At 46.5% G+C, this 144179-nt stretch overlaps 1 protein-coding gene across 2 annotated transcripts; it reads right to left on the reverse strand.

Annotated features, from left to right (window-relative positions):
- Positions 1-26243: 26243 nt before the first annotated feature.
- Positions 26244-101535, reverse strand: LOC142774795 (uncharacterized). 2 transcript variants are annotated; one of them, XM_075875878.1, is made up of 5 exons: positions 101348-101535; positions 91809-91978; positions 75587-75666; positions 71323-71397; positions 26244-26454 (listed from the first exon to the last, which is right to left on the reverse strand). In XM_075875878.1, the coding sequence occupies exons 1-5, from the start codon at positions 101456-101458 to the stop codon at positions 26294-26296; spliced, it is 597 nt and encodes a 198-aa protein (XP_075731993.1). In that variant the 5' UTR covers positions 101459-101535; the 3' UTR covers positions 26244-26293. The 2 variants fall into 2 exon arrangements, with proteins under 2 accessions (XP_075731993.1, XP_075731994.1); XM_075875879.1 differs by lacking the exon at positions 71323-71397.
- Positions 101536-144179: the final 42644 nt, after the last annotated feature.

Consider the following 144179-nt stretch of genomic DNA (forward strand, 5'->3'; position numbering starts at 1 on the left):
GCCTAGAAAAAGTACTAGCATATGCCAGCTGCAAGCTTTCGAAAGCTGAGACAAATTACTCTGCAACCGAAAAAGAGTGTCTCGCGGTCATTTGGGCCATATAAAAATTTCGGCTGTACCTCTACGGTAGACCATTCCGAGCAGTAAGTGACCACCATCACCTGTGTTGGCTGGCGAATCTTAATGATCCCTTTGGCCGACTAGCAAGATGGAGCCTTAGGCTACAAGAGTACGATGTTACTGCTGTATGCCGCTTATACAGCGTCTCCAAAGACTCAAAGTTAAAGTCCCGCGCACTTTATCCAGAGGGCTCCCTTCGTTCTCTCTTCGAGAAGGGGTCCTTTACAAGGGGACTTTCAAGCCTCATAGTGACAAGTTTTTACTCATTGTAACTGCACCTTTACGAAACATAATTCTGCACGCATGTTTCATTGAGTCAACATCTGGACACATGGGTGTCAGCCGTACATACGCCAGCATTCATATGAAATAATACTGGCCAAAACTTTTATTATCAGTTCAGCACTATGTGAAAACCTGCCGTGAGTGTCAAAGACGCAAAACTCTATCCTTGAAACTCTCAGGCCTCCTCCAGCCAATAGAACTGCCGCATGCCCCATTTCAACAAGTAGGTATGGATCTCCTAGGCCCGTTTCCGACATCGACTGCACGCAAGAAGTGGATAGTCGTAGCCACGGACTATCTCACTCGTTACGCTGAGACTGACTCGCTGTACAGTGCAACAGCTTTTGAAGTTGCCAAGTTCTTAATCAACAGCATAGTCCTCAGACATGGTGCACCCAGCGTCGTAATAAAAGATCGTGGCCCCGCTTTTACTGCAGACCTAATGAAATGTCTGACGCGAATGACCAATACAGACCAGAGAAGAACTACAGCATACCATCCTCAAACAAATGGCCTAACGGAGCGCCTGAACAGAACTCTGAGGGATATGCTTTCAATGTATGTCAACGTCGAACATAAACTGTGGGATGAAATATTGCCCTGCATCACGTTTACATTTATTACTGCTCCTCAAGAAACAACGAGAGTGACAACACTTGAACTTGTATTCGGCCGAACAGTGTATGCCATGTTGCCACATGTATTCGGCCGAACTGGATGCCATGTTACCACTGAATGATGAAGGCAGCAATCCACCTGACTTAGACGACTTCCTGCAAAGAGCCGAGGAAGCACGATAGATGGCGAGATACAGAATACGCCGCCGACAGCGAATTGACTCCTATCGGTACAATCAGCGTAGTACCGAAATGCATTTTCAACCAGTTGACAAAGTGTGAATATAAACCCCAGTGCGTTGGCGTGGACTTTCTGAAAAACTTCTTAGCTGCTACTTCGGGCCTTACGAAGTACTCCATCGTGTAAGCGATGTAACGTACCAAGTCAGATCCCCTATACTCGGGAGCTCAAAATGCCGCAACCCTACAGAGGTTGCACATGTAGTCTGCATGAAGCCTTACTCTGAAAGATCATCGGAAAACCAGTGACGCCCACCATGAATCTATTTATTTCCTGACGAATCAGGACGGTGCGAATGAGGAGGGGGATTATGCCACGACATATTGCCTGCATTCAAACAACGCGCCCGTCACTGCGCGCACAGGGACAAACATGCGCGCCGTCTAGTGTTGCGCAGAGACGATGATGATAGCACGTGAACCCAGCTGGCCCCGGCGGATGATGTGCACCACACGCTTGGGGACTCCTCTTGAAGAAGAAGAAGAAGAAGAAGAAGAAGAAGAAGAAGAAGAAGAAGAAGACATCTTTGGTGTTCTGCTGTAACGTTCTACGGCCATAGTTCCTTTGAGTTGTTGGCACAGGTTCGCCCTTCAATAAATACGTATTATTACACCCCAAGTCCTTCCATAATGTTCCAATATGGCTGCTGCTAGCATGATTATCTTTACACGCGTGGCATGTAAGAATACCCTACTGAAACGTTCCGCATATACGGATCCGTACATACGCAATTATTGGACTACGGAAAGCCGCATCTTGCGGAAAGATGCGAACATCCGCAGCTTACGGAAAGCGCCATATCATACGAAAAGATGCGGACATCCGCAGCTTACGGAAAGCGCCATATCGTGCAGAAAGATGCGGACATCCGCAGCTTACGGAAAGTGCCATATCATGCTAAATTACCCGATAAGCAGCTTACGGAAATCAGCATAATGCAGAAACCATGCATCTATCTGCTGCATCTTGCAAAGATCAAATGGACATCCTAGATCTCGAGTAAAAGCAATTGGCCATCCACGTTGTTTGCAAAAGCAAGTACTGTGTAGAAATATATATGAATATTTCATTCTTAATATGTTGCATGAAGGTGAAATATGTTTGCTATCTGAAACAGCCTTGATGAGTAAACAAAGGCTTGAAAGAAACAAATGTGTTAAGAAGCTACTTAATGAGGGATTGAATCATCGGCATCTTTCTAATTGTCGTGATACGGAAGCAAAATTACCTTTCAAATAAAATACATTACAAAACTACTGAATTAACATGCTAGCGATCATAAATGGTGGTTACATTGCAACACATTAATGCAGTGTTCTATGCAAGACCTAATGAACCTATAAAGTTATTAATATCAATAGGGAAGCATTATTTTACACACCAGCCCTGCTACAATCAATATATTTTTTTATTTGTCTGTATGCTCCAGCTGTCAATGGTGACATAGCAGTGTTGATGGTACACAAATGAGGTGACTACACCGTAATTTCACGAGCTCCACCTAAGCCACAGGATGGTGGCACAAAACACAATGTAACAGCAATTTTAGAACGAAATGTTTAAACATAAATAATAATCATAGCACTGTGAAAGTGTGGTGCTGTGTTTGTCTCATGAACGCCTTGTGGAGATCGGCGAAATGCTGCTTGATGCTCCGGCACCACTGTAAATTTGGAAGGTCACTGCCATAAAACTTATGTGTCCTTCATAGGCACCTGGAAATGAAAATAATTGACACAAATAGTGTCAGAGACACATGTTAGCACATTAGTTCACATGCACAAGAAATATAACACACAGAATGAAACTGAAAATGTAAAGCACACAATCGTTCATGTTATGCATATGTGAATAATAGAAGGAATGAGTGTATAAATTAGTTCTGCCACATCAAAGAAAACAGCATGCATATCATAGTGAAAATAACTAGGTTGTCATGATTTTCAATGGTAGAAATAATCGATTAATATGTCCTTATGAAATTATGGTTTAAATGCTTCCTGCACAGTAAAGCTTTAGAAACTGCAAGTGAAAGCTCTCAATGTATATTTAATAGTGTGTGCATGTACATCTGCTGCCTTTATACCATACAGTTTGTGCACAAAATTGGCATCTTGAACAATTTTGAGAGTTAAACCTATGCAACTTATGAAGGTTAAAATCACCATGAAAGCAAGCAGGACAAGGCATGTGCCATTAAAAATCTGTGCAAGCCAGATAACTATAACCGAACTGCACACATATAGGGGAGCAAGAGTACCAGAAATTCGGCTGCTGACCCGCAGGTCATGGTATCAAATCCCGACTCCATTTCTGATGGAGGCAGAAATGCTGTAGGCACGTGTGCTCAGATTTGGGTGTACGTTAAAGAACCCCAAGTGGTCGAAGTTTCCATGCCCTCCACTACGGCGTCTCTCATAATCATATCGTGGTTTTCGGACGTGGAATCCCACATATAAATAAAGAATAACAGAAATAAACTGCCAACAGAAAAGTTGGGTGCATGTGCTATCTGTAAGTGCTTACACCTTACTACACACAGCATGCTCATTCCATTTTAAATACCGATATTGAAAATAACTGCTCTAATATTATTGCGTTTAAAATGGTATTTTTACCTCTACTTCCCGCTTTTTATCAAAGTAACTGGTGTAAAACAAGTTAGCTGAAAATGCACTGTGCCTCCAATACCTGTTGGTTGAATCTGAATTTTTAAAAAATGGTGAAGCTTGCACTAAATTAGGCTCTACAAGCCTTGGAACAGCGAGACTGCATGACTCTTAGGACTACTTTGGTTACTTGTGTTTTGTTTCTGGGCCTAAGCATAAAGACAAGGGCTTAACTGAATTGCTGCTAACAAACAAATGCTTTCGAAATTGCCCGAGCGTCAAAGGATGCTCAGACATTTGTTGTTTTTCGCACTGGGCTATTCTACACCAAACATACAAACCATACTGCCTGGCGACCATCACAGATGTATAGTTTAAAAAATGATGGTAATTTACTCTTCTGAAAATAGCTATTTGCAGAAATGTTTTGAAGAGAAAAAAGTAGTGGTCACGTGGGTACCTTCAGAATTTCGCAGAATGTCGTGCGGGTGTTATTTGTGAGAAAAATTTCTAAGTACCGCTTTTTCTTGCCATATCAAATTTGATCTACATATTAAGTAAAGCTGCTTCTTAAAGTATTTGAAGCCGAGTAACATTAGTGATATTTTTCCCCTACATAGGCTTTGAAGAATTCAGCCAAACTGTTTATCGTTTGCATTTCTTGTATGGCAATACTGCTCTTTGTATGAATATTTGAGCCACAAATACTCACTGCACAAAAGTTATATTTCACGAAAAAATTAATGTTAGGTCCAGATTACAAATATCACTATATAATCGTTTTTGTCCACATTGAGATGAAACTTGAGCTGTGTGTTTGTCTAATTGAAAATTACTTTTATGTGTAAGTTGAAAGCAAATAAACAGTTCTTGTTATATGGCAAGTGTTATCATTACAATTTTTGTTTAAATGAGGAAAATGATCTTTGAAGTCTCCTATTGAGGGCCACGGAGAACTTCGGAACGAAAGCTGTCGTATATCAAATGCAGAAAACAGCCATTATAAGAAAACTTCAAAAATTTATTTCTACTTTAAGTCAAAGTGTAATCATATAACTTGCCATATAAAAAGAACTGCTTCCTTGCTTTTGATGTGGCAAAAAAATTGCACTAATATTACTGACCTTCATGCACTATACACACAATCACCTTTACTTAATACCTAGACCGAATTTGGTGTAAAAAGGCAGTATTTTTGAAACACTTTTTACTTTTTACAAACAACACCCAGACGACATCCTGGGAAGTCCAGAAGGCACCAACGTGGCCTAATATTTTGTTCTCTGCGATATATTTTAGCATTTTGCTGTTTTTAATACAGTAACCGAGCACAATATTTTGTTTTTCAAAACACATTTAGTACGTTTGGCAAAATGGCTGGGATGTTTGATGTGTAATTCCTTCACTGCCAGCATTTATTCTTCCGAAGCTCAAGCTATCACCTCTCTGTTACTGCCTCCCTCACATACAATGCCTGCATAGGAAAGAAAAAGAAAGGCAGGTCCGACAAAGTTCGCAAGGCAAGATATTTTCATGTTGGATAAATTCATTACCATAAACAGCAGCAAAATAACATTCATTTTGAGTAGTCCAAGACACAAGCTATATACCAGCATACTAAGAGCCAAGCACAAACTTTTCATTTGAACATGTGTGGTGATAGAAAGGAAGCACTTATTGCAAGACTGATCAGTCTGTAATTAACTGAATGAAGTACAATGCACTGTTCAATCCAACACCACATAGGCATCTTTGCTATAGCAAAGCCATGTGTCATTGATTCATGCACTAGATGGGACAATGCAAATGTAACAAAAAAGGTGAAAAAAGAAAACAAGGGAAAAAAAGAAGAAAAGGGGGGATGCAAAGTAGGAGCAGTGTAGCACTACATTTACTTTGCATCCCCCTTTTCTTTCTTCTTCTTTCTTCTTTTCTATCATTTATCTTTTCTTTGCTTCCCTTACCCCCAACCTCCGACAGGAGAACACTTTGTATCAGCGCAACCTAACTTGAAAAGAAGCAAGGGCTGCACTCTTCTGCGTTATAGGTTTTTTTTTCAGACAAACATTTCCAACAGGCACACACGCCTACACCAAAAGATGATGTCATTACTGACCCCATTTAAAATAACACGCCAAGGATGACAAGGTGACTTCTAAAAAATAGGTCCTCCTATCGCAACATCATCCAGCCTGTCTGAGGCACTTCCACTGTTCACCCTGATTACCCCACTAGATGTTTCCATCTGTCGACTCACATCTTCATTTTGGATAACACTAAGACGAGCTTACATTGTTGAATACGCACGAAAGTTTAGTGATGTATCATGTATGAGATTAAGCAACTCTGTTAAAAAATAATTGATAGCTTGCTTCCAGGCTTTTTATACTGTAGCCTGAAACTTCGTAATGTCTTCTATGCACATGAACCAGATTGACAACGTAATGCACAACATGCTTAAGAATACTCCCAGGAACATGATAACGACAAAACGACCGGCCACCCAAATTTTTCGCTGTACATGTTTATAAAATGTTCATGTACCCCAAACGAGGTGCTTAGGATACAAGCCGAAAAAACCTACAAGTAGGGCCTTGGAGTCTTCTGGAAGTAGACGTGTTGCATTTTTTCTGTAGAGGGCTTTACACCCATAAGTGAGGAACAAAACTCCTGTATAATGAAGAATGTTGGCAGCTATCAGTTATAGGAAAACCTAATGCAGCTAATCTTCCCCGACACATCTGTATATTTAGAGAGGTGACGTAGCTTCTGTGATTGTGTCAGTAACTCCAACAGGACCAGTGCAAAATTTGGCACTACTTGGCTAGACAAATGTCCAAACATGCCTGCCCGACTCCCTCTAGCCATCCCGGCTGAATCTGACACATTATTTCTTAACTGCTGGCTGGACAAAAACAAAACCACTGAAGCACTCACAATACACAGCGTGAAGTTCTTCTGGAGTGGTCAACTTCGCTTCTGCGATGAAAGAGCAGCACAGTGTACTGATAAGGCACTCCTTGCAATGGTTTTCAATGCCACACAGTGACCATGATGTTCCTGTCGAAGAGAGCTTCGGGAGCTTGGAGGGTGCTTGGTTTTTTCTGGGGGCTGCTGCCGCTCCTCGTTTTCTGCTCAAGGTCAACCTACACAAAGTTGTAGACGAGGCTTTAAGAGTCGTATATATAGATATGCAAATTTTCGCTCAACACACATTTCCTCGTGGCACACTGAGGAATTTCTTATAAAACTTAGGGCCTCGCATATGCAAACATTTACAATCGATCCGAAGATGCACTCGACTCTAAAGGAGCAAGTTTGTTATGTAGTGTATATAAAGAAAGGTCATTCAGTACAACCGCAACTACAGTTGCACACGAAAACGACATTTTAAACGATCCTGTTTATTTTCATGGTCCATTTTATTTTATTTACACGGTCCATTTTACACGGTCCTGTTTTACACGATCTGGTCTGCATGAACTCTTGAACCGAGCACCATATAGATTGAAAGACACACACAGAGTTTGAGACAAACCTAGTTTCCCGTGGAGCATCCTCTTGCACTATAACAACACATCTCAATTTAGTTAGTTGGTCAGAACGAGGTGAAAACAGCTCGCGCTTGAAAAGCACGGGCAGAAGGAATGACATCTGCACCCTGTGTTCCCTGTACATTCTCGTTGAGGGTGCAGTTTTCACCTTATCCTTATGCAATTTCGCATTTATAACATTGTTCGCTGCATAATCTTTGTGGCATTAAAGTGTGTGATACCGTCATGTGTATCCCATGTAATTTATAAAAATAGAATACAAGATAGCTTGATTCAAAAATAACAAAGTGCATCCAGTGCCATGTCCTGTAGCCATTCTTTAGGCAAGTGGCAGAATGATTTATTCTTCAAAACATATCTTACTTGTAACCACTACAAGAGCTAACTCGTGCACTGGCACATTCTGTTTGCCTCTTCAGATTATAAGGTACCTTTTTTACACCAGAAAGTCTTCAAGAATAGAAGTGTTGTAATTGTGAAGAAAGAAAAGTAGAAGGAAAAAAAGATAACCTGCCCTGTACAGGGACCGAGCCTGCGAACTTCGAATAACATGTCGGATGCTCTATCAACTGAGCTACCATGGCGACTATCCCTCTTCCATTTTGTACGGTATATATGTGCATTTATACTTAGAAGAGTCAGTCAGCGCTGCTTGTTACCATTATGGCCAGTGTGGGACAGCTTTTTTTGCCTACTGGTGAATACATTACGATTGTAATTACGTTACGATTACTTCCAATATCCCTATACTTCTTTGGCAGCATTATGCATCTGTCAGTTCTCAGAAAATCTGCTAGTCACAGGAGGTGGCAATGGTTCACCCTCCCACCTAAATGCAGGTACTTGAACACATGCACAACTAATCAAAAAAAACAAGTCACACACTGCTAAGATTACTGAGATTCACTGTTTCAGATTCATGAGTAAAGGAAAGAACTATAAATTTAAGGGTTTGTTGTCTTTGTTGAACACATTATAATGAGAACTAGCAGAAAATGATGCCAAACAAACTATAGGGGATGTTATCAAAGGTAACTTTAACAAAATTGTTAAAAGAAAAGTGAACAAAAACGTAACTTGGCAACGTTTTTTGACAATTGAATCGACATTACTTTTTATAACATCCCTATATTTTACTGGGTAATGTTGTCGGGTAATTCTCATTATTAGAATGGTGAGTAGGCTGACAAAGAAAGCATATATGGCATTGATACTTCTTTTGAACACCTAATAGTTTGAGGACCTTAAAAGAGCGGAAGCTACTTTGAGTAGACCAGAATATTTAGTTGGAGCGAAAAAAAACGTACACACATTTTTACCAGGCTTTTTAACACATTTTGAGACATAAAAGTGTATGCTGCCAGTAATGTTAAGTACCATTACTTTTGTCACACTATGCACTGTAGCAGATGTAGTTAGAGTGGTGATAGTGAAGTATTAATCAAGCATGCCACCAACTGTGTTCACATCAATGGTCGCGTCTTTTAAAAATAAACCTGCTGTATAATAAAAAAAAGTTTAAAGCATTTATGTTTTTATCCAAATCAAGTTAAACCGACTGGGTAAGCAAACCATTTGCATAAAATCAAAAGGCATAAAGTGATTCATGTATTATAACTATGTGAACAATTTCAGCAACGCAGGGCAAAGTGAGTGTAACATGCATGAAAAGCACCACACCAGAATATTTTATAGTGCATGTAATATCGACTACTACACTGTCTATTGACCTTTTAGAAGAAGGGTATCTCCTTCAGGTTCAAGGGACAACCAGTTAGCCTCTTCCTGAGCTTTTCTGTGAATATTTCATGAATTTCAGATATCATTAGGATTGATTTAGAGTGAACAGATTTTGCTTACGCATTGAAACCTAGTTCTGTATGTAACTGCAATTATGTGTGCCAAACCACCTCCAATTAATTTTTAACATTTACTCATTTTTTAACTGCAGCAGCACAACCAGCTGTGGGTGCTCAAAAAGTAGCTAGAAACAATACATTTACGTCTTTAAGCCTTTTGGAAGTGTTCAGCTTCTCAGTGCTCACCTTACAACATTTTTTAAATACGTGTTTGTGTGCCCGCTGCTCTTGCTCCTTGTACAGTGAGGAGGAGCACATGGCAAGAAGAGACAAGAAAGAAGCATAGCGAAAAAAAGCGAAATAAGCGAGGACCTCTTTTGTATCGTACAATGTGTGTAACATTACTATTGCGACAACATATAGACAAATTATCACGGCTATGCATCCATTGTAGAGTCATACACAGCTGCAACACCACGACTAAATTTCAACCTTGTGTTGGTTTAGTATCCCTTTATAGTGGCAAGCTAATGATATCTGCATTTGTTTGGCACACATTGAGATGCAGCAAAATGTGATATGGTAATCTCATTTAGAATGCACGTCATGTGGCTTCATTGTATATGTGGCTAGAAGTAACTCTGGTTGCAAAGCAATATGGCAGAGCCTAAACAGACGTCACCGACCACTCCAATCTGAACTTGCCTTTGCTACTTGCCCGTTATCATCCCAGCAAAAAATGAATAATTGAATCTGCTACAGGTATGTGCTAGCTTATGCTAAGGACCAAGTATGAAGGGTGTTTTCTCATTATTGAGATCAGTTATTTGTTCGAGAACACTTGCTGTCAAACATAAATACATTGCTGTCGAAGCATCAAGACTCAAATATAAAGCAAAAGAAGTGTCTCTTTAAAAATTACGGGCCACAAGGTGCAAGATAAATATTTGATATACTTGGGATGTAAGGCACGCACAAGGGGTGCTGCCATATTATACTTTTCCTTGTGTTGAAACCTGCTTGCTTTACTCACCCAACACATCTGTAAAGATGCCGTGAAAACACCAAGGAGCTGATGCAGCAAGGTTGAACACATGTCCAGGGATTCCACCATTCCTAAGCAGCCCTACAGCCTCCACAGTCCTGCAACCATTTGTAAGATAAATATAGTTCTACCCAAAGTTCTTGGTTTACAGACACACATGCAAGACGCATAACCACTCTATAGGAAGTTTGCATGATAATGCGCTGGGTAGCAAAACGAATGCCAATATGAAGTATCCCGGCCTGCCGCTTCTTTCTTTCCGTTCTTAATTAATCAATCCATGGTTAATAAGTGTTCCCCCAATGTGAAGTGTACTGGCAGTCCGGTGAAGAATTGCAATGTATTTCAAACACAGTCCAATTCATGGCAAGTAAGCATTCAATAGCGTTTTGTCAGCTGTTCAAGAAAAGAGCATGAAGTTTAGCTAAAACCCATGTTTTTTATAAACACCATTCAATTTGATATAAAAGTTGTGAGCATTATGTGAAGGAACACAGATTAATGTTTAATCAATAATTTCTTATAATGTACTGATATGAATGCAACTAACTGAATATGAAACGATAATTTTTGCTTGAGAATTTAGAGTTATGAACACTATCGCACTTGCCAGCTGCATCTTGTCCAAAACAGCAGCAAGATAGGCTAGTTTCTGTAGGTGAGCAGTAATGAGCAGTGCAAAGTAACAACAAAAAACACCAGTAACAACAGTATGGAGCAAGCACAGACTGCCTACTGTATAATTTATTGCACAAAAGTTCGCCTGAATATCAGTCAGACAACTCGTGCAAATGAAGGTCCAGTTGGGAATGAACAAGTTACGAAATCAACAATGCCTGCTTTCACTAACAGGACCCTCATTCACATAAAGTATGCAGCGATAGGCCCCTACCGAGGTACGTCACAGCATGATGTCACTGGCATGTGTAAAAGGTGTGGCTGGAAAAACACTCCCGCTGGTGGCTCAGCCCGGTACAGTCGTGTGGTGTTTGGGGCAAGTTTTAATTTTTCAAAGCTTACACTTCACGTTACAATGTCGACATTAGCTATAGTATGTGTCAGCAAACATCTAGCTGTGTAATAAAATATTTGCCACGCTGTCTGTTTATCTTGAAGAAGGAACACACGTGGTGGCCTGTGCGAGGAACAGTGGCATAGTCTTCAAAAATGTGCACTGTTGATTGCGGCATGTAGTGTGCATTGAAATGTATTGAGAATATTGGTTCAACTGAGAATATTGTGTGTGGTGTGTGCAGTGTCAATAACAATGTGTCTTGTTTGCGAAGACATTAGCACTCATGGCAGGGACCGGTCGATGAAAAAACTTGATTCGACATTTTAGTCAAGGTAAATATGCACTTGACGCGACCATCTGCGAGTGGGTACATCTCGGTGTCTGCGCTGTGTGCAGAAAAAAATTGCATGGTCACCGGGCTGGAAGATACCATTTGCTGAAGCTGCATGTATAAATCGCCCCGACGAGTACGCAAGCCCAATAAAGGTATAACTCGTTTTATCGAAGGCCTCATATGTCTTCATGTAATAAGCAGAGATTCTTGTTTCACATATACTCAGTACCTTTACCGCTCGATATTCATGAAGTGACAATGCAAACAACAAGTTTGTGTGTTAGGTCCTAAGGGAGCAATGTAAATATGCAAATGAGTTGTAGGTGTCAGATGCAGCGATGTAACTGCGCAAAAGATTATGTATATATTAGTCTACAGGTTTAGAGTCGCATACATCTCAGTGGTCTATCAGGAACGTCACAAACAACTTCCTTGCCAACCAGCCCTTGCACAGAGGGAGGGAATGGCTGGCACGGCGCTCGAAGTGACGTCACACTATTTGCAAACATAGATAGGTTTCTTACTTAGGCAACATTTTGCACAATATATTTTTTAGATGCAAGACTGTACTCGTCCACATTGATCATACTGATGTCTTTTGTTGTTACTTTGTGCTGTGAATTACTAGGCATTTAGTCACCATGATCTTTAGAAGCTAATTTCAGTGTTCTCTCTCACATTGCTGACAACTGTGTTGTTGCATAAATTGGGCAAAAAAAGCAACACAGAAAGGCTGTCAGAATAAATACACCAACATGGGTATTTTCCTGCAAACAAAAGTCGGCACTGGTCCTGTCATTACCCGTCTTCCTTTTCTCTTTGCCTTGTTTGTGCTGAAACAGCCACAAACACCTGATGAGTTAGATGAGAAATATTAACGAATCAAAACTATAAGTGCTTGCATCAGCAACTACACAACAGCGTGATAACCGCACCCCTGCCACACAGCAGCGAAACATATTTTGAACATGCTGGCAGTGTATTATTTTATAAAAAGCAACTCTGGCAGATTACAAAATCTCACATTGTGCATGCAAGTTTTTTTCAAAGTCAGGCGTACAATGTAGGTCCTGGCTGGTACAATATTAGTTACAAGCAAAAGCGTCTTGCAGGTACATATGCAGATTGCACGAACACCTCTCTACACTAGGCACACACATTATATCTTTTAACAAGCACACGCCACTGTTTAGGGGCATAATAACGCTCTACCGTGAACGTATGCTAATCAACCCACTTAGGCGGTTGGCTAGGTGAATCTAGCCAAGTTACAAATTGTATCGCCCGCGAACGTAAAGAAAATGCTGCTTTCCATCAAATGGCACTGCAGGCTTCGTTTAATCAACAACGTAGCAAGCGCCGTGTGCGTCTTCCTCACTACATTGCACATATGAAAAAATCGATCACCATACACATGCATGTTGCCGCAGTTGTCTCGAATTAGCTCCAGTAAGGCCGCGCCGATGCGCCATGGCTCTGCTAGCGTTAGCGTTGTCAAAGCGAATCGGCAATCACACTCGCAAAGGCGCGTAAGGTTGCCGTTTCACGACGCGTCGTTCGAGTGCAGCAACACACACTTGCACTGAGTGGCATACTTGGTCTACATAAAAAAGTGTCCCCCTTACCTTTAGTTTCTTTCACACTGTCCTGAGGGAAGCAACCACAGGCGTCAGCCGTCACCTCGAAGTCCTTCGAACGCCCGCCCAACCCGCCGATTCCTTGGACGACTCGCACTTGATCCGCACTCGAACAACCGCGGGAATAGGGCGCAATCTTAGCACATCACACGAACGAGGAACGGCGCTTCCTTGCGTAAATTTAACATTTCGTGCTCTCGTGTGTAGCAGCGCGAACACATGAGAGAGCATGCCCACGAAGACAAAGACAAACATGTGGCTTTAGCTGTGAATGGATTTGACTTGGATATCTGTGTGAGGAAAATAAAAACAAAACATCTGTCGCTGCTATAAACTGAAAAAAAATGTATGTTATCTGGCAAAATAACTTTAAAAGTGATAAACGGTTATTCAAAAAACAAGTTACACCTTATGAATATTTTCGCAGGTCTTTGTTTTGTTTTTGTTCTAGCAGACGACAGCCTCTTACTGCTTCTACGACAGACGTAGCGCGGTTTCACGTTCGGTGCGTGTCGCCGACGCAAAGCTCTACAGTAGAGATATCAGAGTTATCAATTCTCAATGAATCATAGGATGGCTACAAAGCAGTAACATTCTGACATAGTGCAGTACGCAATCTTTCAAGGTATGACATTTCTTTGCTCTGAAGCAAATCGAAGCAAGCCGGCCGGCGCAATCAGCTGATGTCGCCACTACGCGAGGCATGGTCTTGCGCAATAGCGTCGCGCCCCGCGCTCGATTTGTCATCAAGCGGTAGAGCTACTCAGTGGAATACAGCTAGATGCAGGGATTAATGGCGTATCTCTCTAATTCCCTGTGGTGGCCGACTCAATCGCAAGAGAGCCCCGGGAAACAACCTTCAACTGCTCAAGATTGTATGTGGGTGTAAAAATACTTGTTTTCATCCGCGGCGGGGCAGCAATCTATAGTTGAAAGACATGCGAAAAGCATGTGACGTATATACAACCACAAAACATATGCACACAACAATAGATACGATCGCATATCGTATATAAATATGCCAACACATAGCGTGTGAAAAGCAAATTTATATACATAACTTAAACACAATTGACTGCTCAGCGCGAATGGCTTAGCATTCTTTCGTCGGCACTCACGCGCGTCGGACGCAAGAATCAAGTGCTCCGTAGGAGCGGCATTTGCGGCACATACTAGCCGTGGTAACAGGATGACCGAAGACCAAGACGCAGGATATGAGATTATTTTGCCACCACTGCCCAAGGGACGCGTCGCGCAAAACACCGTGTTTTTACACGGTGATGTGCGCGGCAGACCGTATCGAGTCGAAGATTTCCGAGACGCGCTCGGACCTACAGGACTGCTGCCGGAGGTGTTGGCACTGGGGGCCTACCAGATAAATCATGTCTGGGCAGTCACCATGAACAACGCGGACGCTACGAAACGCTTGCTGGACGTGAAGGAGCTGAAAGTCAAGGGTCGACGCTGCATCATCGTAGACCCCCAGGATCAGCAGGTGTGGCTGCGTCTTCATTGGCTGCTGTATGGCGTCAACGATGAAGACGTGCGAACGGCATTGGCGGCTTATGGGAAGGTCGTTCAAGTCACCAGGGAGAATTTGCGTGTGCAAGGAGTCAGCGACAAGGGGTCAACCACACGGACTGTGCTACATAAGCTCAAGAGTGGCGTGAAGGTTGAAGATCTCCCGCATCAAATCAGGGTGGCTGGTGAACTGGCACTTGTGGTTGCACCTGGGTGGCCAATGCAGTGTCTGCGCTGCCAGGGTACCGGCCATGTTAGAAGAGAGTGTAAAGTACCCCGATGCTCGCGTTGTCGGCGGTTCGGCCACAGCGAAGATGCGTGCATGCCCACGTACGCATCGGCAATCGGATCAGCCGAAGGTGAAGACACAGCAGAGTTGGTGATGGACGTGACCGAGGCTGAAGACGCGGCGAAAGGCGCAGGCGACGCGGTGAACCCAGAAGCTTCAACAGGTACAGTTACACCGACTGGTGGTGATGAACCAACAGCCAAAGCAGACATAGTATCTGGGGAGGTGGTTACTCAAGAGCCAGCCGGCCAAACTGAAGAAGGCTTCACAAGCACCCCATCGAAGGAGCCTGAGCCGGTGGAATTAACCGAACTTCCAGTGTCGTGCGAGAGTATCAGTGGTGGGGCGCCAAGCAAAAGACCCCGCGAGCAGTCTGCAGGACGGCGTGAGGCGTCCAGCGAAAAGCAAGAAGAGGGGCCACCTGCGAAGGCGACTTCGTTCAGACGCAGCAGCACGAGGCTGCGTCCCAACCCGATATCGGACAAACACTGGCCACCTTTGTCCTCCAGTGGCACGGGTCCACCTGGAGGCTCCGAAGATGTCTAGCTCTATGCTAGACGCCGAAGGTAAGCACCATGCCCCGGGCTAACTTCTTCACTGTGTAGACATGGCTGTTGCACCGAAACTTAGAGTGGCAACGTTAAATGTACGAGGTCTTGCCGCCAAGCGGAAACAGAGCCAAGTCTACAGGCTACTTGTGGATCATGATCTGGATGTACTAGCTGTACAAGAAACAAAAGTAAACGGTGAGGAGGGGACCCAGGGCATGGTGCTGAGGTTTACGGCGCGTTACCACGCAATTGTAAGTCAAGCAATAGGCACGTCTGTAGGCTGCGTTTTGTTCTTTAAGAAGTTACCGGGTCTGGTAGTGCAAGATACCTTCTCTTGCCCGTCTGGTAGATTGGTTTCCTGTGATTTAGTATTCAATGAATGTCAGTGGCGTATAGTGTGTATTTATGCACCAACCATTTGCGAGGAGCGATCAATTTTTTTTCAAGCCTAAAGCAGCACTTCACTTTGGGAAGGAAATATGTATTACTGGGTGATTTTAACTGCGTCCTCAACGGGCGAGATCGAGCAAACGGACGCGCCATTTACGATAAAAGTAGTAGGACGCTAGCGGACGTAGTTACTGAATTCGAGTTAGAAGACGTGGGCAGCTGTATGGAGGGAACGCGGGAAGTGCGTTTCACACATTTTCAGGGGAATAGCCATGCGCGTCTTGATCGCATTTACGTGTCGCTTGAATTAATAGCCCACTGTAAGACATATGCTGTCTACCCAATACACTTCAGTGATCATTGTTTAGTTAAATGTGATATGGGAGAGAAAACAAAAGGTGGAACTTTCTCATGGAAGCTTTGGAAGATGAATTCCACTTTGATCACTGACGAATATTTCTTAGATCAGGTAATGAACTGTATCAATGAAATAAAAATGGATGATGAAGTTAAACTTGCAGAACATTGGGAAGAGTTCAAGCAGCGAATAAAAATAAAAGCTATTGATCGCTCTTGCGCATTGAGTTACGAAAGGATAAAGAAAGAAAAAGAACTCCGAAAGACTTTGGAAAGACTAATAGACTTAGAGTGCAAACAACCGGGAGAGTATAAAATTGACATACGCAATATTAAGCAGAAACTTGTTCTGTTTGACGAGGAACGCTACCGCGGTGCTCTCGTCCGTGCTAGGGCTGAGGCATTAGCGGCTGGAGAGACGCCGACCAAAAGAGCGTTAGGCGTGAAGAAAACGAACGCTCGACGGAATCATATCGAAAAAATAGAGGACGGTCACGAATTAACCGATACGGACAGCATTTTATTCGTATTTTCAAGTCATTTTCAAAACTTTTTTGCGTGTAGACAGGTAAACATAGAAAGATTTAAAGAAGAATATTTAGGACGCATGCCGCAAGTGAGTGAGGAAGTGAAAAACGCTTTGGAATTATCTATATCTGCATCTGAAGTTGAACGGGCGATTGATAAGTTAAATCCCGGGAAATCTCCAGGACCAGATGGTCTTTGTGCCAAGTGGTACAAATGTTTTAAAAGTGAATTGTCTTCTATACTTGCGGGCGTTTTTAATGAGGCATATCAGGAAAAGAAATTACCACCATCCTTTGGCGAATCGCGTACCGTTCTGATCCCGAAAACAGACGAGGTTGAAAAGCTCAGGCACGTCACAGCGTACAGCCAATCGCACTGACAAATGTAGACTACAAAATATTAATGAAAATTTTGGCAGCTAGACTTCAGTCAGTAATAAAAGATATCGTTGGTCCACACCAAACGTGTGGAATCAAAGGTCGGTCCATAGCTACAAATGTTCATAAAATGCGATCCATGCTCGAATGTGTTGACACCAGTCAAGCTCGTGTGGCCATACTCCAGCTGGATCTGGAGAAAGCGTTTGATTGCGTTGCCCACGCTCTTTTGTTTGCAGTATTGAAGCACATTAATGTTGGTAAGATAATTATTGACCGAGTAGTCATGGCAAACCGTAATGGTAGTACGAGACTAATTATTAACAAGACATTGGGCCCCCCCATTAGAATTGAGCGCTCAGTGCGTCAAGGTTGCCCTGTTAGTCCACTTTTGTTTTGCATCTATATTGAAACTTTATGTCGGTCGATATTGCAGAATGACATCATTAATGGGTTTAGAGTACAATCTTCAGAGGTCATACTACTCGCATACGCTGATGATGTTGCGATTTGTAGCACTTCCTATGTAGGTACTGAAGAATCAATCAGAGTTTCTAAATCTTTCGCCGAAGTTACAGGAAGCCACATAAACTGGGGTAAATGCCTCGGCTTCTGGCATGGATATTGGCCTTCAACACCAGACTTTTTGCAGCCATTAAATGGGCAAGAACGCCAGTTAAATATCTCGGAGTACCGCTTGAGTCATACAAAAGTACTGATTAATATTGGACACAGCAAACGAAAGAAATTAAAGAGAAAGTGAATAGGTGGAATGCAACCTATCTGTCCATGTTTGCTAGGGCTACTGCATGCAACTGGTTTTTTGTGTCTAAGCTGTGGTATGTGATGCAAGTGCTGTACTGTTCCCGGGTCAATGTGCAAAAATTACATCGGGTGTTTGCAGTATTTGTGTGGGGTTCTAACTGGGAAAGGTGCAGTCGCACGAATTTGTTTAGACGGGTGAAGTGTGGAGGCCTTGGGCTAGGTCATCTGTTCATCAAGCAGTTAGTAAATAGGTTTTTCTTTTTTCGCGAGACAAGAGATCCTTTCTTACTAACAGTGTGTCAAACAAGACTAAGTAGACTGTTGCCCGAGTTTGTTGTGAGCACTCATGTTACCACAGCAGCTGTGCAAGGATACATGAAGGAAGTTGTGGCCAGCGTGCGGTTTTTGTGTGTTCGTTTTTCAACTGACTACCTGTGGTCTGTTGGAAAGAAAAAACTGTACCAAGATTTATGTGACACGATGCTCCCCATCCCACTGTACAGAGCGCTATATACAGCACGCAAGGGTCAGAATGTGCTTAAACGAGTTAAAAAATGCCAGCAGCTCCAAGTGCGAAAACTTTCTTTTTCAAATTACACACTGGAACACTTCCTGTAAGAACCTTCCTAGAGGTGCGTGGGTTTTATATCCCTTGGGGATCTCAGTGTCTAATCTGTAAGAAACCGGAAACTATTGACCATGTATTTCTGCACTGTTGGGAAGGTGTTTATTTTTGGGACGTATTACAAAGGACAATCAAGAAAGAGTTCCCGTTAGATCCTCATGGGATCAGGTATTGGATATAGAGAATGAGGATGGATTACCTTTCGATTTTATTATGATGACTGCCTTGCACAGTATATGGCGATCTAGAATGGCTGCATTTCATTGTGACCCAGACAGAAGACCAGCAAGAGAGTATTTTAAAGAAAGCATCTCAAGATTGCTCGAGGTAGTAAGAACAGATGAATGTGCACCTTTATGGGTAGAAAGGGTTGAAGCCCTACTGACCATGAAGGAATTCTAGAACGCGATGTGTTATAGTAATGCTTGACGGGCTTAGTTATTTTCAAGTTTTTTGTATTGTTCGTTGTGAATTGTAATATATTAAGCGTAGCAACCCGTTTGTGAAGTTTACCGGAAATAAAGACAAAAAAGCGCGAATAGCTTAGCAAGTTAACGCACGCAGTTCACGTGCGCGAGCACAACTAAGTGGCGCAGGTTCGAGTCCCGCCAAATCCAAGTTTTTTTTGTGTTTTTTTTCAACGTTTTTATTGTACTGCTATCTTTTCTAATGCCTTAGGTTATAAAACAAAATAAAAGTAATATTGCGTTCAAGTACGTATGTGAGACTGTGTTTTTTGCACAACAGTTATTAGTATTTTTATTTTCATTAATAATTTTTTTATTTATTTCCTAATATAACAAAATTAAAGACTAAGGGGAACATTGGGTCTGCTTGATTGTGAAGGGACTCGAGAACTGAGAAAACTCAAACCAAAAAGTTTATTTGAGAAAAAACTGAGCATTTCACAGCCGGACCAGTTTCTTCAAGGGTAGGCCCTAGGTATGCGCAAGACTTGCTATATGACTCATCTCAAGCTGTGGCAGTTGAGGGAAGGCAATATCACCGAGAAGCAGTTCGAAAATATATTTTGGTTGATGTTTTTTGATTCCTCCAAAATAAGGGCTGCACAATTGTGATCGAGCCAAACCAAGAATTGCGGGCACGAAGTCATGAGACAGAAAATGAATAATGTTGATTGTTTGAAAAATTGCCCTTAATAAAAGGAAGAGTTATGGAGTGCTACGTAGCTTAACCCGCAGTAGTAATTTCATATATACATATAGATAGTTTAAAATGGACAATGTTGCACACACAGACATTGGTTAAATTTCTTTGCAGCACAGTTGAAGCATCTATGTAGAACTGAAGCATCAAAAAAAGCTCATGCGTCCTCACTTTATTGCGCTTTACATAGCTTGTATGCGTCCATGCAGCCATGATATGATATATTTTAGAGCATTTGTTTAACCTATAATCTTCTTATTCATTAAGGTTGGCCCATAAGTTGTGTCTTTTGTAGCACTACAATTGAAGCCTAATCTGCATGGTGGTCTGAAACAATGCTTTTGAAGATCTCAAAACGACCCAGCTCTATACACGACCATCCGTACATCAATGATAAGCACCATTATGTGTCCGTACATATCAGTTGTGCTCTCATACTTGATTATTTTTTGACCACTCTCTCTGCCCCTACCTCGTTTCTGTCGTGAAGCTGTGGCAAGTTGTGTATAGCTGTATTTATGTTGTACGAGCACATATACTATCAATAAAAAATTATTTTTAGGCTACATGCAATTAGTTTTCATAGATTTTCATTTCTTTTGTCGGTGCTCAGGAGAGCTAAGCTCATGGTCGATATTTTAAAACGACATTTCTCTTTGCCAATGTTAATGAGAACAGTTTCATTAATATTGACAAGTTCATTCACATTGAATTTAGTTCTCATTATTATTGTTTCTACCAAAAAACGAGCCCTTGAAGTTATGCTTTTCTTGCTTGATTTGTTTTCGTGTGACAGCATGCAAGTAAAATGACAGTTATTGTCATTCCTTGTGAATGACACATTTTCCGTGTGACAGACTTTAGCACCTGGTCATCTGCAGAAGTTGTATTCATTCTGGAAAAGGGCGAACAGTGGTGACTGACAACACAGACTAGCCTGCGTTATTCTTTTGTACGATATATGTCACTGTGCATTCATTTATAACTTTATAGAGCTCGGATTTCCTGCTGAAAATGTGCCAACTGTAGAGTTTCCACATTTTTGCATCAATCCACGTGCCTTTCATACACTATTGCACATTTTCGTAAGCACCTTACAAAATCTGTATATTTCCATAAGACCTTACATTCTGTATTTTCCTTATGAAAGCTTCGGTACACTCCATACACTTTCCTTATCCTCCCATATCTTCCATAATGAACTCTCCATATGCTCCATAAGTTCCTTACCTTTCCATATTTTTCGTAAAACTCACTCCATCCACGCCATAAAACTTCCTTATCCTTCCATATACACCATACAAAGCTGTCCATATATGCCATACATTTTCCTTATCTTTCTGTATACTCCATAAAAAGCATTCCGTATACGCCATATAATTTCCTTATCCTTCCATATACTCCATAAGAAGCTTTCCGTAAATGCCATACAACTTCCGTATATTTCCATAAAACTCCTTATGTTTTCCGTTTGTAGCTTAAGAAAATGTTACGGAGTCCATATATTTTCCGTAAGATTTCATACGGAACTTTTTAGTAGGGTATGACAAGATAGAGTGCTCATAATGGGCTCACGACCATTTCGCTTGCTCCACATATACTAAATTTGGTATCACGTGAGATGAATAGATGAAGGTAAATGACACATCTAAACATGATAATCATGACAGGGAAGGTATGTACGGCGTACGTTTTCTACACCTCGTAACGTTGTGCTGATTTTAGGTGACATATCAAGCGTCCTCATTCGTGCTTCGCATATCATCAATTTCCATTGTACGTGGGATCTGCGAATTTTTTTCTGGATTATTTTTCTTTCTTGCAACTTCATATATATATTTTTTATTGATATGATATATAAGGAGATGTTGGCGCACCATTATGGCGCCGGCTACTCCTTAATTCATATATATAGATATACGGTTGCTCGACATCGACGGTGACGGCGGCGGCACAATCGAGCCAAAAGTGTTCATATAAATGATATCGCAATAAAAATCTCACGTACAGTGGGAATCGATGATATGCGAAGCGCGATTGAGAAAGGTTGAACGGTGATTTTATAACTAGCACAACGCTACGAGGTGAAAGTACATCATACCGTACATGACTTGCGTGTCATTATTATCATGTTTCGATGTGTCGTTTGCCTTCCTCTTCAATTCACGTCATTTGATACCAAATTTAATATATTTTGAGCTAGCTAAACAACCACGAGCATGCTATGAGTGTAGTATGTTGTCATGTTCTTACATGACACGCAGCATGTAGGATTATCACGTTTGCACCAGTCATATATATTTTTGTTATCCATTGACGTCACTTAAAACCAATTTGGTATATGTGGAGCAAGCAGAAGAGCTTCGAGCGTATCGTGAATGGCCCAATATACTACAATGTAGCGTTCGCGCACGCGCACGCTTGGCACAGTGGCGCAACGTTAGCAAAACGCGAGCACTATATAGCCTGACACCATACTTGACCGGCGCGACCGCCACGACCAGCGTCCGTCGGTGCGGCCGAAGGCAACCGGTGCGAAATTCGACAAGCTGCATTTCGCGCCGTAGCGTTACCCAGACAACACTGCGTCTTCCTCTTTTTGTGAAGGAAGGACGCCGGATGCGCTGAAACGCGCATGCCTCAAAGCAACGCAGCGCGGCTCGCACCTGCAACTATATAGCAGGACCGGCACCCGGCGTCACAACGCCAGCGTGACACGTCAAAATAAACTCTGATGAGCACGTGCACTGCGTCATGTCGAAAGATATTGGCGCCTTGACAGTGGCAAGTGGTCATGTTCTCACATGACACACATCACGTGATTATCATGTTTGTACCAGTCACATACCTTCGTCATCCATTGGCCTCACGTAATACCAAATTTGGCGTGTATGAAGCTATCAGAACGACCGCGAGTGAATAAAGAGTGTAGCACGTAGTCATAACTTTACATGACAGACATCTCGGGATCATCACGTTTGTAGTTGTCATTCCCCTATGTCGTCTGTTCGCGTTGCGTAATACCAAGTTTGGTACATGTGAAGCTAGCGAAACGGCTGCGAGCGCATCTATAGCATGGCATATAGTAAGGCTGTTACATGACAGGCATGGCATGATTATCATATTTGCCCCAGTCACATACTTTCGTCATCCATTCACGTACCGTACCACCGAATTTGGTATAGGTGGCGCTAGCAAAACAGCCGCATGCGCATCATGAGCTTGGCAGGTAGTCATATTGTTACATGTTACATGACACACATATCATGATTTTTATGTTAAGGTCTATCGCTTGTCTTCATCATGCAATCATGCCATACCATACCAGTTTCGCAACATGCCATGTGAACGAAACCACCGCAAGAGCTGCAGAACCATGAAATGCAAATCATAACGTTTATGTCATCCATGTTATGATTTTCTTGTTATGACTAGTAGACTATGTTCCTAATATACTCATGTAATGCCATACCAAGTTTGTTGTCGATACCATCATCGAAACGGCCAGGAGAGCTAAATGTCGTAGGCAGATAGATAGATAGATAGATAGATAGATAGATAGATAGATAGATAGATAGATAGATAGATAGATAGATAGATAGATAGATAGATAGCCTCAAAGTCATCATCGAAGTTCGCTAAGAAATGCTTCGCAATTAAAAAAATGGCAGCATATCCACGGAGTGAATGATGCGGAGTGGGGCGAAGCATTCGTCCGTCCATTCGTTCTTGCTTCCGTCCGTTCCTGCGTACGTCTGTGTAACCGTCCATGCGTCCATTCACCCGTTCGTGCGTGCGTCTGTTCGTGCGCCCGTCTGTGCGTTCGTCCATGCATCCGCGCCTGCGTCCGTTCATGCGTTCATCCATGCATCTGTTTGTGTGTCCGTTCGTCCATCTATTCAGCACTCCAAGTACCACCATCTCGCATCTTTTCATCATATATTCTCCATATAGAAGCACCGCCATCCAGCGGACATTTCAAGCACTAAACGGGAGGTGGCACACTTTCTTACGGCTTGCGCTTCGGGTTTACTTCCCACCTTTAACCACCTCGAGTTCATGGTATATACTAGTTCACTGTATTCATGGCTATGCGGCCCAACGCTCGCTAAACCTTTCTAAAACCAAGGAGGTTACACCCAGCGAGTATAACGTAGCAACCCTTTCTTGTCAGATTGTGCTCATTGTACATGCCAATAGCTGCTAATGGGGATCGCAGCGTGCGCGTTACCTAAAGGCCGAATGCTCCTGTCTCTTATTCCCCCTTAGCAGCCATCAACATGAGCATTGAGCACTATCTTTTATTGTTCAACAACGCACAGAAGAAATCTCTCACCGGAACCACCTTGGAGGTCAACATCGTAAGGACCGCTATTTCGGGTATGTGCCACTGGTGGTTACGTTCAACGAGGGACGCAAAAGCCACGCCACAAGAAGCTTCGCCCCTAAAAAGCCGGCAGTGGGTGTGACCGTTCCTTCGCTCGCGAGAGTTCACCGGCCGTACAAGCCGCCTACCTACCGAGCTGCGCTGAGATGGCGATGAGTTTTTCCGAGAGTAGTACGCATTCAGAAACGCTCCTTGAATATAACGTTACTTGCCACAGCCTACAATGCAGCACAAACGCGTCTCAAAAGCGGTGTGTTTAGCTGGTGCCAAGTCATGAAACACGAACGTGTTCCAAACGCGCTGCATTGAAGGCGGCGACAAAACAAGTTCAAGACAAAAAACGGTTCTGAATAAAGCGTAAAGAGTGTGCACAATTCATTTTACCTTCATTTTGAGGGTGTTTAGCGTCTTGCGAATACCACCACGTAAATTCGACAATTCGCTCAAGCTGCTTCGCCCCGCCATCTGCAAAGACATGTACTCTCTAGCGACCTTGGTGCCGCAGAACCAGAGGAACGTACTTGTTTGTATCTGGTGGCAGGAGGTCAGTGCAGGGAACAGAAAGAAAGCAGAAAAATTAGCCTGCATGAAACGAAATGCTAGTGTCACTTCTGGGCATCGCTGATTAGCTGCGGTATCTTTGCGACAGATTTGCGAAATCGGCCAGGAAGCGACTTGCTAAAGCACTCCCTTTGCGACCGTTTGCGACCGTTCGCGACTGTTTGCGACCAGTTGCAAATGTTCGCGCGACCGCTTCTATATATTCCAGTGTGCACCAACCCTAAGCTGGCGCTTGCGTTTTAAGGATGCAGCTTGCAGGGCGTCCACTTTGCCGAAGGAAACCTTGATTTAGAATGTAGGGGCGCCTTATTTTCTCAGCATTTTCCACATTCTCACTTTTAGGGCTCCAACTCACTCGCGCATCGGTTGACTCATAGCTATTTTGCGACTCACATTTTGTCTCCATTAGAAGTCTGAGCGAGCCTGTGCAAGTAACGTACTGGTTAGTTTGATTCCGAGTGAGTGCATCTGAGAAATATTATAGTGAATCTCAGCTCGAGTGTGTGCGCTTGATGAATGTATTGGTGAGCCTCGGTATGACCTAGTCTTATCAACAGAATGTATTTCTTGTGTGATTAAGCTTGCATCACAGTGATCCTAGTTGCGAAAACGTTTAATGTTTCTGAGTATGAGTAAGCCTAGTTGACGAAACGTTTCGCTAGTTTATACATATAACAGCAAAATATGTTTGTCGGGTGAGCACCACTAACTGCAATTTTCGTGCAATCCTGTTTTTCGAAGTCACTACTCCAAACGCTAAGTTTCCCTTTGAACGCACCACTGTACTGTAGTGCATATGGTTGTGCCTTGCTATGCATTACTACTCCTCTCACTCACCTCTGTTTTCCACTCTCTTTGCAATACTGTGCGGTGCGTAGCTAAGCTATCTTTCTCCACTGCTCTTAGTCGTTTCCTACTTCTCCACCCCAAACCACTCCTCTTCACTCTCAATTCTCTTTCCCGCCCCATTTCAGGAACTATGCTACGCGAGGCTGTTGAATGACTTTTCGCAATCTGTAAAGTTGTTTTTCGCTGGCTCAAAGGAAATAAACAACAGACGTCTTTGAACATAATTCGCCTATGCTTGTTGAGTTAATTTCTGTTAGCTACAAGCTTTCTTACCAAATTATGTTGTCACGTCACCACTCCAAACTCCAGTTTTCTTTCACACAACTTTCTGTACAGTATTATTGATGGTAACGTTATGCAGTACCACTTCTTTTCACACTCACTTCTCTTTCCTTCCCACTTGCGGTATTATGCTGTGAATGAGTATGCAATAATTTATAGCTCACTGTTAGCTTGTTTTTACCGGCTTAACACCAAGCTATGACGTGAGACATAAGAAGACACTCTGGGTTCTCAGTGCTACGAACTTAAAAGAAAGAAAGCAATTAATAAAATCCGCAATGAAGAATACGCTTGCACTTTGTTGAGTTTCTGTAATATGAAAGTATTTGTGCCGAAACTTTGTTCATGTACAAAACAATTAAAATTTATTTCCTGGTATACTTTTGAATCAGCACAGGCTTGTAAGACCAACACAAATTCCTTTGGGATCAATGCAGCTCTTTTTGAAAACTGGGTAGGTCCAAGCGCCACATAAAGCCCAAAACACTTTGTCACACTCGTAGTTTTGCCCTATCTTTGAGTTCCAAGTGCGTTGTTCACAATCGCCTTCTGAAAAAAAAAGAAAGACAAAAGCGAGCTTAACATTTAAAACTACTATTTAGGCTATGCTTGTGATACCCCATCACCTAACGCATGTCAAAGTTCTCGTTATTTGCCGCTAACGTGGCAAGAAGTGGAAATCCATCTCAAGAAACTAAAGCCGACCCCTCACTTCAGTGACAATAAAGAATACTTGAATGTACTCATTAGACAAAGAAAACGTTCTGTTTTCATTAGAAGAATGTAAGCGCTACAATTTTCTATGATAATTTTTCCTACTTGTTTTGCGCAAAACCGTCTATAGTAGGACCCGTCAAATGACTGCCCAGTACACGCTTTTGGTTTGCCGTGGTCATGCAGTGGTCATGGTGCACGGCTGCTTAGCCAGTGGCCACGGGTTCTATACTAGCCACGGCGGTCCCATTTCCATAGAGGCGAAATGTTCGAGGCGCGTGTACTGTGCGCATTCAGTGCACGTTAAGGAACGCCAGAAGTCAAAATTTCTGGAGCTCTCCACTGCGACATCTCTCATAATCATATCATTGTTTTCTGACGTTAAGCCCCAGCTATTTATATTATTACTACTATCATCATCATTATTATCTTATAACGGTTACTCCCACGCTAGCGTGCCTCGTAAATATAAATTAATAATGCACAAACTACATAGCATAATTTACTGTGTCCGAAATTCTCCCGAAGCAGTAGGTCACATTCGGGTGGCGTACTAATTGAGTGTTGTTCAATGACATGGAGAACGAAAACGAGGACGCGGGCAAGATAATATGGCGTCGGGTACCTTTCTACTACGCTTCGTGCAAACACTTCTACTGCCGTAGTATAATATATCATCGTACTAATCCAACCACGGGGTGGTAGTGAGCAAGTAGCAGGGGAAGTGTACTCGAGGCAATGTTTTTTTAGAAAGAGAAACAAACGAATTGCACATTAACTGAAACCGAGAAAAACGCAGTATTCTGCTACAGACACTGTGGTGGCACCTGTTGTAACAGTCTTCTGAAAGTGTGTTTCTGCACCCTAAACACCTGAAATTTATATTGCACTTAAAGTCCATAGATCCCACTGTTGAACACATTCAGGAGTAAATTTTATGTTTGGCTTTTACACATAGAAAAATCTTACTTGGCCTCAAACTTGCTAGTAAAAGAAGTCTAAAGCCCTTCAAATGTATATATTATGAAAGAAATTAACCTCATTCATTACACGGACACCGAGGTATCATCAGCACACGAAGGTATCATCTGTGTGCTTCCCACCAGCGTAATAGGCGTACGGGTGATGACTAGATTTGAAGAGGTAACCCGACGTGGTGGTCTAGTGGCTCGGCTGTTGACCCACAGGCTGCGGGATCGAATCCCGGCTTCGGCGGCTGCATTTCCGATGGAGGCGGAAATGTTGTATGCCCCTGTGCTCAGATTTGTGTGCACGTTAAAAAACCCCAGGTAGTCGAAATTTCCGGAGCCCTCTCCTATAAAGTCTCTCATAATCATATGGTAGTTTTGGGACGTTAAACACCATATATCAATTTATCAGACTTGAAGAGATAATGCGCCTTTCTTGTAAAATGCGCTCTCTTCAGCATACTCGGCCGTATGTACTTGTGCTTAACATTTATTGAAGGTCTTCAAAAGTGCTTTTGTTCATCAACTCCTGTGGCTCATAGCCACTGCTGAGTGGTCTTGTAAAATTTTAATGGAGTTGAGTAATGAAGAGCATCGAATAAAAACACTGCAAATTTAGGACTGATGTTTTATGCTCACGGAATAAACAAAATATAAATCTTTTTTTATTAGTAACGAACAACAAATTGAATCAAGGGCCAAATTTTTCAAAAAAAACTTAACATAATTATCAATATGTCAATCCAGAAGGATAATAATATAGATTAGTTCGTTAGCCTTTTTGTTTCGTTCAGATAATTTCGCACAGCCACGCAAACTTTTACACTGGCAAACCGAAATACAGAGGTTCCAAAAGACATAATCAACTACCCAGATAAATAATTGCAATAACACCTAAAGGACATTTTAACATGGATTTTAGAGCTGTAATTGATCATGTGCAGGGAAAAAGTTATCTATATTTACAAGCTCGCCATACAAAGCGCACCTTTGTAAGGCGAAAGAGCTTGACCGGACCTGTGTTGATAGAAATTTCTTTTCGGCAACCGACCGCACATCATCGTAATTGCCACTGCTAGTTTATGTGTTTGACAAATTATTCGGCGTCAGGGTTATGATATATGTGTCGATATTCTGTGAATTTTTAGGGCTGTACCTGCAAAGCTTTTCATGTTGTTACGCTTGCAATCTCGAGGAGTCACCACATAGGCGGATGGTGAAAAACACGATCATATTGGCGCAATCATTCGTGGCTTCGCTGAATAATCGGCCAGTTTATTCAGGAGCAGCCCCTTATCACCAGCCACCCACAGTAAAGTAACTTTTCACAAATGTGGTGGCATTATAGCCCGAAACGCCTTTATTATGGGCGAGTCAGCCGCACCAAAATGTCCACGCAAAGAGACAGCAAACCTTCTTCTAAGCTCATTTGATGCAGCACCGTCACGAATAACTACTTCTTTTTGATGAAACGATCGAACGCCAAACAAATTCATTTCAAATATTTCTGATTTCATATCTACTACCTCAGAGTGAAAGAATAATGCGATGCCCAGGCTAAACATGAAAGAAACACTAAGAAGCAAAATCAGCATTAGTAAAATCTTCCTTTTAGTCTTTACTTTTGAGTGTGTCTTCAAACACATATCCTTCAGTCCACTCGCTTGAAAAATACACACTGTAGAACGTAAACACAGCAGCAAAGCAACTAGAAGACAAGAAAACTAGACTGGGTAAAATAATGTTGGTTGTATAATAAGGAACTGTGACAGTCAGAACTGTTATTTTAAATTAGCTAGGAGCGTAGGCCTAGCCAGCCAAAGCAGCGATAACGTCCGGCGCGAGTGTCTCGTGCTTAGCACTGGCGATGTGTTTTCCGAGCTATGCATGACCCACTACATTCATAATTACATATTTCCCCTCGCTGAAGATGGAGCCAAGTATGTGTTCTAAGGTGTCGTGAGAACAAGTCGTTCGTGATACAGTTTGAGACGATCCACGTGTAAGATTTCGCATCCTCGGCGACGCAGGTCCGGAGTAGGCATGAGGGGTTTGATGAGGTAGTGACAGTGGAAGTTTTCTCTATGACGCGATAAGGCCTATGGTACCTGCTGACGAACTTTGTAGATGTACCATGAACAGCAGTGGGAGACACCCACAGCCAAACAAGAGAGTTGGGCGAAAACTGGTAGTGGGACCGTCCATCGTCATGACGAAATTTTTGTAGTACTTGTTCTTATGTTGTAAGGGCGCGGGCTAATTGTCGAAATTTTTTCCCATACCGAGCGGCTTCGAAAACTGGTGTTCCTTCGGATGAGTTGGGTCGGTAAGGGAAAATTGTGTCAATTGGATATTATGGCTCTCGACCATAAAGTAGAAAGAAGGGAGAAAAGCCTGCCATCGCTTGTGGTGCCGTTTTGAAAGCGTACGTTGCGTAGGGAAGGGTAAGATGCCATAGTTGGTGTGGTCGGAGGGGAGATACATAGAAAGCATGTCGTCAAGAGTGCGATGATGATGATGATGACATATGGTGTTTTTTGGCGCAAGGTCCATTTTATGGCCAAAGAGCGCCAGTTCATGGGACAAGGAATGTGGATAATGATTGTGATTAGCGGCTGTATAAGGGCCATAAAATTCCTCGCAGTAAGGCGGGTAAAAACATACAAGTAATAAAATAATGACCATGCCATGAAAGATGTGTGTGGTGTGCATAGGTGACAAAAGTTGGTGATAATGTAAAACGATAGTGGACATATATGGCATTAGCACAAGTACCTCACTCGTTCATACCCTTGCATCCAAGGGCCGTGAGACAAGTGCTTTCCTGTGTAGCCTCCGCAGCAAAAAGCTCTCTGGAGAGGTCGTGCTACGGAATGCCTGGGTATATGATATGAAAATTATGAATTTCTTTTAAAAACGCTAACAATGATTTATGACTAAAAGCGGTTTCCTACCAACGAACATTGCAGGGTGTAAAGGAAATGTTGTCAGTAGGGTAATGGAAAATGCTGTTTTCTTAGAGTTGCAAAGTGTTTGCACTGAATTAACATGTGAAGGACTGTTAATCGTTCACCACATCTGACACACATCGGTGGATCCCCATCGGACAAAAGATATGTGTGTGTCGTGTATGTGTGTCTTATCCTGAGTCTCGTTAGTATTACCTCTGTATGACGCGATTTTGATACTGGCAGCCAATGACCAAGGTGTGGCTTAATAATGTGTAGTTTGTTTTGTGTGTGTGTATCCCACTTGCTCTTCCAGTAGTCCCTGAGGTTTCGTTTGAGAGACGACTTAAGATCAAGGGCCGGGATTAATATGGGTGTAGGAGCAGTGCTTTTGTGGACGGATGCAGCGAGCTGATCCGCCCTCACGTTGCCTCGGATCTCGTGGTGCCCTGACACCCAGCACACTACAACATGTTGTTTGAGTGTGTAGAGTGTGCACAAAATGGAATAAAGTTAGACAAGGACCGGGTTTTTTTGTTTTTTAAGACTGCGCAGAGTCGTTACCACACTAAGAGAGTCTGTATAAATTACTGCTTTTTGTATTTGTAATTGTTTGATGTGTTTAGCTGCCACAAGTATCGCGTAAGCTTTCGCAGCGAAGGTACTTGTGCCTGGATGTTGAGGGCCAGCATCCGAAAAGGATGGCCCGACAGCAGCGTAGGACACAGAGGAGTTATACTTGGAGGCATCTGTAAAGAACTCAGGACGTGTGTATTTGTGTTGAAGTTCCAGGAAGTATGTTCGGATATGGGCAATAGGTGCATGTTTTGTAACTTTTTGGGAAGACACATCGCAGTCTATTGTCTGCCACTGCCACGGTGGCGGGTATGCTACAGGAGCCATTAAACTGTGTTCAAGTGACACTCCAGTTTCTTCAGCTAGACCCTTCAGGCGAACTGAAGAGGGCTGCCTCATCGAAGGCCTGTTTTGAAACAGAATGGAGCTCGACAGATCATTAATAGTAGAGTATGAGGGGTGCTTCTCGTCTGCTTTCACCTTAAGAAAATATACAGAGGACATGTAAGTTCTCTGTAGATGAAGCGACCATTCATTTGACTCAACGTAAAGGCTTTCTACAGGGCTTGTGCGAAAAGCACCCGTAGAAAGGCGGGTGCCCGAATGGTGCACGGGGTCCAGCATCTTCAAAGCACTTTGAGTCGCAAACTGATAAACAACGGCCCCATAATCTAAGCGTGTGTGAATGAGGCTCCTATACAGGTTCATGAGGCATTTCCTGTCACTATCCTACGTAGTACGTGACAACACTTTTAAAACATTCATGGCTTTTAAACATTTTGTTTCTAAATACTTGATGTCCGGTACGAAGGTCAACTTGGTGTCCAAGATTAAGCCTAATAATTTATGCTCCGCATTGACAGACAGACGTTGACCGTTCAGTTCAATGTCAGGTTCTGAGTGCACGCCTCTCTTTCGGGAGAACAAGACACACGTGCTTTTTTGTGGGTTCATTCGAAATCCGTATTCATCTGCTCCTTTGGAGATCTTGTTTAAACCCAGCTGAACCTGCCGCTCACACATTGCCAAGTTGCAGGACTTGAAGCCAAGCTGAACGTCGTCGACATATGTACAATAGAACATATTGCTGGGGATGGACAAGTGCAAAGAATTCATTTTGCTTATGAAGAGTGTGCAACTAAGTACACCACCTTGTGGCACGCCTGTTTCCTGGACAAATGTTTGGGAGAGAACACTGCCCACACGAAGACAGAATGTCTGGTTTTACAGGTAACTTTCGATTATGTGAAACATTCTTCCGCGCACACCAAGGTGGGACAGGTCTCCTAGAATTTCAAAGCGCCATGTTGTATCATAAGCCTTTTCGATATCGAAGAAAACGCCTTGCCGCGGTGGTCTAGTGGCTAAGGTACTCGGCTGCTGATCCGCAGGGCGCGGGTTCAAATTCCGGCTGCGTTGGCTGCATTTCCGATGGAGGCGAAAATGTTGTAGGCCCGTGTGCTCAGATTTGGGTGCACGTTAAAGAACCCCTGGTGGTCTAAATTTCCGGAGCCCTCCACTACGGCATCTCTCATGATCATATAGTGGTTTTGGGACGTTAAACTTCACATATCAATCAATCGATATTGAGGGAAACAGAGAGAAAATATTGTTTATGAACGAAGGCTTCTCTGATCTGTGCCTCGATACGAAGAAAGTGATTTGTGGTGGATCTACTTTCTCGAAACCCGCACTGAAATGCGTCGAGCAAATTGTTTGTTTCAAGGATACGTACAAGTCGGCAGTTTATCATTTTTTCGAAGACTTTGCACAAGCAGCTTGTAAGTGCAATACGCCTATAACTTGAAGCTAAAGAAGGGTCCTTGCCTTCTTTCAAAATGGGAATAACAATAGCCTCTATCCAGGAGTTAGGGATGGTGCCAAAAAACCAGATAGCATAGTAAAAAACAAAGTAAGGTTTTTTGTTTCGGCTGGTAGGTTTTTTAACATTTCATACACCACACGGTCAGAACCTGGGGCAGAAGTACTGCAGGAGTTTAGAGATGTTTGGAGCTCAGCTAGACTGAAAGCTTGGTTATATGCCTCGTATCTAGAGGATTTGTGTTCTAGTTTCTGCTTTTCTATTCTTGTTCTGTATTTTTGGAAAGTGTCAGTATAGTGGGACGAGCTGGATACCCATTCAAAGTGTGCACCGAGGAAGTTCGCTTGATATTCCAAGGTATCACCCTGACTTTTTACGATTGGGAGTGAGCGTACTTGTCTGCCTGCTACCCTACGAACCATGTTCCAGAATTTAGCCTCTAGTGTATATGAATTTATCCCTGATAAAAACTAGTGCCAGCTTTCTCTTCTGGCCTGCCGACGCGTTCTCCTGCCTCGAGATTTTATTTTCCTAAAGCTCTCAAGGTTTTCCACTGTCAGCGAGTTCCGCAGCAACCTCCATGGCCTGTTCTGCTCCTTTCGCGCATTCTGACACTCAGTAATCCACCACGGGACGTGTCGTGTGCCGGGCAGTCCAGATGTTAGTGGAATGCACTTGGCTGCTGCGTCAGTAAGAAAAGCCGTGAAGTACTGCACAGCTTCATCTATGCCTAATCCGCATATGTCAGTCCAATTTAAGTGAGTAAGCTTTTGAAATCGTTCCCTGTCGGCTTTGTTTACCAGTCATTTGGGAACATGTGGAGGACATTCATATATTATTGGTGTACTCAAAACTAAAGCAAAATGGTCAATTCCGTAAGGAGTATTTATGACTTTCCACTGAAGTAATGGTACAAGGGAAGAAGATGCAATACTGGGGTATATGGAAGAGTAAGTTTCGTTGGCAATGTTATAGTATGTTGCCTCTTTCCTATTCAACAGGCAAGCACCTGATGAAATGAGGCATTGTTCAATGAGACGACCTGGTGCATCACAGCGAGAGTCACCCCACAAACCATTATGTGCGTTCAGGTCCCCAAGGACAAGATAACAAGATAAGGTTCAGGTAGTTCGTCTAATAAAGACTGGAAATGAAGTTTTTCAAGACGGTGGTGCGGAGGTATGTACAAAGAGCAGATAGTGACGAGTTTGTTTAGAATAACTGCACAGACAGCCACCGCCTCGAGGGAAGTTTGAAGGGGTAATTGTGTACATGCCATACCTTGACTAACTATAAACGCTACACCACCGGATGGTGGCATGGCATCATCTCTATCCTTTCGGAAGATTACGTAGTTACGTAAAAATTTGTATTTGTTCGTTTCAAGTGTGTCTCTTGTACACACAGCACTCTAGGATTGTGTTCATGGAGGAGTTCTTATAAGTCATCGAGTCATCGAGGCCTCGGATGTACCACTGTAATATTTCTGTCTGCATTTTAAACAAGAGAGATGCTGCTGTGTGTACAAAGAGTATCCTGTGTTGGAGTGAGCTCGTTAATTCAGGTGGCAGGACGGTCGTCCGGCCCCGTTATCGGTTTCTTATTTTTCTTGGCGAGCTCCAAGGAGCTGCGCCGCACTCTCTGTACCAATAGTACCGTTGTATCCATTGCCTCCTCAGAGGCACTGGGTGCCCGCACATGCGAGCTGGTGGTTCGGATTTTAGGCCTCGCCTGGTAAGGGGAGGCCTTGACACCAGAGGACCTACCAGAGGCCTTGACACCAGTCGCCGGCCTCAATTGTCTAGGAGGCGGAGTAGACTGAACTACTGCCGCCTTGAGGGCAGGCGCCACAGCCGACGGCTCGCTCTGCGCTGGCTGAAGGGGTGGCGAGGGCTGGCGCGGCGTTGCCCCCTGACGCGCCGCATCAGCATATGTAGCGCGGTAAAATGGCGACACTCTTCTTCTTGCTTCTTTGAATGTGATATTTTCTTTAATTTTCAATGTGATAATTTCTTTTTCTCTTTTCCAAAATGAGCAACACAGTGAGTACGCGGCATGATTTCCGCCACAGTTTACACAGTGTGATGGTTCTTCGCAATTGTCAGAATGGTGGCCTGACACTCCACACTGTGCGCAAGTTTGGTGACCACGACAGCTTTTTGAGCCATGGTCATACTTTTGGCATTTAAAACAATGACGTGGGTTAGGTATGTATGGTCTGATCGATGTCTTCGTGTACCCTGTTTGAATACTTTCTGGCAGATTACTGGAAGCGAACGTGAGTATTAGGTGTTTCGTTGGTGTTACCTTGTTGTTTCTTCTAATAATGATTCTTTGTACATTGGCCACATTCGGACTCTTCCACCCTTCCAGAAGTTCCTCTTCGGTCAAGCTATGCAAATCAGCATCAGATACTACTCCACGGGTTGTGTTCATAGATCTGTGTGGCGTTACATTGATGGGAGTGTCACCAAAAGTTGAAAGATTCTGTAGCTTTTCAAACTGTTCTTTTTCTCGAACTTCAAGGAGGAGGTCTCCGCTGGCCATTTTGGTAACTTTGTACCCGGCTCCAAGAGTTTCTGTGAGACATCTGCCTACTACAAAGGGGGATACAGTTCTGGCTTACTTGCTGCTTATCTCACTATGTATAACATGAAAATGGGGAAAATTTTCATTTGATCGATTGAAAAAGCCAAAGTCCTCGGTGCGTACGCGCTCTAAGGTGGTATGATCACTTAACAAGGAAAACGGTCTATGCATTCCAGTTTAATTTTCTTCAGAAGCGTTGGCGGCCACCAACCACGGAACCCAACGAGGGGACGCTACAAGTTTGCGGATGCTAAAACCTGCAGACGCCAGCCGTACAGCGCTACAATAACCCAATGCGCCTAGACCAAGGTAGGCTATTTGCACAGGGTTAAGCCTAGCCGCCAGGAAGTTTGGAAGTAGGCAGAAGAGAGTAGAAGACAGAACAGATAAATAGTGAGAGATGAAGACGAAGATGTAGGGAGAGAGAGAGATAGGAAAAGGCGACTGCCGATTTCCCCAGAGTGGGCCGCCCAGGGGTGCCGTCTACGTGAAGCCGGGGCCAAAAAGGTGTGTGGCCTCTGCCGGGGGGCCGCAGGCTGCACAGGTTGTGTAATGGCAGTATGAAGAAATGAACGCAAGAAAGGCGTTGTCACTTTTTGAATTGCACGGCAAACGTTTTCGGAAATGACAGAAATGGCGGAACCATTATCAATAAGGGCAAGTACAGATACACCTTCCAACACAGCATTAATCACATTCGGCGGCGAACGAAGAGGGCTTGTACTTTGCGACGAGGACGCAGTTCTTGCCACGAGAACTGCGTCGTTTAGTTTTCCGCTTCGATTGTCGGGGGGTGTTGGCGCATCGGGGAGGGCGAGCGACGACGTGAAGGAGGTCGGCGATCAGAAGATAGTCGTTGGCTTGGTCGAGGAGGGTGCAATTCGGGGTCAGGAGTGTAGGGAAACGTGTGGTCGTACTCATAAAAACGCGGATTTTCACGTGAATGGAGCGGGTGGTGGTGGCAAATACGTGCGAGGTGTCCGGGTAGACCACACGAAAAGCAGATCAGTTGGTTGTCGGCACTGCGCCATGGATTAGGGACACGGTGGACTGGAGGTAGTGGCGGCTAGGGGGTATAAACAGGAGCAGGCATTGAGGTGGCGTTCGGAACGTGTGTGGTTGTGGTCGTGCTGCTCCTTCAGCCTACGTCAATGGCGCATTGACTGGTGGCACCAGCTGTGGAGGAAGGGCCTCAGACACTTGGTTTTGTATAATAGTCCGCAGTGTAGGGCTAAGTGGTGCACTGCGCTCTGGTAGGCCGGAGACGAGCGACAGCTGGCGGGCAACTTCTTCGTGTACAAAAACTTATCTGCGAGAGCAGGACGGGATCTTCGAGAGAGTCAAGCCGGACATCGATTCCTGATGGTGGACAGCACGGCGGGTGATGAGACGTGTCCGGCGGAGCTCATGATAGCTTTGGCAGAGCTCGGTAACTTGAGCGACAATAGCCGGGCTTTTTGAAATGAGCATCAGGAATGCGTCCTCGTCGATACCCTTGAAAATATGCTTGATGCGGTCCACCTCTATCATGTTCGCATTGACGCGTCTGCACAAGTCAATGACGTCTTCTATGTAACTGGTGGAATTTGCACCAGGCAGTTGAGATCTTGACTGAAGGCGCTGCTCCGCACAAAGTTTGCGAACAGCAGGACCTTCGAAGACTTCGCTGAACTTTGTTTTGAATTCTGTCCAGGTTGGAACGTCGGTTTCATTGTTCCGAAGCAACAAGTGGGCAATGCCACTGACGTAAATGACGACGGTGGCCAGTTTCGTGGCTTTGTCCCATTTGCTCAAGACACTCACGAATTCGTAGGCAGCCGGCCAGTCATCGACGTCGTGATCGTTCGTGCCGCTGAATATGGGAGGGTCCCGCTGACGGACTGCGCCGGAGCACACGATGGCCTGGGGAGCCATAGGCGAAGGGCTTGTTGCAGATGCAGTCGTCGTAGCGGCTGGTCGAGTCCAGCTTCGCAACTCCGGGATTCAGAGGAGACCAAGCAAACTCCACCAAATATAATAAAGAACTATGATAGTCAGAACTGTTATTTGAAACAGGGTAGGAGCGTAGGCCTAGCTAGCGAAAGCAGCCATAACGTCCGGCGCGAGTGTCTTGTGCTTAGCACTGACGATGTGTTTTCCGAGCTATGCATGAGCCACTACATTCATCATTACAGTTTTTATGGTCAAAATTGCTGACTCAGAGCTGGCCTAATGGATGTTGCTTAGTACTATTAAACAGGTACGGGATCTGGTGACTGTAATATTTATTGTGCGAAAGTTAGCGAGTGGCGATGCACGTACAGAAAGACTTTAAACAGTAGCATTTGTTTTATATAACCAGTTTTACACAGCTGCATATCAACACCAACAGCAACATAAATATGAGAAGTAGCTGGCATTGGTTCACTCTGCCATGGAAGGTTAACAAGGAATGCTAACACCATAGTTCGCGCCATGCGAACAGAACAGTGCCACAGTAGCTGAGAGAATAGTAAGCTCCTGTAATCTGATGACTCATAAGCGCTGGCATTAGGAACGCATTCCTGTTGACAGGACCACACAGACAAGGCAGAATTGGCAGGATGTGCTTGCGTCTATGTGTAATCCAGCGTATGAGAATGCCGCTGCTAAGGAGCCGGTCCTTGCACGCCCGGCAGACATGTTTTCGGTCCATTCTATGATTCAGGTGCCTGGACGGTATGGGTGGTGGCGTGTCCACGTAATCCAGCCTAGTTGGAGCCGCAACCTCAAATCAGGCCCTCCCCACCTTCAAGAGGTCCACCACGGGAAACGTGTGGGTGACTCGGGTGCTCACACGGCTAAAAGGTTGGTAATAGCGGGTAGTCCACCTCGCATCCACGGTTACCCTGTAGAGGTTTCCGCTGGCGTGGCACTTCTAGGCAAATGATGGCACACAAGGAGTTGCTCGTCTTTGTTGGCGTCAGGGTGTGGTGCGCAGCGCTGCGCTTACGGCACTGACATGGCTGGGCTATCTTGAGAAAGGAACGCTTATTAAAAGTCGGCAGTGGCACCAAGTCTTGCAGGTGCAGCGCATGCATCAGAGCAGAACTGCTGTATGAATACGGGGGTCACTTACGCCGCAACCCGGTCAAATAAGAAGGGCACCCAGTTGCGTCATTGAAAAAGATACCCCAAAAGCACGATTGCCCCTGGCACGAGGTGCCCCAATATCGGGTGGCGTGAGGCTGTTGACCACGGTGACCACTACACCGCACCGGACTAACATGGCCAAACCACTTTGTGACTGCTCGCGGAGGATCTACTTGACTATTTGCAACGCTACGGCCACTACACCCCCATGCGTATATATATATATATATATATATATATATATTATAAGGGAAAGAAGTGCATACCTAAGTGCTCGTTTTTTTCCGTGTTTTAACACAATAATAATGAGATCTAACAGACAGTAATGCCAAGAAGAAATGTACAGGGGCAGTTATCAGAACCAATACAATGTAAATAAGAAGAAATAAAAGTGGACGAAAAAATAACCAGCCGTGAACAGGAATTGAACCTACGACCTTCGAATAACGCGTTCGATGATCTAACCACTGAGCTACCACAGCGGCCTTCCCTCCATCCACTTTTTTGGGGTTTATATGTGAATTTAGAAGTAGGAGTGACAGTCAGCGCCATCTATAAGCTAAACAACGAGCGTGAAAACACGCTTATGCGCATGTTTGGCGTCACGTACCACGTGAACTTATGAGCGGGCAGCTGATTAATTATCCGTCTTATACAACCTAAACACACCAAGTCTGCCAGTACGATATATATATATATATATATATATATATATATGTAAGAAAGAAAAGTGGGTGGAAAAATCACCAGCCGCGAACAGGAATCGAACCTACGACCTTCGAATAACACGTTCGTGCATTGAACGCAATATTCGAAGGTCGTAGGTTTGATTGCTGCTCATGGCTGGTTATTTTTCCACCCACTTTTCTTTTTTCTTATTCACATTCCATTTGTTCTCATAACTTCCCCTATACATTCCCTGGCATTATTGTCTGTTAAATCTCGATGTGATTGTGTCAAAACATGGAAAAACGAGCCCTTATGTATACACTTTTTTCCTTATATATATATATATATATATATATATATATATATATATATATATATATATATATATATATATATATATATATATATTGTATTCAGTCTGAATAACCGACGCTCTGCTGGTAATGAAGAAGACTATGATGATCGGTGACTGTAGTAGTAGCTCGTCATTAGCCAGACCTGTCTGATAAAGCTCATTTTGCGAAGCTGCGTCTGAACCTTTCTCGACGTACAACACCTCTACTTTAAGTGGTGGAGGAGCCGGGGTACCCATCAACCTGGAACTTCGCAATCGAACGCTACCCTCATTGTTCACCATGACTGCTCTTGGCCTTTCTCAAGCTGCCTTAACAACGACAGTCTACTCTACTGGCGTGCCTCGGCAACGCGACCCACCAATTTATCGCGGCAACGACGAACAAGACGTCGAGGACTGGCTCGTCGAGTACGAAATCGTAAGTTTTTCAACAAGTGGAACGCCTGCGACCAGCTCACAAACGTCCGCTTTTACCTCGCTGATGTGGCCAGCCTCTGGTTCAAGAACCACGAAGGCGAAATTACCAACTGGTCCGCCTTCAAGACCACCATCGCCGCGGTCTTCAGTCATCCCGCCGTGCGCCGGCTTCGCGCGGAACAGCGTCTCCGTAGTTGAGCCCAGCGCAGAGACGAGACCTTTTCAAGTTACATTGAAGATGTCTTGTCTCTTGGCAAGCGCGTCGATGAATCTCTAACCGAACGCGACAAAACCAAGCACATCATCAAAAGAGTCGACGATAATACCTTCCAGATGCTCGTCGCTAGGAATCCACAGACCATAACCGATGTTGTCCAGCTCTGTCAGGAGTACGACGAGTTGCGTAAGCAGCGTAACTTGATGCGCAGGGCCGCTGAATATACGGCTGAAGTTTCCACCCTCGTGCACGAAGTCGCTGCTGAACACACCGTCTTACTGTCCCACATCAAACAATTCATTCGTGAAAAAGTTGCGCGTCAGCTTTCTTTTGTGCCCGAAGCATTTGAGCCAGTGATCTCGTTAGACCCACGTCTACGCCAGGTCATTGAGACACAGGTCACGCAGGCACTGCCTCTATCGCCATCTGTCCCTACGCCGCTGACCTACGCTGCTGTCATTGCTAGACCCCCGGCCCCACCTGTCTCTGGCGCATACCGGGGCACCGGGTCCTCCTACCCTATGACGCTGCCTACATACACGGCACCCCATCCTGTTTCGCCCCCTGCAATTTCTGTCGTTAACCCATGGCGCACCTTAGATAATCGACTCCTCTGTTTTGCATGCGGTTTTGTTGGACATATAGCACGCTACTGTCGCCGTCGCAGCTTGCAGCCTCCAGACTACGGGAACTCTGCAAATTACCAGGATGCCCAGAATTCCCAGCGACCATCTTCTCCTGTCACCGACTCATTGTCCGACGCCCTGTCGATTCTCGCCGGTGCTACCTCCCCGTCGCCGATCTGTCTCCCTGATGCTTCGGCACACGAGCCCCGCCGGAGAGGAAAACTGACAGCCGTAGTTCCGGAGGCAAGAACTAAGTCGTCGTCAAACTCTCTAAGAGGTCCTCTTTGTCCGCCCAACGAAATTGATGTGCTAGTAGAAGGTGTTGCTGTACATGCACTTGTCGACACAGGCGCGGTCGTTTCTGTAATTAGTGAAAAACTGTGTCGCGATTTGAGAAAAGTTACAACGCTGCTTACGAATCTTGCTCTGCGTACAGCCGCCTCCCATTTCATCGCGCCGACGTCTCAGTGCAGAGCACGCGTTCTTATTCAAGATGTTTCACACGCCGTCAACTTTGTTGTTCTCCCACGTTCATCTTACGACGTCATACTAGGATGGGATTTCCTTTCTACCCATCAGGCCCTCGTCGACTGCGCTCGTACCGAACTCACGTTGACGAATCCGTGCCTTGACATCGACCACCACAGTCCCTCGAAAGTGTTTGCCGTAGCTGACGTCCGCATCGCACCGTTGTCCGCCGTCCTAGTGCCTGTGTTTTCCCTTGCTGCCACTAACTCGACGCTCCTGTTCCAAATAGCTAGTGTGCACCACCGAACCATCGTCCTCCCGTTTGCCGTCATCAACTTTTCTATGGTACGGCGGAACTTTATGCGTGCAATGTTTCTGCTTGTCCGTACATCCTGCTACGCGGCGAGTGTCTGGGAAGCTTCAAGACCTTAAATTAGATTGTCGAAGGCCCGATCTATTCAGACAAAGCCATTTTTACCGAATCGTGCCATTACACTCGCAACTGACGCTAATGAACCTATGAATGTATTCCGCACGTTCATTGATTCCAACCTCACGACTGGGCAGAAGGAACAGCTGATCAAGCTCCTCCAGCGGTTTTGAGCCTCGTTTGACCAAAATCAGCCTTCCTTAGGTCAATCGTCATCTGTTGTTCACCGTATAGATACCTGTCAAGAGACGCCATTACGGCAGCGTCCATATCGTGTGTCAACTACCGAACGCCTTGCCATCAATGAACAAGTTGACGAGATGCTGACACGTGGCATAATCGAACCGTGAAGCAGTCCCTGGGCCACTCTAGTTGTGTTGGTGAAGAAGGACAGATACATCAGGTATTGCGCGGACTACCGGCGTCTCAACGGAATCACGCGCAAGGATGTCCATCCTCTGCCACGCATTGACGATGCCTTGGACTGCCTACAGGGAGCCGAATTTTTCTGTTCTTTAGATCTGCGCTCTGGATACTGGCAGATACCCATGGCAAGGGCCGATCACAAAAAAACAGCTTTTATCACGCCCGACGGGCTTTGCGAATTCACAGTCATGCCCTTCGGTCTCTGCAACCTGCCAGCTACTTTCGAACAAATGATGGACTTTATCCTTCGAGGCCTCAAATGGAACGTTTGCCTTTGTTATTTAGATGACATTGTCGTCTTTTCAACTGATTTCTCAACCCATTTAACCCACCTCGAGGAAGTCCTCGCGTGTATTTCTGCCACAGGGCTGCAACTGAATGTGAAGAAGTGCCATTTCGCCACTCGAAAGATTATGATCCCTGTCCACGTTGTTTCAAAAGAGGGCATTGTTCCTGACCCTGCCAAACTTAAAGCCGTTTCAGTGTTTCCCAGACGAACCACCATGAAAGAGTTCCGAAGATTCATAGACCTTTGCTCTTACTTCCGGCGCTTCATCCGCAATTTCGCGACGATCATCGCTCCTTTGACCAAGCTCCTCGCCGGGTCTAGAAACCTTTCAGCCTGGTCTGCCACCTGTGACAATTCTTTCAATGAACCGCGCCGCCTCCTCACGTCGCCGCCTATTCTGCGACAACACGACCCATCGGCACCCACAGAGATCCACACCAACGCTAGTGGTGTCGGGCTAGGCGCTATTCTTGCACAGCAGAAAGACGGCTTCCAAGAGTACGTAGTTTCCTACGCAAACCGAACTCTTAGCAAAGCCGAAATCAACTATTCCGTCACTGAAAAGGAATGCCTTGCCATTATCCTGGCGATAGAGAAATTTTGACCTTACCTGTAGGGGCACCCTTTCGACGTCGTGTCTGACCCCCCCGCCCTCTGCTTGTTGTCGTCACTGAAGGATCCAAGCGGTCACCTCGGTCGATGAGCATTTACCTCCAAGAATATAATATTCGCGTGGTCTATCGCTCCGGCCGGAAACATTCGGAAGCAGGCGCCCTATCCCGTTCGCCCCTACCTCCTGACCCGGAATTCTGCGAAAGTCTAACCTGTGATGCCACTGCCGTCACCATGGCCGACATGCCATCTGAGCAACGCAAAGACCCTTGGGTTGCTTCGATTCTAGACATCCTGGCTGGGTGGACGGCTTCCCCCCCTTCTCGCACGTTGCGTCGGCAAGCCGAGCACTTCACCACTCGCGACGACGTGCTGTACCGACGCGACTACGCACCTGGTGGATGTCATCTTTTACGTCATCTGCGATCCGAAATTTGTTCCACGTTTCATGACGACCCCCAATGTGGCCACGCAGGTTTCCTGAAGACTTATTCTCGCATGCGTCTTCGATATTACTGGCGTGGCATGTACCGTTTTATACGACAGTACGTTCGGGAATGCTCGACGTGCCAGAGACGAAAAACTCTCCCTTACCACGCCAGCGGTACCTTGTTACCCTTACCATGCCCATCCCGACCATTCGACCGCGTCGGCGTCGATATTTATGGTCCCCTTCCCAACACTGCTGACGGTAACCGCTGGATCATAGTTGCCGTCGACCATCTCACGTGGTATGCCAAAACTTCATCCCTTCCCTCGTCTACAGCAAAAGACGTTGCGACTTTCGTTCTTCACAACATCGTATTACGTCATGGAGCACCCCGGTAGTCATTGAGCGATCGTGGTCATGTGTTCTTGTCAGACGTCATCGCAGCATTGCTGTGTGAGTGCCACGTCGTTCACTGCGCTACAAGCGCCTATCATCCCCCGAACAATGGAATGACAGAACGCTTCAACCGCACCTTTGGTGACATGCTGTCGATGTATATCTCGTCAGACCATTCCAAGTGACAACGAGTGCTCCCGTTTATCACGTTCGCCTATAATACCGCCATTCAAAGCACTACTGGTTTTTCTCCTTTTCTCCTCCTTTACGGACGCGATCCTTCTTGCACTATGCACACCATTCTTTCGTACAAACCTGACTCCTCAAAGTCCATGACTTTGTCTCAAGCCGCTACATACGCTGAAAAATGCCGCCAACTGGCGAGATCATTCACAACCCAAGACCAAGGACGCCAAAAGCACCACCATGACGCATCAAATAACACTACTTCCTGCGATCCAGGTTCACTCGTCTGGCTTCATGTCCCTTGTGCTACACCTCGCCTTTCTACCAAGTTGGTTCTCAAGTATCACGGCCTCTAGCGTGTGCTACAAAAAACGTCGCCGGTGAATTATCTCATTGAGTCACTGGAACCATCTTCTGACCAACGTCGTCGTGGCCAGGAAATTGTCCACGTCTCGAGACTTAAGCCCCGCTATGACCCTCCCTTGTTTACTTGTCCATATGTCACCAGGATGGCTCCTTATTTCGCGGGGAATAATTGTAATGAATCTGAATAATGGACGCTCTGCTGGTAATGAAGAAGACTATGATGATCGGTGACTGTAGTAGTAGCTCGCGCACGCCGCTCGCGTTTAGCCAGACCTGCCTGGTAAAGCACATTTTGCGAAGCTGCACCTGAATCTTTCTCGTCGTAAACACCTCTATTTTATTATATATATATATATATATATATATATATATATATATATATATATATTGCCACGGAGTTGTGGCGTGGACAAATCAAATGAAGCAGACTGTGCGGCGAATAATAAACTGTCTATTTGAACGAACCTGTGCCCGGTAAACGGAAAGTCTCCCACTGATAGTGGTGAACGGAGCGTTGGCCGTCAATCAACAATTGACAAGCGGCAAAGCTCGTCAGCATTTATACACTTGCCATCGAATGTTCTAGCGTTATCACTAGCAGCGACGTAGGTTACAGAATAACATGAAATGCTCACGAAGTCGGCGTATACTTAACAAAATGACCTACTACAGCCTCGAAGCTTTTGGAACTTGGTAGGCGCGGTTAGCGCAGAACTTAGTGCAAAGGGGTGGTAACAAAACTTGAGGAAAAGAACGTGGCATTGTCTCTCTCTGAAGAAGGCCTCATCCCAATGCTTTGACAGAAGGCGATGGTTTAGTAATAAAGACAAACAATAAATACAAGCAATAAAGCACATCAACAACAACAAAATAGAGCCCTCAGGTTCACACACGAAATGGCTTGGGGGGCACGACATGGAAGACTTCAGGTCTAGCATGGCGCCGTTCATAGTTCATAATGCTGTCGGCAACAACCTCGTAGTCGAGTTGGTCGACACGTCGAACTACTCTGTACGGTCCGAAGTACCGTCGTAGAAGTTTTTTACTGAGCCCACGTCGGCATATCGGCGTCCATGCCCAGACACGGTCACCAGGCTGGTACTTCACGAAGCTTCGTCGAAGATTGTAACAGCGGCTGTCGGCGGCTCTCTGATTTTTGATGCGCAGGAGGGCGAGTTGACGAGCTTCTTTCACGCGGAGAAGGTAGACGGTGACGTCGAGGTTTCCTTTATCAGGACGTTTGGCAGCATGGCATCGAACGTCGTTGTCGGCTTCTTTTCGTAGACCAACTTGTGCGGCGTCATCTGCGTCGTATCTTGTATGGCGGTGTTGTACGCGAAGGTCACATACGGAAGGATTGCATTCCACGTCTGCTGCTAGACGTTAACGTACATGGCCAGCATATCAGCGGTAGTCTTTTTGAGACGCTCGGTGATTCCATTGGACTGTGAATGGTAGGTGGTGGTCCGGCTGTGACTTGTCTGGCTGTACCTTGGGATTGCCCGAGTTAGGTCCAACGTAAAGGCCTTACCTCTGTCTGTGATGAGGGCTTCTGGAGCTCTGCGACGCAAGACTATGTTTTGGATGAAAAACTTTGCTACTTTGGTGGCATTGCCTTTTAGCAGAGCCCTAGTTTTGGCATAGCGGGTGAGGTAGTCAGTAGCTACGACGATTCATTTGTTTTCGGAATTCGACGTTGGGAGTGGTCGCAGTAAGTCTACGCCGATTTGATGGAACGGCCAGTGAGGTGGCTCGGTCAGCTGGAGAAGTCCAGTTGGCCTAGTCGGTGGTGTCCTTCACCGTTGGCAATCTCGACATGTTCTGAAGTAACGAGTAACGTCGGTGGCAAGTCGTGGCCAGTAATACCCCTGTATTCTCGCTAGTGCACGAGAAACACCGAGATGTACAGCCGTGTGTTCCTCGCGTAGAGCATTTAAAACTTCTGGACGTTATACTGAAGGTACTACGAGCATGTAGCTAGCCCGACGTCGTGAAAAGTTTCCCTTGACGAGGATGCCGGTACGCAAGAAAAACAATGTCAGTCCTTCCTTGAATACTTTCGGAACAACGGCAGCCTTGCCCTCTAGGTATTTCGAAAGGCCCTTTATTACAGGGTCGCCACGCTGTCGTTTTGTAAAATCATCGACCCTTAAGGTTTCCAGGAAGCTGTCGCCATTCTCGTTGTCACGCGGCGGTGGGTCGACGGAGGTGAGGGACAGGCAGTTGGCGTCAAAGTGCCTTCGCCTTGACTTGTAAACGATAGTGATGTCGAATTCCGGAAGTCGCAAGCTCCACCGTTCTATGTGACCTGAAGGGTCCTTGCAGTTAGCTAGCCAATAGAGGGCATGGTGATCGCTCACAACTTTGAATGGCCTGCCGTAGAGGTAAGGGCGAAATTCGGAGGTCGCCCAAATGATGGCAAAGCACTCCTTTTTTGTTGTGGAATGGTTGACTTCCACCTTAGAAAGCTACCAGCTCGCATGACTGATGACCCTCTCAAATCCGTTATTCTTCTGCACTAAGACGGCTCCAAGCCCTACACTGCTAGCGTCGGTGTGGAATTCCGTTCCGGCGTTTTCGTCGAAATGAGTAAGTATTGGCGGTGTCTGCAGGCACCGTTTTATTTCTTGAAATGCTTCCCCCTGCGGGATTTACCACTTCAACTCGACGTCAGTTTTTGTCAGGTGACTGAGTAGCTCAGCGATGCGGGCAAAATTTTTGACGAAGCATCTCCAATAGGCACAGAGGCCGAGAAATAGATGCACGGCCTTTTTGTCAGCGGGTGACGTAAATGTAGAGATGGATGTTGTCTTCTCCAAATCGAGGCGTACTTTGGACTTGCTTATCATGGGTCGCAGGAACAATAGTTGCTCGTATGCGAAGCGGAATTTCTGGCTTTAGAGTGAGTCCGGAGGTTTTTATTGCTTGAAGTGCAGCTTAAAGGTGATGTAAATGGCTGTCGAAGCTTGAGAAACACACAACGGCATCGTCCAAGTACACGAGGCAAGTCTGCCACTTCAATACAGTCAGCACAGTGTTCACAACACGCTGCAACGTCTAAGGCGCCAAGCAAAGACCAAAAGGCATGACCTTAAACTTGAATAGGCCGTCTGGTGTTATGAACGGAGTCTTTTCTCTGTCTGTCTCATCTACTTCAATCTGCCGATAGTATGTCTTGATGTCCGTCGATGAGAAGTATTTTGCGTTGTAGAGTTGATCAGGGGCTTCGTCTATTCGGCGGAGAAGGTGTACGTCCTGCTACGTTATGTTGTTGAGTCGGCGATAGTCAACGCAGAAGCGTAGTGTTCCATCCTTTCTCTTCCCTAACACTACCGGTGACGCCCATGGGCTCTTTGAGGCTGGATGATGTCATCGTGAAGCATTTCGTCAGCTTGTTTCTTTGTGGCCTCGCATTCTTGCGTTGACACTCTGTACGGACTCTGATGAAGTGGCCTGGTATTTTCTTCTATTACAATTCGATGTTTAGCGACAGGGGTCTGCTGAATTCTCGATGGCGACGAAAAGCAGGTCTTGTATTTCAAAAGCAGATTTTTCAGCTGCTCTTGTTTGTGCGTTGGAAGGCCCAGGATTAACGTCGAAAGCCGGTCGAAACGCTCGAGTCGTTGAAGTGCTTTCGGCAGAAGCGATGACGGCGAAAGCATTGCTGGCTTCCAGTATTTCTTCGATGTAGGCAACCGTCTTACCTTTGCTCACGTGCCTGTAATCAATGCTGACGTTCGTGAGCATCATTCTTGCGTGACCTCCCCGCAGCTCGGCTATTCCTGTGGCGACGCAAATTTCGTGATAGATCAGGTTCTGGTCGCCTTCAACGACGCCTTGCATGTCTGTTGATTCTTGAGAGCCGACAGAAACGCTGACGCAGGAGCGAGGAGGCACGGTGACTTGGTCTTCTAGCACATTCAAGGCGTGCCTTCCTGACGTCGTGTGCGGCGGCAGCCCTTTTTCTGTGGATAGCGTTAATGTCTCAGACCTCAGGTCCATGGCGGCACCGTGTTGACTGAAGAAGTCCATCCCATGTACCACACATCCCTGAAGCACTGCTGTAGAATTAAAAATCTGGTTAGATAAGTCCGGTTACCGATGGTGACTCTTGATTTGCAAACACCCGCTAGTGTTATTAGATGGCCATTAGCGGTTTGGACTTCAGAGCCTTGAAAAGAAGTGTTCACTTTCTTCAATTTCGTCGCGAAAGGCCCACTCACGGCGGAATAGTCAGCCTCAACGTCAACGAGAGCGGGGACGTTGTGGCCGTCAAATATAAAATCGAGGTCGCTTGTTCGTCGTCATGCGTCGCGGTTTAGTTGTGGCGTCGGGTCACGGATAAGTCGGTTTGCTTGACTGCTCTTACGTGGCGTCGTCAGGTCTCCTTCTGGTCGAGAAGTTTCTGCTTCAGGGTTCTATTTGGCTTGCGGCGTGTTAACGTTTTGTAGCGTCGTCATCGGTGGCGGCGGAGGGTCTTTGGTGTTTTGCCGTTCAGCAACCGCACCTCAATGGGCTGCTGCCCTTAGTTTTCCGAATATGGGCTCAAGAAACGGCCCCTGTCGGGCTGCTGTACTGTTGTCGTCGGTGAGGAGGCCAGTAAGGTCCAGGTAGTGGCGAACGGGAGGAACGTCGAGGTGCCCGTTCTGTAATGGTCAGGTGGTCAGCGACGTCACCTGGTCGCTCACCACGCTGGGGTTTGTTGACGGCAAAGCCTCGTAAGCCCATTTGGTGGTGTTGGCAGCGGCGGTATGCCTGGCTATCTTCTGCGCAGCGGTAGCAGAGTGGGTGGTTGTCAGGAGTGCACCAAACGTCAGTCTTTTTCGGCGCGTAGCGCTCGGAGGCTGGTTGGCGGTACGTCATCGGTGATGGCGGCGGCGGGGTCTGGCGACGAAAATGCGACGGCGCGAACTCTTGACGTGGACGTGGGGGAGGAGCGTAGCGTCTGGCAGCCGCAGCGTAACTCATGGTTCGGGGTTGCGGCTGCACTGACTCTGGCATGCCCAGCGATTGCAGAATTTCCGTCCGGTACATGAAAGCAGCACCTCCACCAGATGTCACGGAGTCGTGATGTGGCTGAATGGAGAAGACTGCGAGTCCAATAATGAAACTGTTTATTGGGGCGAACCTGTGCCCGGTTAGTGGAAAGTCTTGTACTGATAGCGGCGAACGAACCGTTGACCGTCGATCAACAACTTACAAGCGGGCAAGCGCGTCCAATTATTACACTTGCCATCGCATGTTCTAGCGATATTTCTAGCGGCGACGTAGGTTCCAGAATAATCTGAAATGTTCACGAAGTGGGCGCAATCTTGACAAACCGACCTACTACAGTGTCAAAGCTTTTCGAACATCGTAGGTGTGGCTTGCGCTGAACGTAGTTTAACTTAGCGATAACAAAACATGAGAAAAGGAACGTGGCGTTTCTCTCTCTCTCTCTCTCTCTCTATATATATATATATATAAATATATATATATATATATATATACACGACGAGGCACTGAGTAGGTAAAGGCTTAAACTTCTTATAAAAGCTCTTTTTCCTCTGCACCGAACCGCCAGAGCCACAAAGAAGGCGCCGTCTGGTCGGGAACAATGCGTTAGTAAAAGGAAGGATACACAGAACGCAGACATCGTAAAGGTGAAAGGCAGAAAGGGGAGAGGGATAGAGGGGGAAGGAAGAGTGAAAGGAGCGCCCGGGGGAGTCCACCTTATATTCTCCTTTTTTACTTTTTTCTTTTTTTTTCTTTTTTTCTCTTTTTTGTTGTTTTCCTTTTTTCTCACCCTCTGATTCAAGATTGTATAAAGCTGAGCACCAACAAACTCTACCCTCAATCCTGATGAAGGCCAGACTCTAGGCCGAAATGTCGAAATAAACCACGTTGTCACCGCTCACGAAGGATCTACTTGACTATATATATTATAAGGGGGTTTATTGAATAAAACCAACTGCCTCGTTCAAGAGGCGTTAGTCACTGTCACGAGCTCAGCTCTTCGTCGTAGTCGTCTTTCAGGTGCTCCAACTAGATACTGTCTCTCTCCCTCTATCCCACTACATTTGCCCCGCTGGTGAAGAGGAGCCATCCTGGCGACTCACGGCGAAGCAAGCACAAGGGGATCATAGTAAGGTTTTAAGCGGCTGATGTGGACTTTCTCACGACCACGGCATCGTCTGTCCTCGGCAGGTGTCACTGGTTCAACGACGCAGATGACCGGTGACGTGCATTGAACGATGCGGTACCGACCATTGTACTTGGGTGCAAACTTTCGGGAGAGGCCGGGGGCTGGAATGGAACCGAAAGCCATACAAATGGGCCTACGGGGAAGCCGTGAGCAGGCTTGTCTTGGTCAAGTCGTTCGTTTTGAAGACCTTGTGCGACGAACGTAAATAACCGCGCTAATTGGCGGCACTCTTCGGCACACTGAACAAGTTTGGAGGCTGGGTGGTATTCTGACGCATCTGGGTGGTAAGTAAATATCGTGTCAAGAGTAGAAGAGGGATCACGTCCGTACAGTAGAAAAAAAGGTGAAAACCCAGTGGTTGCTTGCGTGGCCGTATTATACGCATACGTACGAAAGAGAGCACCAAGGCCCAATTAGAATGGTCGTGGGGTATGTACATAGAAAGCATATCACCGAGCGTGCGGTTAAAGCGCTCTGTCAAACCGTTTGTCTGTGGGTGATAGCTTGTAGTGGTGCGATGAATAATATTGCACTCACTGAGAAGCTCCTGGACGACTTGCGATAGAAACGCATGCCCACGGTCGCTAAGCAGCTCACGTGGTGCGCCATGGTGAAGGACAAAGCTACGCAAGATGAACAAGGCAACATCACTAGCAGCAGCGGCTGGCAAAGCGGCGGTTTCAGCGTAACGGGTTAGGTGGTCAACGGCCACAATAATCCTGCGATTTCCCGCAGAAGTACAAGGTAGTGGGCCGTACAGGTCGATGCCGATTCTATAAAACGGCTGAGCTGGACACGGCAATGGTTGTAATTCGCCAGAGGCATGACAAGTTGTTTTCCGTCGCTGACACTCAGTGCAGGAGCGTATGTACTTGCGAACGCACGAGTACATTCCGTGCCAGAAAAATCGCTGACGAAGCCCGTCGTATGTTTTCAAAACGCCAGCGTGCGCGTTTTGAGGGTCTGCGTGGAAGTACGCGCACTTGTTGGAGCGCAAATGGCGAGGTATAACAAGAAGCTATTTCCTACCACCCGGCTGATAGTTGCGACGGTACAACATGGCATCCCGTATTGCCTAATGGGTAATTTGCCGACGTAGTGCACAAGGTAGACGCTGGCGTGGTGTCACCGGAGACGAGGAGAGAACGTCGATGAGCGAGGCTATCCAAGGGTCCTAGCGTTGTTAGGAAGGCATGTCAGCGGTACCGATGCTGGCGATGGTAGCTTCGGCGAAAGAAACAGGTGCAACGGCTGAAGGAAGGGGCGAACGAGAAAGAGCATCTGCGTCGATGTGCTTGCGGCCTGAGCGGTAAATGGCGTGAATATCAAATTCCTGTAAACGTAGCGCCCAACGTCGAAGCCGGCCCGAAGGATCCTTCATTGAAGCGAGCCAACAGAGTGAATGATGATCTGTAACTACATCGAATGGGCTTCCGTTTAAGTAAGGACGAAATTTGTGTAATGCCCAAACAATGGCCAAACATTCCTTTTCGGAAACCGAGTATTTGTGCTCTGCTTTGGTTAGGGTGCGACTGGCACACGCAACTACATACTCCGAGAAGCCAGGTTTGCGTTGAGCAAGGACAGCGCCAATTCCTATGCCACTGGCATCCGTGTGCACCTCAGTTGGAGCAGTAGGGTCGAAGTGGCGTAAAATAGCTGGTGAAGTAAGGAGATGGCGTAAGGTTGCAAAAGCATCATCGCATGCTGGCGACCAATCAGAGAGATGTCCATCGCCAGAGATCAGCTGTTTCAGTGGTGCGATTATCGAAGCAAAGTTCGTCACAAAGCGGCGAAATAAGACCATAGTCCGACAAAGCTGCGAAGCGCTTTCACAGTCGTAGGCTTCGGGAACTCAGCGACAGCACGAAGCTTCTCTGGGTTTGGGAGGACGCCCCGTTTTGAGACAACGTGACTAAGTATTGCGACCTTCCGAGCGCCAAAGTGGCACTTCTTGATGTTTAGTTGAAGGCCTGTGCTCATGAGGCAGCTCAACACTTGGCTGAGACGTTGGAGATGGCTGTCCAAATCAGGAGAGAAAACAACGACATGATCCAAGTAGCATAGGCATGTCTTCCATTTTAGCCCACGCAAGACCCTATTCATCATCCTTTCGAATGTGTGTGGCGCATTACAAATGCCGAAGGGCATTACAATAAATTCGTATAGCCCATCGGGCGTCGCAAAAGCAGTTTTTGGACAATCTGGTGCTGCCATAGGGACCTGCCAATAACCAGAGCGTAGGTCTAGTGATGAGAAGAATTCAGCGCCTTGCAAGCAGTCCAGGGCATCATCGATGCACGGCAAAGGGTACACGTCTTTAATCGCGACTGTTTAAACGGCGGTAATCGACGCAAAAGCAAATCGAGCCGTCTTTTTTCCTCACAAGTACCACAGGTGAAGACCAGGGACTGCTAGACCGCCGAATGACGCCACGTTGAAGCATGTCGGCCACTTTCTCGGTGATTACACGACGCTCTATTGGAGATACACGGTAGGGACGCTGTCACAGAGGCGCTTGGGAGCCGGTGTTAATGTGATGCACAACGGTGTGCGTTCTGCCTAAGGACGTCTGCTGGCAATCGAACAAGCCGCGAAACTGCTGAAGAAGTTCTGAAAGCTTTTCGCGGTTTGGTTCTTCAAGTTCGCCATCAATTGAGGGGCCAAACAAATTATTATTTTCGTGGACAATTGAATGGGCAAATGGCATCAATGCATTAAGCTGCAAATCACTTTCACCATCAAGGTCGAAGATGGAAGAAACGTCTAAGTCTTGGAATGTTCCAATACATTTTCCGTGACGCAAGGTTGTGTGAGAAGGCAAGAGATTTGTGACAAACAAATTGGTAGCGCCCGCCGAAATATCTAGAACTGCAAACGGCAACGGGAGGCTCTTGCGAATTTTGGAATGTTTGGGAAGGCGTAAACAACACTGCAGGCTTAGACACATCGGCACAAGATACGGGAACAAAGGCTGTGCTAGTCGGTGGTATGTCGATGTCGTCAGCGACTGTGATGCGATGGTGATGCGACTGGTGCGCGTAATTGTGAATGATTGAAAAGTGCGCGAAATTAAAGGATGACCGAGTGCACGTGCTGGGTCGCCTGAACAACGACGACGCCGAGGACCGGTACACGTGAGAGCGTGGAGCGCAAGCATCCAAGACCATAAAGCAAACAAGGGCCAATGGCTGATCACCACGGAGTTTTGAAAGGCCAATCGGGACGAGACAAGTGTGCCCCAGAGGAAGCCAATCCTGAAGGGCAAAAGAGCTAGTAGTTCGAGGTGAACGAGGCAAGAGGAAGGTCACAGCTGGGAGCTGAAGACAGGCAGTCGGGTGGCAGACCTGAGCCTTCTGGACTTCACCCGGTCTGGACCTCCGGACAACGCCTTCCAAGGACGGCGAGCTGCCTCAACGGTCGAGACCAAGGCCTGCAGATTCCGGTGCGGGTGCAGCAACGGCAGTTCGGGTCACGGGCCTGAGCCTTGCAACCAGCCACCTCATCGGGCGAATCTGGGCCGCCACAGGCATCACCGAGCGAGTCCCGTTCCATCGTCGCCGCCAGCGAGCATCGGTACACGCCGTCGCCACCATTACAGCAGCAACGTTTTGGTGAGATCGAACTTGCTCTCTTCCCTGCACCGCCGAATCACCGCGTCAGAACTGCATCATGTAGCTGTGACTTTCCGTCGGCAGTTTCGGGACTTTAGATGTTTGTTTTCCTTCTAAAACCCGCTTTTAGCCAGCTACTCATTTCTTGTAGTTTGTGTTTGAGTTTTGCTTCAGTTCTGCAGTAAATGTTTAGGTGTTGTTTGTTAAGCAAACGGCTTTGTCCTTATTAGAAAAACTCTCCGGGGCTCAACCAGGAGAAACAAATCAGCAACAAGAACCCGCATCACAAACTGGCGTCCGCAGCGACAGGACAAAGCCGTTGGTTTGACACCTTCATTTATTGACGCGGTTGACATCATGTCGAATATGCGAGAGCTAATGGCCTTGGCGGATCGCATGGGAATTGATGGGGCGGATTTTAAAGCATGGTACGAGGAGAAGGAGGCACGAGCACGAGAGGAACGGGCTGCGGAACGAGAAGCTCGAAAGGAACAGTTGGAACGGGAGACGCAGGCCAAGAAGGAGCAGCTTGAGCTCGAGACGCGCGAAAAAGAAAAACAGCTCGAACTGGAGACACGCGCAAAGAAGGAGCAGCTGGAATTAGAGAACCAAAACCTGCAACTGCGTCTTAGACTTGCCGAAGCTGAGAATAGCCGGTAGAGGACACGATCATAAAAATCGCCAAAGCCCCATTACCCACTACGAAGAAACAACTACGTTCGTTTCTTGGCTTGGCAGGATATTATCGTGATCTAATCCCTCACTACGCTGAGAAGGCACTGCCTCTGACAGAGATGACAAAGAAAAGGGAGAGTAACAAGATCAATTGGAATATTGAAGGGCAGACAGCTTTCGAAACACTAAAGCAAGCTCTGGCGTCTGGACCTATTTTAAAGGCTCCGGATCTCAAACGTGGATTTGTACTCCGCAGTGACGCCTCCGATTCTTGCATCGGTGCAGTCCTTATGCAAGAGCACGACGGTGTTTTATACCCGGTAAAATACGCCAGTCGTCAGCTACTGCCTCGAGAACAGAACTACTCAACAATCGAGCGGGAGTGTCTCGCGTTGGTGTGGGCAGTGGAAAAGTTCCACATATTTTTATATGGGACGTATTTCACGGTTCACACAGATCACCAACCGTTGCAGTACTTATCTCGAGCAAAACACCTCAACAGCAGAGTTCTGCGGTGGAGTTTAGTACTGCAAGAGTACAACTTTCACGTAGAACATATAAAGGGATCCGAGAATGTTGGAGCCGACTACATGAGTAGGTTGCAGTGAATATGTTCTGTGTGTTATTATTACAAGGTTATGCTTGTGTGGTGGACTGTTACTGGAGTTAATGACTGTATTTGTACTGTTCTTAGTTGCTGCCAAAAACTTTTCTTATTGTTGTTGGTTGAATGTTACGTTCTGTGGACTCGGTGTTTCGACGTGAGACATGTCAACGAAGAAGCAGTGTGGTGCCATCGGTGTGTTGTGATAGCTTGTGTGGTGCGCATCGAACGACAGTTTTTCAACGGGAAAAACTTCTTCGAAAGGGGGCCATTGTGATGCGATGGTGATGCGACTGGTGCGCGTAATTGTGAATGATTGAAAAGTGCGCGAAATTAAAGGATGACCGAGTGCACGTGCTGGGTCGCCTGAACAACGACGACGCCGAGGACCGGTACACGTGAGAGCGTGGAGCGCAAGCATCCAAGACCATAAAGCAAACAAGGGCCAATGGCTGATCACCACGGAGTTTTGAAAGGCCAATCGGGACGAGACAAGTGTGCCCCAGAGGAAGCCAATCCTGAAGGGCAAAAGAGCTAGTAGTTCGAGGTGAACGAGGCAAGAGGAAGGTCACAGCTGGGAGCTGAAGACAGGCAGTCGGGTGGCAGACCTGAGCCTTCTGGACTTCACCCGGTCTGGACCTCCGGACAACGCCTTCCAAGGACGGCGAGCTGCCTCAACGGTCGAGACCAAGGCCTGCAGATTCCGGTGCGGGTGCAGCAACGGCAGTTCGGGTCACGGGCCTGAGCCTTGCAACCAGCCACCTCATCGGGCGAATCTGGGCCGCCACAGGCATCACCGAGCGAGTCCCGTTCCATCGTCGCCGCCAGCGAGCATCGGTACACGCCGTCGCCACCATTACAGCAGCAACGTTTTGGTGAGATCGAACTTGCTCTCTTCCCTGCACCGCCGAATCACCGCGTCAGAACTGCATCATGTAGCTGTGACTTTCCGTCGGCAGTTTCGGGACTTTAGATGTTTGTTTTCCTTCTAAAACCCGCTTTTAGCCAGCTACTCATTTCTTGTAGTTTGTGTTTGAGTTTTGCTTCAGTTCTGCAGTAAATGTTTAGGTGTTGTTTGTTAAGCAAACGGCTTTGTCCTTATTAGAAAAACTCTCCGGGGCTCAACCAGGAGAAACAAATCAGCAACAAGAACCCGCATCACAGCGACAAACAGCTTGTTCAACGGAAATTCGGGAGACGAGGCACAAAACGCAGAGAAGGCCACTTCAGCACAAGCACAGTCGATAAACGCATGATTACGAGACAGAAAATCCCAGCCGAGGATCACATCATGAGAAGACGCCTGTAGCACAAGAAATTCGACGGTATACAAAACATCTTGGATGAGAACGTGGGCGGTACATGCAGCTGATGGTCGAATATGGTGAGCACTGGCAGTACGGAGGGACAACCCCTTTGGCGTCGTGGTAACCTTCCGAAGCAGGCGGCAAACATTTAAATCAATTACTGAAACAGCAGCGCCAGTGTCCACAAGCGCAAGGGTACGTTAACCAACCACAAAAACGTCGATGAGGTTTGTCGGAGAAATGCTAGGACTTGATTCTTTCGACGACGACGCAGTTCGTGCTTCCGGAACGGCGGCATCTAGTTTTCCGCGTCTGAAGGGCAGTGTCGACGGCGCATAGGCGACAGGGAGCGACGTCGGGGAGATGGAGATCGATGACTGGCTGAGGGAGGGTGGTCGGGTGAAGAGGATCCTTGTTGACGTGCCGTGTTGTTAAAGCACCGAGAGTCGTGCGACGATCTTTGCATGGTGTCGTTCTGAACGAGAGAGCGGCGGCGGCACAAGCGAGCCACATGTCCTGCGTAACCGCAAGAATAGCAAATCGGGCGGTTGTCTGCGGTGCGCCACGGATTCGGAAACGCTGCAATCGGCCGGCTGAACGGAACTGGTGATGGCCGAACAGGGATCGGTGAGGTAGCATAACTCGGCTGTCGAGGTGCTCTGGCTGCAACGACTTACGCATACGTCAACGGTGCGGCCTCCAGAGGTGGTGAACGAGCGGAAGGCAAAGCGTCCGCTACCTCATCTTGTATGACGTGCCTTATGGCCAGGGCCAGATTATCTGGGGCCAAAGGATGCGTTTGCGCTGGCTCGGGCGCGCTCGATAAAATGGAGAGCTGCCGAGCGACCTCCTCACGCACGAACTGCATTATGCGAGCCAACATGTCGTTCTGGTCTCCGAGAGTCAAGGCCGCGATCGAATCACATTGTTCCAGGGAGCGCCGTGTTTGGGCGCGTTGCTTGCGCGATTCGTCAAAACTCTGGCACAAGCTGACGAGTTCGGCAATGGTTTGTGGGTCCTTGGCTAACAACATTTGAAATGCGTCATCGCATATGCCCTTGAGGATTTGTTTGATTTTGTCGGCTTCGAGCATCGCTGGGTTTACCCGCCTGCACAAGTAAACAACGTCTTCAATGTAGCTGGTAAAGGTCTCTCCCGGCTGTAGAGCGCGCTCACGAAGTCGTTGTTCTGCGCGGAGTTTTCGCACAGCAGGGTGGTCAAAGACTTGCGAAAAGGAGGCCTTGAATGAATCCCAGCAGGCAATGTCGGCTTCGTGATTGCGCAACCAGAGACTAGCGACGCCGGACAAGTAAAATCTTACATAGGTCAACTTGGCCGCATCGACCCACTTGTTCGCTGCGCTCACCTTGTGGTAAGTAGCTAGCCACTTCTCAACGTCTTGGCCGTCAGTGCCGCTGAAGATCGGTGGGTGACGCAGTGACCACACGCCGGGACATGTAGAGGCGGGAACTTGCGAGGTACCTTGGTTGGAGGGTTCTTCCGGCATTGCTGGCACTGCAGGTAACGTGCGACTTCGTAGTTCCAGCTTCGAAGACTACCCAGCATCTCCACTAAATTATAAAATGGTTTATTGAATAATACCAACTGCCTGGTTCAAGAGGCGTCAGTCACTGTCACGAGCTCAGCTCATCGTCGTAGTCGTCTTTCAGGTGCTCCAACTAAATACTGTCTCTCTCCCTCTTCCCCACTGCATTATATATATATATATATGTATATATATATATATATATATATATATTTATACATATATACAGAAGGCATGTGTGAGTAGAGTATGTATGTCCCGTTCTGAGCCTTGCAAGTTTACTTCTTTGTGTCATGATTTTGATAGTGGCAGCCAATAACCAAGTTGTGGCCTAATATGTAGTTTATTATTTGTGTGTCTATGCCACGTGTTCTGCCATATATATATATGTATATATATATATATATATATATATATATATATATATATATATATATATATATATATATATTCTTTTTTTTTGTTCCCTGACAGAAGTCAGTGCATATATAGTGGCACCACAATTTCCGACACTTTCAATCTTCCTAAGCTAAGTTTCTTCCTCCTGTTTTCTTTTTTTGTTGTTTATACTTTCTTTCTGTACCCTTTCCTCCTGTCTCGAGAAGCTATAAGACGCAAAAATGTGTAAATAGTATTATGCCGTGAAAAAGACGGGGCGCCCGTCGAAACGTTGGCTGAATAAACGAGTTGTTTGTGAAAACGCATCTACATTTATATATATATATATATATATATATATATATATATACATATATATATATATATATATATATATATATATATATATATATATATATATATATATATATATATATATATATATATATTGCTTCGAGCAAGGTTGCGTAAAACCACAGGTTATTATTCGAGAAACGTTAGCTGCAACAAGCTGGCACAGAGCTGGCGCCACTATGCTTCGGTAAAATTACTCCCCGCGCAGAAAGGAGCCAACCTGGCGACCTAGGGAAAGGACACGACAAGGGGGTCATAGCATGGTTTGAGGCGTGATACGTGTACTGTTTCACGCCCACGGCAGCGTTGGTCCGAAGGTGGATCAATGGGCTCAACTTCATAGTTGACAGGAGATGTTTGCCGCACCACACGGTAGGGGCCATGGTATTTCGGCAAAAGCTACGGGGAAAGACCGGGGGGGGGGGGGTAGACGGGACCCAGAGCCAAACCAGCATTCCTGGCTTATAGTGTACAGTAGACGCAAAGGAATCGTGGTCAGTTTTCTGGCGCCATTGGTCTTGTGCAGTAAGTGAGCGAGCGAGTTGACGACACTCTTCGGCATAAGCAGCTGCTTCTGAAACAGGCGTTGCTTCGGAAACATGAGGCCTGTAAGGGAGAATGGTGTCCATGGAGCATGATGGCTCACGTCCGTACAGGAGGAAGAAAGGAGAAAAGCCAGTGGTTGTTTGTGGCGCAGAGTTGTACGCGTACGTGACAAAAGGGAGCACTTGGTCCCAATTAGTGTGGTCGTCAGAGGCATACATGCAAGCATATCTCCAAGGGTACGGTTTAAGCGTTCCGTCATGCCATTGGTTTGAGTATTGTATGCCGAAGATTTTCGATGAACAGTGCGACATGCCTTGAGCAGCTCGTCGATGGCGTTCGAGAGAAACACGCGTCCACGGTCACTCAGTAATTAACGAGGTGCACCGTGTCGCAAAATGAGATGGTGAAGAAGAAAGGACGCAACGTCTTTCGCAGTGGTAGCAGGCAGCGCAGATGTTTCAGCGTAGCGTGTCAAATGATCGACGGTGACGATAATCCACCGGTTTCCTTGAAGAGAGTTGAGTAGAGGACCACAAATATCAATTCTGACGCGGTCGAATGGTCTCGCTGGGCAGGTTAAGGATTCAAAGAGCCAGCAGTGCTGTGAGAAGGCGTCTTGCGACGTTGACACCTGGTGTGACCGAACGTACCGGCGAACGTGCCGATACATGCCGCGCCAGTAGTATCTTAGGCGAAAGCGAGAGTAAGTCCTAAATACTCCAGCGTGGCCACATTGGGGGTCATCGTGAAAGGCAGCGCAGATGTCTGAACGCAAATGACGAGGAATGACAAGGAGCCACCTACGGCCGTCCGTCACGTCATTCCGGCGATACAACAAGCCTTCACGGACAGCAAAGTGTCTTGCTTGACGAGAGAAGGAGCGTGAAGTCGTTTCTGACGAACTGTGAGGGAGGACGTCGAGCAAAAAATTGATCCAAGGATCCTTGCGCTGTTCGTATGGCATGTCAGTGATGCTCAACGACGACGAACCGCAAATGGCAGTTGATAAGTAGGCAAGGTCAGGAGGCAGTGGAGAACGGGATAGTGCATCGGCGTCTGAATGTCTGCGCCCTGAGCGATAAACATTACGGATATCGTATTCTTGAAGGCGTAAAGCCCAATGAGCGAGGCGGCCAGTAGGATCTTTCATGGACGCTAACCAGCATAAGGCATGGTGATCTGTGACAACATCAAACTGGCGTCCGTAAATGTAAGTGCGAAATTTTCCTATAGCCCAAATGATAGCCAAGCACTCCTTTTCCGTGACGGAATAGTTGGACTCTGCCTTCGTTAGGGTACGGCTGGCATAGGCGACAACGTACTCGACGCAGCCATCCTTGCGTTGAGCGACAATGGCACCGAGGCCGACACCGCTTGCATCTGTGTGAATTTCAGTGGGTGCATTGGGATCGAAGTGGCGGAGAACTGGCGGAGACGTGAGTAGCCGGCGCAGCTCCGTAAATGCGTCATCACAGTGGGAATTCCAGCCAGAAAGGTCCGCGCTATGGAAGAGAAGCTGAGTCAGAGGGGCAATTATAGAGGCAAAATTCCGAATGAAACGCCCAAAATAGGAACACAAGCCTACGAAACTACAAAGCTCCTTTAGTATAGTAAGCTTGGGTTACTCGGCAACGGCACGCCATTTGGCAGGGTCTGGCGATATTCCTTCTTTTGAAATGACGTGGCCGAAAATTGGGAGTTTGCGGTCGCCAAAACGACATTTTTTGAAGTTTTGTTGCAACCCGGCTGCCGTAAGGCACTGGAGAACTTGTTCCAGACGGGAAAGATGAGTTTCGAAATTCACCGAGAATACAACTATGTCGTCTAAACAGCAAAAACAAGTGTGCCATTTAAGTCACCTGAGCACACTGTCCATCATTCTTTCAGAAGTCTCAGGCGCATTGCAAAGACCGAAGAGCATCACATTAAATTCATATAAGCCGTCAGGGGTCACAAACGCCGTGTTTTTGGATGGTCTGGTTCACTCATTGGCACTTGCCAATATCCAGAGTGCAGATCCAGTGAAGAGAAAAACTCCGCTTCTTGAAGGCAATCCAAGGCGTCATCAATGCGTGGCAGAGGATAGACATCCTTGCGTGTGATGTTGTTTAGTCGATGATAATCCACGCAAAACCTGATGGAGCCATCCTTTTTTCGCACGAGGACCACTGGCGAAGCCCAAGGACTGTGTGAGTGCTGAATAACACCACGTTGCAGCATCTCGTCGACGTGTTGAGTGATGACGTCACGCTCAGCCGGCGAGACGCGGTAGGGGCGCTGACGAAGTGGAGTATGATGACCAGTGTCGATATGGTGAGCGACAACTGACGTGCGTCCTAAGGGAGGTTGTCCGTGGTCGAAGGAGGCAAGGAAACGGTCAAGTAGTTGAATGAGCTGATTGCGCTGGTCTTGCGTAAGGTCGATGTCTACGCTGCGCAACAGAACGTCTTCGACAGGTATTGAGGGTGCGGTGGCAGCTGTGACAGCATCCACGGACATCGGTGTCGTATCACAACGGGCATAGAAAGGAAAGATGTTATCATAAGTGTCAAGACTCCCAATACATTCGCCATGCAATAAGGCAGCGGGACAAGGGAATGGATTGCACACGTACATGGCACTGGAGCCATCGGCAAGTGTTATGACGGCAAATGGGACGACAAGGTTCCGGCGACGAGCGCATTCTTGTGACGGCATAAAGAGGGCAGTTGAATCGGAAACGTAGTTGCACAAAAAAGATACCGCGGCGACCGAAAAAGCAGAAATGACGACGACAGCAGTGGCAATCACCTTTTTTGGCGAGCGAGGGAGCTCTATGAATGTCGTGCTGAATAGAAACAAAACGAGTTGAGCACCAGCGCAGTCGACAACCGCATGATTAGCGGAAAAAAAGTTACGTCCTGGGATGATTTCATGAGACGCATGCGGAAGGACGACAAATTCAACGATGTAAAGCACTCCTTGAATCACAACACGAGCAGTGCATGTGGCAGAATGTTGGACGTGTTGCAAACTCGCTGTGCGTAAAGAAATTTTAACCAGTGGAGTCGTCACTTAGTTCAGTTTGCGGCATAACACTTCACTGATTATACAAATAGCGGCATCTGTGCCGACAAGAGCAGTTGTGGCAAAACCGTCCATAAACATGACAATCTCGTTAGGGGGCGAAAGATGAGGCCTTGGAGATTTCGTTGGTGCGCAGCTCTTGCCTCAGGAACTGCGACTGTTAGTTTTCCTCCTGGGCGTGGTTGGATTGGCGAAGCATGGGGGAAGGCGACCGAAGACGGGGTGAAGGAGATCGACGTCGGCTGAGTCTGGTCGACGTGAGCGGGGGTCATGGGAGTCAGGTGTCACATGAGATTCTGAGTGCCGAGGTATGTTGCCGGAATGCTCAACATCATTAAAATAGAATCCACGGCGACGGCAGTAGCGCGCGACATGTCCTGGAATACCACAGTTGTAGCAGACGGGCTGATTATCCAGAGTACGCCACGAGTTTACAGGTGCTCGAGGTGGTAGAAAGGGCCGATTTACTGGATCAACCAAAACTGATGACCTGTAGTAGTTGGTGGCTGGACTGTATGAAGGGAGCGGCGGTTGGGCAGGAGGTCCGCGGACGGCTTCTGCATAGGTCAGTGGTGCCGTCACTGATATTGGGGACGCGGGCGAAGGGAGCGCCCCGGCAACTTGCGTCTGAATAGCACGGCGAAGTGAGTGGTCCAGAGTTGTGGGGGTGATGATGATATATGGTGTTTTTTGGCGCAAGGGCCATTTGATGGCCAAAGACCGCCAGTTCATGGGACAAAGGATGTGGACAATGATTGTGATTAGCGGCTGTATAAGCGCCATAAAATTCCTCGCAAAAAGGCGGGTAAAACATACAAGTAATAAAATCATGACCATGCCGTGAAAGGTGTGTGTGATGTGAATAGGTGACAAAAGTTAGTGATAATGAAAAACGATTGTGGACTTGTATGGCATTAGCACAAGTACCTCACTCGTTCATACCCTTGCGTCCAAGGGCCGTGAGGCAAGTGCTTTCCTGTGTAGCCACCGCAGCAAAAACCTCTCTAGAGAGGTCATGCTACGGTATGCCCGGGTATATGATATGAAAATTATGAATTTTCTTTAAAAACGCTAATAATGATTTGTGACTAAAAAGCGGTTCCCTACCGACGAACTTTGCAGGGTGTAAAGGCATATGTTGTCGGTAGGATAGTGGGAAGTGTTGTCTTCTTAGAGTGTCTAAACGTTTACATTGAATTAAAACGTGAAGAACTGTTAATACCTCACCACATTTATCACAGATTGGTGGATCACCACCGGACAAAAGATGTGTGTGTGTGTCGGGTATGTGTGTCCTATCCTGAGTCTTGTTAGTGTTACCTCTGTTAGACGTGATTTTGATTCTGGTGGCCAATAGCCAAGGTGTGGCTTGATAACGTGTAGTTTGCTTTGTGTGTGTGTATCCCACTTGCTCTGCCAGTAGTCCCTGAGTTTTCGTTTGAGAGACGGCTTAAGATCAAGGGCCGGGATTGATGTGGGTGTAATGGCGGTGCTTTCATGGGCGGATGCAACAAGCTGATCAGCCATCATGTTGCCTTGAATCTCACGGTGCCCTGGCACCCAGCACACAACAACATGTCGGTTGAGTGTGTAGAGTGTGCATAAAATGGAGTAAAGTGAAACGAGGACAGGGTTTTTTTGTTTTTAAGACTGTGCTGAGCCGTTACCACACTGAGGGAGTCTGTATAAATTACTGCTTTTTGTATTTGCGATCGTTTGATGTGTTTAGCTGCCACAAGTATTGCGTAAGCTTCCGCTGTGAAGATACTTGTGCCTGGATGTAGAGGGCCAACAGCAGCGTAGGACACAGAGGAGTTAGACTTAGAGGCATCTGTAAAAAACTCAGGACGTGTGTATTTGTGTTGAAGTTCCAAGAAGTATGTTCGAATATAGGCAATAGGGGCATGTTTAGTAACTTCTCGGAAAGACACATCGCAATCTTTAGTCTGCCACTGCCACGGTGGCGGGTATGCTACAGGAGCCATTAAAATGTGTTCGAGTGACACTCCAGTGTCCTCAGCTAGACCCTTCAGGCGAACTGAGAAAGGCTGCCTCATCGAAGGCCTGTTTTGAAAAATAATGGAGCTCGACAAGTCAATAATATTAGAGTATGAGGGGTGCCTCTTGTCTGCTTTCACCTTAAGGAAATATACAAAGGACATGTAGGTTCTTTGCAGATGAAGCGACCACTCATTTGACTCAACGTAAAGGCTTTCTACGGGGCTTGTGCGACAAGCACCCGTAGAAAGGCGGATGCCCGAATGGTGCTCGGGATCCGGCATCTTCAAAGCACTTTGTGTCGCTGACTGATAAACAATGGCCCCATAATCTAAGCGGCTGCGAATAAGGCTTCTATAAAGGTTCATGAGGCATTTCCTGTCACTGCCCCACGTAGTACGTGACAACACTTTTATAACATTGATGGCTTTTAAACATTTTGTTTTTAAATACCTTATGTGGGGTACGAAGGTCAACTTGTTGTCCAAGATTAAGCCTAAGAATTTAAGCTCGGCTTTGACGGACAGTCGTTGCCCGTTCAGTTGAATGTCGGGTTCCGAGTGCATGCCTCTCTTTCGAGAAAACAAGACACACGTGCTTTTTTGTGGGTTAAGTCGAAATCTGTTTTCGTCTGCCCATTAGGAGACCTTATTTAAACCCAGCTGAACCTGCCCCTCACACATGGCCAAGTTGCATGACTTGAAGCCAAGCTGAACGTCGTCGACATATGTACAATATAATTCATTTTAATAATAAAAAGTGTGCAACTAAGCACACCACCTTGTGGCACGCCTGTTTCCTGGACAAATGTTTGGGAGAGCACACTGCCCAGACGGACACGGAATGTCCGGTTTGACAGGTAACTTTCGATTACATGAAACATTCTTCCGCGCACACCAAGGTGGGACAGGTCTCTTAGAATTCCGTAACGCCATGTAGTATCATAAGCCTTTTCGATATCGAGGAACACAGAGAGAAAATATTGTTTATGGACGAACGCGTCTGTGATCTGTGCCTCGATATGAACTAGGTGGTCTGTGGTGGATCTACTTTCTCGCAACCCGCACTGAAATGGGTCGAGCAAATTATTTGTTTCAAGAAAATGTTCAAGTCGGCAGTTTATCATTTTTTCGAAGACTTTGCACAAGCATCTTGTAAGTGCTATAGGCCTATAACTCGAGGGTAAAGAAGGGTCCTTGCCCTCTTTCAAAATGGGAATAACAAAAGCCTCTTTCCAGGAGGTAGGAATAGTGCCAGAAGACCAAATAACATTGTACAAACAAAGTAAGGTTTTTCGGGTTTCGTTTGGTAGGTTTTTTAACATTTCATACATCACATGGTCAGAACCTGGGGCAGAAGTACTGCAGGAGTTTAGAGATGTTTGGAGCTCAGCTAGATTGACAGCTTGGTTATATGCCTCGTATCTAGTGGATTTGTGTTCGAGTTTCTGCTTTTCAATTCTTGTTCTGTATTTTTGGAAAGTGTCAGTATAGTGGGACGAGCTAGATACCTGTTCGAAGTTTGCACCGAGGAAGTTTGCCTGATCTTCCAAGGTATCACCCTGAGTGTTTACGAGTGGAAGTGTGTGTACTTGTTTTCCTGCTATCCTACCGACCATGTTCCAGACTTTAGCCTCCTGTGTGTATGAATTGACCCCCGATAAAAACTTTTGCCAGCTTTCTCTTCTGGCCTGCCGACGCGTTCTCCTGCCTTGAGACTTTATTTTCTTGAAGGTTTCAAGATTTTCGGCTGTCGGTGAGTTCCGAAGCAGCCTCCAAGCTCTGTTTTGCTGTTTGCGCGCGTTTCGGCATTCAGAGTTCCACCATGGCACACATCGTTTTCCAGGGTGTCCATTTGTTTGTGGGATGCATTTCGTTGCAGCATCAATCAAAAACGCTGTGAAGTAGTTCACAGCAACATCAATGTTCAAAGTACAGATGTCATTCCCACCTACACAAGCGATAGTATGAAACTGTTCCCAGTCGGCTCTGTTTATGAGCCACTTGGAAACACGTGGTGGACACTCAGTTACTGTCGTTGTGCTCAAAACTACGGGGAAGTGATCACTTCCGTACAGATTACTGACGACTTTCCACTGGAGTCGAGGCACAAGAGATGGAGGTACTATGCTCAGGTCTATGGAGGAGAAGGTGTTATTAGCGAGGTTATAATAGGTTGGTTCTTTTCGGTTTAGGAGACACGCGCTCGACGAGATAAGGAACTGTTCGATCAGTTGACCCCGCGCGTCATACCGAGAGTCACCCCATAACCTTCTATGCGCATTAAAGTCTCCAAGGAGAACATAAAGCTCCGGAAGTTCATCAATTAGAGAGTGTAAATCGCGTTTTTGCAGCTGATAGCTAGGAGGAATGTAAATAGTGCAGATTGTGATCAGTTTATCAAAAAAAACCGCTCGAACAGCCACTGCCTCAAGAGATGTTTGGAGTTGTAAGTGTGTGCAAGCAATTCCTTGATTCACTATGATGGCAACACCTCCGGATGATGTCATGGCATCAACATGGTCTTTTCGGAAAATAACGTATTTACGAAGAAAATTTGTGTGTTTTAAATTAAGGTGTGTTTCTTGTACACACAGCACTTTTGGTGAGTGTTCATGTAAAAGTTCTTGGATGTCGTCAAGGTTTCTGAGAAGGCCCCTGACGTTCTATTGTATAATTTTAGTGTTCATGGTGAATGTGAAATAGTGCTGTGTGTACGAAAAGCGAGTGGCTCTTTAGACGGGGATTTTGAGTTCACTTAACAGGGCCATCACCAGACCCTGTTATTTGCTTTTTTGTTTTCTTGGCGTGCTCCAAGGAGCCACGCCGCTCTTTCGGCACCAAGGGTGCCGACGTATTCATTGCCTCCTCGGAGGCACTGGATGCCCGCACATGCGGGCTGTTAGTTCGGATTTTGGGCCTCGCCTGGTGAGGGGAGGCCTTGAGACCCGAAGACTCTGGAGTCTCCGGTCTGTGTTTGGGAGTAGGCGGTGTAGCCTGGGCTACACCCGCCTTGGAGGCAGGTGCCACAACCGCCGGCTCGGTGTGCGCGGGCCGGAGGGGTGGCGAGGGCTGGTGCGGTGTGCCCCTGACGCGCCGCATCAGCGTATGTAGGTCCATAGAATGGAGCGACTCTTCGCCGTGCTTCCTTAAATGTAATGTTCTCCTTCACCTTCAACGTAATTATTTCTTTTTCTTTTGTCCAGTATGTGCAGGAGCGTGAATATGCGGCATGGTTTTTTTCGCAGTTTACACAGTGTGGCGGTTGTTTGCAGTTCTCAAACACGTGGCCTAGGACTCCACATTGTGCACAAGTCTGGCGACCACGACAGGTTTTAGAGCCATGGCCATACCTCTGGCATTGGAAGCAACGACGAGGGTTTGGTATGTACGGCCTGATAGATGTCTTTGTGTACCCTGTTTGAATTGATTCCGGTAGTTTACTGGATGCAAATGTAATTATTAAGTGTTTTGTCGGTGTTTCCTTATTATCTCTTCTGATGATGATTCTCTGTACATTAGTGACAATTTGGCTCTTCCACCCCTCCAAAAGTTCAGTCTCAGTCAAGTCAAGTAAGTCCATGTCGGATACCACTCCGCGAGTTGTGTTCATTGATCTATGTGGTGTTACGGTTATTGGTATGCCACCGAAATCTGAGAGACGGTCTAGCTTTTTAAATTGTTCTTTGTCACGGATTTCGAGGAGAAGGTCTCCACTAGCCATTTTGGTTACCTTGTATCCTGTGCCAAGAGTTTCGGTAAGACATCTAGAGACTAGGAAAGGAGAGACGGTCCTGGCTTGCTTTTCAGTTTTTTCACAGTGAATGACGTGGAAATGGGGAAAAGTTTCTGTTGGCTGGTTGAAGAGATTTATGTCGTCGGTGCGTACCCGCTTTAGGCCGGTACGATCAGATAGTAGAGGGAATGCGCCATGCATGCCGGTCTTATTTTTGTTCAGCAGCGTTGGCAGCCACCCATCCCGGAGCCCAACAAGGGGACGCTGCAAGTTTACAGGTGCTGAAAGCTTGCAGACGTCAGCCGTACAACACTGCCATAACCCAATGCGCCTAGACCAAGGTAGGCTATTTGCACAGGGTTAACCCTTGCCGCCAGGAAAATTGGAAGTAAACACAAGAGAGTAGAAGACAGGACAGATAGATAGTGAGAGATGAAGACTAAGATGAAGGCAGAGAGAGATAGGAAAAGGCGACTGCCGGTTTCCCCTGGGTGGGTCAGCCCAGGGGTGCCGTCTACGTGAAGCCGGGGCCAAAGGGGTGTGTTGCCTCTGCCGGGGGGCCTTAAAGGTCCAATCACCCAGCGTCAGCTCAACCCCCAGGATCCCCTTTTCCTCGGGCACGGCAAAGCCACGCACGGCTGGCGTGGGAGGGAGTAGAAACTCCCCCGTTAGCTCGGGTCCGTGGTGTCGCTACACACCAAACGCCTACTTGCGCAGGCGCCCCTGCGGGCGAGTTGTGGGGGTCTCGTTGATGGTGGCGACAAGAGAGAGCTGTCGAGCAACTTCCTCTCGGATGTACTGTTGAATCTGAGGCATTAACACGCTGTAGTCAGGGCCACTGCTTTTGCACTCCAAAGCCGAAATTTCAGCTGTTTGCGTATTAGCGCGACGTGTAGAAATTTGTTGCTTGCGCAGCTCATCGAAACTTTGACATTGCTGAATCACGGCCGTGACGGTCTGTGGGTCTTTGGCCACAAGCATATGAAAAGCGTCGTCATCAATGCCTTTCAATATATTCTTTTTCCTGTCAGCCTCCGTCATACTCGCATCAACTCGCCTACAGAGGCTGATCACATCCTCAATGTAGCTCGTGAAGCTCTCACCATTTCGCTGAAATCATCCCCGCAGGCCCAGTTCAGCACGAAGCTTACGCATGGCTGGACGACCGAAAAACGAGGTGACGGCCTCTTTGAAAACGACCAGGTGGGGATGTCAGCTTGGTGCTTGGTGAACCATAGGTTGGCCAAATGCGTCAAGTAGAAGATGACGTGAGTCAGCTTCGCGGGGTCATCCCACTTGTTAATCGCGCTGGCATGCTCGTACTCTGCCAGCCAGTCCTCGACATCTTGATCTTCAGTGCCGTTGTATACTGGTGGGTCACGCAGACGAAGTACACCAGAACACATGACAGGTGGCAGCGTGGAAGAGCCTTGTGGGGGATCGACGCGCTCCGTCACCACGGACTGAGATGGTAGCTTACGGCTGCGGAGCTCTAGGACGTTACCCAGCACGTTTCCACCAAATGCAACAAGCAAGGTTGCGTAAAAACACAGGTTATCATTCGAGGAACGTTCGCCGCAACAAGCTGGTATAGGCAGGATTCCGGCAAGCACGAGCCACACACAAACGTCAACGTCTTCTTTCACTCTGGCACAAAGCTGGCGCCACTATATATGCTTCGGTACGATATATATATATATATATATATATATATATATATATATATATATATATATATATACCGTAGGTTCGATTCCTGCTCACAGTTGGTAATTTTTTCATCCACTTTTCTTTCTTCTTATTTACATTCCATTGGTTTTAATAATTTCCCCTGTACATTCCTTGCCATTACTGTCTGTTATATCTCATTAATATCTCATTAATATATATATATATATATATATATATATATATATATATATATATATATATATATATATATATATATATATATATATATATATATATATATATATATTTCCTTTTCTTTTGACCCCTTCCCTCCTGTCTCGACCGGCTATAAAAAGACACGGAACATGTGTAAATAGTATTATGCCTTGAAAAAGACGGGATTCGCGTCGAAACGTCGGCACAATAAACAGTTGTTATGTGAAAGTGCATTTACTTTCATATATATATATATATATATATATGTGTGTGTGTGTGTGTGTGTGTGTGTGTGTGTGTGTGTGTGTGTGTGTGTGTGTGTGTGTGTGTGTGTGTGTGTGTGTGTGAGAGAGAGAGAGAGAGAGATCGAAATCGCATTTTCTGCTTTTCACGAATGACGCTACAAGCTCAAAAAACCACTCATCGCAGCCTTTCTATGAGCCATTGGCTGACTTAAGCATGACACACTCGGTCATCACTGAAACTGCCCCGGGATGCCACGACCTGTCCACGGGTGTGTTTGTGATTGCACTAAAACGCCGCGTATTCGAAGAAAGAAAATGAAAAAAAGTGTTCCAGGTCGCGAAGCGTGCGGGACGTATTTTCTATCCCGTGCTATCCAAGTTGGCTTAGCTTCTAGCGCATTCATCGGGACGAGACAATGAAATTGCAACGTACGACAAATCTCTGTAACTCCGCTTGTACTAGGCTGACTCTCGAAAATTCATAAGGCAGTAAGCTGCCATAGTAAAATCATTTCGTTGCTACTTGAAAAAGTCCTGCAGGACTACGTTAACCAATAAACTTTAAATTAGCTATATCGCTGTCTTTGTCGGATGATTTTTTGGAATGTCAGTATAAACGTTCTTACTGAAAAAAAGAAACAAAAAGCCTAATGGGTCTCTCACCTGGGACCACCTCAAATACAGCGCATTTTTCTTCTTCTGACCAAAATAGAAGCTTGTGCGCTTTCGCTCTGCTTTCTGCAAAAAGAACATGCATGACGCATACACCAACTGAATTGAAATACTCGGCGAAAAAGTCACCAAGTATTATTGATCCTTAAAGGCACAGAAAGACGTTGTGACAGGCAATCCTAAACAGCCCCCGTTATTCTATTTCCATAGTTTTCTAGCACAACTGCCTGTAGAATTTGTACCATGCTGGTGTTCGGAATTGCTTAAACAATTTTCCTATTGGGGGAGTAGATGAAATGCAACATTTGCATAGCGTATTTAGTGATCTCAATGAAACCTATGATTTGAAAAAAAAACAGAATCTTTTTGTTAATAGGCTGCCTTGTAATTGTGGTATTCGCAATGTCCATTGACGATAGACTGTAGCGCCGCCAAGCAGAATTCGGGAGCATCGTCTCAAGAAAAGTCAGCCGGCAGACGCTTCATATAGTTTGAATATGCGAGTGTTAACGCGTCAGTGTTAACGCGTCATCAGTAAATGAACGCTACCAAACTGTACGTTTCCTGCATGAGTGAACAGAGAGGACTCTCTGTGACACGCTAAATCTCACTCGTTTTTGCGACATGCGAAGTGTTTGCGAATATAAGTGCCAACTTGCACTTTTGATGATAGCCCGCTGAGTACGTATATCAGTTTCGCAAGGTTTTCGTAGCCACGTAGGATAGTTAAGTGTTATCGTCAGACCTATTTATTCTAATCTCATCTTAATTCTCTTACATGTATATTGTTTTCGTCAGTATTTTTGTAGTGCATTATTACGATACCATAGTGCGCAAAAAGTTGCGTAGGCTCGCAATTTCTACAAATTAGCCAACATTGCGCCGCTTGTTTTTGAACGTTTTTTATAGATGCCAGCACACTGCAAGCAATTTGCTTATTGACGGGTAGCGAAATGTTCTCCCTGCCCAGGTAAAGAGTGGTGACGTGCTGCTGTTGGTGTTGTTAAGTCGTTCGGCGGAGGTAATTCCTCAGAAATTCAGCGGTGATGTTGAAGGAAGTCATCTTGATGACGAAGATTTTTCGTAGGACCTAGAAGGCTGTGAACGCACCGAGAGTGACAGTGACGGTCACTCATCAGTTACCCACTCAGGAGGAGTGAGTTTTATTTCGTCTCCTTGTGCGGTAATTATTTTTTACCCTCGTAAGTCCCTTTGATTGCATGTATATTATCATACGCTTCAGCGAGGTCAAAATAAAAGCATATTTTTTCTTCTGCATTACCTTTAGTGCAATTACAGTGGATATTATAGAGCGCCGCATGCCACCAATAGGTTCGAGCTCGAATAGCGAAGCGAGCTGATTGAAGTGATGAAACGTGCATTGACGGCTACTATGCACGCATCTGTACTACCAGCACCTCCCAAATGACATTGTTGTTTGACGAATTTTCGCAATTTTGTAGTTGCAAGAAGTATACGTGTGTGTTCTTTCTGATATTCACATTTTAATTCCACTGATGAAACCTGACATCTGAGAGCAGGGAATCGCGCAAGGCTACAGTCCGAGCATATCTGTGACACAAGCTGTACGCATGGGATGTTACATCTTTGTGTTTAGTTGAAGAAGCAGCTCCAGGTTCCTGACAATGCAAACAATGACGGCGTAATATGGTAGCAAATGATCACAACGTTAAACATTCGATACCGTGCAGCATTCAAGCTACGCGCTAGTGGCCCAGTATAGCGGCACATCTGTAAGGCAGGCTCGGTTCATGCTACCCCGAAGAGCCGTTCAGTTCATACGTTAATTATAATTAGTGCAGTTTTCTGTAGCCCGCACATTATTTCCCAAAGCATCGCTCATGAATGGTAACGGAGCTGAAATATGACCTTTCCCACCGCGGGAAATACTCAGGGAACAATCTTCCATAGCTGCTGAAAGTATGTAGGCCTCATATACATTTCAGTGCAGGCCATGGCTTTATTCAAGGAAAAGGAGACGGCCAATACGTCTGCAGGTTTTATATGCTCCTATGCTAACAAACGGCTTAACCCAATTTTACTAGACCTTAGTAACGTTGGGCTAACCCTCCTGGGAGTGCTATCCTGAATCACAGCGCGCCGCCCATATACTTCGCGGGCATGGCGAATATATTATGGTGCGCACTAAAGTGGGAGAGTGAGTGATTCTTAAGCTGCGGCTTTGTGACTAAAAGCAGAATATATGTTTCGGCAAATCACGAAAGTCGTAAGTAAATACCCGCCACGGTATAGCTCAGCACTTGAGGGGTCACACTACTAATCAGGTGAGTTCTGCTTTGATTCCGAGCCACGTGGCCTCATCGCAATGGCGACGATGTGAAAACAACGCTCGATAGCTTAGACTAAGGGGTACCTTACAGTGGCTGACATACTCCAGCGCATTACGATGTCGTCACGTTAGCAAAACACAGTATTCCGTGGTTCCGCGGCGGCTGACCGCCGACGTGACGGATGGGCCATGGCACGTTCGGACGTCGCTCGGCTCCGAGTACTTCCGGCAGCTTTTCATACCGGGGGCGCTAAACTCGTCCCCAACCAGCACCCACCAGTTCTTATGGCGCGTTCGCACATGGCGTGCAAGGAAACGAAAGCAGCAAATTCACCGCAAATATGCTCGCTTCGCCGCATAAGCGGGTGGAACACCATGGCGCGAGGCCAGAACAAGAAAAAAAAAGCCGGTTCCAAACCGATTTTGCCGCAACGCGAAAGTGGATACTCTATCTGTTTCACGAATTTGATTACACTATCCTGTGACTAGCTGAAACCACGGGATCTAAACAGTCAGCCACAGATTAAGCGTGGCGAAAATGGCTTCGGCAGTGGCTCGCATTGGCTCAACTTGCAAACTACCCGTGCAGCAAGATAAATCTTGATAGCCTCAAAGAGGCCGAGTTCATCCAAAGCCTGTTTTGGATTACGATCGCCGAGAACACTGGAAGTAGACGGCGCAGCCACAATGCGTCGGCATGCGCCAACGTGCCTCGTTTATGTGCCCTGCGGTAGCCTGAGTGCGTGCCGCTGCCGGTGCGTTCGCTCGTGTCCTTTCTGCTAAATTATTTTTCGAAACAAGGCTTGAAAGGGGTCATGCTATTCTTTTTTCATTACTTTGAGCGATAACAGGAGTTTGGTACGAAGTTGAGTGTTCAGAAAGCAAGCAACATCGAAATAATTGTCTCCTAGGCGGAGGTACAGCATCTCTCAGGGGCAGAAGGATTGTGAACTTTCGACGCGTGGTTGTGGCTTTCTTGTCGCTCTGGCGTTTTCGTTTCCACTTCAATTCTCAAGTGTGAATGTGGCATTAGTCACCTGCAGCCACTCCTACATATCAACATCCGCTCTGCTCATTACTGCGCATACGCTGCAATGGCTGCAGCCGTGGCGTCGCTCCGCGTCGCATTGGACCAGTTGCAGGTGGATTTACGCCTGGCTGGTCATCGCCAACGTGACACGACAAACAAACGCCTACACATGAGTCGAGACCTTCAGAGTATAACAGAACCTTAAGGAACTCCCGGTGCTGCAATTAATCGGAACGCAACTGCTAGAGCAGTTCACTGCAATCGTTTAATGGTTTAACATATTCACCATTTTTCAAACGCATTCAAGCGCCACCGTCTTGGACTGATAACATGGCAGTTTAGGCCCCGCCGCGGTGGTCTAGTGGCTAAGGTACTCGGCTGCTGACCCGCAGGTCGCGGGTTCGATTCCCGGCTGTGGCGGCTGCATTTCCGATGGAGGCGGAAATGTTGTAGGCCCGTGTCTCAGATTTGGGTGCACGTTAAAGAACCCCAGGTGGTCATAATTTCCGGAGCCCTCCACTACGGCGTCTCTCATAATCGAATGGTGGTTTTGGGACGTTGAACCCCACAAATCAATCAACATGACAGTTTAGTGTTTCTATCGAATTAACAAGCAGCGCTACGGTGAACTCTTCGCACAAAATCGCTTGGCCGGCACATTCAACGATTCTTAAGCAGGATCACCTCACGCTGCAACATAGAAAACCTACAAAACCAACGCTTATCAGTTCAAGATGACGGCTTCTATGAGTAGAAAAGAAAATCGTATAAAAACGCTAGAATTGCTACGCTTTCCATAGGCACTCTTTAATAGTCTAGAATGTGTGCACAGTGGCTCGGATAGTATTTGGCCTAGCATCAGCTAATCGCATGCACGCATGTGTTGTTCGATGTGCTATTTCTTTTATTCTTACCTTTTTCTTCGTAATGTCTAATAAACATTGCTGGCCTGCGGCCGCAATAGCGAAGCGTGGCGTGTAGATGCTCGCTCTTTCTGTGAATGGAAAATTCAAGAGTGGCCACAGGTTAGTATAAAAGACATGAAATTTTATACACAATAAAATAATCATTCTTCTAGAGAAGTGTCCTGCTTATACATTGTTTAATGAAATGCAATGTGCCGGGAGGTGCGAGGATGCTACCACGCTTCAAACATTTGCCGAAGCACATTTTGTTCTAGCGGGATAATATACACGAGCCCAAGTTATAACTTCAATGTTAACTGTGGGATAAGGAATGCGCTGTTAGCAGTATGGTAAGAAAAGCAAAAAGAAATACAGCGATACGGCTGTGTTATGAATTGGTATAACACGAAAGTTAAACGTGTTTTCACAGAGGTAGTTGAGCGTTTGTTGTGCACTGTTTCGTTACAAGGGCGACGTAATAAATACTACAGCAACAAATTTTATTGTCACCCGAACAAAGGCAACCAGCTCGAAACTTGTAGAACGCGCCGCTGGAAGAAACGAGCGCGTACCAGCAACTGAATCAGCTCGACACCCAAACCATGCTTCTTAAAGACAAGGAAAGACGCATGAAATGAACGCACTAATATAGAGATAAACAACGCCAACAACTTTCACAATTGTTCTTTCGTGTGGGAGCACTGCCACCGTGTCGTCAACACGGCCGCTGTGGAAAGCGTGGTGGCCTTTGTGCACTCTTCAAAGCCTTTGCAACTTCCAGAAAAGCCCTGCCGTGGTGCTCTAGTGGCTAAGATACTCGGCTGCTGACCCACAGGTTGTGTGATCCAATCCCGGCAGCGGCGGCTGGATTTTCTATGAAGACAAAAACGCTGTAGGGCCGTGTGGTCAAATTTGGGTGCCCATAAATTAACCCCGAATGGTTCGAAATTTTCGGAGCCTTCGCTGCGGCGTCTCTCATAATCATATGGTGGTTTTGGGACGTGAAACCCTGCATGTCAATCATTCAAATCAACTTCAAAGCAAACTTGTAGTGGAAACACTGGACGTACAAAGATCCTCAATTACCCTATATCACGAGATAAGCGTGCGCGCAGAAGCAACCACGCCCTGCGAAGGCCCGCGCTCATCGCTACGAGAGGGGCGACGAGCTTTAGAGCTCGCTCTCCGCACCAATCTTGCTGAATCTCCCTGGCGATGACGAAAACGCGCTAAAGTGGTTGAGCTCTGAGGACCGCCAACGATATAAGGTGTATATAGGCACCTCGCCTTTGGGAGACTGGAGAACGTATGCTCCGTGGCTTGCTGGTTTGGCACCGTGTGCTGCAGAGCCACAGGTCGTATTTTCAACGCATGGCGACGGAAACGCTTCTTCCAGTTTCCATTGTCCAGTGTGTTACTTCAAGTTTTACAGTGCCATATTCATGACGAAAATACGCCAGTGTGGCGGTGGTGGGCTGCTGCATGAAACACTAAATAAAAATGTTTTCCTGCAGCTGCGCATGCACGGTTATTACTACTGTTTAGTATCAATAAAAGTAAATACGTATGAACTCTACGCACGCACCGAAATTGAAAACTGGTATGCTAAAAGTTTATTTACGCTGATGGTCTTATTTACACCAACGAACATTCGCGATGGAATGCGATCTCAAAAAAATTAAACAATTCGCGGATGTCCACGAAGCCATGACGCGCGCTCGACGCTATGCCCTAACGACCATATTGTGTACGTTGCAGTCGCCGATTAGTATAGAAAATGTGTGCTTTCGGGTGTTTTACAGTGCTGTGTCCCAATTATAGTTGATATTACTTTATTGTAAAACAACTTGGTGTCTAACATATTACTCGAGCGTTGCCCCGTATAATGTAAATTAAGCGAGGAAAAATGACCTAAAATGGCAAAGACAGTCGAGAACAACTCTAGGTCCCAAGGTCTGTAATGTCTTCGTCGAAGTCGCCGACTAGTATAAAACCAGGAGGTTGCCCTGAAAAGAAATATTCTGTCTCAATAAGCTAGCGCTCAGTTCCTCGCCAGTGCTATGCTTTTCTGCTTAAGTCTCGTTTCCTGAACTGTTCACTCGCTTTTGTAAGTTTTTTGAGCTTTTGGGTTTTTATATTGATCTCTCACTGTTATGAGTGCTAATAATGAAGTGTTCAACATTTTTTTCTGTCTCACATATGTATCGACTATAGCGTATGCTATCGGAGCGTTGCTTCATGTAGCGTAACTTGGTAAACAAAGTGACCTAAGCAGTTGACGAGAAACCTAGGTCCCATGTTGCAGAATGCCTATGGTAACGTCATTATCTAGTATTATGCTATTGTGCTTGTATGTGTTTTGTGATGTTCAGTGACAATAACGATTTGTATTACTTTATTTTGAGGCATTTTATTGTGCCTCACTTATGCTGAACGTTGCCCGTGCGTCGCCCATATAATGTAGTCGTGACAACGTTAGATAATAGGGGCAACCCATGTAATGACATCGCTTAAGTCGTATACTCCTAAATCCTTCTCCATCGCAGGTGCGTGGAGGCAATCGAAGCTAATTTAACCCATTATTTGCGGCTGACGAACCGTATCCTACAACAGCAAAACAAACTCAGTACGTAGCGCTTGTCGTAAGCAGCCGCCATGTTGAACGAGCGCAACGTAAACCACGCAGTCATGGCAGCGCTAAACCTCAAAACTAGCGCGTGTGCGGTAAACGCTACGCGACGTTTAGCGCTAAGAGCTTGAAAATCTCTATCTCGTTATTTAGCCAAGCATCGCATTCTGCTAAGCACGTTAAACTCTAAATTACCTTTTGAGGGCCTACGCTGTAAGAAAAAATCCATCTCAATGGGAGAGTAACGTCACCTTCCTCAAAGAGTGTCGTTCGTCCGCCAAAAGACCAAGTGTGGTGAAGAGAGTGCCATGTGTAGATTAGGAGGACTATATATAATACCTCTGTCACACAGCCACCACCGAACTCTGTTAAATTCCGTCAACCTCAACCTCCCCTAAGGAGTTCGCCGGAGATTGAGTTGGGGCAGTGTCACACAGCAATGAAAAGGTTGTAATAGTTGCCACGATGGGGCTCAGCTGGTGCTGTTTCATTTACGCAGAAGTATCCTGATTTCATCTCTATCTGTTTTTTGTGTATCTTTGCTTTGAGGGTTTTACAAAAAACACGATACTAAGTAGAGCTGACGACAAAAAAGCATTAAAAATTATTTAAAATGGCAACATTAATTGTAGTAATGCAGACAGTGACGCTAGCCACCTTGTGCCTAACGCTATGTTTGAAATTGCATGGTGTTCAACGACTAGTTGTTTTTGTAGCGCATAAATTACCCTTCACTTAGGTTGGGTCACATTACCCATTCTTGCAGCCGTCGAAGCAGGCGACGATGATGCAGCACTGTCAGTCATTCCTCACGTAGGCAAACGCAAACACGGTGGCGACAACAACCGCAAGCCCGGAAGAAATATTTTCAAATGGCGGCGACGTTGTTGTGGAATGCATCGGTGTGGAGAGTAGCTGCACTATGACGGAGGTATATATACGTAAAGAAACGCGTTATGAATGAGTACTGCGAAAAAAACGTTTCATATTGCCTAAACATGTATCAATGTTCTAACCCTGACACGTTAGTGCCCGAAAATGTTTGTTGACCAGCAGATACTGAGGACGAGAGTACCTCATTCCGCTTGCATTATTTGCGCAATGCTCCATTTATCTTCATTTGCGTAACGGTGATCGTGTGACACGGGCCGCATCTCCGTTGTAAGGAGGAGAGAGTTAAACGGGGTTCACGAGTGCCCATGTGACAGGAGCATAAGGAGAGGACAAACGGCTCACATACTCCCTCGTGTAGGGGCTGAAGAAATGAAAGGCACTTTTACTACTGCCCTTGTCTGCACGGGTCAGCAGCCTTTCAAAGCTCTGGCTATCGGTCAGGAGCGCCCCATTTTCCCGAAACTCACTCTTCTACTTTTTCAGGGTGGTGTTAGCATGAGGCAGAGGATTGAGAGGTGAATAAGGTGGCCAATGCATGCTGAGGGGTTCAGTGAACTGATGACAAGGCTCCTCAATCCACTTACAGTTGCGATGAAGAAAATCACGCGATAAAAAAATAATTTCTCGGAGGTTGATACTTCACGAAGCATTATAATGATTTCAAACGTTGCTCAATAAACTTCACTATATGTACCAGTGGTGACAATCACGCAAGTCTTGCGGACATTTCAGCGCGTATATTTCGTGTCCATCCGCACCGGACTTCTTTAGAATTGCTCAGTCACTGTAGTCAAGTGTGCGGCTCATGTTCATCACTCGTGGTAATCTTTTACAGGTGAAGCAGCTCTTTGACTTGCCTATGTAACGCTGTCTGTCCGCACCGGGGCGGTGCCAAGTAGGCCACGCCTTCTCTAGCAGTGCGTGCGCATGACGTCGCTCTCTTCCTAGCCTGTCGCTGCTCACCGCGTGTCATCTCACTCGTTTCACCCTCTTCACTGCTCGCTTCGCTCGAGCCCTCTCCTCACCCGCACCACATCTCCCCCTCTGTTGGCGAGAAGCCGCAGGTAGGTGCCCTGTGCGCGCTCGCGCGCCGTTGTCTAGCTCGGCGGTGGTGCCCCGGTGCCGGCAACGTAGGCAGTGCGCTGCTTCTTGCCGCGCGATCATGCCGACGGGCCGGACGCCACCGGGGCATGCTTCCCGCTAGTGTGCGCGTACCTTTCCTAGCTGTCGCCTGCGTTGCGGGTTAGCCAAGACGACCACGTTCGCGAATGGCGACGTCGCGCCAGGAACGGCGACGAGGTGCGTGACAGGGAAGACGAATGCAAGCGTCAGCAGTGCAAGACCAATGACACCAATGAGGTGTGAGTCAAGAACGTCGATCGCGTTCGAGAATAGACACGGTGCGTGGGTAAAACCTACGAGACGCGAGCCGATGAAGCCGAGCGCAAGCGTCATCGACGCGTCCCTTTTACCTTGTCTTTGCGTTTCAAACAAACGTTTACTCCAGTGAAACTCCACCGAGTATCGCTCCAAACCATTCTTCCAGCTCCCACGTCGACGCCCGTTTGAACTATGTCAGCGCCGAGTGCACCACTGCTGCTTCGCATCCCATTGGGTGTCTTCGGAGAGATGGTCCATAGTTTGTCGCTCCGGTTCCATGGAAGATGAGTGCCGCTTCGCAGGATACCAACGTTGCTGTGAAAACATAGTTCGTCGTATGTGCTGCAATTGTGGTCGCACGTGTATTTGTGTTTCTGTGGAACGGCTGCTTAGTGCACTGAACGCCTCAACTTTCTGCGAAGAAATGAACACCCCATCTTGCAGCTGGGCTCTTTGCGCTTTCTTTTCTGCAAAGCGTCAAGAATAGATGCCTTCACTGTGAAATATGATCATATTCTGGATTAATTACCTCTGCAAATCACGTGGATCTGGCAGTTTTCAAGGTAAGTTTTTTATTTTCGTCACCTTGACTCATCACTTTATAAATAGTATTAAAGTTGAAAAATCACTGTGCGCGGCATGTTTTAGCATGCTCTAGGAGCTTGCCACTGTGGAATTCTTTTTTTAATACCATGATGGAATAGGAAAGGTTCGTGCCATTGTGGTGGCACCGGCTACCACTTTTCTCTTAGTAGGCAAGATATGCCGCAAGATCAATAATAAGGGCACAAAATTCGAGTCTGTACTACATGTGATGTAAAGGTACACATTAACGAAACTTTACAGGTCAGTTCACATACAGTCAATGGGTTCATATGTTCCACACACAAGGTCTGTTCACCTTACATGAAGGTTCATATTCACCTAACAGATACATATGTACACAATTTCCACATACAAGGTCAGTTCACACTGAGACCGATGATTACACATATTGAACACACTATTTATATATATTACTTACTTTCTTGTGCATGAACACGATATAGCATACGATTTAGCATACGGTAGGTCAATATTTTCATAAAATATTTGACTTCTCAAGAAACGTCTTGAAGGCAACAAGTGATATTTTCTGAAGTCCTGCAGTTGGCTATGGACCTAGTATTTTCGTCACTGTAAAGGGCCTCCTATCGAAAAGTTGCAAACTACCTCGTAATACTTGTCTTTGTGTTTCATACTTTAGGCACTTCAGAAGCAGATGAGATACATCTTTGTCAAGGTGGCCACAGGAGCACTCTGTACTAGGCGCACACTTTATCCTGTGTAGGCAGTGCCGCGTAAATGCTGTACCAAGCCGTAGGCGGTGGACCAATGTTTCAAATCTTCTATTATCTCTTAACTCTGATGGGATGCTTAGTTTTATGCAATGGTGTATTAGGTATAAATCTGAGCTTTTAAGTTTTTCGTTGAACCATTTGTCTTTAGCGACGCTACAGGCTAGTTTTCTGAGAAGTGGACGCATTTTAGTGAGTGAAAATTGGCAGAACAAATATTCCTTCCTTATGTTGGGCCCTATTGGCCGCGGCGTCCGCTGCCGTGTTTCCTGGAATGCTGTTGTGACATGAAATCCAATGAAACACGATCACGTGGTTCATTTTATTGCTTTTGCATGCTCATTTAAGGTCTCACATAACAGAGAGGGGTTCTGAAAGAGGTTTTTTTTTTACTTTGCAGCGACGCTAGAGTGACTTTCAAATCGCTAAAAATGAGTCACGTTTGTGCCTCTTTTTCGGATGTTATGAAGCTTAGCGCAGATGGAATTGCAAGCATCTCCGGTGATGTAGAAGATATTAGTCAACATAATTTAAATGTCTGCTCTATTGCTAAGTGTGGGATGACACAAGCTGAAAAAGAGGAGATTGCATTGCAAGAACCGTCTATATACACGTAAGTATACTGCGGATATAGGGAACAAATCTTACATATTGCCAGCCGCTGTGCAACTGTCACGAACATGTCCTTAATAGATTGTTCTCTCGACCGACAACTCTATGTTTGGTCTTGGCCGCGTTCAAAGAGGAAAGTTAATATCTCCTCATTTTATCTCATACCTCGATAGTAATGTTTTCTGTTCCTGCGCAATGTTGCATAACTTACGTTTATTTTTTTCTATAATTACGACGCTCAATGAATGCGACTCGTGCTGAGTTGTAATACGTAAAATATGGCAACAAGTTTGGACCGCTCATATTACGGAAAATTGCGGATGACGAGTTTCGGCAGTCACGGGAGAACTCGATTGGTCCTGTGGGACTCCCAAGCATACCCTTAAACTCCTTGCCAGTGTTCTATGAAGACGTTCCTCTATAGTTATTGATAAATACTGAAGAATCGGCGCTCAGTAAGCAATTTTTGTTTTATTTGTGCGTGATGCACTTACAGTAGTGAAAAGCGGATTCCTTCCCACCCCCCCACCCCCATGTTGTGTCAGCTATTCGACGCAGTACGTTTTTAACTATGTTGGCCCCTCTTTTGATAGCGCGGATTTGCGACGACCACAACAGCTTTCTATCAAGGACAACGCCAAAAAATTTATGTTCTTTCACCAATGTCAACGTCTGTTCATCCAGTGTGAATTTGAAGTTGTGTATACGTCGTCTAGTGAAAGGTAGTACCGCATTTTCACGGACGAGAGACTCATGCCTCTGTCCTTCTAAAACTTGTTGACTACCTCAAGACCACATTGTACCACTGGTTGAACTGCGTGAATATCTGGTCCTGAGGCCTATATGCAGACGTCACCGGCGTAGAGGGAATACCTCAATCCGCTTGGTAACTTTCCCGGTAACAATGCCATAACACCGTTGAAAAGGAGTGTGCTTAAAACACTCCCTTGTGGGACGCCATGTGTGACGAAATAATAATTCATTTGTCCTTCAGCTGTTTTTATGTATATTTTCCTATGGCTGAAAATATCTGAAATTCATCGCAGTGATAAACTGCATAGTCCAAGCTCTATTCCAGCCAACACGTGAATGTGACTGAGTCGAATTCTTTCTGAATGTCGAGAAATTGACACCACCAGTCAAGTCTACTGTATACTATTCTCTCTGTCAACAAGTAGATACATCTTGTAAGACTGACTTGGCGGAATGATTCAAGAAATAAAGGGGTCTTTCCTGGTTTGAGGACTGGAAATAATTGTTCTGATTTCTATGAATCAGGTATCTGATATCCATATATCGTTAAATAGCTCTATCAGTGTCATTCTAAGGTCCAAGGTTCTTAAGCATCATGTACGTAACACCATCTGGTCTCGAAGATGTTTTTACACGACCGAACTCAAGGGCATACTTATGTCCGTCTAGGCTGAACTAGCCATCAAGTTAAGAGTGTTCCGAAATAAAACAATCTCGCATCTTTTGAGTGACAAGTGCTGAGGAACTTGCATATTTTGGGCATGTAGTTGTGATTCCTGATCTGCTTCTTAACCGACAGAACTCGTCAGCAACATTGTTTATGGAGTGTTCAGGGCTACTACAAGCGCTCGAGAAGGATGGCTCTGTGTAAGAGGACCACTGAAGGATCAGACGATCGCCCATATTCAAGGCACAGGGGTGAAAGCACTCAACGACGAGCAGTATTGTGGCCATCACCTGCTACCTAATTTCTGAAAGCGACGGTGTGAATTTGTTTGAGTTTATGTGTCCTCTCGTAGCCCTCGAGTTTTCAGCTGCGACAGTAAGCCCGTTGTGCTCGTCTTCTGTTTGCTTTTAAGTGTTCGTATTCCCCGTCAACTGCAGTATACTCATTTCTCACAATCACTTGCTTGGTGCTAATGTTGTAAGAGTCGCTCAGTATAGTTGTAAAGGTCTCTAAGTTTCGTTTTTGTCCTAATGCAGCTGTTATGCGACGACAAAAATGTTGCCAATTAGTATATTTTGAGTAGCGCTGAGTCCTTGTACTCCTTATAGGTGTATGTCCTACCAGAATACGGAAGAGATCATTGCCATGCGTTTTGATATGCGTTGACCATTCAGAACCCTCAAGAAGGTCATGTGAGCATAGCGTGACATTTATGCAACTGGAGTAACGATATTATCTCATAACGTTGGAGAGGTATCATTCAACACTGCCAAACTGCATTTCTCAACAGCACATACGATAACATTCCCGCGGGAGTCTGTATGTTCAATGCCCCAGATTTCGTTATGAGGGTTAAAGTCTCCACAAACCAGCACACATGAGTCCGCGTCGCTAAACACATGAACTAGGCTGTCTAAAATATTTTGCTTGAATATTGTACAGAAAGGCTTATCACAGTGACACTTCTATTTCGGAAAAATATTTTGCAGGCTACAACCTCAGCTATATCTGAGTCACTTGACTGTATTAAACAGAATGACAGGTATTTTATGACCAAGAGCATCGCTCTGCTCGTTTCAGCTCCCGCGACGACTTATATACCACGTAGTTGGACAGTTGGGAATACTTTTGCACACCTGCTTCCTGTATGCATACTACAGGGAAGCTATGTTCAGCAAGGAGTTTACGAAAATCAGCTACTTGTTGGGGCTTAGGCAATTACGTCGTCGTCTTCGGGCTAGTTTTTTGTAAGAATTAATTTTATACGAATTATTAGGAATCAGGCAATTACTCCGTGCTCTTGTAGCTAGTTTATTTATATAAGAATGTTAATTCTACTTCTCGCAGGTAAAAGCGGACAACAGCCGACGACGAGTACCGCTGATGCGCATGAAAAATTGTTTGTTTGTAAAAAAATAAATGTTTCTAGCTTTGAATCAGTCTGTGCCATTTACCGTTCCCACACACATTTACGAATGTAGTTCTGAGTATGGTGCAGCTGAAGGAAGCTGTCATGTTAGTCTCTGGATGATGGCCCGGTGAATGAATAGTGAATTATTCATTGGTCCCTGGAAAAACTGTTCAAATGAATTAACAGTTTATTCCGAAAGAGTACCATTCACTCTACCAGGGATGCGTCCTCGGGATCAACAGTTAGTCCTACGAGAGTAACATTCACTCTACCAGGGATGATTTCTCGCGATCAACAGTTAGTCTTTCGACGGTAACATTCACTATATTATGGATCATTTCCGAAAATCAGCAGTTCGTCCATAGAACAGTGACCATTATTTATATCAGGAGCTACCCTTAGTCCTCCTGCAATTATTCCTTCAAGAACAAACTGTTTATCCTCTTGCAGTTATTCCCAAAAGAACGAATAATGATAGCAAATCAGTTGAACCCCAGAAGGACTAACCTTTCTACCTCTTCTAGTCATTTTTTAGCGTGCACAGTCACAGGGAAAGGTAGAAGAGTGGCCTTTCATAGCTTTTTTCAAAACACTCATTGGGTAACTACTGCGAGCACACTTGCTCGGTACCCACTACGGCATTGATAATAAACTTTTGGGCAATAGGCCGGCATTCGCTATGCTATTTATCATCATTCTTCTGAGAAGCGTGATATCCTGTAAACATTTGCAAGGAATTTTGCGCCAATTGTCTATGCAGTGTTTGAGGACGCAGACATAGTATCGGGGGAGGTTACTCAAGAGCCAGCCGGCCAACCGAGCAAGGCTACACAAGCACCCCATCGAAGGAGCACAAGCCGGTAGAATTAACCAATCAATTGTCTGTGTCGACCGAAAGTACGTGTTGGTAGTGGTGGGGCGCCAAGCAAAAGACCCCACCAACACTGCAGGATGGCGCGAGGTGTCCAGTGATGGGAAACCTGCCGAGGCGACTTCGTTCCGACGCAGTAGCACAACGTTGCGTCCCAACCCGATATCGGACAAACACTGGCCACCATTGTCCTCCAGTGGCACGCGTCCACCTGGAGGCTCCGAGGATGTCTAGCTCTATGCTAGACGTTGAAGGTAAGCATCATGCCTCGGGCTAACTTCTTCACTGTGTAGACATGAATTTTGCACCGAAACTTAGAGTGGCAACGTTAAATCTTCGCGGTCTTGCCGCCAAGCGGAAACAGAGCCAAGTCGTCAGGCTGCTCATGGATTGTGATCTGGATGTATTAGCTTAACAAGAAACAAAATTAGACAGTGAGAAAGAGGCCCGGGGTATGGTGCTGTGCTTTACGGTGCGTTACTACGCAATTGTTAGTCAAGCAATAGGCACGTCTGCAGGCTGTGTATTATTCATTAAGAAGTTACTGGGTCTGCCAGTGCAAGACACCTTCTTTTGCCTGTCTGGTAGATTGGTTTCCTGTGATTTTGAATTTATTGATTGTCAGTGGCGTATTGTGTGTATTTATGCACTAGCCATTAGCAAGGGACGTTCATATTTTTTTTTTCAAATCTAAAAGAGCGCTTCACTTGGAAAGAAAATCTGTATTACTTGACAATTTTAGCTACGTCCTCAACGGGCAAGATCGATCAAATGGACGCGCCATATACAATAAAAGTAGTCGACGCTAGCAAACATGATTACTGAACTCGAGTTGGAAGACGTGGGTAGCTGCATGGATGGAACGCGGGAAGCGCGTTTCACACATTTTCAGGGGAATAGCCATGTACGCCTTGATCGCATTTACGTATCGCTTGAAATAATAGACTACTGAAAGACATATACTGTCTACCCAGTAAACTTCAGTGATGATTGTGTTAGTTAAGTGTGATATGACAGAAAAAACACAATGTGGAACTTTTTCATGGGAGCTGTAGAAGATGAATTCTACTTTGATCACTGACGAACATTTTTTAGATCAGGTAATGAACTGCATCATTTAAATAAAAATGGATGATGAAGGTAAACTTGCAGTATAATGGGAATAGTTCAAGCAGCGAATAAAAATAAAAGCTATTGATTGTTCTTGCGCACTGAGTTACGAAGGGAAAAACAAGAAAAGAACTACGAATGACCTTGGAAAGACTAATTGACTTGGAGGGCAAACAGCCGGACATACGCACTATTAAAGAGAAACCTGCACTGCATGCCGAGGAACGCTACCGCGGTACACTCGTCCGTGCTAGGACTGAGGCTTTGGCTGCTGGAGAGACGCCAATCAAAAGAGTGTTAGGGGGGGAAAAAACGAACGCTCGACGGAATCATAACAAAAAATATAGAAGGATATTCACGAAGTAATTGACACCGACAGCATTTTAGCCGTATTTTCAAAGCATCTTGAAAATATTTTTGCGTGTAGACAGGTAAACCTGTAAAGATTTGAAGCAGAATATTTAAGCTGCATGCCACAAGTCAGTGAGAAAGTGAAAAGCGCTTTGGAATTATCTATATTTGCATCTGAAGTTCAAAGGGCACTTTATAACTTATATCCCGGGAAATCTCTGGGACCAGATGGTGTTTGGGCCAAGTGGTGCAAATGTTTTAAAAGTGAATTGTCTCCTATACTTGCAGGAGTTTTTAACGAGGCATACCTGGAAAAGCAAATACCGCCGCCCTTTGATGAATTACATATCGTTCCGATTCCGAAGACAGATGACGTTGAAAAGCCCAGGCACATGACAGCGTACAGGTCATTCGCACTGACAAACGTACATTACAAAATATTACTGAAAACTTAGGTGGCTCAGTAATTAAACATATCGTCGGCCCACACCAAATGTGTGGAATCAAAGGTCGGCCCATAGTAACAAATGTTCATAAAATGCGGTTCGGGCTCGAATATGTTGACATCAGTCAAGCTCGTGTGTCCGTACTCCAGCTGGATTTAGAGAAAGCGTTTGATTGCGGTGCCCACGCTCTTTTTTTGCAGTATTGGAGCACAATAATATTAGTAAGATAATAATGGACGGTGTAGCCATGGCATTTCTAAATGGTAGTAACAGACTAATTATCAACAAGACATTGGGCCCTCTAGAATTTGGTGCTCAGTGCGTCGATTGCCCTGTTAGTCCACTGTTGTTTTGCATTTACATTGAAATAATATGTCGGTCGATATTGCAAAACGACATCATTAGTGGCTTTAGAGTGCAATACTCAGAGGTCAAACTATTCGCATACGCTAATGGTGTTGCGATTTGTAACACTTCCTATGAAGGTATTGAAGAATCAATCAGAGTTTCTAAGTCTTTCGCCGAAGTTACACAAAACCGCAAAAACTGGGTAAATGGCTCAGCTTTCGCCATGGATATTGGCCTTCAACTCTTGAATTTTCGGCAGCAAATAAATAGGCGCTAACGCCAGTTAAATATCTTGGAGTTCTGCTCGAGTCATACAAAAGTACTGATCAATATTGGACACAAAAAACAAAAGAAATTAAGGAGGAATCAAATAGCCAGAATGCAACTTATCTGTCAATGTTTGCGGGGGCTACTGCGTGCAATTGGTTTTTTGTGTCTAAGCTATGGTATTTGATGCAGGTGCTGTACTGTTCTCGGGTCAATGTGCAAAAATTACGGGTGTTTGCAATATTTGTGTGGGGGTCTAACTGGGAAAGTTGCAGTCGCACGAATTTGTTTAGACGGGTGAAGCGTGGAGGCCTTGAGCTAGGACATATATTTATCAAACAGTTAGTAAACAGGTTTTTCTTTTTCCGGGAGACAAGAGACCCTTTCCTACTAACACTGTGTCCAACAAGACTAAGTAGACTGTTGCCTGAGTTCGTTGTGAGGCCTCATGTTACCACAGGGGTGGTGGAAGCATACATGAAGGAAGTTGTGGCCAGCGTGTGGTTTTCGTGTGTTCATTTTCGACTGACTACTGGTGGTCTGTTGGAAAGAAAAACTGTTCAGTAATTTATGTGACACTACGCTCCCCATCCCAATGTACAGAGCGCTATATATAGCACGCAAGGGTCACAATGTACTCAAACTAGTTAAGAAAATTCCGGCAGCTACAAGTGCCAAAACGTCCTTTTTTTTAAATTACACCCCGGAACAAGTCCTGTGAGAACCTACCTAGAGAAGCGTGGGTTTTATATCCCTTGGTGTTCTCACTGTCATTCTGTAAAAAACCAGAAACTATTGACCATGTTTTCCTGCACTGTTGGGAAAGAGTTTACTTTTGGGACGTATTACAAAAAAACAATAAAAAACAGTTTTTTAGACCCTCATGGGATCAGGTATTTGGCAATAAAGAATGATAATGAATTACCTTTCGATTTTATCATGATGACTGCCTTGCACAGTATATGGCGCCCTAGAATGACTGAATTTCACTGTGACTATGCCAGGAGACCAGCAAGAGGGTATTTTAAGGAAAGTATTTCAAGGTTTTTCGACGTCGTTAAAACAGACGAATGTGTACCTTTATGTTTAGAAATGGTAGAAGCCCTACTGACCATGAAGGAATTATAGGACGTAATGCGTTATAGTAATGGTTGAAGGTCTTAGTTATTTTTTATTTATTTTTTGTATTGTTCGTTTTGTATTGTATAATCTTTATCTTAGCACCCCGTGTGCGAAGCTTAAGCGAAAACGAAGAAAAGAAACTGGTGTAGCTCAGTGGTATAATACTTGGCTGGCACCCAGCAGACTCGGGTTCCACCCCCCTGTGCCATTCATGCCAGGTCATGCCTGCCTAACCTAAGTTTACAAGTTACAAGCACCGGCGTAACTCAGTGGTAAAATATTGGGCTAGCACACAGTAGACGCGGGTTCAAGCCCCACTGTGTCATTGGTGCAAGGTTATTTTTTACTAATTTCGCGCGATGTGGTTACGGACACTGGCGGCAGCAGTGGCGGCGCTGGACAGCAACATTTGCGTGTGACCCTAAAAGTGACCTCGTACCAGCTTTCACTGTAGAAAATGATACAAGATTTTCTGTGACACAATCACGGCGAAGACTTTAAACTGTTTCGTGTGCAGTGCAATTAATGGCTCGGTAACGCACCCCACCCACCTCATTTTACAGTGAAATCTCTCTGATATCATATCCATTATTTTTCACTTCTTCTTTGTCTTACTGAAAGCATCGGCGCATGTACCACGTGCATATATATGTTTCATGACAACAATGTGGAATAAACAGTTGTAAGTAGTTATTATCCATTGTGCATTTTTCTGGTGTGCTGTGTTTTTTATTGTGCTGAGCAATCTGCTAAAGAATAATTGCTTAGTATTTATTTCAAGGGTCCACGACGTGGTATCCCAATGAGTCGCGGTTTTAGTGAAAAATCAAAATGGAGAGTTTATTGTGCTTGTATGGTGCGAAGAAGGGAATGAAAGAGAACATTACAGTAGAGAATGGGCCCTAGATGACAGCGGTTATAAACGCATGCACCCAACCTTCGGCGCCCACAGTTCTGCCGTGGCATGTGTAATAAGCGTGTCAAATAGGGCCGCCGTGCTTCACCAATTTTCAACTGCTGTAAGTCATTCAAATTCAATTTATAGCCGAGTGATGCTGAAATAGCTTGATTGCACAGCCAGCTAACCTTAGAGCAGACTTGTTCACCGGAATACAAAAGCCCACATTGCAAGCCGCTTGTTATATCACGATTCGCGATTACGTGTGACTCTTGCCGTACTACAAAACGCTCACGTGCTTATAAAATCAATTATATTTCAATTGAAGCCCCTTCATGAAAAAGCAAATATAAAAAAACAATATCTAACATGTTTGTGAACATACAAGGGTTGACCACTTTATCAAAAACTGAGCTATAAAAGTTTGTCTCATGAACTCTTTAGGTGCACCCTTTAGTAACGGCTGTCTGTAACGAAGTATGTAGACGCAGTAAATCTTATAGATGCACAAGGTGTAACAAAATGTTTTATAAAAATTGACAAAAAGAAGAAACATGGAACAAAAGGTCAATAAATACGAACAGGGGAAACTTACAAACTGATTTTTGAAAGTTTCCAGTTTACAAAGCGAATCTAACTGGAAAAAACTGAGGGACTCAGAAAACAACGCAGTAACAAAAACGTTGTCAACTTTGAAATAAAATACTTTGAAACACCTCAATTATGTGGACCTCCCAGACTATAGTTGGCGTTTCTTTCTAGCAAAGCAGAACAACATTCGGCAGATCCAACGCTTTGTAAGCACCAATTTCCTAGAGAAGTAACATCGGAGTAGGGTGTAAACGAATGATTTTAACATTAGATTACAAGTGATAGAGCAGAATACTTATTTGAGCTAGGGAACAAGTATGTCATGCCTTTAATCTAATACTTGGTCTCGTGCATCTCTAGCACAAAAATTCTGCGAAATTAGTTTTACTGTAAAGTGAGACGTCAAGCTTTTGTGCCACGTAAAAAAATGTGAGCGTAGCAGTACGACCGCAGTGTTGCTACACTTCATAAGTTCATTTCCAAGAAAAATGAAATCATAGTGCCATGCCTTAGTTCGGGTTGGTACATTGCGCTAGTCACCTACTTTTGGGGTCCTTGTTTAGTCCATTCGCGACCTTTCGGTTGCTTTCTGTACCAATGATTGAAGTCGTAATCAGTGTCGTTCAATGATATCTTCGTCCAGTAATCACAATCAAGCCTGCGCATATCCTTAGTGGTCATCGTCAGCCAGATTTTCTCATCAGTGTTCAACATCTACAAAAACAATTCAATAGAGGGAAAACATTAAATTTCCGTGCAGCAACATTTGCTATAAAAACAGACATACAGTCACGAAATGATAGTTATATGCCAAGTTAGCATATAAAGACATATATAATAATCAAATCGATGGAATCAGTAACGAACACCAGTGAGTCACGAATAATGGTAACTTAATTTTACACAAGCCGCCTATTTTGCTTTAAAAGTTGTCACCATAATTAACTTAAGTAGCGATAGCTCCTCCAATACGCTCCCCGCAGGGGCATTTGCGCAAGTAGGCGTTTTGTACGTCGCGAGATTATGAACCCGAGCTGACGGAGGGAGATTTCAACTCCCTCCCACACATAGCCGCGCGTGGCTTTGCCGTGTTCGGAGAAAAAGTGATCCTGGGCGTTGAGTCGACGCCAGATGCTTGGAGCTTTTAGGCCCCCCGGCTGAGTAAACACACCCCATTGGCCCCGGCTTCACGTAGACGGCACCCCTGGGCTGAACCACCCAAGGGAAATTGGTTGTCACCTTTTCCTGTCTCCCTCACCGATCTTTTTTTTTTCCTTTCCTCTTTCTAAACTGTCGTGTCTTCTAATCTCTTCTGTTACTTCCCCATTTTCATAGGCGGCTTGCGTTAGCCTTGTGCAACTAGCCAAAACTGGCCTATGCGCATTAGGTTATTCTAGCGGTAAACGGCAGGCGTCTGCATGTTTTTCATTTCACGAATCTTGTAGCGTTGCCTCCTTTGGCTCCGTGGTGGGTGGCCGCAATCGTTACTGAATTATATTCCACTAGCATGCATAGAACTTTTCCACTCTTCAGTGATCGTGCCACTTCAATGCGCGTACGCGCTGAAGCATTTTTTTTTCAACCAACCCAAAGAAGTATTCCCGTGTTATCATGTCGTACACAGTCATAAGCCCAACAAATAGTCAGAACAGTGTCCCCATTTGTATTGTCACGGTCACTGACCGCCACGTTGAGTGATGGCTATAAAGTTACAAAAATGGCTAGTGGAGACCTTCTTTTAGACGTCCATTACAAAAATCAATTAGACAACCTAAAGAACCTTGCGACATTCAGCGACATTCCCATCAGCGTAACACCCCATCGATCCATGAACTCCAAACGTAGAGTTGTTTTCGACACAGACCTTCTTGACCTGAAGGAGGCTGAACTGCTCGAGGGCTGGAAAGAACAGAATGTGACCAATGTGAAGCAAATCATCATCCGAAGACACAATCAGCAAACCCCCAAAAAACACTTGGTACTGACCTTTGCCACCAGTGAACTACCACAAATAGAAACTGGCTATACTAAGACACAGATCAGACCCTACATACCAGACCCTCGCCGATGTTACCATTTCGGCCATGGCTCTCAAAGCTGTCATGGTCGACCTGCTTGTGCAAATTGTGGTGCCTAAGGCCATGTCTGTGATAAATGTAATGTCACCCCACATTGTCTAAACTGTAGCGAAGACCAGGCGGCATATTCACATTGTCGTCCACAGTAGAAAAAAAAGAAAAAGACAGTATGAAACTGAAGATCCGCGAAAACATCTCCTTCAGAGGAGCACTCCGAAGGTGTTCAGCTTTTCATGACACAACTTACGCTGATGCGGCGCGTCAAGGGCGCAGCGTCGCATGACCCTCCACCACTACCTAGGCCCACGCAAAGTGAGCCATCGGGTGAAGCGGCTGCCCCCGCAGTGGAAGCAGCCAAGCCTGCCTACCAAGCCAGAGACTCAGGCGACTCCAGGGTCGTCGGGTCTACCGACCACCTCTCACCCGGCGAGATCGCAAATTACGCAACAGCAGCTCGCTTACGCGGCGTCCAGGCACCGGAAGTTCACTAAGAAAACCAAGAAACCTATAACTGGGCCCGACGACTGCCCCGCTACTTGGTTTAGTTTGGTTTGGTTTGCTTTATTGAAGGCAAAATTTCACAATATCGCCTTGGGGGACACGACTAAATGCTAAGTAAAAGCCTGACTTGGTCGTGCCACCCTGGCAGCAAAGCAGAAACATACCGCAAGTAGAGTACTCAGAAAGTTACAACATCACGTGTTATCTTACACGGGTACCATAGTCGAACAGGAACTGCCAGGAGTGTGTATAAAAGAATAGAAATATAAACAGTCCTTATTCGAGTGGTGGCAAATACAAACAAATGCATGTTTTTTATCCTATAAATTAACAAGAGACATCTTGACTAGGAAATTGAGTTGCTCTACAAGACAAATTAGAGTATAATAAACAACAGGTAAAGGGACAATAATGAACAGGGTGCAACGAACACAAAAACATCAATAACTACAAATTTAAAAAAATCAAAAAAACCATCGCGTTCATCCACTAGGAACTCTTTCGTTACTTTTTTTAAATGATCTAGCTGAAATTTTGTCTTCCAGTAAATGTAATATAGTTGGGTGTTTGTTTAGAATGTTTGGAATTTGGGAAGCTACAATTTCCCACTTGAACAGCCACCTCACTTTTGTGCACAGAGTACACGGCCCTGCTACTTAAGCTACAACTTCCCGCTTGAACAACCACCTCATTTCTGTGGACACAGCACTACTTTCCACGCAATATGGAAACAAAGATTATGCAGTGGAACGTCAAAGGCCATCTTTAAAACCTCGACGACGTCCAAGATCTTTTACACACACACTCACCAAAAATGCTTTTCATAAAGTAGAAAGACTTAAAATCTAGACATACCAACTTTCTACGCAGTTACTATATTTTCCGAAAGAAACCTGGTGCTGACGTGGCTGTTATAGTCGACCAATGAATAGCATGTAAACACTTAAAACGCCAAAGGTCTCTTAAGGCAACGGCTGTTCAAGTGTCGCTTCTAAGCAAGCTCGTTACCATTTGCTTTATATACATACCTCCACAATTTAAACTGCACAAACTTGAATTCAAGTCCTCGATAGATGAACTTCCCGAACCATATCTTGTTGTAGGGGGCTATAATGCACTTAGTATTCTATGGGGTGACTCTCGTTGTGACGCATGAGGACTCCTAATTGAGCAGTTCCTTTTCTTTTTCGGCGTCTGTCTCCTAAGTTGAAAAGAGCCTACATATTGCAACCTCGCTAACAATACGTACTCCTCCTTAGACATAAGCATTGCATCTCCATCGCTTCTACCTTTACTCACATGAAAACCCTAAAAAATTCTTAGGAAGTGGCCGTTTCCATATACTCTTGAGTACACCAATATCACATAAATGTCTTTCACAGTATCCCCAATAGCTCACCGAAAAAGCCCATTGGGAAGCGTTTCAATTGGGAACAGATTGGGAACCTGTACTCACTTGAGCGCGTTAAGCATAGAGGCTGCTTTGTAACCCTTTACAGTTTTTTCAATTTACGTTGCCACCAAATGTATTTCTCCAACAAATGGACTACCTGCAAATGGCGTGTCGCTTGGTGGAACAATGAGTGTCGAAAAGCGTGTGAAAGACAAAACAAATCGTAGAGATCACTTCTTTAATCACCGACAGCCGGAAGTTCCACAAATTTTAAGAGCTAAAAATCCCAGGTTAGAAGGACGTACAGACAGGCAAGAAGGGAAAGATGGAAAAAAATATCTGGCATCACATCATATACACATGAAGGTAAAGTCCTGAACAGGTGAGAAGGGCGGAAGAATGGATAGATGAATAGATGGATTGATATGGCTGTATCTTTTAGATCGGGTGGCGGCTAACGCCACCTAGCCGTAATACTTAGTCAACCAAAAACTAGTTTTATCTTTTCTTTCCTTTAAATAGTGAAGTTGAGAACTGGCACTTTGCAGTGAAGGGTTTAATTTTCACTCGTGCTTTGACTTTAGCCACCAATCAGATAACCTCCTTCTGGTCAATTCAACCCGCTTGAAGTCTCTTTCGCCCTCCCTGTCCCTAAATCACAGTGCTTTGAAGAACTCTTTGCCACGTACCCTACGCAGAAACAAGCAAAACAAGCATATACGCTCCCTCTGATGGATGCGAAAGGTGACAAATTGGAAGACCAGGCATACCACCTAGGAGCACACTGAGCAAGTTTCCAGCTCGTCACACTACTCTCAAGCGTTCCAACGGTATAAGACAAGATGGAGAAGAGTAAACTAAATACTAAATGTACAAAATACGAGGCATGACCAGCCTTTCTCTCTAGCTGAAGTACAAGCATCTCTGAACTCGTGCAGCACTTCCGCTACGGGGTTTGACCATGTGGTCTATGAAATGTCGAACAACCTTCCTCTCGAAACACAATGAACTTTGCCTCTACAATGCCATCTGGTTTGCCAGCGACATCCCCTCGAGCTGGAAAGAGGCCTTCGTAGGTAAGAGGCCCGTATTGAAAGGATGCAAGGATCCATCTTTCGTTATGAGTTACAGGCCCATAGCACTTACAAGCTGCCTTTACAAACTTTTTGAACAGATCATAAATCGCTGACTCGTACACTTCCTTGAAACTAACAGCCGACTTGATTCGTACAAGTGTGGGTATCGCGAAGGGAGATTGACCATTGACCACCTAGTACATATCGAGGCACAAATACAAGGTGCTTTCCTCCAGAGACAATATTTTTTACCTGTCTTTCTCGATACGGAAAAAGCCTAGGACACCACATGCCGCTGTGGGATATTGCGAGACCTCTCACACTTAGGTGTCCGAGGTAATATGCTGAACATAAATCATAGTTATCTGTCCAATCGCATCTTCCTTGTTGTAGTGGGGAATGTCTTTTCTCAAACTTTCGTACAAGAGACGTGAGTGCCGCGACACGGTGTGCTGAGCTGCTCACTTTTATTATGAAAAATGAATATTTTGCATACTTGTACTCCATGAAACATGTTCTATTGCACATACGTCGACGACGCGCAGATAGGTTAAAAATCATGCAACTTCGCATAGTGCGAGCGGCCGGTTCAACTTGGCTTGAAAAGGTAACCAAGTGGACAGACGAGAATGCATTCATCTTTAACCCACAAAAGTGCACCTGCGTTTTATTCTCATTAATAGGAGGTCTCCATCCAGATGCGGACATTGACCTGCATAGTCAAAAGCTACGAGTGAAATTTGGGCAAAAGTTTTGAAGTATCACTTTAAACAAGATACTAACATTCATTTCTAGCATTAAACGTCTCAAAAACGAGTTCCTGAGAGCAACGAATGTACTCGGGGTTTTAGCACGGACATCATGGGGCAGTGACAGAAAATGCCTGATGAGTTTTCATAAAACCTATATAAGCACACGCATTTATACGGGTGCTTTTCACACCAGTCTCGTAAAAAGCCTCTACGTTGAGTCAAATGAGTGGTTGCTTCATCTGCAGAGAACTGACAGGTCGTTTGTGTATTTTCTAAAGGTGAAAGCATACAAGAAGTACCCCTCATATTCCACTATTAATAATTTGTCGAGCTCCATTCTGTTTCAAAACAAGCCTTTGATGATGCAGCCCTACTCAGTTCGCCTGAAAGGTGTAGCTCAGAAAACTGGTGTGTCACTTGAACGCAGCTTCATGGCTCCTGCAGCATACCCGCCACCATGGCTGTGGCAGACTATAGACCGCGATGTGTCTTTCCTAGAAGATACAAAACACGCGCCCATTGCCTATACCTGAACAAACTTCCTGGAACTTCAACACAAATACACACGTCATAAGATCTCTACAAATGCCTCCAAGTGTAGCTCCTATGTGTCCTACGCTGCTGTCGGCCAATCCTTTTCGGATGCTGGCCCTCTACATTAAGGCACAAGTATCTTCACAACGAAAGCTTACGCGATACTTATGGCCTCTAAACACATCAAACAATTACAACTACACAAAGTAGTAATTTATTCAGACTCCCTCATTGTGGTAACAGCTCTGCAAACTCTTAACCAACAAAAACCCTTTCCTTGTCTCATTTTACGTTCTGTTATGCACACTCGGCACACTCAAACAACATGCTGTAGTGCGCTGGGTGCCAAGGCACTACGAGATCCAAGGCAACGTGATGGCGGACAAGCTCGCTTCCTCCGCGCACAAAACTACCCCACATCTGTCCCGGCCCTTGACCTTGAACCATCCCTGAAACAAAAGCTCAAGGATCACTGGCAGAGCAAGTTGGATGGACACAAAAAAACTACACGCTATTAAGCCAAAACTTGGTCATTGACCGCCATTATTGAAATCACGTCGTACTGAGGCAACACTAAAAAGGCTCAGAATAAGACACACATACACGACACACTCATATTGTTCTCTGGTGGCAATCTGCCATTGTGTGACAGATGTGGTGAAGCGCTAACAGTTCTTCATATTTAAATCTAGTGTGAATAGTTGGACACTCTAAGATGACAACACTTTCCATTACCCTACCGAAGACTTATACCATTACACCCTGCAATGTTTGTCGGTAGGGGACCACTTTTTCATCATACATCTGCACTATATAGCTTCTTTCAAAAGATGTCCACTTTTATCATATAATACACCCAGCCACTGCGAAGCATGACCTGTCAAGAGTGGTTGCCGCTGCGGTGGCTACATTGAAAGCACTTGCCTCGCGGCCCTTGGACACTGTGATGCAGATTTATGGTCGAGTAAATTATTGGTTGGAGAGGAAGACTCAGAGCTATGAAGTGACGTAGCCGTTTCAAGTAAGAAATGTTGAATCTTTAAGCATAATTAAGGGGGAAAAGAGATAAAGTTGCAATGTACACACACTGGATCTAAGCTGACAAACTAAAACATGTCCTATAAAATGTCCAGCAATTACGTTTGTGAAAATTAAATGTCACCGGTGACATTGATGGTGGCGGTGGCTTGATGGGTAGAGGCGGCAGACGCTGGTGACATCTCAGCAACTGGAGTCACGCGTTGACCAGCACGTCGACGCTTGGTGGCAGACTAGGTAGCCATTGCCCTCGCAAGAACTGCGGCTGCTTACCGGTGCTGGCTCATTCCGAGGAGGTGATCACCACCCGGAAGGTTCCGCCCTCCATGGGCGGTTTGGGACCGGAGTCGAAGCCCGGACACCTGGGACGCGACCTTGAACAGTCACGGCCGGAACTCTGGAAGGCCACGTGCCTCCGAGTACACCATGGGCAGCTGGAGCTTCCTGGCCTTGCCTGACTTCACGCGTTCGAGTCCGGAACCCGACACCAAGGATCTTCACTCCAGCCTGCTCGATCTCGTTGTTGTTGTTGTTGTTGTTTTCCTGTGCAAACGGCTCGTACCCAAAAGAGGTGATTGGCCGATTGTGCCCTCGACTCGTCTCCTACTGTCCTCCTCTTCGTCCTCGTGCCTTGGCCGCGCCACATTTCGCGCAAACTTTCTCTTCCTTTTGGCGGGCCGCAGTTTCATGCGTGACGTTTCATGCTGATGTAATCGTCATCTCTCTACCGCTCAATTGAGAAACACTGCATCCATCACCTCCAAGCCCGTTGTAGATAACACAATGGTGCCACCACACTTCACAGACACCACCACGTCACTGTACTACACCACAGACACGAGAGCGCTGATGAGGCACTTGTGCTAGTGCCAAATATCTTCACACATGATTTTATTATCAAAACAATTCGCCACCAATTTTTACTATACATTTCGCGCCACAGTCGTTATTTCGTTTTTTCTATGTTTACCCCCACTTTAGCGCGAGGAGATTTCAAGGCCCTTATACAGCCACTCAACACATTCATTGCTCACATCTCGTCTTATGACCTTGCGCTCTTTGACCATCAAATGGTCCTTGCGCCACAAAACACCGCACGACATCATCATCATCCTCAAGTACGTTGCTTTCGAGACAGCACTGGGTTGGTCTAAACACCACAATCGGAAAATAGAAAGGTATCTCTCCTGCTGAAGACAAGCAGAAGTTTTTTATTACGATTGAATACTAAAATGCTGCCCCCGAAAATTTAGGTGCTCTACCTGCCGAAAGAGGGGTCTAGGATCATCAGCAACGCATCACTGAGTGTAACGTACACGACATCTACTACTTTGTCACATAGGACATTCGGCGCATCTGCAGAACACTTGTCTGATCTTCCTGCGTCACCCTCGTACAACGCACAATGTCTTGGTTAAGTGCTGAAAGCTATTCGTTGACTGCTTCGAAACCCATCAACCCACTTACGACAAAAAGTAGAGAACCCCTGGCCTGCGCATTGTCGAAATACATTCGATACACCGAGAAAATATTTAAGTATTCAGATATCATTATAATTTTATATGTTTTTAAATGCGAAAACTCACATGCTCCTAAATTTTTCTCATGTGTAATCGCGGTACCTTGGAATCGCGATATTGTCCTTCTGGTAGGACGGGGGGCTTATTTGAGAGCCGAACCATGATACCATCATGTTGGAGAGTAATGGCAGCATTTTTCCGAATAGATGGTTCCTAGAACAAAAGATCGAACTTTTAAACTGCAACGCTAACCGCGTGGCACCTAGTTCACCTACCGGAAACTCTGTGAGGGCGTGAGCCGCTACGATACGAAGCGACGTAGACCCATGTTTGGTGTGACGAAGCTGGCTCATTTCACACGATGCCAAACATTATCACAGTTACACTGTTTAGCGTATCGGTTCTGGTTTCGCAGGTGACATTGAAAAGGTTTGATCATTCTGCAGAAAGAGCCAGCTGTGGCCTACTGAATTCCTAAAATGACACTAAGCTCTTTATAGGAAGGTCTCACGTTCTCGAGGAAGGTCCCATAATCGGTAATAGAGTCGTTTGATTTTATTAACGATCACCTCTATATAAAAAAATTATTTTAAGTTTTTTTTTATTGGCGTGAATAATGCACCAAGTTATCAGGTCATGTGCATCGTGACAAAAACAGTAATTTAAAAAGCCATAAAGATATGAGCCTATTTTCTGGTTCCCGACAACATTGCTTCAGAGACACACTGTGCGTGATACGGTGGGCAACTTGAAATAACCAACAGGCTTCGAAAATGCTCAGCAATAACTTCATAAAGTGTTAAAGGTAGGCCATTTCTTCAATACTGTCTAGAAGTGGCACCATAAATCTCGGATTTGATAGTCGCTAGACCAAACGAAGCAATAGGTAGGAGTAGCAGACTCACTCTACGTTAATAAACAACAGTAAACCAAACTGATGTCAGCACAGCCTGCACCGAATAGCACGGTAATCAACAACACTTAGCAGTTTTCGAGTAGAAGTATTGAAATACTCAAGTACTTTAAATACCTGTCATTTTGCATAACTGCAGCCTATGCATATCCGAAGCCTTTTTCCTAAACGAAGAACTGCCTGGCTCCGCGAATGTGCCAAAAAAGAAGTCCAATGAATGCCTCATTTTCTCACTAAAACTACAAAGAAGGAATGGAAATTTCACTAAATGTTCTCACCTCCTGAAAATCTCGCAATTTTGACGCCTTCCAATTGGGAGGGTACTTGATTGCGTAACTGCTGCTGCCAAAAACAATAGTTAGAGCCAAATGCATTTTAAACGATGCCATGACCAGTTCTTATTTGCAGTTACAAGCACACAAAGGTCCTTTTGAAACAAAAGCTGCATATGTAGACGCAGCATACTTGAAATCGAGAAGGTATTTTCTCAACACGATACTGGGTGCCTTTTATAAGTTCATTTCCGTGGCCTGTGACAGCATCGAGTTTCAATGTACCATTGTACTCTTTATGAACGAGTAACACAAAATAGAAGCCTGTGACAATGCCAACGTCGAATTACCGTTTCTGGAACAAAACGTTCCCGTTGGTATGTTATTTTCTATTTACTTTACACCCTAGACATCAGAATTGCTTGCGCACGAAGTGATGTGATTTGTTCGTGGAAAGATATTGTAGTGCTTTAAGCTAACAGCATTTCTTTGCATGACTTCAGGCCATATAGTGTTGCCTGATTAGGAAAAAAGACAAGTACTTGTAGATTTCAGCAGCAAAACAGGTCTGTTGTTTTATATGTTTATTGATGAGTTGCCCTATCTCTGGTGCATTACTGTTCGAGAATATATGCATTAAGCTTGTTAGTTACGTTGGGTATGAAAGAACAAGACAGACTCAAGATGTCTGTTTTGCTCCTTCACCCCTTTCACTTGAAGTAAATGAAATTAGCATAAGAGGATAAAACTGTTCGACAATTACGACTCACTGATCATGACATGAATAATGCCGCAATGCCGTCGCATACGTCGCCCGACACTTGCCGCAAAACAGTTGCATATACCTGCGCGCAGGTATGTGTCTCATGTGATTGACACTTCATATCTACCCAGGAACGGCGGAAACATACGCGGGTAATTCTAACACGTGAACGCGTGAAAAGCTTAGATCGGCAGCGCTGACCGGATGAATGCAATAAATAATTCTCAGAGTCCCTGCAGGAATTGAAGCCTACAGCATTCTGCATGGCAATGAAGTATTCTATCCCAGACACACTCCACGTGTCGCATATACTTTTCAAAGAGACACCAAGGTTCGTGTAACGTCAATTGTGATTGCAGTATTGGCTATCCAATCTCATAAACGTCACATTTATACTCCTATGATACAGCCGTCTTGTCGGGTTAACGTAAATTTGAGTTAGGCACGATCCGATGAATTTACTTTGAGTAGCAGTGTTGCTGTTGACACCGCTACACAACTGTAAACAACTGCTAGTATAAAACATACGCGACTGTTTAACGCATGTTTGTGCGCTCAGCTATGTATACTTCGCTTATTGAAAATTAGGACCCAGTCACCTACCGTATACACATGTCTCGCATGACATCGATTCCCAAGGTACAGGGGATGTGCTCAATTTTTTCCTCTTGTACTTTGAGCAGCTTCAAGGTGATAGTTCAGATCCCTTCAGGGTTCTGAGAAAGGAAGCAAGTAAAAAATAAAAATTTAGGAGAAGGAGAGCAAGCAAGCGAAAATAGAGTGAGAAATAAATGTAACAAGATAGGAGGAAAACCGAAATAAATTGAAATAAACAGCACTAACACAGAAAAACGAGAAAAGGGAACAACTAAGAGACGAGAAAAGTCAGAGAATACTCGGGAGAAACAGAAAAATTACGGCATATCCAGGCAAGTAATCATGATGAGTGAGGCGAAGCATCTGTCTGTTCGTCTGTCTGTCCGTTCGTCCATCCACCCGTCACACTAGCGCTACCAGCTGAGTGAATCCTAGAACCTGACGGCCACGTACCAATATATACAGTATATGTACAGACCCACAGCTTTAGGAACTTCGCCCCCTGAAAAGGCAGCTACCTGTGTACTCCCTGCAGTATTTTCCCTACTTGTGCAACATTTTTCTTTTTTCTCAAAGCTGTTCAAGGATAAAACATTCTGGCGAAGGATAAACTGCATTTCATACACCAAACAAATTTGGACCAAGAGGAAGGAGATAAGGAGGGAGAATAAAATTTTTGTCTCATTCTGCTTCTCCATTGACCCTCCCCTCATGATCTTTTCTTTTCAGCGTGGTGTGGACAAAGTTTACTGGTTCACGCGCTAAGACGAGTGGGTCCGGCCTTAAAGAACAAGACTACACGTCCAAACGTTCCCTTCTGAGATACTTCTTCACCTAGACTTCTGTTTTACATTCTCTATCAAATCCTGTATTTTTGTCTCGTTTTTAAGCACCGATGTGGTTCACTAGTAGAATACCGGATCGGCACCTCCTCCCTATGCATTTGATTACATTCGGTTGTGCGCAGTTCAGTCTCAGTACAGCTGAGCCTGAGCTAATCCCCTGTTTTATTTTGAAGCTTTAAGACATGAGTAGCTCTACCAATCAAATAAAAATTTACAGACTAAGGCATTCTGGGAGGGCGCTGTGATTGCCGAAGCGAGCGTACGCGTGTTAGCGTCAGCTTTGATTTCAACGCATGAGTTTGCAGCGAAAATCACCGAATACCCACAAGTATTTGGTACCACAAAATCCAGCTCGTTACCAGGATTTATCTGACACCGCTATAAAGGTGGGAAGTCAAGTTTTCTCTACTGCACTGCAATTTAAACAACGGAGCCTGCGGATCGAGAGCTGGGACGCGCACATGCATGGCTGCACTGCTGCCTCTGCCACGAACGCTGCTGAGCAGATAGGTAGAGCAAGGAAGCACCGGTTGACGCGCCTGAAAGGCCGCATTTTTCTACCAAGATGGAAGTCACCGTGGATAGTGAAGAGGTCTCCAGTGATGATCTCGAAGAAAACGCAGGGTGGCGGGCAGTAGGCTCATGGAAGTCAAATCGCGGGCAAGCGTTAGCAACCCGCGTGGAGACTGCAGATGGCAACTACAACAAGAAACAAGGCGAGCAGCGTCTACGACAACTCATCAAAGCAAGCCGCATGCCACATTTACCTCGAGGCAACTACAAGATAATCATACGTTCAAGAGGGGGCCTCCGCATTGCTGCTCACGGAGCTCTCCGCATAGCGACCAACGTCTACCAAGCAGCAGAAATCTCGAAAGAAGCTCAAGTTGAGGACATGGTCTGCCCTAATTTACAACAAAATATCATCGTCGTAAGTACACCCATCGAGGCACATGCTGATAAATATCAACGTATAACCAGCATCACGGTCGGCAAGAACACGTATGAGACCAGTGCCTACGAGGCAGCGCCAGACTATACTTCCAAACGCGTAATACGCGGCATCCCTCTGGAAGATAGCACCCACGACATCACCGCCAGCGTTGTCACACCCAGAAATCCCACGGCATTGGCTGCTAAAAGGCTGAGTAACAGAACAGCAGTGATCGTGCAGTTCGAGGGATTCAGCGTAACGACATACGCTCACTACGGTGGAGCTCTACTGCAATGCACCCTATACCCGAAACAAGTCGATACATGTTATTACTGCGGCAGACTGGGACACCGCACGGATGTGTGTCCGAATCCTCAAGATTGTATATGTCGAGGATGTGGGGCGCCGAGCCCCCCGGAAGACCACCAGTGTACACCCACATGCCAACTCTGCGGAAGCAACCACCAGACGGCCGACAGGACCTGCAGGGGACGCAACAAGACCCCTTACATCGTGACACGTCGCCGCTGATAGCGCCAACAGCAAGTTTCACCTAAGCCTGGAGCCAGCAACAACGATGCAAATAAACAGGACACTCTTCCTCCTACACCACAACGAGGCCGCGGCCATCCCAAATCCCGCACCCATTCAAGGTCCGGATCCAGGTCAGGGAGCCGAACACCAGAACCACACGAATTAGAGTGGGCAGACGTGGTTGCAGGAACGCAGCATAGGTCTGAGGAGGCCGCATCTAAAAACTCATTGAAAAAGTTCGTGTCAAAGATAGTTGAACTCAAACAAATGCTTAGTCAATGCAATCAGAAAATGAACGCTTTAAGTGAGGGAAACCGCGTGCTTACAGAGGAGCTTCCTAAATTTAAGAACTCAGAACAACACCAAGTAAATACCCCCCTACAAATTGTGTCTGAAACACCTGTGGCACAAATGGAGGAGGAGGCAACCCCCCTCCTCCTAAACGCAAAGCGGAAACTTCGAATAGTCAAGACGAACCTACACGCTACTATCAGTGATCCCACTGTTCTTGACTTGATGAAATCAGTTAAAGAATTCAGTGCGTTGATGACCACAACATCTCGCCTCATACTTACACTCACCGATCGTGCAAATACGCTTACTCAACTAATACAACAAAATGAGCACTTTACCTAAAAAATGATAGCAGTGGAGTCGTGGACCTCCTCGAAGCCATCAAACGGAATGGCACCCGGAACTCAACCATCGCAACCCATTTTGCCACCCACCGGTTTGATTCAGCCGGCAAAATTTATACCCCCCACTCCTCACCATGGCTAAGCAATATACGTACAACATTTGGCAGTGGAATCGTTGAAGCTACGCGAATAAAAAAGCTGTTTTAACCCAATATATCCGCGATAATAACAAGCCAGATATTATTATTTCTACAGGAGTCGCATGGTTTGGCCAAATTAGCAGGATACCGCACAATTGGCTGTGACACTAGAGATACTACCACCATTACAACCCTAGTCGGCAGAGACCGTGCTGTTATACAACATGATACCAAAATTAGGCACATCGATAACATTCTAATTGAACTCATACCCCACCACAAAACACACGCTAGCCTCTTCGTACTTAACAAATACAGTAACCCTAAACACAAAAAACGCAGGTTTGGCACCCTCTTTAAGAGCGCTCTCAACATCGCTGGTTCCAATTCTAATAGGAGGCGATTTTATTGCTCCATATACAGCTTGGGGATATTCTCATGCTGACCCAAAAGGTCGCGATCTCTGGCTCGACACCCAAAATGAAGGCTTAACTCTCATCACGGATCCAAGCGCGCCTACCCGTGCCGGCACCAGTTCTATCAAGGACACTACACCAAATCTCACATCCGTCAAACATGCACCCACAACAACATGGCATAACACACGAGGCTTTAGGTAGCGACCACTACATCATCGATATCCACATCAAAAGTGGCTTTCTCAAACCGGCAGGAAAACAACACAAGCAAGTCGCCTGGGCAAGGTTCCGCAAGTCACGAGAAAATAATATCTCACCCATCGATGATATTGAACATTGGACCACTTTAGGCAGGACATTGATCACGCTACACAAACAGTGCCCCCAGAGGCGCACCTTGAGGAGATTGATAGCCGACTTCTACATATGTGGGAAGCGAGACAATCACTCCAAAAGAGGTGTAAAACCCAGAAATTAAACAGGAACCTTCGGAAACGTATAGCGCTCCTCAAGAGAGATGGAAACATATGCTAAAGAATTCAGCAAGCAACAGTGGTATGACATTTGCAACTCCATGGACAAGCAAATAGATTTCAGAAAAACATGGCACCTTCTTCGTCATCTATTAGACCCTGAGAACAACAAAGCAGTCCACTGTCAACATATGAATAAGCTCATCCATGACTACGCAGGTACAGAGAAGGAACTCTTGTGAGAGATAGCACACACACATATTTCCCAAGCAACTCCTCAACTACACCCAGATTATACCGGTCAGACAAATGCTTCACGAAAAATTTTCGGTAGCAGAAATTCGCGCTGTGCTACACCACCTTAATATCAAATCCGCTCCCGCTTTTGACTTTTTTACGAACAAGACATTACGTAACCTAGACGATGAATCTATTAGTCGCCTTACGGACTACATTAACGCATGCTGGACCACAGGACGTTTACCCCCACAATGAAAGGTTGCTAAGATTATTCTTATCCCCAAACTGAGGAAGCAACTGAACATTCACAACAATAGACCCTTCTCTAACTTCCTGCGTAGGGAAACTCATGGAGCACGCCATCTTAGCTCGACTAACAGATTACCTTGAATACAATGACGTTCTTCCGTGCACTATGTTAGGTTTCTGAAGGCACCTTTCATGACAGGACACTATGCTTCAATTAAAGCACCAAATGATAGACACCTTAGACACCTAATAGACAGCTGACCAAAGCTATACTATAGGTTTAGGTATTAAGAAAGCATTCGATAACGTTACACTACCTACAATACTCCAACAAGTTAACGCCTTAGATCTCGGAATTCAAACCTATAACTATATTCACGACTTCCTAACAAACCGACACGCTGTAGTCAAAGTGGGCGCACTCACAACATCTGAGATACCCATGGGAAGTGCAGAAACTCCACAGGGCTCCGTGATATCTCCCATGTTATTTAACTTAGCTCTCCTCGATTTGCCCTCAAAACTGCCCATGATTCCCGGGCTTCATCACAGCATATATGCTGACAATATTACCCTCTCGATATGTGATGGCAGTGATGGCTCTATAGAAAAACGGCTACAAGAAGCAGTAAACTTAGTGGAACAATGCCTACGCGGAACAGGGCTTTCGTGTACAGCGGAGAAGTCAGAACTCCTCTTATACCACCCCAAACTCAGAGGCCGACCTCCCAAACAGTATAGTCCAACAAGCTCATACACAGACATTACCCTGAAGACAGCTGATGGACGCGTCATACCAACAGTCGATAAAATGCGGGTTTTAGGACTTTTGGTTGAAAGCAAAGGCACAAATGGTGAGACAATCCGCAAATTAGAAGCCAAAGTTTCGTAAACGATGCGACTCAATAAAAGAATAAGCAATAAACATCAGGGCATGAAGGAATGTAGTATTCTCCGGCTTATCCACTCCTTCGTGTTCAGCCACATTACCTATGTCGCTGCCTACCATCGATGGTTTGCGGCGCAAAGAGCTGAACTCAACGCACTCATCAGACGAGTTCACAAACAGGCGCTAGGGCTTCGGCACAGTGCCAGCACGGAACCCCTTTTTAAACTAGGCCTTCATAACACGGTTGAAGAAATATTTGAAGCGCAACAGATCTCGCAGTATGAGCGCTCGAGCAATACGAAAGCGGGTCGCGAAATTCTCGACAGTCTCGACATTTCATACCACGCACAGTATGGTATGAAATCCGACATACCACACGAAATCCGCCCTAAACTCATAATGCCACCATTGCCAAAGAACACGACCCTGACCACAACAAAGGTAGAAGAATCAGTAGAGCCAAAATTATGCTCCGAACTTATGGAACCAATAAGGAGGCGGTCTTCTTTGATGCAGCGCGCTATCGAAATTATCACCGTTTTGTTTCGGCGGTTGTAGACCATACGCAAAAATGCATAACCAGCGCTTCTAATAATACAAATCACGTGGATACAGCAGATGAGGTTGCTATCGCGCTCGCCATAGCTCATACTGATGCCCAGCATATTATCAGTGATTCAAAACAGCAGTCCGAAGTTTCGCAAATGGTAGAATTTCTCCTGGGGCGCTGAAAGTCCTTACAAAAGCCAAAGCCCGCTCTGGCGACCAAATTGCATGCATTCTCTGGTTTCCCGCCCACACACCCGTTGACCACACGGAGGTCAATCTTAACGAGGTGGCGCACGACGTGGCTCGAGGTCTCACGTTCCGGGCAACGTCAGTGGTTATGTGGATCGTTTTATGTTTGCGCTGTAAAAGTATATTCTATGGCTATGAACCAACTAGGCCCAAAAGAAGTTTTACGTCAGTGGTTAACACCACCCATACGGACTTTCTTGTGGAGGAGTGGGAATGGTGGGATAGACTTACCAAATTCAACGACATTATTCAACAATATAAATTTCAACGACGGGAATACTCCCCCCCTCACCCCAAGCTTAACCAGGCCCAGTTCGTTCAATGGCAGCAATTACAAAAAGGCACCTACACTAATCCCGTAATTATGAAACACATTTACCCCGACTTGTATATGACCAATTCGGACAAGTGTTGTAGTAACAGGGCCCCATTAGCGCATATTCTCTGGGAATGTCCAGCACTAATTGGCAAAACGAGAGACGAGGCCGCCAATGAGGACCTACGGGAGTGTTGGCGGACCACGCTGCTCAGCTCAGGACTACATAATCAACTCTGGGCGATCCAGCAGGCCAAAGAAGCTGCTGATAGACATGGTCTTTCAACCAGCTCCTAGGTGGGAACCCAGCCCGGTAACCTGCAGGAAGTGAATAAAGTTGTTTACTCACTAAGGCATTCTTGGGTAGTTCATTGAGCATTGTCAAAAGGGAAAACTAAGCCATCATTTGATCTGAGGAGATTGCGCCCACAGGACTCAAGTGCAAGTACGTTCTCTACTTACAATTATTATATCTCGGCACGGCTATCAGCACTCCATGTAGTGGAGAGTTTGTTGTCAGAACATTGCCGAAAAAATAGGTATATCTCTGAAAAAATTCCACGCCCTTATATTTGTCATGGAGAGGTACAAGAGATAATTTGTCAAATCTAAATATTGCCCTTGGCAGAAATTTCTCACGTGGTGTTCAAATCAGTGTTAGAGCTAAATCTTATTCATATATAGAGATCACAACAAGATCATTCTACATAACCAATGATAAAAAACAACTTGACACATATAACACGTACCAGTGAAATATATGCCAAATAGAAATATATGCCAAACTACTCAGCACCACTGAAAAACACGCTGGAAACCTCCTATACGAGAAATACAGCTAAAGGGATGACGATAGAATGTGCCATCATGTTGCACCTCAAAATTTATTACCTAAAGTTTGTGAGCTCACTCAAGTTATTCAGTGTATTCAGAACTTCCAGCTTATCTAGTGACACGTACTTGACACGTGACATATGGGGGATCGGTTGCGTGTTTATTTGAGGCGCCACAGTTACTGGCAGTCTTTTGGCGCCCTACTTGTCTGGCAAACATGTGCAGCTTTGCCACTTTAGTAGCTAGATCCTTCTGCCTGCATTTTGTCATTTCATCTATTACCAGCATGAAGTGTCCGGCTGCTCTACTTCAAATGCCCGGCATACAAGAGCAAACGCACCTGTTCAAGCAGCAGTGGCGTTCACGGAATACACTGCACAATAGTGCTGTCTTATTATTCTGTCTATTGTGCCCGTTTTTTTTTTTGTTTCATTGGTTTACAATGAAGCGAACTTGTGCGTCTTATGCTTTGAAGCATTGTTGGCTCGCAGCCGTGCTTTCAAGGTGACTACGACTCCAACTTTTTTTTCTGCTCTACATCACTTGCAAAGGCCTTGCAACTTGTTTATATAGCGCTGCGTGAAGAGGGAACGCAGCTGTTCAAACACGTCGGAAAACATTCAAACGTTCATAAGTGAGTGACGGGAGTGTGGTAGCTGGCGCAACGTTGTTGTGCAAAGTGGCGTTCTGCAAAGGCTGCTCTTTCAAATAAATAATCATTTAGATTAGGAAAACACGGCATTACTGAAATGACCCAAAATTGTATTGGAAAGATTATCGTCAAGGAATAGAGCGCTATCATCATTGCTCATCAAAATTCCCACTTCTGCTTTAACAATTGTTAAAGCATAACTGGCTTTCTGCTTTACCAATTGTATAAGTGTGTTAGAACTCCCCCTGTCATTTCTTTCTAGAGGGGGATGATGTGGTAACCTGTTAGTTTCTATTTCGGTTTAGATTGTCATGCGGCGCCTTGCGTGACAGTGATTGGTTCCATGATGTGTAGTTTGTGTGATGTGATGTGTTGCAAGTTGTTTGTAAGGAGGCGAACGTTCACTTCGGGGCTCTGCGCCACGCCATGGCTTTCTGGCGGGCTTCCGTTCAACTCTTCTTCGCCAGCGCCGGGGCCGCCAAGACACAACACAACAGTTGGTATTGTAGAAAAAATTCAATGCGAGCAACTAACATGTCTATAATACCATCTTTGTGAAGCATTCAGCAATTTGAGCAAAGCCTAAATGAACCATTTGTCTGAGTTCCCGGTGTCCTTCCGGAATTTTCGGATAGTGCATTTAAAATCATCTTAAGATGATCCGGGCTGTTCTGTCCTTTTCTTGTTTATGGTCTGGGGAGACGAATCTATAACATCAGTCCCTTATTGCGCTGCCATATTAGAATCCATGAACATAATCCAGCACCCTCAACCCGAAGAAGTTGAGAGTACCAGGTTGTGTTCTCGAGCAATACAGTATCTGCTAAAAACTTCAGGGAACAAAACTCACGCTTGGCAGACACATCGCGGGCAACACGTTAAGCCTAATTCGCAAAGGCGTGCTAACATGGCTAGTCTAACGAAACACCTAATGATACCACGTGGCGCGCCAGTGTGGTAACCTCACTACTTGCCGTGATGGAAGATTTCCACGGTTTCAGGCTTAGAGAGCCACAGGGCCGCGCCTACCATCGCCTGCCCACGTGTCAAAGCACTTATCACGGCACAACAAAACTCTGCTCATTATAACGAGAATACACAAGCACTTTATTGCCTTTGGAGGCACCCCAAACGCAGTTCAGCGCCCGCTCCCGGACGCAGGGAGCTAAGGCTCCCACACGCAGAGGTTCACCATAAAGGGGAGACTGCGAGCACGTCGCAGCTGGCAATGGCGAGCTTTAGCACGCTGGTCAAGAAAAGGTGGCTCGCGGCTATGCTGCGTATTCGCGCGAAGGCCACTGGGCCTGGCCGTGAAGTTAGAGAAAACCTTTTACGCGTAGACCTCCGGCAAGTGCGGCACGCTGTAGTGGAGCACATCCGAGCGCAAGGTACCACTGTTTGGCTTATCATACGAAACCAGAACTAGCGCAAAGGTAAACACACACGCCGAGCATGCTGGAGCATTTAGGCATATCACAGTCCGGCAATTCCCGAAGGGGACGCGAATGAAAAAAAGACACGTGCGTACTGTCCACTGCCGGAGTAGAGAGAACCGCCTTGGCGCACACGTCTCTCGCCGACTCTCACAACTCACAATTGTCACATGGAAGCGGAGCAGGAAAAAGAGTGGCAGTACTAAAAAAATGCCCGCGAAACGGCCGCAGGCGCGTCACAGATCCCCAAAACATTTGGTGTTGTTATATTTCTCAACATATCAATAGACATTGCGCAAGCTCTCTTATATTGATGTACATAAACAATAAACTAATTCTGTAAGCACATGTTTTCCTTTCATGTTTTCCTGGTTCCAATGACAGAGTGAGCAAACATGTTTTTTAACCAGCCAAGACAAACAGTCCCTCAGGCCCACATACAGCTCTTTGAGAAAAGTGATAAGCAGGCCAAAACTGTAGCCCCTTTAGTATGCCTGGCGTCTCACAGAAATTTTCGGGGCCGGGTACAAATTATTCTCTCGAAGAAAAAATGAACATTCTCGAAGTCCTGGCCGAAGCACAGCTTTAAAAGTTGGATGGCCGTTCGATTTTTGGAACATATTTTACAGTGGTAACATACCAACGGTAGTGGCTTCTGTCGTTAAAGCTGCAGTAGTTAAATCTACTCTGCCTACTCGCGAACAGAGACCGGATACTCCAGAGTTTTATTGATTCGTATGTTGGGTTTATTGTCCAATAACCTTCCTATTGCGATGATGTTTATTCGAACTGAGGAGTCGCAACAAGGTCTCGACGGAAAATGGGCGAACGGCAAGTCTGGCAAAGGCGGCACAGGTTCTCGCGCAATCAGAGCACGGGGTTCTTCGTTCTCTTTTGAAGGCGCATACGCGTTAGTGCGTATTCTCCACTACAATACCCCCGGGTCGAAGAGTAGCCATCCTGGCGACTCAGGCAATATACGCAACGAGGGGGTCGTAGTAGGGCTTGAGACGGCCGACATTTACGGTCTCACGTCCACGACGGCGCAAGTCTGGCGATTGTGTTAGGGGCTCGATGATGTAATTGACCGGCGAGGTTGCGTCAATGACACGGTATGGACCATGGTACCGGGCCAGAAGCTTTGAAGAAAGGCCAGGAACGTGCGGGGGCACCCAAAGCCACACAAGAGAGCCAGTACGAAACGTAGGCGCTATGTGATGAACGTCGTCATGTCGGGTCTTTTGTAGACCTTGAGCCTCACTTGTCATAGACCGAGCCAACTGACGGCAGTCTTCTGCGTATCTGGCGACTTCCGAAAGCGGGGAGCACTCCGATGCATCAGGGCGGTACGGGAGTATGGTGTCGAGTGGGTGGGATGGTTCACGGCCGTATAACAGAAAGAAGGCGGAAAAACCGGTAGTCGCTTGCGTCGCGGTGTTATAAGCGAATGTAACAAATTGTAATACAGCGTCCCAGTTAGTGTGGTCGGAGAAGGTGTACATCCTCAGCATGTCGCCAAGTGTGCGGTTGAACCGTTCAGTGAGACCATTCGTCTATGGATGGTATGCGGTAGCTTTCCGGTGTATGATGTTGCATTGAGCGAGAATAGCTTGTATGACCTCCGACAGGAACACTCGACCCCTATCACTGAGTGATTCGCGTGGAGCCCCATGGCGGAGAATGAAGCTGCGGAGAATGAAGAGTGCAACTTCGTGGGCGGTCGCTGCCGGTAGAGCTGCAGTCTCAGCGTAGTGTGTCAGATGATCGACGCCGACAATAATCCACCGGTTTGCAGAGCGACTGTATGGGAGGGGGCCATAGAGATCGATACCCACGCGGTCGAATTGGCGAGCCGGGCATGGGAGCGGCTGTAACATGCCAGTAAGGTGCCGCGGAAATGTCTTGTTCTGTTGGCAAGTGGTGCAAGACTGAACGTATTTCTGCACAAAGCGATACATTCCTCGCCAGTAATATCAATGGCGCAGCCTTTCGTAGGTTTTCAGGACACCTGCATGAGCACTTTGGGGATCTGCATGGAAATTCATGCAGATGTCAGACTGCATATGAGTTGGGACAGCAAGGAGACACTTCCGACCACCAGGCATATAGTTGCGGCGGTACAGAATGTTGTCTCGCACAGAGAAGTGGGCTGCTTGCCGGCGCAGCGCTCTCGTGGAAGGGACAGCAGACGGATCGGTAAGGTAGTCGAGAAGCAATGCAAAATATGGGTCTTTACGCTGCTCCGAAAGCATGTCAGTGGTGTCGATTGGTGACAAGGTGGCAAAAAGGGGTGACAGAGAAGCCACATCTGGTGTTAATGGCGATCGCGATAGTGCATCGGCATCCGCATGCTTGCGACCGGAACGATATACGACACGGATGTCGTATTCTTGCAATCGAAGTGCCCAACGCCCAAGGCGTCCAAACGGGTCTTTCAAGGTGGACAGCCAACATAGAGTGCGGTGGTCTGTGACCACGTCGAAAGGATGGCCGTAAAGGTACGGGCAAAACTTCGTCAACGCCCAGATTATGACCAAACACTCCTTCTCTGTCACGGAGTACTTCAAATTCAGCCTTCTTGAGAGCGCGACTTGCATAGGCGACAACGTATTCAGCTTGGATGCCTTTCCGATGTGCGAAAACTTCACCAAGACCGATGCCACTTGCATCGGTGTGAATTTCTGTCGCAGCAGCGGGGTCGAAGTGACGAAAAATAGGTGGTGATGTCAGCAGGCGGCGCAGCTGGCGAAATGCGTCGTCACATGCAAGTGACCATGCAGATATGCCTTTGCTGTTGGAAAGCAGACTCGTGAGAGGCGCGATGATGGACGCGAAGTTGCGCACAAAGCGACGAAAGTAGGAGCAGAGACCGATGAAACTTCTTAGGGCTTTCAGTGATGTGGGAAACGGGAAGTCAGCGACAGCTCGAAGCTTATCGGGATCCGGAAGAACACCATCTCTTGTAATGACATGTTCCAAGATGGTTAGTTTTTCTGCTGCGAAGTGGCACTTCTTGGAGATAAGTTCTAGGCCTGCAGAAGTTAGACACGTCAGAATCTCGTGGAGGCGTGCAAGATGTGTCGGAAAATCAGATGAAAAGACTACGATGTCGTCCAGGTAACACAAGCAGGTTTTCCACTTGTGGGCACGCAAGATGGTGTCGATCATGCACTCAAATGAGGCAGGTGCGTTGCAGAGCCCAAACGGCATGACTTTGAACTCATATAGGCCATCTGGCGTTACAAACGCTGTTTTAGGGCAATCACATTCAGCCATTGGCACCTGCCAATACCCAGAACGCAGATCCGAGGATTTAAAGTACTCGGCGCCTTGTATACAGTCAAGAGCATCGTCTTTTCGTGGTAGCGGGTCGACATCTTTTTTCTTAATATTGTTTAAGTGGCGGTAGTCCACGCAAAATTGTACAGTGCCATCTTTTTTCTTTAACAGAACCACAAGTGATGACCAAGCGCTTTGAGAAGGCTGTATGACTCCACGTTTAAGCATGTCATCTACTTGCACAGTAATGACGCGGCCCTCTTCGGCGGAAACGCGGTAAGGACGCTGTCGCAGAGGCGAATGTGAGCCAGTGCCTATAATATGAGTGATAGTCGTGGTGCGGCCCAAAGCAGGTTCTTGAAAGTCCAAAGAAGAACGAAACTTGTTAAGGAGAGCAACAAGTTGGTGGCGATGCGAGAGGGGAAGGTCTGCGTCAATAGCGTTGTCGAAGGCTGACGAACTTGATGGCTCAGACGCATGAGTGATTGCAGCAATGTGACATGGCGTTTCGTCGGGAAGAATAATATCATCGATATGGCCGACAGGTTGCACATATCCTAACGTTTCACCACGAAGTAAGCCAATGGAGTAGTTGCAGTGATTGGTAACCAGCATTACAGTTGAATCAGACGCAGTTCTAAGAACAGCAAATGGGAGAACGATGCCCTTGCGTTCAGTAAAAGCCGGAGATGGCGTAAACACCACCGTGCCGTCAGGTTGTGCCATACATGAAAGGCTAATAGGGACCGAAGCTCCAGGAGGCAAGGTGATGTCGTCAGCGATGAGTTTGCAGAGCAGAGGAGAGCGGTCGGGTGGTGAAAATTCGCATGTGTGCACAAGGGACACTTCGGCACGGGAACAATCGATGACTTCATGACGTGATAAGTAATCCTAACCCAGGATAAGGTCATGAGAGCAGGATGGTAGAACGAAAAACTGTACGACGTACAAAGCATCTCGGATGACGACGCGCGCCGTACACACAGCCGAGAGATGAATGCGTTGCGCGATAGCCGTGGACAGCACCGTGCCACAGAGAGATGGGGTCACTTTCTTCAGTTTCCTACAAACTTTTGCGTTCATCACAGAAACGGCAGCCCCGGTATCAATTAACGCTAATGTGGTGACTCCCTCAACATCGACATGAACAACATTTTGCGCCGAAAATGGAGGCCTTCGGAATAGAGCACAAGTTGCAGTTCTTGCCTCCGGCACTGCACTGATTAGTTTCCCTCCTCAGTAGATGGTCGACGACGCATGGGCGATGGCGATCGGCGACGAGGTGATGGGAAACGAGCAGTCAATGGGTGGCGATCCGAGTCGGAGTGCCTCTGTTCATATGCAGACGTGGTGGTCTGCTGCGGTGCGTAGGTAGGAGCTCCGAAGTATGCATACGCAGGTGTGGGACGGCGGCGGCAGAAGCGTGCAATGTGGCCAGCGATGCCACACGCGAAACAGATAAGACGATTGTCTCGGGTGCGCCACTGATTAGATGGACGAAAAAAGCGAGGTGGGGGCCTGTAAACTGGAGGCGAGGCCGGAGGAGGTGGAGCCGATAAGGCAACTGGATGCGGTGGGGGCCGCGCGACCACAGTTGCGTAGCTGAGAGGTGAAGGCGGCGCAGTTGGTACGTAGCCAGAAGTTGAGAGATCAGATGTCACCGAAGTGCATGGGTAAGAGGCCGGAACTGTAGGGAGGGCATTGCAAATTTCAGTGCGTATGGCCTGCTGCATATTCGAAGGGAGGCTTGTCGTGGGCGCGTCGCTATGCGGCAGCAGGGAAAGCTGTCGGGCGACTTCTTCCCTGATGAAGTCTTTAATCTGGTTTGACAGAGTTCCTTGGTGAACGTTGCCATTTGCGAGTGCAACGGCCGAGATCGAATCTGGTGATGGGACACTCTGTCGGGCGATTGCACGCTGACGACGCAATTCATCGAAGCTCTGGCACAGGCTTACGAGGACTGCCACCGTTGTCGGGCTTTTCGCCACCAACATATGGAATGCGCCATCCTCGATGCCCTTGAGAATATGTCGAATTTTCTCTTCTTCAGGCATGGATGAGTTAACACGCCTGCAGAGGTTGAGCACATCCTCAATATAGCTAGTAAAGGTCTCGCCAGGCCGCTGGGCTCGGTGGCGCAGACGCTGGTCAGCGCGGAACTTGCGCACCTCTGGTCGGCCGAACGCTTCGGTCACGAGGGTCTTGAAGGTGGGCCAGTTGGCGATGGCGGTTTCGCGGTTGGTGAACCATAGCTTTGCGACGTCAGCCAAGTAAAAGATAACATAGGCAAGCTTAGAGTCGTTGTTCCATTTGTTGCTGGCACTTACGCGTTCGTACAAGGAGAGCCAGTCTTCGACGTCTTGCTCACCACTGCCGCTAAAGATTGGTGGGTCCCGCTGACGCGTAGCGCCGGGGCAGGTCGGCGGGGCAGCCGATGGTGCTGGCTGTGCTGGGATGGGCTGGTTGGCGACTGCGTCAGTCATGTTGTACGGTGGTCTTTCAGCCAACTTGCGAGAGCGGAGCTCCAGGTCTGCTTAGGGATCTCAGCAGCCTCCACCAAATGCGATGATGTTTATTCGAACTGAGGCGTCGCAACGAGGTCGCTACGGAAAATGGGCGAATGGCAAGTCTGGCAAAGGCGGCACAGGTTCTCGCGCAATCAGATCACGGGGTTCTTCGTTCTCTTTTGAAGGCGCATACGCGTTAGTGCGTATGCTCCACTACACTATGAATATGAGAGACGCCGTAGTGGAGGGCTCTGAAAGTTGCGACCACCTGGAGTTCTACAACGTGCACCCAAATCTGAGCACACGGACCGACAACACTTCCGCTTACATAGCAAATGCAGCCGTCACCGCTGAGATTTGATACCGGAACCTAGGGGTCCGCAGCCGAGTACCTTAGCCACTAGACTACCGCGGCAGGGCACTCCAGCCTTGCCAGGTCTCCAGGCCTTACCTTATTAGGCCAGGCCCGAAATTCTAACCATTACTTGCCCTTACGGTCATCCAGTGCCTTCGAAAAGGCAATGGATACTATGGCACCCACAGTGCTGAAAGATATGCGTTGCTCTTTGGAGCGTGCCAGGAAAACCAAAAAGGCCTAATTGGGCCCGCCTTTGCCCCTATCACATACATTCTAACTTCAGCCTTAACAGCCACATGTTTTTTACATGCAGCACTGTTTTACTTTCATCATGAACACAAAATTTATGTGATAGGGCATCAAACGCCTTCTCTGAAATTTGCTGTTGTTTGGGAAATTGCCGTTGATCGAACGGTATTCAAGCGACTACTGTCGTCTTTTTTTCTCGCGCAACGGCATAGTTGTCAAACAAAAAAAACTTCTCGCCCCATCCGGCCAAATACCCCATCGTAGTACCTACGGCGTTACGTCCAGAGGTTCTGAATGCTCTGCATGATGTCGAAACAGCAGGACACCTTTGATTTTTCTATACGCTAGCGAGCACACAGGAAATCTTCTACTGGCCCCGCCTCACTGTCGACGTGACCCACTACTTAAAACCTGCCGAGAATGTCAGCGACGGAAGGCACAACCAAGTAAGCCACTGAACTTCTACAGCACAAAGAGCCACCTCGCCAGCCATGCCAGTGAATTGTCATGGACTTACCGGGGCCGTTTCCAAAGCCAACTTCCGGAAACAAATGGATCGTCCTAGCTAATGAACACTTCACCCGCAACGCCGGGACAAGGGCGCTGCTAAATGGCAGTGCCACCAAGTTCTTCGTCGAGAACATCGCCTTGCATCATGGTGATCCCCAGAGGTCCCCAGCACCGACAGAGGTACAGAATTGGCTGTTGACCTAACTCAGGTGATCTTGACAAACAGCCAAACAAGTCACTGCCGGACAACCCACAGCTTACTACCCACAGACCAATACCTCGAGGCGTCTAAACATCACTTAGAGGCTAAACAAGACTATGACCGACATGCCAACGTGTACGTCGACGAACACAAAACGCGGGACGCCATTCTTCTACACGCGACCTTCGCATACAAGACGGCAGTGCAGGAGACGAAGCAGATGTCACCGTACAAGTTGGTCTACGAAAGGAACCCGGTAACAATGGTCGACACCATGCTGCCAAACGTCGCTGACGAAGAAAACCTCGACGTCACTCTCTACATTCAGCGCGCTATTTGAATAAGCTCGTCAGCTCATACACATGCGCATCAAAAATCAGCAGACAACCGACTGCCGTCATTACAATCTTTGACTAATCTTCATAAATTACCAGCCCGGCGACCATCTTTCGGTATTGACGCTGACACGCCGACGTGGTCTCAGTGAAATATTTCTGCGACGGCACTTGACGCCGTACAGGGTACTTCTACGTCTGGGCACACACGACTACGAGGTTCTCCCTGACGGCATCATAAACTCTCAATGGTGGCGTGCGCGACTTCGTCATTCGTGCCATTTGTGTCGTGCGCCTAAAGCCGTTTTACGCGCTTGAACGAACCTAAGGAATGTATTCTTTGTTCTTGTTTTTCTATTATTAGGCTTTCTTGCTTCATTATTTTTCTGGTTTATGAAGTTTTCTTTCTTGTTCTATTTTATGCTTCGGAACGATGCCTTTTTTCAGACGGGAAAAATGTCATACGCGTTTTTTGTTTTCTCTGCTGTTTCATTCAGGTATTGCCTAAAAAGGCTCTCAGCCATGCTCAGCGCTCACTGCGCCTCACTGTTCGAGACAGATCGTGATTATAGTAGATCGCTCTGCGAAGATTGCCTGCCAGACGCGAACACTCGAGATTATTCCACAGCATGTGCGACGACCAGTGTTAACGCTAGAATATTCGACGGCACTTGTATAAATGCCGACGCGCTTCACCGTTAGTCAGTTGACCGATGGTCGATGCTCAGTTCACCGCTATCAGCGCCAGTGTGTATCCCTGTACTCGGACTTTTCGTTGACTGGCCACAAGCTTGGCCAAATAAACAGCTCGATCTTCGAACTAGAATCTGCTTCCTTCATTGTCACGACTCCATGACAATTCTGGGTAGACTGGTGTGCGCAAATGCCGACAAAGAACAACAACAAAAAGAGAGAGGTGTCTCTTCTTTCCTGTTGTCGTTTGTCTGAATATGCCCACACCAGTTTACCGAGAATTGTGTACCATCTCAACCAGCTACAAGTTTTACTGATCCGTGACAATGTCTTGCAATGACAATAATTGAAGCATTTTAACAGTGAAGCTGTTTAAGCTGGTAGTAGTAGTAGTAGTAGTAGTAGTAGTAGTAGTAGTAGTAGTAGTAGTAGTAGTAGTAGTGTGTGTGTGTGTGTGTGTGTGTGTGTGTGTGTGTGTGTGTATTAGTGCGTGAGGCACATAAATAGGGTGAATGCGCGTTCTTACCTCTGGTTCGCTAATAATGACGCCGCCAACCATTGCCCCAAGAAACCTTAAACGAGATGCTCCACAGATTTTGGGTACGTGCAACGGGACAATAATAAGAAAAGGGAAAGGCAACAATGGCTACAATAGAAGATCTCGGTCAACATGTACTTGCCCGTGCATCAATGAAGGCCGTGAACGGTAGCTTTCAGCGCGACTTTATCTCTCAGAAGTTTGGACACACGGGTGGCGTGTGCGACTGTAGGTGCGCTAATTTGAGAATTCTCCACGATGACAATCAAGATAGTAACAACTTAGCATGAAATAGCTAAACTCTAACAACGAGCAATAAAATGCCTATAAACAACCTGCATCACTTAGCTCAGGCGTATAAAATCAACCTCGAAGCAACCAAATTAGTCTTGAAATTCGTCCTATTCAAACCCTTGCGCAAGTTAGTTAAAGCTTCACTAACTTTTCTTTTGCACTTTTGGAGTCAGTCTGCATACCTATCTATCTATCTATCTATCTATCTATCTATCTATATATATATATAAATATATATATATATATGTATAAATATATATATATATATATAGATAGATATATATATATATATATATATACATATATATATATATATATATTGTAAGCACATTCCAAGCATTTGATCGTTCTCACTTGCACATACCCATCATCATCGTTCTCACTTGCACATACCCATCATCATCGTCCTCTCTCTTGGTGTGGTTCTGAGCGGAGCCAGACATCGCAGAATAAACGCTTCTGCTCGCCCTGCCTGCTCGCCGTACCTAGTCTGCCTGCGTCTTTCAGAGTGGTGGAAGTGCCGGGGTAAGATCCCGACGTCCTCCTACGTTCATTTCCCACCTGGAGCTCCGATCTGGTCGCCGATTGCACCCAGCCACCCACACAGGTATGCAGACATCGGACCTAACGCCTAGCCCTAACGCTACAGCCCCTACGCCGGCGGCTGCCCGCTCTTCATCTACTGTCACCAGCCCTCAGCGCGAACCGCCCGTGTTCGCGGGTCTTCGCGGTGACGACGTCGAGGAATGGCTTGACCTTTACAACCGTGTGGGTTCAGCCAATCGATGGACCGAAGCAGAGAAACTGAGCTACCTTCCTTTCTATTTGACCAGCGTAGCCAAAACCTGGTATTTTAATCACGAAACTGACTTCGTTGATTGGTCGACCTTTGCCAACAAACTGCGACAAATATTCGGATGCTCATCGGGTCGTTCCGAAGCCGCGAAACAGAAGCTGGCTGTGCGTCTACAACTGGCACATGAGTCGTACACTTCGTATATCGAGGATGTTTTGGCCCTCTGTCGCCGTGCGAATAAAGACATGACGGAAGATGAGCGCGTTCGCCACATCCTTAAAGGAATCGGCCCAATCGCATTCAACGCCTTGGCTGTTGGCAATCCCGCTACGGTTAACGACGTCATTTCGACATGCCAACGCCTTGACCAGTTGCAGTCCCTTCGGCTTCAACAAGACAGTGATCCACGCCTGATGCCTCCCTCTGAATTAAAAACCCTTATCCGCACAATCATCCGGGAAGAACTTCGAGACCTTGAACAGCAGCGGTCCACTGTCGCCTCCGCTCCGTCTCCACCATTCGACCTGCGGAATCTTGTTAAGCAGGAGTTAGCGGCAATGGCGACACCGACATCCCCGGTCGCTCCGCCAGCACGCCCGATGCCCACATACGCCGATGTGACGCCCAGGTCGACACCGGCAGCACCGGTTGTTCAAACGGTAATGCCCACATATGCGGAGATCGCTGCGATTCCGCCTGCTCCCGGGGCATCTAGCTCTACGGATACTGCTAGTAGCCATTTGGCTGCTATGCGAGGTGGAATGACTGCTGCACCCTTGTATCCTCAGTGGCGTCAATCCCGTCCTGTTTGCTTTTACTGCGGTATACGAGGCCACATTTCTCGTTACTGCCGTCGCCGCCAGCAAGAGGAACGACGAGGCTATGCTGAGTTCGAACGAGACCGGTTCCGAAGACCAGATCTTTATGCTCCAGACACCTACCCGTCCGCGCAGTACCGGTCTCCGTCTCCTCCAGTGTCCCCTCGTCAACATCAGGAATACCGCTCCTCCAGACGACGCTCTCCATCGCCCTATCGCCGCTCCGCATCGCCGCTTCGTCCAATCATCTCCCGTCCTGTTGACCAATCTTCGGAAAACTAAGGATTGCAGTTTTTGGAGGGAAAACTGCGTCCCGTCGACCAACAAAAATACCTCCTGTTCGCCCAGCTAATATGTTGTCAGTGATTATTGAAGGTATTCCTGTGCAAGCTCTCGTTGACACCGGTGCAACCACTTCTGTTTTGCGTAGTGACTTGTGCTCGCGCCTCCGTAAAGTCAGAACGCCCTATGTGGGACCTGTGTTGCGTGGGGCAAATAACGTGCTGATTCAACCTGACGGACAGTGTACGGCTCGTGTTTCTATTGATGGTATACGTCACCACATCGAGATGATTGTGTTGCCCACGTGCATTCATGAACTTATCCTTGGTTGGGACTTTCTGCATTCTGCTTCCGCTGTTATATCCTTTAAAGAGAACGTCATTCACATAACGGATACAACGGATGCGCCCATTCCAGTTTCATCACCCTCGATCTCCAACTTGGTCATTGTTGAAGACTGCGTCCTGCACCCTGGTCACGAACACGTGATAGCTGTCGCATCTACCCAAGTAACCGACGGTGATGCACTTGTGGCTCCTTCGTTTCGCTGCACCTCCCGTGGAATTCTCGTCGCCTCTTGCCTCCTCCGGTTTTCCTCTGGCTGCGCTTTTCTGCCCGTTTCTAACACAACTGCAGAATCTGTGCTGCTGCCCAAGGGAATGACAGTGGCAAAGATTGACTTCTCTCCATTGACCTCCATCGCGACACTCTGCCCGTCTTCGTCACCAGTACCAGCTCCAGGTTCACGTTCTTTCCCTTTTCGACCTGTCATTGGTTCAGACCTCACACCAAAACAGTCTGAAGCACTATTGGCCCTTTTGGCTAAGCACAAAGCCTGCTTTGATAGCTGTACCACAACACTGAGTCAGACTTCCGCGGCTGTACATCGCATTGAAACCGACGGTTCTCGTGTGATACGCCGTCGCCCATATCGGGTTTCGCAATCAGAGAGAGAAATAATTGAAAAAGAAGTGAACGAGATGCTATCGCGAAATATAATACGACCTTCTTCGAGTTCCTGGGCATCTCCAGTCGTTTTAGTTAAAAAGAAGGATGGCTCTGTTCGTTTTTGCATTGACTACCGCGCGTTAAATAAGATCACACGCAAGGACGTATATCCTATGCCTAGAATTGATGACGCTTTAGACACACTGCAAGGGGCGAACTATTTTTCGAGCCTTGACTTACGATCAGGTTACTGGCAAATCCCCATGAACGAGGCTGACAAAGAAAAAACTGCATTTGCCACACCGGACGGCCTTTATGAATTTAATGTAATGCCATTCGGCTTGTGCAACGCTCCAGCCACGTTTGAGCGAATGATTGATACTGTTCTTCGTGGCCTAAAATGGAAGACCTGCCTCTGTTACTTAGATGATATCGTTGTTTTTTCAAGTACCTTTGCCCAACATCTTCAACGATTAGACGAGGTGCTACAATGTCTCTCCAAGGCTGGCCTTCAGATAAATACAAAGAAGTGTACATTTGCCAGCAAAAGCATCAAAGTCCTCGGTCACGTCGTTTCCAAAGACGGAATCCAACCAGATCCCGAGAAGATCGCAGCTGTGCTACAGTTCCCTCGACCGTCCAACCAAAAGACGTTGCGCAGCTTTCTTGGTCTCGCGTCCTATTTTCGTCGCTTTATACGCAACTTTGCTACCTTAGCGGCTCCGCTAAATAAGTTATTGGCCACTGGTGCTCCTTTCTCATGGTCCAACGACTGCGAATCTGCATTTGAAATTTTGAAAGAACGCCTGACTTCCGGACCAGTGCTGCGCCACTTCGATGAGAGAGCGCCTACCATACTCCATACTGACGCAAGCGCACAAGGCATTGGAGCAGTCCTTCTGCAGCGTGATTCCACCTCTAAAGAGCAGGTTGTGGCCTACGCTAGCCGGACTCTGTCAACAGCTGAGCGGAATTACACCATCACGGAGCAGGAGTGCTTGGCTATCGTATGGTCGATACAGAAATTCCGCCCGTATCTCTACGGTCGGCACTTCACCATCATCACCGACCACCACGCACTCTGTTGGCTTTCATCAATGAAGAATATGTCAGGACGTCTTGCGCGCTGGATACTGCGCTTACAAGAGTACGACTTTACAGTTACGTACAAGTCTGGCAAATGTCATCATGATGCCGACGCGCTGTCCCGGTGCCCACTTTCGCTCTCTCGTGACAATACGTCCACCGCATCGCGTTCGAATGACTCTGACACCCAGCTTGCCTCACAACACGTATCGCTCGCATCGCTGGATCCAATGCAGCTATCTTCGAACTCCGATTTACGTTCACTTCAGCTGGCAGATTCCTACTGTCGGTCTTTCATTGATCGCCTTCGCGGTGTCACTAAACCACCCAACAGCCGCTTGCGACGCCAGCTTCGACAATTTCGCCTTCAGGACGGTGTGCTTAAGCGCTACATTTACCATCCCACCGGTAACAAGTGGGTGCCAGTTCTTCCCCGCTGCCTTCGTCTTCGAGTTTTGGAAGCATTCCACGATGATATTGCTGCCGGTCATCTAGGCTTCCACAAGACCTACGATCGCATCAAGACGCGCTGCTTCTGGCCTGGCTTGTCCACAACGGTGGCCAAATACGTGGGCTCGTGCGCGTTGTGTCAGCACCGCAAGCGATCCACATCCCCGCCTGCTGGTTTCCTTCAGCCTCTTCCCTGTCCCACCACACCATTCGAATTTGTCGGAATAGACTTGTATGGTCCTTTGCCGTTGACACCTTCCGGTCACCGTTGGATCGTCACTGCAGTCGACCATCAAACAAGATACGCCGAGACTTCACCTCTTCATTCTGCTACCGCCACAGAAATCGCCAATTTTTTCTTGAACTCCATCGTCTTGCGCCACGGAGCCCCTCGCGTCCTTTTGAGTGACCGTGGCAAAGCCTTCCTTTCCAAGGTCCTGGATGAAGTCCTGCAGGCGTGCAATACAGTCCATAAAACCACTTCTACATACCATCCGCAAACGAATGGCCTTACCGAGCGCTTCCACCGAACACTCTCTGACATGATATCGATGTACTTGCATCCTGACCACAAAAATTGGGATAACATTTTACCGTTTGTCACCTTCGCATACAATACTGCGGTACAACGATCAACTGGCTACAGCCCGTTTTTTCTCGTGTACGGCCGATCTGCCTCCTCGGTCTTCGACACGGCATTTTTCTTTGCACCGGCTCCAAGCAGTACCTCGCTCCCAGAAGAGTTCGCAGCCCGAGTCACACAATGCCGTGAAATTGCTCGCAAAAACACGGAAGCAACCCAAAAGGAGAGAAAACATCGCTGTGATAAAAAACGACGCGACGTGGCCTTTAATGCTGGCGATAAGGTTTTACTATGGACCCCGGTTCGAGCGTCGGGCCTTTGCGAGAAATTTCTTCACCGGTATGTTGGCCCATACACCGTTGTACGACAGACATCTCCAGTTAACTACCTCGTCACCCCGCTTCAGTCTGTCACTGACCGCCGTCTGCGCAGCACGGAAATAGTTCACGTCTCACGCATGAAGCCTTTTGTTACTCGTTCGGCCGATCTCTGACTGGCGGCCAGGTTGGCCGCTTCGCAGAGGGGGGGGGGGGAAATTGTAAGCACATTCCAAGCATTTGATCGTTCTCACTTGCACATACCCATCATCATCGTTCTCACTTGCACATACCCATCATCATCGTCCTCTCTCTTGGTGTGGTTCTGAGCGGAGCCAGACATCGCAGAATAAACGCTTCTGCTCGCCCTGCCTGCTCGCCGTACCTAGTCTGCCTGCGTCTTTCAATATATATATATATATATATATATATATATATATATATATATATATATATATATATATATATATATATATATATATAGCCGCTTATATTTGGGTGCTCTCAGGATTGCCCCCTTAACTTAACGTGAACTAAAATTAGTATAGGAGCGTAAGATGGTTTGACAAATATGACTTCACGTCATGACATGCAAAATGTCACGATGCCGCCTTATACGTCGTCAAACAGTTCCCGCCAGAGAGTGGCACATACTCGCAGGTGCGTGAACGCCACAGGTTATTGACACTCAGTATTAACCCAGCGACGACGAAAACACACAGGCGTAATTTTCGTGCATGAGCGTTAAGGAAAACTTCACATCGACAGTGTTGACCCGGCGAATGCAAAGAATATATGCCAGAGTTTTAGGAGGAATATGGTAATATAATCCCAGCACTCTACCACAGAGCTACAAAGGGCTCTGAACTACTTTTCCAATAGACACTATAATGTTCGTGAAACGTCAATTGTGGTTGCAGTGTTGGCCATTCAATATTATTAACATTGTATATGTACTCCTGTGATAGAGCCGCCACGTCGGCTTAACGTCCCTTGTAGTTAAGTGCCCTGTGCTGAAGCTGATTTATGTAGCAGCCTCCAGGGCTACCAACCCCACCAGCACCAGCGCCAATAGCTTATCGATTCTGGTTTTGCTAATACTCATATTACTGCTGGCATCGTTGCGTAGATGCAATTTGCAGGTTATATATACATTTGCGGCTGTTCAACTTATCTTTGTGCGTGTACATTGTACATAATTTAGTATTTCTTCGTAACTTGTCGCTCAACAATAAAAGTTGCAGCACGATCGCCGTCTCTCCACATGCTTCGCACAGCGCACATTTCCAAGAAACGTGGGATCAGCCAAAATGTTTTGCTATTATGCCTTCAGACACACGCTTTTTTGTTATTATTCATTCAGCAGAAATAAGAAACAACAATTCCAAGTGACTCAAGCGCCCTAGTAAGGACAATAACCTTTATTAATATGTTACCAATGCTCACTTCTCTGTTTTTTCTTCAAGGGAGCTGGCCTGTCGGATGCAGTAAACCAAGAAATTTACACTGCGGGTCCACTCAGACTCGATCAGTTGTTTCCCGGGTCACCGCCGCCTTGATGAGTTGTTTTATACGCTTACCATTCATTCAAAAGCCTGCTGCTTTCACCGTGCTGTAGGTTCCATCTATGTGACGCAGCACCTGTAGGTTATCGCTGGGCACGCAGTAAATAGCCGCACCAGCTACGTGGTGCTTGCTTGAAGCAGAACTCTACAGCGCCACTCTCTGTCCTTCCTCTTTCAATCCTCCTCCTCCTACAGCGCCACTTCCTGTTATTCATGCTGGCGCAAATCAAGCGTGCGATGAGGTAGGTGAATTCTCCAGGTAAAGTGTGAGGCTAATAACCAGCCAGGGTGGCAGTGCACCAAGTAGCGATAACTATAAAGCATTTACAGAAAGCAGGCAAATTACATAAAGGCATAATCAATGAAACAGACTTTTTTAAGTATTTATTACTGCTCTGAGCAAACTGGAAAGTAATATGCACCAAAAACTGTTAATTTTAATTCATGCGCTGACTTCAGCATTTGCCCTGACTGGCACAAAAGTTTATTTTTCTTATGCAGCTTTATTAAAATAGCCGGTAACTCCAACGACAGATTTCGGTTTACGCAGCGTCACATATATCCGTTTTATCAATATTATTTCTCCAGACAAACTGTGTGCATTGTTGTTCCCCTGCCTCTCTTGGAAGAAAAAAAGAAGGAATGCGTCCTTTACTAATTGTTCTTTGATATGTGAACACTGGACGACGAACTTGATTTCTGCATATAGACAATTTTTCGCTATATGCAGCATCACTGTTAATTTTGTTTAGGTTGCTGCCGTTCGCCTAAAACCATATATCAATATTTTGCCAACTTCGAAGAAGCTTCAAGTAACGTTAAAATAAGAGGGCTGGCTCGAAATAACGTGTGCAAAAACTAAACTTGTTGATTAGTTTTTACATAGTTACAGCGATGTCTTGTAATGAGAATGCGGATAAGCCACAGTTCAGGTACTCCCCGCAGGGGCGCCTGCGCAAGTAGGCGTTTGGTGTGTAGCGACTTCATGGACCCGAGCTAACGGGGGAGTTTCTACTCCCTTCCACGCCTAGCCGTGCGTGGCTTTGCCGCGTCCGGGGAAAAGGGGATCCTGGGGGTTGAGCCGACGCTGGGTGATTGGACATTGAAGGCCCCCCGGCAGAGGCAACACACCCCTTTAGCCCCGGCTTCACGTAGACGGCACCCCTGGGCTGACCCACCCAGGGGAAATCGGCAGTCGCCTTTTCCTATCTCTCTCTCCCTACATCTTCTTCTTTTGTTCTCACTTTACATCTTTCCTGTCTTCTTGTCACTTCATTTTACTTCCAATTTTCTCTGGTGGCAAGGGTTAACCTAGTGTAAATATCCAACCTTGGGTAGATATATTAGGTTATAGCGGCCATGTACAGCTGGCGCCTGCGCCTCCTTCGCGTCTCGCAGCGTCCCCTTGTTGGGCTCGGTGGTGGGTGGCTGGCATGGCCGCCGAATAAGCTATCAAATTTATAGGAACCCTAGCCCTTTTACAACTAATCGCCCCTCCAAGAGGTGGCGCACCGATGCGATTTTTGAGTTTGTTCCAAACAAAAAAGACAACTTCCCCAAATACCACATAATTCACTGTGAAAGTACAGAAAAGAAAGCTAGAAGTATTTCACCTTTCCTTGTCTCCAAATGTCTCATAGAAACGCTGGGCGCAGGCTACAAGGCCACAAAGACTGCCAGTGGTGATCTGTTACTTTAATTAAAATACAACGCACAGTACCAGAGACTACATAAACTCACAGCATTTGGGGATCAGCCTATCACAATCACACCGCATCGAACCTTGAACACAGTGAAGAGTGTTGTATCAGATGGAGACCTGATGAACCTCTCTGATGATGAACTTCTAACAGGCTGGAAAAAGGAAAACGTCATTCAGGTGCAGCGTACCAAAATAAGAAGAGAAAATAAGGAAATCCCAACGAAGCACATCATACTAACCTTCGCATCTAGCACCCTCCCAACTGAAATCGCAACAGGATATCTTAAACTGCCAGTTAGACCATACATACCCAACCCGAAGCGCTGCTTTAAGTGTCAGAGGTTCGGGCACGGCTCCCAGAGCTGCCGAGGACAGATTACCTGCGCGAAATGTGGCACCAAAGGTCATACCGCTGACGATGACTGTCAGCTACAAGTGCACTGCGCAAACTGTGAGGGTGACCATCCTGCATATTCCAGGTCATGCGTGGCCTGGAAAATGGAAAAAGAAATTATTAGTACAAATTTTAAATTGAACATAAGCTTCCGTGAAGCGCGGCAGCGCGTTTCCCCGCATTTCGCTGGGAACACATCGTATGCCGAAGTGGTGCGAGGGGGGTCAGCACCACTTCGGTTTTCGCCAATGCCTTGGACCACGCCCAGCGTGCCGAGGCAAACGCCACAAGCCCCCATGGGGGAAGCAGCCTCGGCTGCCCCAACCTCCTTGAATACAGCCCCACCGAAGGCTCCTGTGAACCTTGGCAGCAGCCAGGGCACCACACAAATTAAAGAGGTCCCCTCGACCTCCAGCCCGGTGGGGTTTAAGGCTCCGTCTGTCACGACGAAGCCTACAACGAAAACATTATCTGTCGCCTCTCCTGAGGCGATGGACACATCAACTGCACCGGCGCAGACTGCGCCAAAGGAGCGGCGGGGTTCCCTCGACCGCTCTAAAAAAGACAAAACGGTAATTACAGGGCCTTCTAAAGGCTCTGTAAGATAAGTCACTTCTCTCTTTAGACACCAGCCACACTCATTTCGTACACACAGCACTTCTTTACTCCCATATTGGAGACACAAATTATACAATGGAACGTCACAGGACTACTTCGAAACCTCGACGATGTCCAAGAACTTCTACACAAACATTCTCCAATAGAGCTGTGTGTACAGGAAACACACTTAAAATCCATGAATACAAGTTTCTTGCGTCAATATGTTGTTTTCCGAAAGGACAGAGATGATGCTGTGGCGTCATCTGGTGGTGTAGCCATTATAGTTAATCGAGGAGTAGCATGCAGTCATCTACCACTACTAACACCCCTAGAGGCAGTGGCTGTTCGAGCAGTTCTATTGAATAAGCTCGTCACCATGTGCTCTCTATACATACCGCCGCAACACCGCCTAGAAAAACATGATTTCCAGTCTTTAATAGATGAGTTACCAGAACCTTATTTGGTTCTAGGGGACCTGAATGCGCACAGCGGTTTATGGGATGACTGTTGATGTGATGCACGAGGTCGTCTCATTGAACAGTTCCTCTTTTCATCAGGTGCTTGTCTGTTGAATAGAAAAGAGGCAACATAATATAACCTTGCAAACAATACTTACTCCCCCATAGATCTCAGTATCGCATCTCCTTCACTTGCACCATTACTTCAGTGGAAAGTCATAAACAATCCATACGGAAGTGACCATTTTCCTTTAGTTTTGAGCACACCAATAACATATGAATGTCCTCCACATGTTCCCAAATGGCTGGTGAACAAAGCCAACTGGGAACAATTTCAAAAGATTACACACCTAAGTTGGACCGACATATGCGGATTAGGCATAAATGAAGCTGTGCAGTACTTCACGGCTTTTCTTACTGACGCAGCAGCCAAGTGCATTCCACAAACATCTGGACTGCCCGGCAAACGACACGTCCCGTGGTGGAACACTGAGTGTCAGAATGCGCGAAAGGAACAGAACAGGGCATGGAGGTTGCTGCGCAACTCGCCGACTGCGGAAAACCTTGAGAGCTTCAAGAAAATAAAATCTCGTGGCAGGAGAACGCGTCGGCAGGCCAGAAGAGAAAGCTGGCAGAAGTTTTTATCAGGGGTCAATTCATACACACAGGAGGCTAAAGTCTGGAACATGGTCGGTAGGATAGCAGGGAAACAAGTACACACACTTCCCCCCGTAAACACTTAAGGTGATACCTTGGAAGATCAGGCAAACTTCCTCGGGGCACATTTTGAACGGGTATCCAGCTCGTCCCACTATACTGACACTTTCCAAAAATACAGAACAAGAATAGAAAAGCAGAAACTCGAACACAAATCCACTAGATACGAGGCATATAGCCAAGGTTTAAGTATAGCGGAGCTCCGAACATCCCTAAACTCCTGCAGTACTTCTGCCCCAGGTTCTGACCGTGTGGTGTATGAAATGGTAAAAAACCTACCAGCCGAAACACGAAAAACCCTACTTTGTTTGTACAATGCTATCTCGTTTTCTGGCACTATCCCTACCTCCTGGAAAGAGGCTGTTATTATTCCCATTTTGACAGAGGGCAAGGACCCTTCTTTAGCTTCAAGTTATAGGCCTATTGCACTTACAAGCTGCTTGTGCAAAGTATTCGAAAAAATGATAAACTGCCGACTTGTACATATCCTTGAAACAAACAATTTGCTCGACCCATTTCAGTGCGGGTTCCGAGAAAGTAGATCCACCACAGACCACCTAGTTCATATCGAGGCACAGATCAGAGACGCCTTCGTCCATAAACAATATTTTCTCTCTGTGTTCCTCGATATCGAAAAGGCGTATGATACAACATGGCGTTTCAGAATTCTAAGAGACCTGTCCCACCTTGGTGTGCGAGGAAGAATGTTTCATATAATCGAAAGTTACCTGTCAAACCGGACATTCCGTGTCCGTCTGGACAGAGTGCTCTCCCAAACATTTGTCCAGGAAACAGGCGTGCCACAAGGTGGCGTGCTTAGTTGCACACTTTTTATTATCAAAATGAATTCTTTGCACTTGTCCATTCCCCGCAATGTGCTATATTGTACATATGTCGACGACGTTCAGCTTGGCTTCAAGTCATGCAACTTGGCCATGTGTGAGCGGCAGGTTCAGCTGGGTTTAAATAAGGTCTCCAAATAAGCAGATGAAAACGGATTTCGACCTAACCCACAAAAAAGCACGTGTATCTTGTTCTCTCGAAAGAGAGGCATGCACTCGGAACCTGACATTCGACTGAACGGGCAACGTCTGTCCGTCAAAGCCGAGCATAAATTCTTAGGCTTAATCTTAGACAACAAGTTGACCTTCGTACCGTACATCAAGTATTTAAAAACAAAATGTTTAAAAGCCATGAATGTTATAAAAGTGTTGTCACGTACTATGTGGGGTAGTGATAGGCAATGCCTCATGAACCTCTATAGAAGTCTCATTCGCACCCGCTTAGATTATGGGGCCGTTGTCTACCAGTCTGCTACTCAAAGTGCCTTGAAGATTCTGGACCCCGTACACCATTTGGGCATCCGCCTTTCTACGGGTGCTTTTCGCACCAGCCCCGTAGAATGCCTTTATGTTGAGTCAAATGAGTGGTCGCTTCATCTGCAGAGAACTTACATGTCCTTTGTTTATTTCCTTAAGGTGAAAGCAGACAAGAAGCACCCCTCATACTCTACTATTAATGATCTGTCGAGCTACATTCTGTTTCAAAACGGGCCTTCGATGAGGCAGCCCTTCTCAGTTCGCCTGAAGGGTCTAGCTGAAGAAACTGGAGTGTCACTTGAGCACAGTTTAATGGCTCCTGTAGCATACCCGCCACCGTGGCATTGGCAGACTATAGACTGCGATGAGTCTTTCCTAGAAGTAACAAAACATGCACCTATTGTCCATATTCGAACATACTTCCTGGAACTTCAACACAAATACACACGTCCTGAGTTCTTTACAGATGCCTCCAAGACTAACTCCTCTGTGTCCTACGCTGTTGTCGGCCCATCTTTTTCGGATGCTGGCCCTCTACATCCACGCACAAGTATCTTCACAGCGGAAGCTTACGCGATACTTGTGGCAGCTAAACACATCAAACAATTACAAACACAAAAAGCAGTACTTTATACAGCCTCCCTCAGTGTGGTAACGGCTCTGCACAGTCTTAAAAAACAAAAAAACCCGGCCCTTGTCTCACTTTACTCCATTTTGTGCACACTCTACACACTCAAACAACATGTTGTATTGTGCTTGGTGCCAGGGCACCGTGAGATCCAAGGCAACGTGAGGGCGGATCAGCTCGCTGCATCCGTCCATGAGAGCACCGCCATTACATCCATATCAATCCCGGCCCTTGATCTTAAGCCGTCTCTCAAACGAAACCTCAGGGACTACTGGCAGAGCAAATGGGATACACACACACAAAACAAACTACACGTTATCAAGCCACACCTGGGCCATTGGCCACCAGTATCAAAATCACGTCATACAGAGGTAATACTAACGAGACTCAGGATAAGACACACATACACGACACACTCATATCTTTTCTCCGGTGGCGACCCACCATTGTGTGAGAGATGTGGTGAAGCACTAACAGTTCTTCACATTTTAATTCAGTGCAAACAATTGGACACTATAAGAAAAGAACACTTTCCTTTACCCTACCGACAACATATACCTTTACACCCTGCAATGTTCGTCGGTAGGGAACCACTTTTTAGTTATAAATCATTGCTAGCGTTTTTAAAAGAAATTCATAGTTTTCATATCATATACCCGGGCATTCCGTAGCACGACCTCTCCTGAGAGGTTTTCGCTGCGGTGGCTACACAAGAAAGCACGTGCCTCACGGCCCTTGGACGCAAGGGTATGAACGAGTGAGGCATTTGTGCTAATGCCATACATATCCACCATCGTCGTTTATTATCACCAACTTTGTTCATCTATTCGCACCACACACACCTTTCACGGCATGGTCATGATTTTATCACTTGTATGTTTTTACCCACATTACCGCGAGGAATTTTATCGCCCTTATACAGCCGCTAATCACAATCATTGTCCACATTCCTGTCTCATGAACTGGCGCTCTTTGGCCATCAAATGGGCCTTGCGCCAAAAAACACCATATATCATCAACAGTTCAGGTACTTGTCCTTCAACGCCCTTCCGGAGACGGCGAAAAATTCAAATGTGTGAAGGTAAATGTAAAATCAGCGTAAATTGCTCACGTTCGTATTGAAAAAAAATTGTGTGTCGTTGTGCTTTTATTGGAAACGTCAAGGACGTAGGAGGTGGCAAAAAGGGAAAGGAACTGATTACGAGTGAGCAAGCGAGCGAGCAAGTGAGCGAGCAAGCAAGTGAGCGAACAAGCAAGCAAGCAAGCAAGCAAGCAAAGCAATGCAAAGCAAAGCAAAGCAAAGCGAAGCAAAGCAAAGCAAGCGAGCATGCAAACAAGCAACAATTTTATTTGTTAGCTCACGATTTTTAAACTATTGAAACAGGGCAAAATTTAATGAGAAATGTCCTTAGAAATAGTGGATAATAAAAATGTAGCAGATGGTTTCACCAACAACAATAATTAAGTGAATGAATACAGAAGTTTGGAAAAAAACGTAATTTAGGAGTAGTAATAGGTTCTACAGTCTAAATCCGTTAGAACATTTAATTAACTCCTGCAAGGCATCAGCCATTTTTCCGTCAGAGAACCCTAAGGAAAAAGCCTCCAATGAAAGTACGTTTGAAGCTGGATGTCTAAGATTAGGCCTAAAAATGTGTGTTCGATATAATAGAAATACGTTGCCCATGCACTTGAACATTGGGTTCAAGTGCATGGAAGGGAGGCATTCAAAATGAATGCCTCCCTTCCTGGAGAACAAGATAAGCGTGCTTTTCTGTGCATTCAGTAGGAACCCGTTTTCTCCAGGCACAATTTGATACTTTGTTCAAAAAAAGCTCAACCTGCCGCTCGCACATGGCCAGATTACAATATTTGAAAGCAAGCAGTACGGCGTTGCCATATGTACAATAAAACATATTGCGAGGGGTGGACAAGCGCAAAGATTTCAATTTGATATTAAAAAGTGTGCAACCAATACCACCTTGTGGCACGCATGTTTCTAGGAGAAATGTTTGGGAAAGAACGCTGCGTACCCGAACGCGGAATGTCCGGTTCGACAGGCAACTTTCGATTATAGTAAACATTCTGCCACGCACGCCAAGGTGGGACACGTCTCTTGATATTCCGAAGCGCCATTTTGTACCATAAGCCTTTTCGATGTCGAGGAACACAGAAAGAAAGTATTGCTTGTGGACGAAAGTATCTCTGATCTGTGCCTCGATACGAATAAAGTGGTCGATGGTAGACCTACCTTATCGAAACTAGCTTTGAAATGGGTCGAGAAGATTGGTTGTTTCAAGGAAATGTACAGGTTGGCAGTTGATCATATTGTCACGATGAGTCACAAGTACTGGGGGGATTTATTGAACAACCGGGTGGCTAGCTCTAGGACGATGCGTCAGTCGGGGCTGGCTCTCGAGCAGAGAAGAACGCGATCTTCTTCTTTCCTCCAGATTTAGAGCCGCTCTTGCTGCCAACCCACTACGTGCTGGCGGCATTATCCCCCCTTCCGAAAAGAAAAAAAAACAACAAGTACCAAAAAGAGGAAAGGAAAGTACATAGCAGCACCGCGATGCTACTACATAGGCACGTGAAAAAAAATGGAAATTCGGATGAAGTGAAAGTAAAAATTGAAGAGCGTGCCTACATAGGAAACGTTAATGAACGAGAAAGTAAGTTCACAAAATAAACAAAAAACACAAAGAACGCTGTACGGTAAAGGAAAAGTTACGAACAACGCGCAATAAATGGCTTCATGCGCAACACATGAACGACGTCCGGCATCAGCCCTGTCCTGCTTCGTGCATGGGGTGTTGAGTCCGGAACCACTTCGTAGTTCACGTCACTGACGCGGCGTAACACTTTATATGGGCCAAAGTACCGGCTCAGCAACTTTTCACTAAGGCCACGGCGGCGGACGGGCGTCCACACCCAAACTTGATCTCCGGGGCTGTAAAACACTTCTCTGTGGCGGGTATTATAGCGTCGTGCGTCTGCCTGCTGTTGCTGGCCGATGTGCAGTCGCGCGAGCTGCCGGGCTTCCTCGGCACGCTCTGCGAATTCTTCGGCGTCTGTTGCCAACTCGTCTTCGTCCTGACACGGTAGCATTGAGTCTAGCATGGTCTGCACTTCGCGGCCGTAGAGAAGTCGAAATGGCGTGAATCGCGTGGTCTCTTGCACGGCGGTATTATACGCGAAGGTCACGTAAGGCAAGATCCGGTCCCATGTTTTGTGCTGTACGTCGATGTACATTGAGATCATGTCTGCGAGGGTCTTATTCAGTCGTTCAGTAAGTCCGTTGGTTTGCGGGTGGTACGCAGTTGTCCTTCGGTGTCTGGTGTTGCTCAGTTTGAAAACTTAGTCCGTAAGCTGCGCCGTGAATGCCGTCCCTCTGTCCGTTATTACACTGGAAGGAGCACCGTGTCGTAACACGATGTGGCGCATGAAAAATTGTGCTACCTCAGAAGCCGTGGCACGTGGGATCGCCTGGGTTTCAGCGTAGCGTGTCAAATAGTCGGTCGCGACGATCACCCATTTGTTGCTGTCCGCAGACATAGGAAAAGGCCCGAGAATGTCCATGCCGACTTGGTCGAACGGCGTGCAGGGTGCTTCAATGGGCTGAAGCAAACCAGCTGGCTTAACAGATGGTTGCTTTCGGCGCTGACATTCCCGACAGCTCTTGACGTACTTCTTGACGCTTGCCGAAAGTCCTGGCCAATAGTACCTCTCACTCACTCTGGCAAGTGTTCGTGAGTAGCCCAGATGACCGGATGTGGGTTCGTCATGGCAAGCGAAGAGGACGTCGTCTCGCATGTCTCGAGGAACCACCAGGAGGTAGGCACGGTTGTTCGAACGAGCGTTCTTCTTGTACAGCACACCATCTCGAAGGCAGAACGACGGCAACAAGCGGAATAAATGACGTGGTATGACTGTGTCCTGGCCCTCTAAATGATCGATGATCGGACGAATCTCTGCGTCATCCCGCTGCCGTTTACTCAAGTCTGATGAGCTAATGGCGCCCAGGAAGCCTTCGTCTTCCTCTGCTTCCTGACTGCCGACATGAAGGGGCGCGCGTGACAGTGTGTCAGCGTCTTCATGCTTACGGCCGGACTTATGGACGATGGTGACGTCAAATTCCTGCAGCCGCAAGCTCCACCGTGCTAGCCGTCCTGAAGGGTAGCGCAGGCTTGCCAACCAGCAGAGGGCGTGGTGGTCCGTCACTATCTTGAAGGGACGACCATAAAGGTACGGGCGGAACTTGGTGATTGCCCACACGACTGCGAGGCACTCTTTCTCCGTAGTGGAATAATTCGCCTCAGCACGCGATAGAGAGCGGCTGGCGTAGGCTATCACTCTTTCGATGTCTTCTTGACGCTGAACGAGCACTGCACCGAGCCCAATGTTACTAGCGTCGGTATGGACCTCCGTGTCAGCATCATCGTCGAAATGAGCGAGAACGGGCGCTGATTGCATGCGCTGTCGCAGCTCATCAAAAGCTGCTTGTTGCTCGTTTTCCCAGACAAACGGTGTGTCGTCTCTTGTGAGACGAGTCAGAGGTTCTGCTATCTGTGAAAAGCCATGAATGAATCGGCGATAGTAGGCGCACAAACCAAGGAAGCGCCGGACGGCTTTCTTATCGACAGGAGCTGGTAATTCGGCAACAGCGGCAAGCTTGTCTGGATCGGGACGGATTCCTTCGGCGCTAACTACATGTCCAAGAAACTTTAGTTCTTTATAGCCGAAGTGGCACTTCTGTGGCTTTAGTGTGAGGTCCGCTGATCGGATAGCCTCCAGCACGCTGCGCAGGCGCTGAAGGTGCTGCTCGAACGTGGCAGAGAAGACCACCACATCGTCAAGGTAGACAAGACAAGTCTGCCACTTCAGCCCTGTGAGGACAGTGTCCATCATTCGCTGGAAAGTCGCCGGCGCTGAACACAAGCCGAAAGGGAGTACTCGAAATTGGTATAGGCCGTCTGGAGTCACGAAGGCTGTCTTTTCGCGGTCTCGCTGATCTACCTCGATTTGCCAGTACCCGCTTTTGAGATCGAGAGAAGTGAAATAATGGGCATGACGAAGTCTATCTAGCGAATCGTCGATACGCGGTAGCGGGTACACATCCTTTTTGGTCACGTTGTTAAGCTTTCGGTAATCGACGCAGAAGCGTAGCGACCCGTCCTTCTTTTTGACAAGCACGACTGGAGATGACCACGGGCTGTTGGATGGTTCGATAACGCCATCGTCAAGCATCTCGCGAACTTGCGTACGTATCGCTTCACGTTCTTTAGCCGACACGCGGTAGGGGTGCTGGTGTATTGGGCGTGCATCCTCGTACGTGATGATCCTGTGTTGAGTCATGGACGTCTGGCGGATCTTCGAGCAACTTGCGAAGCAAGACCTGTACTCGAACAAGAGCGCTCGCAGCGCAGTCTGGTTGTCGGTGGACAGATCAGGATTGATGTCAATGTTGCTCATTGATGTGTCTGCGTTATCCACTACTTCTGACGTGAGACAGTTGGTTACGTTTGCTACTTCGTGGGCAAACGCTATCGAAGTGCCACGGAAAAGGTGTCGATGCTCATTGCTAAAGTTGGTAACGAGCAATTCAGATCGGCCGTCGCGAACGTGTATTACACTTCTCGCTACACATATGCCTTGCTGCAGGAGGTGTTCTAAATTTGTCTCGGCCACCACATCGCCAACGCTCAAACCACAGCATGTTACGTCGACTAGAACACTGGCTCGGGGAGGAAGCGTCACGCTCTGTTCAGAAATACGGAGTACGTCCACACGCATTCCGTCATCCTGCACGTTGATTGCTCGCTGGGCTGAGAACGTGACGCGGCGCTCTTGCAGATCAATGATAGCTCCATTTTCCTGTAGAAAATCAACTCCCAGAATGACGTCACGGGAGCATTCACGTAGAACAAGGCAGCTTGCTACGAATGTGTACCCTTGAATCTGTACTCTAGTTGTGCAGGCACCCAGTGGAGTAACGACATGGCCACCAGCTGTCCGAATCTGCGAGTTATGCCATGGTGTGATTACTTTCTTCAGCTGCGTTGTCAGTTTCCCGCTCAGTATGGAATAGTCTGCGCCGGTGTCCACTAACGCATTAACTACACAACCATCAATTGTTACTGCTATGTCGAGTGAAAGCCGGCTATCCTTTGCAGCAGCAGGTGATGTCGGACCAGTTTCTGTATTGTTCTGCGTCAATAGGAGGTCTTCAGCGCTTCGACGTTCAGCGACCCCGCCCCCAGAGGTCGCTTCGGCTAGTTTTCCCGGCGGGGGCTGGGAGATCGTGCGGTAGAATACCGCTGGGGCGTTGATGAAAATCGCCTCGGTGATGGCGAGCGCGACTGGCGCCCGGCAGATGGTGGTGCATGCTGCTGGGAGAGGTAGTTTTGGATGTCGCGTGGTCTCTGACCGTAACGGGGTGGCGGCGAGTACGCAGAGAAGCCGCGAAGCCAAGACGGCGATATGGGCACTGGCGGTACAAGTGATCAGCTTCTCCGCAGTGAAAGCACAGAGGCCGGCGATCAGGTGTGCGCCAAACATCAGACTTACGAGGAGACGTGCACCGATCGTCGATGTACTGAACTGGTTGCACTGAACGATGGGCGACAGAAGCACCAGGGACAAAGGGCAGGGGCGGTGGCGTGTACGTGCCTTCGTAGTACGGTATGTGCTGCGCTGACTGTAGTGAAACAGCAGGAACAGGATGGACCAATAATGGCGGCGTTGCAGCAGGGCGTTTCAAGGCTTCCGCGTAGGTTGTCTCACGGCGGTATTCAGCAGGAGCTGGCACAGCTGTATCACGAGGCAAGGTGTCCCGGAGGGCCTGGTGCAGCTCATCCTTGATCACAGTCGCAATAGAGTTGACTGTAGGATGAGGTGTTACACCAGCCTTTTGTAACTCTTCACGTACTACATCACGGATGAGTTCACGTAGACAGTCGTTGTTGGTTCTAGTGGCGGTGAAAATGTCGGCAGTAGACATGCCACTGACTCTCCTGTCGTATTGGGTGGATCGCTGCTGCAGCATTTTTTCCATTGTCACGGCCTCGGACAAGAACTCCGCGACCGTCTTCGGAGGACTTCGCACGAGGCCGGCAAAAAGCTGGTCCTTGACACCGCGCATCAAGTGACGCAACTTCTTGTCCTCAGTCATTCTCGAATCGGCCCGTCGGAAGAGGCGCGTCATGTCTTCGACGTACGCGGTCACAGTTTCGTTTGGCGACTGGACGCGGGCAAGAATAGCTCGTTCAGCTCTTTCTTGGCGGTCAGTGCTGGCATATGTCTGCAGAAGTCTACGAGAGAATTCGGGCCACGTCGTCAGCTGCTCCTCCCGATTTTGATACCACGTGCGAGCCCCGTCTTCGAGATAGAAGTAGACACGACCCAGTTTCGCCGCGTCGTCCCACTGATTCAAGTTGGCTACGCGCTCGAAGTCCGCCAACCAGTCCTCAACGTCTTCGTGCTCCGTACCATGGAACGTCGGCGGTGCCCGTGGGCTTTCCAACGTATAGCGGTTCGGCGACGTGCTTCCCGTGCCGGTTGCCAAGGTTTGTACCGAAGTGCTGGTCATGTTTGTTGACGTGGTGGGAGCAGTATCGTTGACTTCCGGAGGCAATCCCCTGATTCGGCGGCTGGTCCGATGCACGGGAGTGTTGACTGGCACTGGACTCGTATTACGGCTTCCTGGGGGGGTCTTCAGCATCCGTGAGGCTACCCAGCACCTTCCACCAGTTTGTCACGATGAGTCACAAGTACTGGGGGGATTTATTGAACAACCGGGTGGCTAGCTCTAGGACGATGCGTCAGTCGGGGCTGGCTCTCGAGCAGAGAAGAACGCGATCTTCTTCTTTCCTCCAGATTTAGAGCCGCTCTTGCTGCCAACCCACTACGTGCTGGCGGCAATATTTTAGAAAAGTTTGCTCAGGCAGCTTCTAAGCGTATTTGGCCTATAACGCGACACTGAACAAGGGTCCTTGCCCTGTTTCAATATGGGAATGTAACGCATATGATAGGGCTCGAGACGCGAAACGTGCCCAACCTCTGTCCCGCAGCAGCGTTGGTCAGTGGGGGCATGAACAGGTGTGACAAGGTAGTTCACCGGTGAGGTCTGTTCAACAACTTTGTAGGGGCAAAGTTGGCGTGACTCAAGCTTCTCGCATAAGCCAGGCGTTCGCGCAGGAGTCCACAGAAGTACATCGTCACCAGGGAGGTAGACAACGACGCGGTGTGTGGCATCGTAACGCTGTTTGCGATCTTCTTGGCTAGCTTCGGTGTTTACACGGGCAAGACGATGGCATTGAGCAACACGAGACAGAAACTGGTCGCAAACGAATGGTGAAAAGTTGACGGGGCCAAAAAAGAATGAAACATTGAGTGGTGATGTAGGTTGGCGTTCGTATACTAGGAAAAATGGAGAATAGACAGTGGTTCGTTAAATTGACGTATTATATGCAACGTGACAAAGGGAAATATGGCATCCCAAATGCGATGATCCGATTGGATATACGTGGACAGCATGTCACACAGCGTGCGATGAAATCTTTCCGTTAAGCCATTGGTTCACGGGTGATAGCGAGATGTAGTTTTATGAACAGTTTTTGATTCTTGAAGATTTTCACTGAGCGTGCTTGAAAGCAATGCCTTGCCCCGGTCGCTCAAAAGAACATGAGGGGCTCCGTGACGTAGGTCAATAGCATTCAAGAAGAAAGTTGCTACTTCCGAAGCAGTTCCTGAAGTGATCGAGACCGTCTCAGCGTACCGGGTCAAGTGATCAACCGCGGTGACGATCCATCTCTTGCCGTCTGATGTAGTTGGGAAAGGCCCGAAGAGGTCAATTTTGACAACAGAAAACGGCTCTGATGGGCAAAGAAGTGGTTGTAGGGTCCCGACTGGAGCAGTAGTGGGCCGCTTGCGGTGTTGGCAAAGTGCGCACGAGGCAATATATCTTGCTACCGTCGTAGAAACCCTGGCCAGAAGAATCGACTGCGGATGCGCTTGTATGTTTTGTAGTAACCCAAGTGTCCTGACGTCGGCTCGTGGTGGGAAGCGCCCAGAACTTTAGTGCGTAGTGCGCGTGGTACAACGGGAACCCATCAGTGGCCTTCCGGGCGGAAAATGTATCGATATTGCACATCGTCCTCCTACTTGCATAGTTGTTCCCGGAGCCTGGCGTTAGAGGAAGATGAAGCACCGGTAAGCCGACCGATGATGTCATTGCAATAAGAATCGGCTCGCTGGTGAGTGGTAAGCACGGACGGACGGGTGGATGAAGGTAACGAAGAAATGGATGATATCGATGAGGCGGCCTCCGTATAGCCAATTTTACAAGGGGATATGTCGTGTGCCGCAGGCTGCGGCAAAGGGCATCGCGACAAAGCGTCAACATCTTAGTGTTGTCTTCCAGTCTTCTAGATGACATCAAAGTCATAGGATTGTAATCGGAAAATCCGGCGGTCAAGTCGTCCCGACAAGCTTTTGATTGTGTAGCAAAGTGCATCGGGGTCTGTCACAACAGTAAAATTTCGACCATGTAGATACGGACGAAATTTTTGGATGGACCAGACAACAGCAAAGCACTCTTTCTCGGTTATCGAGTACCTCTTCTCTGCAGTGGTCAGAGTGCGGCTTGCATATGCGACAACTTTCTCGCGAAAGGCATGGTCGCGCTGGAGAAGTACCTCACCGATTCTTTGTCCACTAGCGTCAGTGTGTAATATCGTGGGTGCCTTGTCTTCGAAATAACAAAGCACCGGGTGGGATGTGAGAGCCTGCTTGAGTTCTTGAAATGAGGCTTCGCATTGATCATTCCAAGCGAAGGAACCGGTACTAGCAAGGAGCTTGTGAAGAGGAGCGGCAATAGTGGCAAAGTTGCGAATCAAGCGGCGAAAGTACGATGCGAGTCCTAAGAAAGTGCGTAGTTCTTTGGAACGAAGGGGTCGTGGAAAGTTGAGGACTGCGGAAATTTTGTCCGGATTGGGCTGGATGCCATCTTTGCTAACAAGATGTCCTAGAACTTCTATAGCTGTGTTGCCGAAATGGCACTTCTTTGTGTTTAGTTGAAGTCCAGCATTGGAGAAACATGTGAGCACTTGATTTAGGCGTTGCAGATGATCAGCAAAAGTGGAAGAAAACACGACGATATCTTCGAGGTAGTATTGACAAGCTTTTCACTTGAGCCCACGAAGAACAGTATCGACCATTCTTTCAAGTGTGGCGGGAGCATTACATAGACGGAATGGCATTACGTTAAACTCATAAAGACTGTCCGGCGTAAGAAAGGTCTTTTCTTTGTCTGCTTCGTCCATTGGTATTTTCCAATACCCGGGTTGAAGGTCAAGGGTGAAGAAGTATTGGGCGCTTTGCAACGAGTCAAGCCCAGTTGAAAAATGCACCAGCCCGTGTTGACCGTACACATTAGAGCGCGAATTCAGACACGGAT

Source organism: Rhipicephalus microplus, chromosome 10 (assembly GCF_043290135.1).
Source record: "Rhipicephalus microplus isolate Deutch F79 chromosome 10, USDA_Rmic, whole genome shotgun sequence".
In the NCBI taxonomy this organism is placed as follows: Eukaryota; Metazoa; Arthropoda; class Arachnida; order Ixodida; family Ixodidae; genus Rhipicephalus; species Rhipicephalus microplus.

What these genes read in the sequence shown, in the direction of transcription:
- LOC142774795 (XM_075875878.1), bottom strand. Translation starts at nt 101,458, where the DNA reads ATGGCATCGTTTAAAATGCATTTGGCTCTAACTATTGTTTTTGGCAGC. An exon ending in AATTGCGAGATTTTCAGGAG is followed by an intron (nt 91,979 to 101,347) that starts GTGAGAACATTT and finishes TTGTTTTTGTAG; the next exon opens with ATGTTGAACACTGATGAGAA. An exon ending in TGTATTTGAGGTGGTCCCAG is followed by an intron (nt 26,455 to 71,322) that starts GTGAGAGACCCA and finishes TTTTTTTTTCAG; the next exon opens with AAGGCGATTGTGAACAACGC.